This window comes from Myodes glareolus, chromosome 16 (assembly GCF_982192425.1).
Source record: "Myodes glareolus chromosome 16, mMyoGla1.1, whole genome shotgun sequence".
Taxonomy (NCBI): domain Eukaryota; kingdom Metazoa; phylum Chordata; class Mammalia; order Rodentia; family Cricetidae; genus Myodes; species Myodes glareolus.
The window spans coordinates 59532595-59676773 of record NC_142041.1 but is presented as its reverse complement, the minus strand read 5'-3'; the positions used below and the strand labels follow the sequence as shown (position 1 = coordinate 59676773).

The 144179-nt window shown below is 42.7% G+C and overlaps 3 protein-coding genes and 1 long non-coding RNA gene across 12 annotated transcripts; 2 read left to right on the top strand and 2 right to left on the bottom strand.

Annotated features, from left to right (window-relative positions):
• Positions 1–23295: 23295 nt before the first annotated feature.
• Xkr9 (XK related 9) lies at positions 23296–54231 on the bottom strand. 6 transcript variants are annotated; one of them, XM_048420755.3, is made up of 5 exons: positions 54049–54231; positions 49051–49171; positions 45208–45838; positions 29586–29806; positions 23296–23989 (listed from the first exon to the last, which is right to left on the bottom strand). In XM_048420755.3, the coding sequence occupies exons 3-5, from the start codon at positions 45477–45479 to the stop codon at positions 23361–23363; spliced, it is 1122 nt and encodes a 373-aa protein (XP_048276712.3). In that variant the 5' UTR covers positions 45480–45838; positions 49051–49171; positions 54049–54231; the 3' UTR covers positions 23296–23360. The 6 variants fall into 6 exon arrangements, with proteins under 6 accessions (XP_048276712.3, XP_048276711.3, XP_048276718.3 ...); XM_048420754.3 differs by lacking the exon at positions 54049–54231 and adding an exon at positions 49393–49536; XM_048420761.3 differs by lacking the exons at positions 45208–45838; positions 54049–54231 and adding an exon at positions 49393–49537.
• On the top strand, positions 53793–87855 carry Lactb2 (lactamase beta 2). 2 transcript variants are annotated; one of them, XM_048420763.3, is made up of 7 exons: positions 53797–53975; positions 60928–61091; positions 63734–63860; positions 72816–72994; positions 82706–82854; positions 86676–86757; positions 87284–87855. In XM_048420763.3, exons 1-7 carry the CDS (start codon positions 53854–53856, stop codon positions 87325–87327), a joined length of 867 nt encoding a protein of 288 aa, XP_048276720.2. In that variant the 5' UTR covers positions 53797–53853; the 3' UTR covers positions 87328–87855. The 2 variants fall into 2 exon arrangements, with proteins under 2 accessions (XP_085533471.1, XP_048276720.2); XM_085677345.2 differs by lacking the exon at positions 86676–86757 and having other exon boundaries at positions 53793–53975.
• A 275-nt stretch (positions 87856–88130) lies between these two features.
• LOC125391148 (uncharacterized) lies at positions 88131–114936 on the bottom strand. 3 transcript variants are annotated; one of them, XR_015735136.1, is made up of 4 exons: positions 114720–114936; positions 112715–112839; positions 89695–89926; positions 88131–88721 (listed from the first exon to the last, which is right to left on the bottom strand). It is a non-coding gene; the product is annotated as an uncharacterized LOC125391148 (long non-coding RNA). The 3 variants fall into 3 exon arrangements; XR_015735135.1 differs by lacking the exon at positions 114720–114936 and adding an exon at positions 113725–114051 and having other exon boundaries at positions 89702–89926; XR_015735134.1 differs by lacking the exon at positions 114720–114936 and adding an exon at positions 113725–114051 and having other exon boundaries at positions 88131–89926.
• On the top strand, positions 114072–141334 carry Tram1 (translocation associated membrane protein 1). The gene is made up of 11 exons (XM_087897236.1): positions 114072–114338; positions 123536–123599; positions 124831–124952; positions 125078–125194; positions 126466–126524; positions 129689–129773; positions 133969–134039; positions 134137–134241; positions 135210–135353; positions 135676–135836; positions 139820–141334. The coding sequence occupies exons 1-11, from the start codon at positions 114216–114218 to the stop codon at positions 139891–139893; spliced, it is 1125 nt and encodes a 374-aa protein (XP_087753362.1). The 5' UTR covers positions 114072–114215; the 3' UTR covers positions 139894–141334.
• Positions 141335–144179: the final 2845 nt, after the last annotated feature.

The window sequence follows — 144179 nt, the reverse complement described above, 5'->3', positions numbered from 1 at the left end:
TACAACCAAAATTTGTCAGAAGGTTGCTTCATAAGGATTAAGGAAACAAACCCTTAAGACAACATCGTAACTTAAACATAGAAGCATCAAACACAGGTGTACCCAATTTCCTAAAGACACAGATTAACCCAAACACAATAATAGTGGGTGGCTTTAATGCTCCACTCTCAAAAGTAGACAATCTTCTTCATACATCAAATGGGTCCACCAGATATCAACAGACTATTCAAACTCTTCAAAACACACATTCTTCTCTGGAGTTCATGGAACCTTCTGTAAACTAGATAATAGAACACAGAAATTGAAATACTATCTTGCCTCCCATCTGACTTCAAAGGAATAAAACTAGAAATCGCGAAGAGAAACTAGAGAACAAATGCAAATTCATGGAGATTGAACAACACTATTAGATGATGAATGAGTCATCAGAGAAATCACAGAAAATAATAAAGATTTCTAGAAGTTAATGAAAATGAAACCACAACGCTCCAAAGCCATGAGATTAAATGAGAGTAGTTAATAAGGATGTTTATAGCTGTAAGTGCCTACATTTAAAAAAATCAAACTCTCTCAGATAAATAACTGTACTTTACGGCCTTAGAAAAACAAGAACAAATTAAATCCAAGATAAGTAGATGCAAAGAAATAATTAAGATTGGTGAAAAAATTAACTAAATGAAAACATAAAATACACAAAGAATCAGTGAAATAAAGAAATAGTTCTATGTAGCCATGAAAGCTACTGGGGAGAAAAGCAATCTGTGATCTGATTTGCTATTAACTCAGCGTGCTACAATACCAAGCTGCAAACAAATGAGCCTACTTGTGAAATAGTGACATGACTCTTACGGGGTAACCAACCACTTTCTGATTAGAATTTGGGCCCATCCACTGTCATGTCTTCCACAGGAAACCTAACCAAAGCCCTTAGCTAGGGAGATCCTAGGCCCCAGGAAGTTTTGCTAAATAGGCATAGTATAAAGCTGCCCTCTGACTATTTGTTTGCACCTGTATATTAGTGCTACTCTCAGATTTAGTCAGGGTAGTGTTCTCCCCCAGTAGGTGACAGTGAACATAGAAATTCATAATAATGAGTTATGTCATTAAAGTAAAGAGAATAAGTGATTGTTGACTGATCAGCCTTAAGTGGGGTATTAATATCAGTCCTTCCAAGGCTAAGGAAACGTCACAGTTTTACCAGCCATGCCATTATGCCATGTTGATGAACCCAGAATTGAATAGGTCTTACGTAGGCGGCTATCACTGTTATGAGTTCATGAGTGCAACAGTCTTACTACGTCCCCCAAACAGTATTTTCCTTCCTGTTTGTAATGGTCTGCTCTGTCCCTTTAAGAGACAAGCCACGCCCACTCCCTCCCCCATCTGCCTAAGCAAGCTGATCTTCAGCTTCCACCCTGAGTCCCCTCCTTTCTCTCTCTCTCTCTCTCTCTCTCTCTCTCTCTCTCTCCCCCCCCCCTTCTCTCTCTTTCTTTTCTCTTTTCCCTTCTTCCCTTCCCTTCCATAACCCATTAAATAAATATCCAACTTCACTCTGTATGGTGTGCCTATCCATCTAGGTCTCTCAACACCACTCGGTTTCCTGCCTGGGACCCAGCTGCTTTAGTGGCCTTCTGTGGTTTTGGGACCCACTGCTTGCTACCTGCTGCTGCTCAGGGACCTGTGGTGTTGTCTCATGGCCTGCTGCAGCATTTTACTTAAACCATTACACTGTCCTCCTCCTCTTCATTCTTTCTACCCACCCTTCTCAAAATTTGTCTTCTGAACTCCATATGTGCAGTTTGATTAATACGTGCCTATGTACACACACACACACACACACACACACACACACACACACACATATGCACAAACACATATATGTAAATCTTGAGACAACAAAGGGAGAAAGGACCTTTCTGGCCTACTTTGTCTTGTCTGGTAGCTGGTTAGACGCGACTTCAGGGGTGCCATACTTACTGGGTTTTCTCACTCAGTCCATCAGCATGATGTCATTCTCTTTTAGTCCAATCACATAAAACCACTAAAGAAATAAGTTTGAAGAGTTTCTAAATCACAGAACATCTGGAGGCTTAGAGGAAAGCAAACGACACCTCATCACACGCTGCAAGACGACCCACACTAACTCCTGGGGACAGAAACTCTCATCTGGGACACTTCCCCACCATGACTCATATACCTGTTCATCCAGATGTTTATTTTCAAATATCCTTTATAATAAACCAGTAATTATAAGACTAGAGTTACTAAGTTTTGTGGACCACTCTAACAAATAAACCAAGTCTAAGGCAGGTATCAAGAGACCTCTAATTCACAGCAGATTTCAGGCCTGGGCCTGCAACTGAGTCTGATGTGATGGATGGGGACCAAGACCTCAACTTTCAGGATCTGGTTCTGTCTCCATGGGAGACAACATCAAAACTGAATGGGAGAGCTTGCGTCCAATTGTGTTCACTGTGGAACTGGCTTCCTGCTTGCTGGTATGGAGAAATCCCCAGGCCTTTGGAGGTCACAGAATTTGCTGGACTGATACAATGTTATGTAAGCAGAGGAAATGTAGCTTGTTTTATCTACAATCTATGCAATAGATTTATCAAGTATACATATATATGTATATATTTATGTATATGTATATATTTCAATTACATGCCTAAAAGAGCTTCTAACCTAGTATTTTCATCTTCAATTGATTTCTCACCAAGAAATACAACATCAAATACAATTCTCAGAATCTGATTGAAATTAACAATCCTTTATCCTTGCCATTGAAACCCTTTAAAAAGTCATATGCCAGCTACAGTCTTTTACACTAGTCTAGAAAATTGAGAAGACTAAAAAATTTTAAGCCCTAAAAAGAAAGACTTCCAACTTAAAAATTAAAACCAAAGGACTGATTTTGCTGTTCCTTTTCTCACAAGATTATTTTTTATTTGTTAAAACACTGGAACGTAAAAATGGCAATGAGATGAAAAATGCCATGGTATTTCACTATGAGGGTGTGGCCAAGAGTACACCAAAATAAAACCCATCCAGCTTATATTGCTAACTCCTGTCAGGTCCCATGTCACAGAATTTCAGGCTTATTATACAACAGAAACAGTAATAACAAAGTCATTTCACACTTTTTAAAAACTGGGTGGGATTGCCAAGAAATCTGTTTTTAACTAAATTTCCCTGTTATTACATTGGACCATTCGGAACCATAACAGGGTCAACACAAATTGGAATCAAGATCTTGAGGCTCCTTTGTCAAGGACTATTGTCCCAAAAGTAGAGACTTGAAGAAACATGTAGCTTCCTTCATGTTCTCTCTCAGAAATCTGTTCTGAGATTACCACGTGTCCACACAGAAGCAATATCTATTAATCATCTACGGTGTCTTATGGTCATGCTGGACTCTGGAGCAAAGCTTGATCCTGGTCTCAAGTTTCTTACTGGCGAGCAGAGAAAACACATTACATAAAAACTAGAAGCACTCTTCTGGCGTTATCAGCAGATTTTTAACAAAAAAATCTATGTATAAAAGTATTTAATAGCGCACTATACATAACAGGGAATGCTTTATTCTGTTTATCTGAACTCTACATAGAAAAATTTCTTAGGTTTTTTTTTTTAACAAACCAACTTTAATTTTTCTAATTTTTCAAAGACATTCCTGCAAGGAACTTATTGATACTACAATCTTCTTTTTTACTATGTCCTAAAAATTCACACTATCACAGGATTGAACCACATGCTTTACCCAGATCTTAAGAGAAATAAGCTGATAAGGAAGAATGGATTCTCAGAAAGCCAATCTTCAAGTTAGTATTAAAGGCTGGCCTTAAAGGAGTATTCACAAGTTCTGCATCCTCCATTTCTGTTTCAGGTAAAGCAGACTTGAAATAGAGGCATTCTGACCTCATGCTGTAATCTTTAGGCAAGTTCTATGGTCACTTAATGTCATCCTTGTGCAGGTTGGCTAAAACTGTTACTTTATCCACACACGATGAGCGTAATATTTTAAAGTATATTGCACTTTCTTATTTAAATTTCTTACAAAAGCACCGTGAGGAATGAGATGTTAAGCAGGTTATTGCACTGGCAGTAGTCACTTGAGCCACAGAACACAATGTTGAAGACAACTAGAATCAGAAACAGTCCTAAAAATTAAGCTTTGTAAGAAAAAATAAATTGTCTAAATTCCTTAATCTCTCTCTCTCTTTAATGAATGAAGAGGCAAATATAACTGACTTGCAAATCTATTCACATATTTTTACACAGAAGACACTCAAATAGGACAGTAAAAACTGGGTTAGAAAGGTGTCTCAATGGTTATGAGCACTGGTTACTCTTCCAGAGGACACAGCTTTAATTCCCAGCATCTGTGTGGTGGCTCAGTCCTTACCAGGCACATAAGTGGTATGCAGACATGCAGGCAGGCAAAACACTCATGCATGTAAAAATTTAAAGACAACATCGATTTTGAAGGTCTACTTCTTTCTTTACCAACACTCTTTCAGGACAGAGGGAAGACAGATAGGGAAACACCAAAAACATGGGACTTTCTGACCTACCCTCTCCTAGTTAAAGACCTAAGAAAAAGAAACTTAGACCAGATGGAAGGAATTCTGAGTGCTGACGGGCTTGCTTTGCCCTCTGGCTTTCAGAACCAAACAGCTGTGGAAAACTAAAGTCTTGCTACCCTGCAGAATAAACAGGATTAAAAAAAAAAAAGTATAGCCAAGCAGAACCAATGCCTAACAATCTTCCCAAGCTCTCATTTCTGGAGTGAACCCAAGGTTCTGAAGTTACTTCTAAGGTTTAAATGAAGTGGCAAAGAGCAGTTGGCATGGGACATTTTTGGAAAGGGTCAATCAGAGCTCATAGGTAAGATGGGAGGCAGACGGTAGGCTCAGAGCTCTCTGCAATTGATAGTGGAGACTCAAGATAAACAGAGCATATGGGGAATTGAAATAATGTCATCCAGACAGGCTATATTTCCAGCTCTTGAAAAGTCTAAGTCTAAGGTTACATCAGGAATTATTAATCTATAAACCCCATAAACCAATGTCAACATATTACCTACAGATGCAGTCCACAAAACCTAGCAACCAATTAGCAACCAATGCATATTCAAGGACCAGCACAAGGCTAGGGTGTAAAACCCTCTTCCCCAAGGTACTCGATCATTAATCGGAAGAAGAATAACTCCACCGTTAGCATTTTTACTTCTACTAGCAAACAGAAACAAGTCACTGACTACATCTACTATAACATGACTGGGGAAAATGAATTTTCATAAATGGCTTCCAGATTGCCTTTGAAATCTGAAATTTCCTTTTAGGACACAAAGTTCAAATTAATTGAATGTATGTATTATTATTTTTGTAAGAATCTGATTTAAATCTACATTGAATATAGTCATTATATATACTAACTATACCTAAGGACATTTTCATAAAAATATGTATTAAATGTTACACTATTATTTATGAAAACTATGTATTATAAATAAAGAATAACACTAATGAGAACTCACTGAAACCAGAGCAGCAGCTATGAATTCTCAAATTCTATTTCAAATGAAACATGTATGGGCCTGTATGTGTGTTTATGTGTGATTTTGGAAATATGTAACAGACAGAATGACTCTTTCAATAAAACTTTAAAAGGGCTATGTTAAAAGTGTGAACACAGGGTAAAATGTTGGACATAGAACTACCACATAATCCATCAGTTCAACTTTAAAAGAACTAAGAGTGGGAAATGTACTGGGGTCTATACACCAATATTTATAGCAACATTCTTTTTCTCAAATATATTTTTAATTGTTTTTATTAAGTTATATAATTTTATCCATTTCCCTCCCTTCCTCTCCTGGTGTGGGAGAATTGTCTGTATTCTGTCAATCATATTTTAATAAAACGCTGATTGGCCAGGCAGGCAGTATAGGCAGGAAAGCCAGACAGGAAGTAGGGGTGGAGCAAAGAGACTGGGAGTATTCTGGAAAGCAGGAAGCTCCCTCTGGCAGTTCTGCCCAGACCACCGGAGAGGAAAGATGTAACCTGCCCAGCTGGAAAAGGTACTGAACCATGTGCTAATGTAGATAAGGATAATGGGGTAACGTAAGTTATAAGAACTAATAAGTAGCCTGACCGAACGGGCCAATCAGCTTTATAACTTACAGAGATCTCTGTGTGATTGATTTCTCTTTGGGGCATGCCGGCTGTGGGGTACCGGGCGGGACAGATAACCCAACAAGCCGGCCGTTATATTACACTCTCCCCTCCCCTTCTACCCTCTCCCATGATCTCCCTGTATAGAAACATTCTTCAAAGAAATCCAAAGACAGAAGTAACCTAATTACCCAACATTATTTTAATCGAAAATAAAAATGTAGCATATACATACAATAGAAAAGTGCCCATAAGAAGCAAAAAAAAAAAAACAAACAAAACTCTGATATCTGCTACAATGTAAGCTAACTTTAAAAACATTGGAAGTGAAATGAATCAGAAATAAAAATAAAAAACAATTCTATATGAGTCCACTTATACAAGGTACCCTGGGTGGGAGGAGGAGGAGGAAGAGGAAAAAGAAGGAGAAGAAGGAGGAGAAGGGGGGGAGGAGGAGGAGGAGGAGGAGGAGGAGGAGGAGGAGGAGGAGGAGGAGGAGAAGGAGGAGGAGGAGGAGAAGAAGAAGAAGAAGAAGAAGAAGAAGAAGAAGAAGAAGAAGAAGAAGAAGAAGAAGAAGAAGAAGAAGAAGAAGAAGACGACGACGAAGACCAAAGCCAAAGGGAGGCAACGTCTGTCAGAGAATGGATAAGTCATTGTTTAGTGAGTACATACCTTTGTTCACAGTGGTTGAGAACACCCAGGAAATAAATAATGGTAGTAGTAGGGTAACAGATAGTGTAATTAATGGGATTGAATTCTACATTTAAAATTGTTAAAGTGGTCAATTAGATACTATTCTCAGAACAAAAAATGGTAGTAACTACTAAACCTGAGATAATATCTCATCAAATACTTTGTATCTGCACAGAGGGCTGTTGCTAAGATTCTAGAGTATACAAGACAAATACAGGCGATCTCTCATTTGCCACGTGAGAAACAAAGATTAGTCAATTGGTAAGCAAACATTTAAAGTAACTGAATACTCACAAAGATCAAGAATAATTGTCTTATCAGTGGCTTTACTACCCTACAAAGTGATTGCAAGCCAAGGTATGCTTTGTTTGTCTTAGAAGTAAACAGAACAGGTAAGCATATGTTGTCTGAAAGACTTTCAAATAGTTACAGATTTGTACCTGAAATCAAGATCCAAATGAATATTTTAAAGGTCATTGGATTTCATTCAGTCACAAGTAAATACATGACTAAATTTAATGCATATTGTTTCAAAATAAAAGTCTAATAGAATATGGTGGAGATACATAAGTTAGAACGTTATGTCCAATGAAGAGTTAAAATGAGCTGCCGTCTTTGAGTGCTCGCCCTCCTCGAAACATGGCTTCATAAATCTGATTCATTTATAGAGTGTTTTTGATGATAGGCAATTCTTTGTTGAAAGTTAAGTGCTCTTTTATATGAATAAATAAAGAAGGCTTTGGTTTGAACTAATACATTACTTTGACAAATGTTTATTGGAAGCCCAATTATGGGTTCATAAATCAAAGTTCTTTGTGGTTCATCAGGTGAGCTTACCGATGCCACCAGATGCTATGGTGTATACCAACAGGATGATGTTAAAACAAGTCCACGGACTGTTGCCCCTTTCCTACACAATGGCAGTAGTCAAAACAGGAAGAGATGGCTTATTACCTTTTATTAAACTTACTGGATATATTTCTACAAGATGTTGTAGCCACAACTTCAAAGGAAAAAAAGCATTTGTTTTCTGTTTATTGTTAGATTCAATTAGCACGGTCAAGCACATGACATTCAGACATCTCTCACAATGAAAGATGGTTCATCTGCAGGTACCTAAAACCTAACTATATTCTTAGAATTATTACTTTTTCTGTTTGATCCCTTTTTTCTGTTTCTTTTCCTATCTTCCACGTTTTAAATTCCTGTCATTGTCCAGCCCTTCTTTTCCTTTTGGAAATCCTGTCTGTTCCTAAAGAAGTCACTCTGTACAATGCCAACTACACCCAACATAAGACACATTCAGCTGCGTAGTGCAGAAGCTGGAGCTGTCTGAACATTTCTAGAAGGAACACACATATTCTTCAATAGCTAAGGAGGAGTGCTGGCAAGACAATTCCTACAAGGCAGAAAACGCATTTTCCGCTGAGAATTGGAAAGATGCTTTACTCTAGAAACTGTTGGCACATGCCTGTAAGCCAGCATTCGGGAAGCAGAATCAGGAGAATCCGGAGCTCAAAGTTATCCTCTACTACATAGCAAGTTCAAGGCAAGACTGGGCTACCTGAGATTTGTTCTCTACACCAAAATAACACAACAGGAAGCTATTGAAAGTCTCCATAAATCCAAGCTCACAAAGAGAGGAGAATGAGGTTCTTAAGGAAAATAAACATTTGCAGATTATAGCTAAGTAAGGAGGATTCTTTGATATTTGATTATCTTATCCTAGCAAAAAAAAAAAAAAACCATAGGGAAAGAATCACACTTGAGTGACCAGCATAAATACAATACAATCTACGGGGAATCCCCAGGAATTCACAAGGATGATCCCAGCTAAGACTCCTAGCAATAGTGGAGAGGGGGCCTGAACTGGCCTTCCCTGTAATCAAATTGGTGATCAACCTAATTGTCATCATAGAACCTTCACCCGGTAACTGTTAGAAGCAGATGCAGAGAGCCACAGCCAAGCACTGGACTGAGTTCTGGGAGCCTAGTCAAGGAGAAGAAGGACCGCAATAATATGAGCAAGAGGGCTCGCAAGGTGGAAACCCACAGAGACAGCGGACCTGAGCTCTTTGGAGCTCATGGACTCTAGACCGACAGCTAGGGAGGGTTGGACCTAGGCCCTCTGCCTGTGGGTGACAGTTTTGTAGCTTGGTCTGTTTGCAAGGCTCCTAGCAGAGGGACCAGGATCTGCCACTGGTGGGTGAGCTGTTTTTTTGAAACCCATTCGCTACCGTGGGATGCCTTGCTCAACCCTGACGCAGCGGGGAGGAGCTTTGTCCTGCATTGACTTGGTATGCTAGGCATGGTTGACTAGAGAGAGGCCTTACCCTTCTTGAGGAGTGGATGATGGGAGGGTAGAAAGAAGGCGGGGCAGGGAACGTGAAGAGAGGAGGGAGGGAAAACTGTGGTTGGTATGTAAAATAAATTTTAAAAAAATGTTTAAAACCTTGCGCTGGAGCACGCCTTTAATCCTGGCACTTGGGAGGCAGAGGCAGGTGTAGATCTCTGAGTTTGAGGCCAGCCTGATCTACAGAGTGAGTTCTAGGACAGCCAAGACTACACAGAGAAGCCTACAGTGGTATAATATTTGTATTTTGATAAATAAATCTTGCCTGAAGACTAGAGGCAAAGCTAAAGCCACTAGAGGTCAGGCAATGGTGGCACATACCTTTTAATCCCAGGATTTGTGAGACAGAGTCAGATGGATCTCTGAGTTCAAGGCTGCCCTGGGCTACACAAGATCAATGCAGAAACAAATCCAGGTGGTGGTGCCTCACACCTATAATCCCAGTCCTAGGGAGTCACACCTTTAATCCCAGCACTAGAGGGAATATAAAATGGGAGGAGACAGAGGCTTAGTCTGCTTATTTTACGGTCGCCCAGCCTTGGTAGAGGTAAGGTTTCTTTAGTGGCTTGGCTACAGAAATCCTGCCTCAAAAATAAGGAAAAAAACTTTTTTAAAAAAAAAGTGATAAAGAATCTAAAATGTAGTTCTTCACTGTTGATCATTTCTGTCGGAGGTGCAGCTGGGGAAGGACTTTGATATCCTGAGGGGCCTGACCACAGGGAGTTTTACCTCGCTCCAAAGAGTATGTGGGCAACACAAATTGTACCTGACACATTTTTTTTCTTTCTTCCTTTCTTCTTTCCTTTCTTCCATCCATCTTTTCTTCCTTTCTTTTTTTCTTACTCTCTTTCTTTTTCTTTCTGAGGGAGTAGGGCCCAAAGATGAAGGGTGAACCAGGAAGGAATGGGAAGTGAGTATGATCAGGGTGCACTGGATGAAATTCCCAGGTAATCAAGAGGAATATTATGTTGGGGGGAAGAAATAAAGAAAAAAAAATCTTTGAAAGATACTGGCTTTTTGTTGATTTTTGTTTCTGTTTTTTTTGTTTTGTTTTATTTTTTAGTTTTTGGAGACATGGCTTTTCAGTATAGCCTTAGCTGTCCTGGAACTTGCTTTGTAGGCCAGGCTGGCCTCGAACTCACAGAAATTCGTCTGCCTCTGCCTCCCGAGTGCTGGAATTAAAGGTGTGAGCCACCACACCCAGCTAAAAGATGCTGTGGTTTTAATTCAACAACTTTTCCCTTTTAAAAATATTTTCCCCATGTATTACATCCTTATCATTTTCTCTCCCTCCTGTCTTCCCAGCCCCTCCCCCGTCCCTTTCCCTTTGATCCACTCCTCCTCCTCCTTTCTCTTCAGAAAAGGGCAGGCCTACCAAAGATACCAACCAAACATGGCCTATCATGTTGCAATAAGACTAGGCACATCCCCTCATATGAAGGCTGAACATGACAACCCAATAGAAGGAAAGGGATCCCAAAAGCAGGCGAAAGAGTCAGAGACAGTCCCCACTCCCACTGTTGGTAGTACCACGGGAACCCAAGCTACACAGCCACAACATACGTGCAAAAGATGTAGGTCAGACCCATACAGGCTCCCTGATTGTCAGTTCAGTCTCTGTGAGCCCCTACAAGCCCTGGTTAGTGGATTCTGTGGGCCATTTTCTTGTGGTCTTGACTGCTCTGGCTCCTATAATCCTTCCTTGCTCTCTTCTGCAGGATTCCCCAAGCTTCACCTAAAAATTTGCTGTGGTTCTCTGTGTCTGCTCCTATCAGTTGCTAGATGAAGTCTCTCTGATGGTGATATGTTAGATATCAGTCTGATTATACAAGATGGCAATTCAGATTCCATATCCCCCATTGCAAGGAGTCCTCACTATAGTCAATATCTTGGATTTCCAGGAGTTTTTATTACATTAGGTTTCTATTTCACCCCTGAAATGTCCCCAAATTCCAGTCATCTGTCCCAATACTCTATTGTGTAAATGTCCCACATTTCTTAACCATTCTTGGGTTGAGGAACATCTAGGTTGTTTCTAATTTCAGGCTATTAGAAATAAAGCTGCTACAAACATAGTTTGTTGGGATCTGCAGACCCTCAGACCCTGAACTTTCTATGACCCCTTGCCTGCCAGAAATTTGCTTTTCTATGCTTGCAGCTGCTCTGAGCACAGAACCCTCATGAGTTCCAGATAAGGAAGTGGTTTCTGGTGGGTTTGCAGCTGAAAAGTCCCGAGAGCTAGGGTGTGACCACTAGTTAAGGAGAGCACTATATAAGCTTCCTTGGAACATAATACAATTGGCATTCTTGCTTCAAGAGTGACCTGTGTCTCTGTGTTCTTTACTCCCCAGACCCTTGTCTGACCATGGTTCCAGGTGGTGCAGGTTCCACAATAGTTGAGCAATTGTGATGGAGCATCCTTTGTGTGTATGCCCAGAAGTGCAGAGGCAGATGGATTTCTGTGAGTTCAAGGCCAGCCTGGTCTACAAAGCAAGGCTGGGTCTTGAGGTAGATCAGTTCCCAATTTTCTGAGAAACTGACATATTGATTTCCAAAGCAGCTGTACAAGTTTGCACTACCACCAGCAATGGAGGAGTGTTCCCCTTGCTCCTCATCCTCTCCAGCATGAGCTGTCACTTGTGATTATGATCTTAGTCATTCTGACAGGTGTAAGATGGAATCTCAGAGTCATTTTGATTTGTACTTCCCTGATGGCTAAAGATGTTGAACATTTAAGTGCTCCTCAACCATGTGAGATTACACTATAGAAAATTCTCTGTTTAGATCTGTGCCCCATTTTTAATTGGATTATTTGGTTTCTTGATGGCTAATTTCTTGAGTTCTCTACATATTATGGCAAACAGCCCTCTATCAGATGGGGGTTGGTGGAGATCTTTTCCCATTCTACAGGCTGCTGCTTTGTCCTGTTGGTGTCCTTTGCCTTACAGAAGATTTTCTGTTTCATGAGGTTCCATTCATTGTCACTCTTAGTGTCTGCGCTATCAGTATTCTGTTCAGGACGTTGTCTCCTGTGCCACTGCTTTCAAGGATATCCACCACTTTCTTTTCTATCAGGTTCAGTGTAGCTGGCTTTATTTTGAGGTCTTTAATCCACTTGGGACTTGAGTTTGTGCGGGGTGATAGATACGGATCTATCTGCAGTCTTTTACAGGCTGCCATCCAGTTATGCTAGCAGCATTATTAAAGATGCTTTCTTTTTTTTCATTGTGTATTTCTGACTTTTGTCAAAAATCAGGTGACATAGGTGTGTGGATTTATGTCTGGATCTTCAATTTAATTTCAGGTATGTGAAGCAAGCATGATCACAGTGCACTGTATGAAATTCCCAAATAATCAATTGGATTGTTATATTAGGGAAAGATCAGAAAAAAATATTTTTAAAAATAATGTGCTTTGATTCAATAAAAATTCTTTAACGTTCCAAGGAAAAAGGAGGACAAGGCAGCAACGATGTGATCCCAAGCTACGACTTCACAGGCCCGGCCCCTTCAAGGCTGCAAGCTCAATGGCTCCTTGACATGTAGGCCACTAAATGATGTAGTATAAAACTACTAAATGATGTAGTATAAAACTACTAAATGATGTAGTATAAAACTCCCCACCAGTCCACTAAGAACAATAAAAGTCAAACACCCCCTCTGTTTAGGGATTTTTTTTTCCTGAAGCCTACTTCCCTCCTGCCTCATGCTGGCCATGATGACTCTTTCTTTTATTCCTCTTCTTAAACATGTATTTTATAATGTTTTCACAATGCCTGCAATGTTTTCCACTCAAGGCCTAATCATGACTCTAGAGGACATGAGGCTCTCTCTCCAAATAAAGCACATTTCTGAGCAGGTGATTTCAAGTCAGCTCCTTCCCTAAGCCTTCTTCTCTTCTTTCTAACATTTCTTTTCTAGCCACACTGGCGAAAAGTCTTTTTAAAAAAAAAAAAGTATGGGAAGCTTCTAAAACACAGCTGATGTGGGATGTCCTTCTGTACATTGTGAATATGTACTCCTCCAATTGGTTAATAAAGAACCACTCTGGCCTATGAAAAGATACAGAGTCAGGGGGAAGAAAGACCCAGTCAAGGGTGTTGCGAACAAGCTGTCGCTAGAACAGGATGCCAGAATTCCTAACATAATGCCACGGCAACATGACAATACACAGATTATTAGAAATGAGTTAATTTATTTAGAGAACAAGCCAGTAAGAAGCCTGAGCCATCAGCCAAACAGTTTGTAAATATTGTAAGTTTCTGGGTGATTACTCAGGACTGGGAGGCCGGGAAGCAAAAGCACAGCCTCCAGCTACATATGACTTTACATACAAACAGCAAATGAAGAAAATCTGCCTCCAAAATGTGCAAAACTTCACTGAGAGCAAAGGCCACCCTCTGAACTCCCACCTTAGTGTCACCAGCTCACAGATAGTCACAGCCAATGCAAGCTACAGGGTTCCATCTTCCCCAGGCTTCCAACAGGGTCATTTCTTCCCAGGAGGAGCAAGTATATCTTCTCTTGTTGATGGTTGCCCATTACTGAGTCTAATCTAGACAAGAGGTGAAGCTTCCTCCTTCTGTTCAACCCCTAAGTATAGAACCAGGCCATGATCCAGTGAGCATAATATACCAATAATACTGGGGCTCCAAAGACCTAGCTCCTGTCCTCTTCAGCCCCTCCACACAGCTTCTCCAGGGAATGAAGCTTGTGTTATGGTCCTCAGCTGTCAAAGCATACAATAGGGACAAATGGCTCCTATGCACTTCCAAAGATCCCAACTTCATTTGCAATAAGGAAAAGTTTAGCATAATAGTACTGTCAGAACAGTCAGAACAGTAGAGCAAGGCTGGGGTGCTTTGCTGAGAAGGGCTAGCTACTCTTCCCCAGGACCCCAGTCCTGCTGTCAGCACCCACATCAAAGGATTCCAAGGGATCTGATGCCCTTTCCTGGTCTCTACAGTCACAGGCATACACATTAAAAACATGTTGGAGAGGGTAAAATATAACAAACAGTGGAGGTTATGTGAAAAACAATCAGGGATGAAGCCCTGGGTTCAATCTCCAGCCCTAGGAGAAAGGAAAGGAGAGGAGAGGAGGGAAGGGGAGGGAGTAGAGTCAAGGGTAAGAGATGGGGAAATTGGAGGACCTAGTGAAGAAGAAGTCTAAACTGGTCAAATTTTGAAGGAGAAAACTAAGAAATAAGATAGATGGGAGGGTGCCCCTTGGGTTCAGGTCAACTGTCAAGTTCTGACTACAGAAGTCATTGTTTGCAAAGAATCACAGTTTGACTAGATTAGTATGCAGGAATTTATGTTCCAGAGCAGACAAATGGGCCAGCAATTGATGGAGTACAGCAGTGAATGTGGTCAGGAAAAGTGGAAACCGGTCCTACCAGTGCTGATTGCCACCCTAAGCAGTGTCTCAAGAGGAACCAAGTCAGAAGCTCAACACTGTAGAGGAAGGAGCCACCAAGAAGGATGGGGGAGAGCCAATCACTAAGCAAATAAGCAAACAGCAGAACCACACCCAGAGTAGGGACCGTTGTCCACATTATCTGTATTACATTACCCACCAACAGAAAATTACAAGATATACACAACTCCAGAAAAAGTAGACATTGCTTGTAAAAGCAACCTAATGTCCATTATGAGAAGAAAAACACTAGCCATGTGTTCTAGCTAACTTCTCTAGCTACACTAACACACCAAAGGGGATTTATACTTCCAAGTAACAGTCTATCTTTAAGGGAAGCCAGGACAGGAACCCAGAGACAGGAACTAAAGCAGAAACGGTGAAGAAAAGCTGTCTACTGCCTACTGTTCACTCCTGCTGGCTAGCTCGGCCACCTTTCTAATTTAGATCAAGCTTTCTGCACCACCCACCCTGGGCTGGGCCCCCTCACATCAATTAGCAACCAAGAAAATCCCCATATAGACACATCCACAGGCCAAGTTGATGTAAGCAATTCATCAGTTGAGAAGTCCTTTTCCCAATGTGTCAAGGTTTGCTGACAAGTTGACTAAAACAATGACACGATTGCAACAGAGCCCAGACCTTGGTAGGCACCCCAGACCTAAGCACAACTCTACAATGAAAGTGCCATTCAGGCTAAGAAACTCAGCATGTAGACAGCACCACCAGCCGAAACATCAAGACCTAATCCATCAAAGCGCATCATTATAGGGAAGCCTCTAAATGTACTAACTTTGCCTTTTGGTTTCTGTAGCTCCACTTCTGGCTAATCGTTCTTGTTAACTGAAGTATGTCAACCAGAACATGATTTTTGTGCTTAGAAGTTCACCCTGAGAAGGGCTCAGGGCTACACTGGAATCCTGAATACCCAGTGTAGTCACCAGTCAGCTAAAAAAGACTTTCAATGGGCTTAAATCCGTGTCCAAGGAGTCTTCCCTGATGAAGACTCCCATAATAACCACCATAATATATATTTGCAGAAAGAAATGAAAACGTGATGTAAAAAGCAAATAAAGGTATGTTTCTAGTATTGCACCACATCGAGAATACAAATAAAGAGATAGAAATTATACAAAAAGAATAAAGTGAAATCCTAGTATCATACAATGCAGCAACTAAAATGCTCAAGCGGCTAGATAGTCTGCACAGTACATTTAAACAGCAGAAGAAAGACCTAGTGAGTTGAAGATAACCTGGTAGTGACGACACAAGTCAAAGAACACGGAGAAACATGAACAGAAATGTGGCAAAGTATGAAGTGTCTCGACATGCACATGTCTTAGTTAGGGTTTCTCTTACTGTAAAGAGACACCATGACCACGGCAACCCTTAGAAAGAAAACATTTACTTGGGGTAGCTCTCTTAGAGCTTCAGAGGTTCAGTCCATTACCATCATAGTAGATACAGCAGACATGGTGCTGGAGAGGGAGCTGAGAGTTCTACATCTGGCAGGCAACAGGAAGTGGACTGAAACACTGGGCGGTAACTTGAGCATATATGAGATTTTTGCAGCCTGCCTCCACAGTGATACGCTTCCTCCAGCAAGACCACACCTGCTCCAACAAGGCCACACCTTCTAATAGTGCCACTCCCTTTTGGGGTCATTTTCTTTCAAACTACCACAGCACATAAAAGCCAGTAGCGTTTGTCTCCAAGCCTAATGGTCAGAGTTCAACCCTCAGGATCCATACTGTGGGTCACATTTTATTTCTTTTTGCTCTGTCTCTCTCTGTGTGTCTCTCTCTGTCTCTCTCTGTCTCTGTCTCTCTCTCTCACACACATACACACACACACACACACACACACTGTAAATCTGAATGAAAACAGTAAGCAATAACCATTATACAGTCCCATAGAAACCTGGAATTCTTATGTCTAGGGACAGGAAAAGATGAAAGTCTATTCCAGAAAAGAGCAAACTCAACTTTCCAGTATTGATTTTTTCTTTCTCTGGTATCAGCTGGTTAATGTCACCAAACCTGCCCAGACCAGGTAAGAGCAAATGTTCCTTGTTCAGGCCACAGATTCAAATGCCCTTCTCTTCTGCCTCAAAAACACGCCCAGAACAATGCCTTACCTGTCACCTTCCTTCATCACTATGGCAAACTGCCAACAGAAGAAACTTGAAAATTTTCAATTTGGTGCTTAGTTTCAGCTAGTACAGCCCATCGTGGCAGTAAGGCATGGTCATTAGGGTGGCTTGGTTCACTGTGACAGCAGCTTGTGGTACAACTTATTTACATATTGGCAAGTTAGGAAGCAGAGCTCAGGCCAATGCCAGAAGTAGATCTAACCTGCAAAGTCTGCTCCTAGCAGCTCACTTCTGCCAGCTAAGCCACAGGTCCCAAAGGTCCCTCAGCCTCCCAAAACTGTGCCACCAGCTGGGAGCCAAGTGTCCAGATACATGAGCCTGTGGGGGTCATTTCACACCCAAACCATAGCACCAGCTTTCTGAAGATCCCTTATCCATTCTTGCTGCTACCTAAAATTAACCATTACATCCATTTTGGAGGCTGACAAGACCGCAATCTCAATGTGGGCCAATAGACGGGAGACACAGAATGAACCAAGGCTGTAACTCAAGCCCAAAGGCCAGAGTTTTTCCTTGTCTAGCAGAGATCAATATTCTATCTATCCAAACCCTCAGTCGATTAGATGTGGCCCCTCCACATTAAGAGAAGAAAGATGATGTGTTTCGAGTTCATTAATGAAGTGTTAACATCATCCAAAAGTATTCATGAAAACAATAATAATGTTTGACCACGTTTCTGTACCTGATGGTCTAGGCTATGCTGGCATTTAAAATCAACCTACTTAACTATCACAGAAGTGTTAGTTAATGGTAAGGGTTTCTTTCTGAGGTGCAAAATTGTTCCAGGATCAACAGCAGAGATGGCTGAAGTTCAGAAAAGGTCAAGGTGAAGGGCTCTAAATAGAAGAACTGTATGACTCATGACCTACATACTGAAATGGGGCTCTTTTTGGAAAAGAGCAGACTGCAACAGCTATTTCATACCCTTGAAGAGTGCCAAAATATTATGTCACCTACAGTTCTTAAAAAGCTCATTTTTATCTGCCAACCACCAACAAACACCAATCATTCTCTGGAGTAATCGTCTCAATTAAGCAACCAGCATTTATAAAGGCATCCTGGCACTATACCGATTATTAGCCAGTCCTCTGGAAGACATACACACCCAGAGACTGATTCATCACCTTCGTCCACATTGTTGTCAATTTGACACAAACCTAGACTCCAGTAGCTGGAACAGATATGTCCTGCATGGGTAGATAAAGCTGTTTTCAGAAGTCATAGACTATTCAACGAAAATCCCAATGTCATGGGTGGGCAACCTCCAGATAAGTTGTTAGTGAGGAAGGTACCTGGGGCTCCCAAACAATACAGGCAATTGCCACTTCTGTTGGATTTCAACCTTGTCAAAGTAGTAATGACACTTGACTATTGTCAATATGTCAAAATTTATTGTCAATAAATTATGACTAATGCTCAGCCATAAGTGGGAAATTTATATTATCTGCTCCAAGGTTTAGGGAACATCAAGGAAGAAGGAGCAGAAAAAAAATCTAAGGCCAGAGGAAGGGTGAAATTGGTGCTCAAGTTGACTTTCTTCCAGGCATGACAAAGCTATCGCACTCTTGAGCTCATGGGAGCTGCAATTAACTGCACTAGACTGGGCCTACCAACATTCTATCTTGGTTGGAAAGGCCCTGGGGGGGTGCTTTCCTTTTCCTGAGGATTTACGTACAGTTATGGTTGATGGGGAAAGGGACAACATTGTCTTCAATGCTGTCACCTTTGGTAAGGCCACACGCCTGTACACAATCCTAATAAAATCTGATCAGCTAGGAAGGAAGGATGAAGGGAGGGAGGGAGGAAAAGAAGGAGGGAGGGAGGAAGGAGAAGAGCAGGGCTGGGTAAGGAAGGGGAGGAGAGGGAACATGAGAGAAGGGAAGGGAAGGGAAGGGAAGGGAAGGGAAGGGAAGGGAAGGGAAGGGAAGGGAAGGGAAGGGAAGTAGAGGGAGGGAAGGGAAGGAGAGAGGCAGGGAGGAGAGAGTGATGTAGGAGGTCCTTCTGTATGTGTGCTGCTTTTATTGGTTAATGAATAAAGAAATTATTTTGGCCTGTGATAGGGCAGAATAGAGTTAGGCGGGGTAAACTAAACTAAATGCTGGGAGAAAACAGACAGAGTCAGTGGAACACCATGTAACCACCTGCAGGAGACAGACAAGCTGGAACCTTGCAGGTTGGTTGGGAAACTAGCGACCACTCACAACAGAAGGGGAAGAAAGGAGAGAAGGGGAGGGGAGAGGAAGGGAGGGGAGGGGAGGGGAGGAGAGGGGAGGAGAGGAAGGAGTTTGGAAGCTGAGAACTTGTTCCTGCCACGCTGTCCCCTCTGCTGCTATCTCCTGACAGTCAGGTCAGCTGGCTCTGTAGGTGTCAGAGAGCACCTAGTTGCTTCTCCTTCAACGAAGGGGTATATGTGGACTTAAAACCATTCAGACATGTATGAAAATTACATGAATGCTTTCCAGTATGCCCCCAGTTAGGTGTATCCCTGCAGCAGCCCCCTTTAAGCAATGCTTCTCAAAACCCCGGGTTTCCCCATACCACTTGACACAGAAGTGAACAGGGTGGGGTCGGCATTCACTAAACTCTCGTACTAAAATACCTCAGGTTGGTACATGTTACAGAAAGACATAGCATGTAAGCGCACTGCTGCTCAGTTGGAAGAGGCCTGCACAAGGGAATATCTGCATTTCCGGTGTGGTCAGCTTGACTGCGGTGCCACTCAGATTCCTGGGCAACGCAGCTTTGCAGTTACCATTGACTGCTCCAAATGCTGGGTCGGCCGACACCTGGAAGCCTTCAGCTAGCAGCCTTCGTCACTGTATCTGGTTGACCACTTGGTATAGATAACCAGTTGGTGTGCTCTTCCCTGGGGAAAACTATTTCTCCATCTCTTAGCACTCCTTAGCTGCCTGCAGTTATCATGTTTGCCCTACTAAGACTAGACTGTTCGCTGGCATTGGGACATTATTAAGAAACCACTTGTTCCCCACACCACCAGACTGTGTTTGGAAAAGTTAGTTTCAGTCATAAAATATCCAACTCATGCCTCCTTGGCGTTCTCACCAGGGGAAGTTGTCTGGTTCTGGAAGCTTACTGTGAGAGCCAGCAATGGATGGTGTTCATGTAGGGCAGCAAAGAATAATGCCCCATCTGCACATTGGCCTCAGGAATCTCTGGCTGAGGTAAGAATCATGGAAGAGGTGCAAACTAGGAAACTATGCTTCATACAGAGAGTCCAGACCTGCAGTCACAAAGAACCCCCGGTAAAGGTTGGAAGCTAACTGGGCAAGTGGTGGATAAGAACTGGAACAAGCTGAGAACTACAGTTTTGTGGCGTGGGGAGCAACAGGTGGCATAAGCCCAGTCAATACACAAGCCATTCTAAGTGAAGGAGTCCCATCTTTTACAGAATTCAAGTGTCATTACTGTCTTCTGAATCCTCCATATCTCAGGGTTTACTGTGTTATATCTGTGCACAGCACTGATAAAATCCACATCACATCCAATTAACACAACTAAGCAATAATCATAATAGCAATGGTAATGATATTTGCAAGTATTGGCATGCAATACCCTGTTCTCAACATATCGCTCATTATGGAATAAAGTAAGTGTGTATATAGTAAAAGAAAAGAAAGGGGGAAAGGACAGGAAAGGAGAAGGGACTAGGGGAGAAGAAAGAGGATTAACAGGAGGAGAAGAACTAGATAGAGTAATGGGGAACAAATATGGTTGCAAACACTATGTATGTGCATAAATTATCACAATAAAACACATTGCTATGTACTACCCATATATGTTAATAAAAATTTAAGTCTATAATACAGTGAAAAGCAATTGTTGGCCAAGTAACTAATGAAGAATTAGTTACATGTTTCATTGCTGCAACGAAACACAAGATAAAGAGGGAAGGGTGTAGCTTGACTTAGAACTCAGTCGATCCTGACATGGAAGTTTTGGTGGCAGGAAGAGGAGGCAGCTGGTCACGTTGCATTCATATTCAGAGAGCAGGAATTGATGACTGATGATACTCCGCTTGCTTTTTCCTTTCAGTTCTGTCCAGTAATTAGAGGGCTCCTCCCCTCTCAACCAATCTAATGTAGAAAATCTCCCATGTATATATGCCCAGTCACTTGGCTCCCTGAGAATGCTAGATCTTGTTGACTTGACAATCAACATAACCTGGCACAGGTGTTTAACATCATGGAAGAGAAATAGCATCAGTAACATCAGCTTTCAGTTTCTACAGCAGACCACACAAAAAGAACATTTAATGTTCTGGCCGGCATCTTTTGGGTGGCTTCTCAGCCTGTTATCCAAGCCCTATATATAGGAGAAAGGAAGTGCAAACTCACTATATTCTGTGATGTTTATCCTCTGTCCAGTTAGGTTTCTTTTACATAAATTCAATATTTTAAGACATGTTTCCGCTTTACTTTCACAAAATTAAAGACGCATTATTTTAAAAGGATAGATACCACACAGGATGCATGAATTTTTCTCTTGATAAAATAGATATAATATCATAATGGAATATCTTTGGAAACCACAAATAGCCCACTAACCTTTCAAGGCTTCTGGGTATATGTGCAAATATCTCCCCAGAAAAACCCATGTCTGACTGTACTGTGAGTACGAAATAGGCGTTAACCAGATTGGGAGACGCAGTGTGTACCGCCGACTCCCATGGTCACAAGCAAACTTTGCTCTACAGTCCGGTTGGGAGTGGGCAATAACATAAGGAACTGACGGTAGTTTTAATATTCTCAGGGCTTGTGGTTGGCCGAATAACCGAAGGAAGAGCAGGGCGTCCCGTTGTCTGTGCTTCTGTCGCCCTCTAGCGGTTCCTTCGAAGGTAGCTCTAACAGCTGCACCTCCAGAGCCCAGGCTGTCGTTCTCAAGGCCTGGGAACGTCAGACACCGATGGTCAAGGCTCACCTTACTCTCTGACACTGACACCATCAGTCTGCTTCAGTGGCTGTCCAGGTAATTCTGTGCACAGACTCATACTAGCAAGTACAAAATATAACATGCACACACAAAACATACCACACACACAAATAAAACTCACAAGCACAAATATAAATTTAAAAAAAAAAAAACAAAACAACACTGGCTAGAACATGTAGTCTTGATGGCTTTAAGGCCCAAGTGACAGAATGTGCCGTGACCCCAGATGCTCAAAAGAGAGAGGAAAATCTTGGAAATGAGAAAGTCACTCCATATACTAACTGTGCTTGTGTCTCTGACTAGTTCTGAATTATATATACGAAGGACATACTTCAAGCAACCCACCTAAGGATAAACATTACTTAATATTCAAAATTTAAAAATCAGGTAAGCTGCCTTTCAAAAGGAATATAAAACTACTCTGAGAAACAAACAGAACCCAGAGAGTCTGGTATTTGGGGCAAAGATGGCTCAGTGGGTAAAGACGCAAGCCCGACTGCCCAAGTTCCCTCCCCTGGACCCACGTGATGGAAGAGAGAACCCACGTCCACAGTCTCCTCCAGTCCCACACATGTCCCGCCTCTACACACACATAAAACAAATAAGTATAATTAAGATTTTTTAAATAAAAAGGGTCTGATGGAGAGTATTCATAAAGTTGAAACACAATTCAAAATTAGTATAAGTACAAGGAAACAAAAATGTGTCCCAGACCCAAGGAGAACTGCAACAAATGGAGACTAACCCCAGAGTGACATGGATATTAGAATTACCATGTAAAAATTACAGAGCAGCTATTGGAATCATAATCAAGGATATAAAGGAAAATATGCTTATGGTGAATAAAATTATATAAAATGTTAGCATTCAGAAACCATGAGGATCCCTGAACATAATAATGCAATATATGAATTTTAATTAATGGAAACAACTCAACATAAAATTGAAGGAAGAAAAAATGTTAATAAATTATAGACAATCCAAACAGAGGAATAAAGAAAGAAATTGGGAAAAATATGCTCCAAAGCTACAAAGAAACCCTGTCTCAAAAAACCAAAAGAAATAAAGAAAGAAAGAAAGGAAGGAAGGAAGGAAGGAAGGAAGGAAGGAAGGAAGGAAGGAAGAAAGAAAGAAAGAAAGAAAGAAAGAAAGAAAGAAAGAAAGAAAGAGAGAAAGGAACATAGACCATGAAAATGCTACAAAAGTATATAGGTTATACACAAGCATTATGTCTCCAGGAATGCAGGAACAAATAAAGAAAACTATTTTAAAGATTTATTTCTGTGTGTGTATGAATATTTGTCTGAATGTATGTGCATACACTATCAGACAGAAAGGAAGCACCTCAATACTCAAGACTTTAGAAACCATCGAGATAGCTGGGGGTGCAACTCAGTGGTAAAATACTTGTGTCTCATGTACAAGGCTCTGGGCTGCTCCTCAGCAGCATAAAGAAGAAATATTTTAAATAATAAAATATTATTATGCTCACACTTAACATGTACCATAACTCACTTAAAGTCGAAAGTGCAAACATAAAAACCAACACAAACATATAACAGATGTTTTCTTTACTAGTTAATGAAACAAAAATAAAACATTTCTCATACACTCATAACTTAGTCCATTAGAAAATGTCTTATTCTGCAATCTCTCTGGGCTGGTTTTCCATCAATTTCATCGGGCTGTGTTTTTATATTTCTGTTTGGGTGAAAAACCCCATAATAAACAGTAAGAAAAATAATCCCAAGGAGAAGAGCAAGAACTACGGTGACGCTGATAGGGATAAAATAGTCTGAATTAAAAATAGAGAGAGGATAAGCCCAAAACACAGTCAGGATTCCCAGCGTGCCTAGCACCCTTACAGTATAATAGCAAGACATTGGACATTTGGTATTCTGTCCCTTGATATTAAAAAATGTAAACACAAGGATGAATCCAACAACCATCCTATATAAGAATTCCATATGTAGAGAATTACAAAAGTGTGTTTGCTTTATAAATGCCCAAATGAAACCTATGATCCAAAGAAATGACAGCAGAAACAAAGCAACTTTCACATCCACCAACAGCAGAAGCACAACACTCAGCATCCACGACAACAAGGTAAACAGCTTGTAAAAGAGATACGTGAGTTTGGGACAGAGTCCACGGAGGTGATTTTTATCGGGTAATGATTTTCTTAAAGCTGTTTGATAATCGACTGTTGACCAAGAAATAGCACAGCAGGAAGCCATGATGACCGCATCTACAAAGGAAAACACAAAGGACTTATTGGTTTATGAATGGTAACAGTAGTATTAGTAAGAACAGTAATGACAATAGTAATTAGCTTGTGCCATGCATGCTTTGGCAGTGTAGACATGCCAGCACATCAGGCAGTTGGCATATCTAATTCACTGAACATAGATTTTGACATCTCCACATAGCATTAGGGGAGTCAAGGTTTGAAGAAATTTATTACTCGATTCTTAATATGCAACTAGAAATTCACAGAACTGAGATTTGAAACTAAAGCTGTCTGAAAGCTGGTATGTTAATGAACTATATCATACTGCTTTAGAGGAATCTTAAATGGATTCAGTAAATAAAACCTTTGCTAAACACTGCAATTATGTCTACCATTTTCTACACCATTTGGCTCTAACCTTGTATATATACCTAATTCACTGAGAGATTGCTTAATGGGGTATGAGACAGTTGAACAGAAAATTTAACGTGAGTATACATCATTAACAAAATCATTTTTCATAACCTATCGATCCATGTCATGTGAACAAATGTCCTCTGAAATTCACAACGTTCTATAGGTGTGACATCTTTACCTATTTCTCCCAGCAATCAGGAAAGAAGAAGTTCATCGTTGTTCTGGAAATGCAAAACATTTCCAATCTCATCGCCAAAGCAGGGGATGGTTTCAAAGAGGAAGCAAATATATGAAAAAATCAGAATGAAGTAGTCACAGGGTAGGAGTGGCTTTGAGTCGCACCCAAGGGCTGCCTGTGCCTAGCCAACTTGCCAATGGTGTCTTTCTTGCTGAGGATGAGGATGGGCAGGGCCTTATAAGCACATCTTCTCCTCTCTTGATTTTGGCACAGAACACGATAAATCTGTACTTATTTTCTCCTCCTGTGTAACTAGAGTATCACTTTCCTCTAAACTGTCCAGTGACTTAAAAATTTTTTAAAAATCTTTCGTCTACAGGTGTTTTGTCTGCATGTGCCTGATGCCCATGGAGGCCAGAAGAAGGCTTTGGATCTCCCGGAACTAGAGTTAGAGATAACTGTGAGTCATCGTTCGGCTTCTGAAACCTGAACCTGGTCCTGTGCAAGGGCAGTAAGTGTTCCTATCTGCTGACCCCTCTTTCCAGCCCAGGTATGTTTTAGTATTTGAGCGATTTCTTTGTTTGTTTTGTTTTGTTTTGTGAAACAGAGTATCAGTGTGTGGCCCAGGGTAGTTTTGAACTCAGCATTAATCTGCCTGCCTCAATCCTCTGAGTTGCTGGGATTACAAGCGTGCACCACCGTGCCTGGCTTTAGTCTCCAAATTAACACATGCACATAGTTTTAAAAGTTCTACAAACTTTTAAAAAATCAGCAGTCACTTTCTTCAGGTCCCCTGGTCACTGAGCTGCAATCCCAGTCCCAGAATTCTTATTTCTTGTAGTTCTTTGCTATGGATGGAACCCTGTATAGTGTTGCTTATATGTACATGAATTCAGGTCTGACTACTTAGTATTAGATAACCAGTTAGGGGTCTCATCCCTGGGAAAGACTGTTTCTCCCAGTCCCAGAATTCCTAGTTCCTTGCTATGGGTGGGGCCCTGTGAGAGCCCCCTTCCGTACTAGTATGTCTACTGGTGTTATACTTCTTCAGGCTTTGTTTAGGCAGCCATATTGTTGAGGTGCGGTGGGCAAGACCTCCCTTGACGTCATTTCTAGGAAACATATCTCACAGCAGACTTCCTGGACCTTTGGTTCTTAGAAGAACCTGCTCGTGCTTCTGCAATGTCCCCTGAGCCTTGGGTGTGGGAGTTGGGTTCTAGATGTATCAGCTGGGCCGGGTATCTCACAATCACTTGTTCTTTCTGTAACAACCTCTTATCTACTGATTCTATTCTCTATTCTAAAGAGAAGTTTCTTTGCTGAAGGGTGAGAGCTATATATGGGTACAAGGACAAATATTTAAAACACTGTTAAGAATTATGATGGCTTAGTAAAGCGAAAGTGGCAAGTTCTCCTTGAGGTCCTTAATCTCACTAGTCTTGGTCTTGGTAAGAAATTCATGCTTTCCCTCCCACTGAGGAGGCCTTAGAGACCTTAGGATTGTCATGCCATTCTGGCTGTCATGGTTCATAGTGTTATAGCTGGACAGGATTATTGGCTGCTTCCCTCCCTTGGAAGCTTGCATAACAAATTCAGTGCTATGAAAGCTAGCTCTTGGTGGGGGATCTGATTCAAGTTAGATCCAGCCTGGAACTCCTGGTCTTTTGTCGAAAGTGCCTGCTGCCTTCAGAAATAGTACCTTAATGTCTACCTCTGGGAGGCAAACAAGGACAACAGCAATAACCTATATTGTTATAACAATTGGAAAGAGGGTTCCTCATACCTGATATTGGGGTTGTTTTTAGACAGTTGTGGTTCTTTGGGGAGCACTATTAGGCCAAGCCAACACTGTAGACTGTCTTTTACCACTGCATGTTTTAGAAAACTTTGTCAACAGTCAGGCAGTCACAGCTTATTGGTTTATTCCCAGACCGTCTATTCTGTTCCATTGGTCTACCTGTCTGTTTTTATGCCAGCCCAAGACTGCCTTTTCTCTACAGCTTTATTGTAAAATTTGAGTTCAGATATTATAATACCTCCAGCTGGGGGCGTTCTCATTATTTCACTGGTATTTGTTTGGCGGACTTTCGTGGATCCATAAGAATTATTAGATTATTTTTACTAGTTATAGGAAGAATGACACTAGAATTTAGATGGAAACCACATTGAATCTGTAGATTACTTTTGCTAACACAATAACACAGCCATTTTTATTATAGAGTCTGCCAAGCCAGGAACATAGAATATCTTTCCATTACCTAGTATCTTTTTTGGTTTCTTTTTTTTCCCAAAGTCTTGAAATTTTCACTGTAGAGGTTTTCCCTTCCTTGATTGGGCTTATTCCTAGGTACTTTATTTTTGTGAGCTATTAAAAATGGAATGTTTTCTCTAATTTCTTTCTCTGTGAGCTATCTGTAAGTATATGAACAGTAGCGATTTTTGTATATTGATCTTGTGTACTACAATTATACTGGAAGTGCTTTATTAAGTCTGCAAGCTTTCTGGTCGAGTCTATGGAGTCTGTAAGTAGGAATTACACAGCTGCAAGTAGAGACAATTGAACTTCCTCCCTCCATATGTCTATCTCTTTTATGTCTTTCTTTTGTTTATCTGACAAGGAGTTTGAACTCTCTATTGAATAAGAGAGATGAGAGTAGGCATCTTTGCCTCATTCCCAATTTTAGAGGTAATGTTTTCAGTTTTTCTATTAACTTAATATTAGCCATAGGCTTCTTGTATATGATTTTTACATTTTGAGGTCTGATCCATTCATTCATAATCTCTTCAGGACTTTCATCATGAGGGCATGTTGGACATTTTGGAATCTTCATGCATCTCCTCCTTAAGCCTACTTATATAACATATTGCATTTATTGAATTGAGTGTGTTACACTAATCCAGTAGCTTTGGGATAAATTTGGTCATCATGCATAATATTGGCAACATGATATTTTTATATGTTGAATAATTTTATCATTATCAAATAGCATCCAAAAAACATTAAAAAAAAGATAGAAAAATCATTAAAATTCCACTATCAACAGCAGCCATACTTAATATTTTGGCACACTTTCATTCAAATGTTTCTTTCTAGTCATGTATTTGTATCCTTAAGAATATACTGATGGAGGTTCTGGAGAGGTAGCTCAAAGGTTAAGAGCACCGGCTGCTCTTCCAGAGATTCTGAGTTCAATTCCCAGAAACCACATGGTGGCTCACAATCAACTATAATGAGACCTTGTGTCCTCTTCAGGTCTGCAGGCAGAACACTACATACACAATAAATAATTCTTAGTGTGTGTGTGTGTGTGTGTGTGTGTGTGTGTGTGTGTGGTTGTAAAAAAGAATATGCTGACTGAAAATCTTTTAAACAGTTTTTGATTAAATTTGATCAAATAAATTTTTCTATGTCATTAAAATTTCTCTGAAAAGCCCAATGTTGGTGGTGCACGCCTTTAATCCCAGCACTCGGGAGGCAGAGGCAGGCGGATTTCTGTGAGCTCAAGGCCAGCCTGGTATTCTAGGACAGGCTCCAAAGGTACACAGAAACCCTGTCTCAGAAAAAAAAAATCTTTGAAAAGACTCTTCTAAGAGCTGTATGTTTTATTCTAAATGTCAATAAAAATTTAATGCTCTTTCTTTCACTCTCTCTTTCCCTTTATTCCTTTTTATGTATTGTTTTTGTTTTTGGAACAGTATTTCTCTGTGTATCTCTGGCTGTCCTGGAACTCACTCTGTAGGCCAGGCTGGCATTGAACTCACAGAGATCCACCTGCCTCTACCTCCCAAGTGCTGGGATTATAGGAATGCATTACCACTGCCCAGCTTTTATTTTTAATAAACTCTTTAAATTCTTCCCTTAAGAAAAAAATGCAATAAATAAGAAGTGAACATGCGCATCCATCCATATCAAGAAACTATCTCCATTTGATAACCCCTTGCAAATGAAAATTTAGTTTTCTCCAAGGGTGTTTCTCTGGGGACACAAACTACTCCCAAGTGTAGGCTGCAGGCCCGGCAGTGGATGTCCACAGAACGTGAGCTCAGTGGCATCTCTGGAAGTCCTTGTCTCATAGCGCCATGTCAGGGCTTTTTATCTATCTACCTGTCTACCTATCACGTTCCAGGTCTTTTGTACATATGTTATGGCCTCTGGATTTGTGCTTTAGTGGTATTACTGAGAATGCAAACTAATGGGTTTCTGTGTCTATCTCTGCTTCTTGTGCCCTTTCTTGGGCTCTTTCCTCTCTATTTGTTTATTTTGTCCTATTCTGATTTGTTTGGGGTTTTATCTTATTATATTTTATTTTATTATTATCCCTTAGATGCTTGTCTTTTTTCTGGGGGGGGACAGAAAGGGAGTGGATCTAGAAGGGAGGGCTAACTAGGAGCAGTAGAAAGAGGGAAAACTATATTCAGGGTATAGTGTATGAAAACTATTTCAAATTTTAGAAAAGATCAAAAGAAAAAGCAATGAACATAAGGACATAATCACATCATGAAGATGCAAAAGTTTACTTGTCGCATCATTTAATAGTCAGGTGTTTCCAGACAACCTAAATTAGCGTAAATGACAGAGTGGCTGGTCAGCTGCGGTGTATGTGCCATCTGTAGCATGATGCGCGTGGGAAGGAGAAGGAGGGAACCCTCCCTGTAATTAATTTGGACATCACTGTAAGATGTGCAGTTGAAAACAAAACAAAAACCCAAATGCTGTCTTCTTTGTCTTAAGGGGAAAAATGAAAAGAAAAGATAGCGTACACTTTCCAGGTTCTCTGAAGGACGGCCTAGTGACCAACAGTAGAAGTTTCCCTCTGGGCAGACAAGGGAAGGAACAGCAAGAACAGAAATAGAGACTATACCTTCACACATTTCTTAATATTTGAAACATGTTGTTGAGTTTCATTTCAAAAATCAGTTTTTAGTAATTAAAAAATTCAAAAACAGTCCTGAGATTTCTAAAGTTACAATAAGGTGGCGGCAGCATCCGTCTAGCCGGGGATATTAACAAAGACTCACACTGACTTAAAGTTGCCTGGCCCTGCTCCAGAAAGGCGTAGAGCTGAAGAATGAGCTGGGGGCAGCTTTCCAGGTAGGCCTCAAACAGCCTGAGCATGCTCAAGTCGGTGGCCATGTCTACAGCTTCCTTGTGAGGGTCCGTTTGCTCCTCCGTAAAATCACTCGTTCTGCTGCTGGGTTTGGAAACCACCTGGTAGCCCCGTCTCAAGGCAAACCAATACCTAGAAAATGAACATGAGCATTTCTCTTCAGTCACATACTTTTAGACAGTAAATTCATTTTAATTAACATATGAAAGATAAAATTATGCATATGTATAAGATATGGATATTTCAAAACATGTACATGTTCAAGGTTTAAATCAAGTTAAACATGTCTATCATTTTAAATATTTATTATTTTATAATACACAAAAATCCTTCTAGTTTTTTAAAATATGCATACTGTTGTATATTCACAGAATTGCTTATCATTATCTGAAGGCATCCTACCATGCAACAGGCCTTCTTATCTTTTTCCCTTACTATTACTTAGCACCTATTGACCAGCTCTCTGCTCTTACACATCTTTATGATGCGTATTTATACACATATTGAACAATATATAAGTAAGGACTTTTCCACAGACCCTCTCCAGTGTGGGTGCTCTATACTCCCTTCACAGGCTTCGCTGACATTCGGACCTCATGAAATTTTAATGGCTGAGTGATGCGTGTTTTAAGCACAGATGATCATACCTCATTTTTATTTTTTTTCCGATTATTTACAGAGATTTATTGATTTTTCACTATATGACAGATTGAACTCGAACTCGGCATACCTCATTTTTAAAATAATGAGTTGAGAAAGCTAAGGCTGCAAAATGTAAAAGATTACAAACACTTATACAAAGAATAGTGGGCCAACAGAAAGTCCAAACACAGATCCTTAACTACTGCATCCAAAAAGAGAAATTATAATTTAGTGGTGTGGTGATTTGAATGTAATTGACCCCTATAACCTCACAGGGAGTGGCACTATTAGGAGGTGTGCCCTTGTTGTGTGGGTATGGCATTGTTGGAGGAAATGTGTCACTGGGGGCTTTGAAGTTTGCTATGCTCAGGATACAGTCCAGTGTCTCAGTCAACTTCCTGTTGCCTACAAGACGCAGAGCTCTCAGCTGCCTCTCCAGCACCACGTCTGCCTGCAGGCTGCCGTACTCCCCGCCATGAGGATAATGGACTGAATCTCTGAAATTGTAAGTAGCTGCCCCAATTAAATGTTTTCTTTATGAGTTGCCATGGTCATGGTGTCTCTTTACAGCAATAAAACCCTAAGAGAAGTGTTCATCAGATTATCTTAACTACAACACAGAACATTTCCTTACAGAATGTGAGTGCTGAAAAGGAGACTGAATCTTTTCCATTTAATTTAGCAAATCATTAATGACAACAAGGGGTCTCTGAGCATTTTCATAGTAGAAACACAAAAGGAACACAAAACAACCACAACAAAACCCCTCAAAGACTCTTAAAGTAGTCCTGCTCAGGCCCTTCTTCTGAAAGAACTTTTAGATAAATACTGGCTAGCAGTCTACAGGTAAGATTCATATTTTAAAAAAAGTTGACACTTATTTAGAAGCAATCTGAGGTGAGGAGAAATACAACCAAGACACTATTTTCAAACTTAGAATTCCATATCTGCCATCAGTTTCTTCACAGATAAAATAATAGACACACAGAGAGACAGATATAGAAACATAGATAGACAAAAATATAGAGGAATAGAAATAGGATATAGATTTATATATAGATGATAAAGATATAGATATAGATGATACAGATAGAGTTACAATGCTGTTTAATCTAAAACTGTGGGAAATTTGCAGAGTCTGCAAAAGCTCTTCCCAAATTTCCTGCATTTTAATGCCAAATGTATCCAGACTCAACACTTCACACCACTTATGATATGACCTGCATCCCCAAGTTAATCAGGCAACCCCTGACCCAGATTATCTCACTAGCTCCATAATTGTTCTTCCTGATCCTATTTAGTCTTTCGGGGAGGGGTGTGCCACAGCATATATGTGGAGTTCAGAGAGCAGCTTCGGGGAATGGGTTCTCTCCTTCTGCCGTATGTGTTCAAAAACTCAGTCTCAAGTTGTCCAGCTGTGGCAGCAAGCAACTTCACCTTCTGAGCCATCTTGACCACCCTGATTCTATTCTGGCTCCTCATCTAACCTATTCTCTTCACAACATCTATTTTGCACCCTTTAAATATAATTCATATGGCATCCCTCTAGCCAAAATGTTCCAATGATTTCCATCAGATCTAAAACCCTAAATTCTTCCATATCTTCTAAGGTATTCATGGCCTGCCTCCACACACATGAACATCACTGTCTTCCATTTCCCTCACAACTCCAGTGTGTCCTTGCTACCTTTCACAACTTAAAGGCCTCCGTCTTCACTGCTATACCTACCTAGGACCCTTCTAAACCCAATATGTTTTCATAGTTGGCTCCTTAACTTTACTTAAGTTTCTACTTGGTTGTTACATCTATGAATTATATTCGCTGAGGGCTAGATGCCAGGTAGAGAAAATGTTAGCACAATGACAACTGCATGACCTTTCAGTTCAATAGGTGCATCAAGTATACATACCACCAGCTACAACAAAAGGCAGAAGAAACAAGCAATCATTAGAATAAGAATACCACACTGTGAAAATATAGCAAAGAGAAAAATTAACATTACCTATAATAGAAAGCTTTACTTTTATTTTATTTTTTTTCTATTTTACTTTCTCTTCTGGGTATCTAGCACAACAGGAAATATCTGCTCCCTATTTCTGAAGTGGTTTATAAACCAATAGGTTCAATACTGTTTAAAAACAGAAAAATTCAATAAATATCATCCATTACACATAGAAAGTCTAATTAGCACAAGCAACAAAGAATGGTGAAGAAGAAAATGTTAGTATTAAGAGTAGAAACTCAGACAAATGTGGTAACATGCACATGTAGGTATGGTATATACAGTATATACCATGGTATATATTCAGGAGGATCACTTGAGCCCAGGGTAACAGTGAGACCACATCTGTATCAATAGATAGGTAGATAGGAAGGTAGGTAGGGAGAGAGAGAGAGAGAGAGAGAGAGAGAGAGAGAGAGAGAGAGAATAGACAGGTAGATGTTCCCATGGTTAGCGTTAATGGTCTATTTGGCAGAATTTAGACTCACCTGGGAGTGGGGCATCTGGGATGCCTGTGGGATTATCTTAAAGTGGTCAATTGGTGTAGAAAGACTCAGCTTACCTGTGGCCAGGACTGTTCCCTGAGCAGGGGATGGGGGACTCTACAAAATGAAGAGCTTAGCTGAACTAGCAGGCGTTCATCACTTGCTCTTCCTCCTTGTGGATGCAATGTGGCCCGCTGTTTGAGGTTCCTACTCCCTTGAATTCCCCACAATGACGGATTACACTTTGAATCGTGGGCCAAAACAAACCTTTCTCTCTTTAATTGATTTTGTTGGAGTATTTTCAATTCCAGCAATAGGGAGAAAAAAACCGACAGAGGCAAAAACTCTAACAACATCAAAATGTTTGGATTCAAATCCAGACTCTGTCCAGTTCTAACCTCTCTTTGCTCAGTATCCAGAATTGAAAGCTGGAGTTTGTTGTCTCCCTTCTGCTCAGTGGGCTGTGCTCCACGTGATCTACAATATGGAAGATGCCCAAGCGGACCATGTCAAGTGCTGTGTAAGGCCCTGGGAAACAGAGTGGATAAGTGGAAGTCACACTTCCAGGGACGCGATGGAGGAGCTTTGCTCAATAGTGTAATGATTCATGGAAATTCTACATAAATCTTTGTTTATTTGAGGTTAGTTTCACAGAGAGGAAGATTTGAGTATAATTTCCTGACTGGTGGATCATTGTTTCAGTTTATGGAACAAATATTCCATAAACCCAAGAAAAAGAAACAGAGAGTGCTTTCTTAGCATGATTTAGCCCCATATATTCTTTCATCTGGGGAAAAAAAATAAGTATCTGGTCTTCTTTTCCAGTAATGAATTGCTGTTATCAGGCAAACTTTCATAGTGACAATAGAAGAATTCTGGGAAGTACACACATACCAGTGAGAAAAAGAAAAAGAAAAACAACCAAAATCAGGAAGGAACACAAGGGCGTTGTGTGAACTGCACTGGATGGTTACTAGGTTTTTGGTCTGAAGGCATCCATAGTCCAAATGACACAAAGCAGATATAGCTCAAGACTAGTCAAATGTCCTGATGAGAAGTCTGGGTGAGAATCTACAGAGTTGTTAGAAATTCAGGCCATTTCTGAAAAAAGGAAGCCATTGGTAAAGAACCCCAAATCTATGCTTACTTTCCTCGAGGCTTACCCCTGCACACATGGGATAAGACTTAGAGAAACAGGAGAAAACAACTGAATGGAACCCCTACAGCTTTTACCAGCTAGCTCTACAGAAGAGCTAGAATCTGACTCTTGCCAAATTAGGAGTGACAGGCAAGTATCTCAGAAATCCTCAAGTCCCAGAAAATGTCACAATGTAGAAGCATAAAGTCTATCTCAAAATGAAAAGATTTTTACCATGGGCGAAAACCAAAAGAGATTTGCTCGAGCTAATCCTCAACCAAGCTTCGGTAAAATATCAAGGGAATTTGCCTGTAATTTGGCTGTTGCTTTGAAAGAAACCAATGTCTTTACAAGATATCAGTCACCTTGTAATATTCACACTATGAAAAGAATTACTTGACATACAGCCAACGAGGAAATGTAACTCAAAACAAAGGGGGAAGTAGTTAAAGGAAACATCAGCTAAAGAAACGCAGAGACACATGACACTGATCAAACACTAAAGCAAGCATGGGAACTGTGTCAAGTCTATGAAGATAATGGGGGTGAGAGGTTGTAAATGTAAAGAAAAGACACGGACCTTGAATAGAGTGTTTAGTTGAACTTTTCTACAAGTAAAATATACATGAAATCAAAATTAACTGGGATAGAATTAACAGTAAATTTAGCCAAAACCAAACAGATCATTGAACTAAAGATGGGTGCTATAACTTGAATATTTGAGTTTCCAAAAATTCATATATATTAAAAACTAATTTCCATGTAATGTATAGGGGAGGGTGTTTCAGAAATAACTAAATAATGAGATTGATGCCCTATAAATAAGACCCCCAAAGAGTGTCTTACCCTCTTACCAACAAGCTAGACAACTAGAAGGCAGCTACTAAAAATGGGAAAGCAGGATCTCTATAGTAGTTTGAATGAGAATGGTCCCTATAGCTTCATAACTTTAAGTGTTTAGGGAGTGGCACTATTTAAAAGGATCAGGTGTGACCTTGTTGGAGGACCTGTGTCACTGGGGGTGGGCTTTGAAGTTTAAAAACCCAAGCCAGGCCCAGTGGTTCTCTTCCTGCTGCCTGTGGATCCAGATGTAGAACTCTCAGCTTCTTCTCTAACACCATGTCTCCCTGTGTGTTGCCATGTTTCCTGCCAAGGTGATAATAGACCAAACCTCTAAACTGTAAGTCAGCCCCAGATAAATGCTTTCTTTTATAAAAGTTGCTGTGGTCATGGTGTCTCTTCATAGCATTAAAACAAGACAACTTCACTAGACTGTAACCTGCCAGGACCTTACTCTTAGAATTCACAGCCTCTAGAACTGTAAGTTGTGAATTATTTTTACTTACAAGCCATCTAGTCTGTTACACAGACTATTTTAAATGTTATGGGAGCCTCACCAGACAAAGGTAATAGCTCAATAGAAACCAAATGAAATCAAGTAGGAAAAAAGGGCAGGGAGGTGAGGACCTATGAGATGAACTTCAAGACACCGTGTAGAATTCAAATCCCAGAAAAAAAGAAATCGAAAACAGGAAGTCAAAAATATTGGTAAAAATACATTTCCTCCTCATCAAAACAGCAGTTTACAGATCCATGAAGTTTAATGAGGCCACACAAAAAATAATATAAAAAAAGACACACACTCAGGGCCACATCATTCTTAATTGCTCAGAGCTCAATATATATAAAATAAACATCTTATCTTCTACACAAACAATGAAAACATTAGCTGATTTCTCATCAGAAATAAGGTAAGCCAGAGGAACACCATATTAATAATTACAGTAAACAGAAATAGGCTAAACACTCCACCTTAAAGAGGCTGTCAGATTTTATTTTTTAAAAAAAAAAAAAAGAGCAGGGAAGGAAAAATAGCTCAAAGATTAAAAGCACTGGCAGCTCATCCAGAGGACCAAATTCAATTCTCAGTACCTCCATGACAACTCACAACAACAATAACTACAGTTCCAGGGGATCCAACACCTTTGTCTGGGCTCTGCAGGAACAGCAGGCACGCAGAACATAGACATAATGTAGGAAAACGTGCATACACATAAAATAAAAATAAATAAATCTTTTTAAAAGATACAAATTTATGAGACCAGCAAAATACTTGCACATAAAACACAAATAGTTTCAAAGGAAATCACACAAAAAAGTTGATCTGCCTATACTGATATCCCAGACAAACCAAGACTGGGTGAGGATTATTAAGGATACGGAGGGAATGTTATAATGACAGAAGAACCAACTCATCATGATATCATAACAAAGGCGGTGGTGGCTCGCACCGTTAAGCCCAGCACTTGGGAGGCAGAGGCAGGTGGATCTCTGTGAGTTCAATACTAGCCTGGCCTGCAGAGCAAGTTCCAGGACAGACAGGGCTGTTCCACAGAGAAACCCCATCTCAAAAAAAAAAAAAAAATAGAAAGAGTTGGCACAATAGAATAACACTTCTATATCTGTATGCCATGTTAAATAAAGCATATCACACTTAGAAGCAATAGGCACATATACCTAATAAATAATTCATTGAAATATTCCTTATCATCCATCTACTAACACAAACACCATTTATTCTTTAAGGAAATGGCCCTACAATTCAGAAAATGCCATATTTTCAATACTTAGCCCAGACAAACCTGTGGATTTAACAAACTGCTCTACTTTTACCCACTTCTCACTACTTGTCTCAGGAGTCCTCCACTTCCTAGACTAAGGGATTACAAAAATAGAGATTAACAAATGAAGGAACTTTTGTTACTTGTCTTTCACTAACAGCCAACATAATTCAGTGGTTTTTCTTTCTGTGCTTCATTTAGCTGTTTACACAGACAAACATTGACATCATTTTTAAAGCTGCATTGTGACTAATCTCCTGATCCTACTGCTTAGCCCTCCCCCTCCTCTACAACCACGAGTCATTGTTATTTGCTTCATGTGGACCTTCTCAAGTTTCTTCTGTGTGTAAAGAGACATAAACATAGATACCTTTCACGACCTTTGTCATTTTACTTCGTATAAAGAATGAAATTGTACCACTTGCAAGAAAATAGATGGAATTGGGGACCATAATGTAAGCAAAAGAAACCAAACTCAAGAAATAAAAGTGTCATATTTTGTCTAATATACCGAACCCTAGACAGTGAGACATGAAGAAAGAAGGGTACTAGTCAAGGGGAGAAAGTCAAAGTCGAAAAGGACCGAAAGACAAAGGATGTAAAAGGTGGGGAAAAGACAAATATCACAAGGGTTCTCCCATACATGGAAAGTCGGAACATAGAAAAGTCATGACAACAGAAATAAGACTACTAGGTGGGAGAAGCTGAGGAAGAGGGACAAGAGGGGTAACAGAAGGGCAAATGAGTGTAAGCAAAGTATAATGATATACATGTATGAAAGTTACTTAATGAAGCACAGTAAATTGCACTCTAATGAAAAATATTAGCATAAAAATAAGCCTCCCAAGGTGTAATCCTTACATCTTTTGACCTGGTATAACTCTATAACTCTTATTGGTTATATCTGCCACGCATTACATCTTGCCTACTACAGATCTATTTGCCTATCAACACTAACCTCTGCTTCATCCCTTTGCATCTAATTGAGAATGTGCACTTCCAGAACAGACTAAAATACTATCTTTTCAGCTTCCCTAAAGCAAAAAAAATTCCTCATTCCACATTTTGTCTCTCTTAAACACAGTAAAATACCTATTAAATGAAAATACCGTATTAATGAATCTGGAAATTTCTGGCAATACAGCAATGACTCACACAAAGAGCAATAGCAAAGAGCAAGTAACCTTTGTGCTACTTTCAAATACAGAACCTTTGTACCTTTGCTCATCTGACTAATCAGCTATAAAAAAATGGTTATGTCTGTTTGGAATAAAGAATAACAACATTGGTTACAATATCTCTAGGCGCACACTCAGTCCTGTAGCAGCCCCTTGTAGGAGCCCTCCTCCCACCTCATCTCCATTCCCTGGGGACTCCACCTCTCGGGACTGACCCAGGCTGACCTTACCCATTCATCTCTGTTGCTCCAGACTTACCCTTTGCCCTACTGCAGTCTGCCTGCCAGAGCCCCTCCTTCCCCATACCTCCATTTCCTGGGAACTCTCTCTGTTGACCCAATCCCTACCTCAAGCTCTCTCCTACCACCCCTCCCATCTCATTTCCTTTCTGTCATTCACCAACTTACTGAAGCACTCCCTCCCAAGGACCAGACAGCTACCACATTGGCCTAGGATCCAGAGAACAACAACCGAAGAACAGAACACCCAAACAGCAATAGCAAGACCAGATATCAACACGAAGAAACACATCAAACATCATAACTCAAGATCCTAGACCTGAATGCAAAAGTACAAGCATGAATAGCCAAGACAAGATAGATGCCTACACCAGCAACAGTCACCTTATTACAACAAGCCTTGAAAGAGGCAGTATAGCTGAAATACAAGACAAAATTGCAATTATGAATATGTCTTAGTGAGAATATGAGTAACTCCCTTAATGAAGTCTGTGAAAACACAGACAGTTGAATAAAAGAATGAAATCAATTCAAAACATGAGAGTAGAATTAACAAAGAAATAGAATCACTAAAGAAAACCAAACTGAAAGAAAATAAGTAAATATTTTGGGATTACAAACAAAAACCCCAGAGGTAAACTTCCCAACAGTGATGGTTTGAATAAGAATGGCCCCCAGAGGCTCATATATTTGAATGTTTGGCCAACAGCAAGTGGCTCTACTTGAGGGGGATTAGAAGGTGTGGCCTCATTGGAGAAAATGTGCTACTAGGGGTGTGTGTTGGGGTTTCAAAAGTCCAAGCCAGCCCCAGTGCTCTCTCTCTTCCTGCTACCTTTAGATCTAAATGTAGAACTCTCAGTTACCACATCTGCCAAGTGCTGCCAGGTTCCCCACCATGAAGATAATAGACAAAACCTCTGAAACTGTAAGCAAGTCCCAATTAAATTCATTCCTTTATAAGAGTTGTGATGGTTACGATGTCTCTTCATAGCAATGAAACACTGGCTAAGGCACCAAAAAAGTATAAGTCATTGAAGAGAAAATCTTGGGTGTTGAAGACGAGTTAGGGATAGTGTAAACTCAGTCAAAACAATGGTAAATCTCAGAAAAATTCAGGTTCAAAACATCCAGGAAATCTGGGACACTATAAAAAAGACCAAATCTATAGGAATAAAGTAAGGAGAAGAAATCCATGTCAAAATAAAATATTTTTAACAAAATCATAAAAGAAAATTTCCCCAACCTAAAGAAGGAGGCACCTATTAAGGTACAAGAAGCATATAAAACACCAAATAAACAGGACCAGAAAAGAAAGTCCCCATGGCACACAATAATCAAAACACTAAATGGATGAACAACAACTAAAAGGGGTAGTAAACGGTATTGTTAGGGTCCACAAATCTGGAAATAATCCACCACAAAAGATCAGGTTTGAGTAAACCAAAAATTTATTTAGAAAAACTTATAGGGAGGCAGCAGAGGTCATGTCCCCAAGACGAGGGCAGCAGCCAGTTTTAAGGGGAAAACCCCACAAAGAGACAGTTCCTGAGTACCACCCAATCATAATGTAACATGGGATGAGTGGTAGGGATTTTCCACAGTGGTACACTTCCAGCCTGCCAGGGAGTTGTGTGGTTTGGCAGCCCACACTACTCTTGGCAAACCACTCAGAAGAGGATTAAATATTTGTGATTTGACCTCACTAGACACCTGTACAATGTGGTTGGGGTTAGCGCCCAGCCTCAGGAAATTGTGGGTAATAGTTCAGAGTAGAACAAACTAGAACAAAATGGAGTTCTCACTGTTAAATAGAAGCTAACACTGCAAGAGAAAAAGAATAAGTAGCATATAAAGGAAGGCCTATTAGGATAACACCGGCTTCTCAATGCAAACTCTAACAGCCAGAGGGGCCTGTAAAAACGTTCTACAAACTCTAAGAGACTTTGGATGCCAGCTGAGACTGCTACAGCCAGCAAAACTATCACATTTGACAAAGAATGAAGAACATTCCATGATAAAACCAAACGTAAGCAGTGTCTACCTACCAATCCAGCTCTACAGACAGCGCTAAAAGGAACTTCAGTCTGAAGAGGATAAAACAACCAAGAAGAAAGAACTTATAAACGTCAGGACATAATTAAAAACAGGAGAAAAATGCACCATAATAACAAATATCAGAGATTAATAAACACTACTCATTGATAAATGCCCAATATTAATGGTATCATTCCCCAAACAAAAAATACAGATTAACAAATTGGATTAGAAAACAAGATTTATCTTTCTGCTTTATCCAAGAAACACATCTTAACATCAAGAATAGACATCACCTTGAGGTTTAAGGATGGACAAATATATTCCAAGTAAATGGACCCAAAAATCAAGCAGGTATAGCCACTTTAACAGAAAGCATAGACTTCAAACGAAAACTAATCACAAAAGATAGAAAAGGACACTATATACTCATTAATGGAAAAAATCTACCAACAGGATGTGATTATAAATATGTGTACACCAAACATGGGGCACCCAAGTCCATAGAAGAAGCATTACTACAGCTTAAATTACATATGGACCCTCGTATGCTGATCGTGAGAGACTTCTTTTTTTCCCCCCGAGTCAGGGTTTCTCTGTGACTTTGGAGCCTGTCCTGGAACTAGCTCTTGTAGATCAGGTTGGCCTCGAACTCACAGAGATCTGGATGCCTCCTGAGTGCTGGGATTAAAGGCATGCACCACTATCGCTCAGCAGTGAGAGACTTTCATACCCCACTCTTGCCAACTGAGAGGTCATCAAGACAAAAACTAAACAGAAAAATGCTGGAGATAACTGACTTCATAAATCAAATAAACCTGACAGATACTACAGGACATTTCACCCAAATACAAAAGAATATAACTTCTTTTCAGCACCTCGTGGAACTTTCTTCAAAACTGACCACATACTTGAACACAAAGCAAGTCTCAGCAGATAAAAGAAACTTGAAATAACATTCTGCATCCTATCTGAGCTCTATGGATTAAAACTGGAAAATATTCGAAAAAAATCAAGACAGAAATGAGGATGGAAATAAAATTTTAATTGAATTAAATTGAAAATATGACATACCCAAGCATATGGAACACAGTGAAGGCAGTTTTAATAAGCAAGTTCATAGTTGAAAAAAATTAGTGAGGGAAACAACCTAAATGCCCCTTGACCAAAGAATGAATAAGGAAAATGTGGTACATTTACACAATGGAGTACTACACAGCAGAGAAAAATAATGACATCTTGAAATTTGCAGGCAAATGGATGGAACTAGAAAACACCATATTGACCCTGAAAGACAATTATCATATGTACTCACTCATCAGTGGTTTTTTAAACATAAAGCAAAGAAAACTAGCCTACAAATCATAACCCCAGAGAACCTAGACAACAATGAGGACCCTAAGAGAGACAAACATGAATCTAATCAACATGAGAAGTAGTAAAAGACAAGCTCTCCTGAGTAAATTGGGACCATGGGGACCACGGAAGAGAGTTGAAGAGGATGAGAGAGGCAGGGAGGGGAGCAGAGAAAATGTATAGCTCAGTAAAATCAATTCAAAAAGAAGACTATTAAAACAATTAGTGAGATCTTATATTAGTAACCTGGTAACACACCTGGAATATCTAGACAACAAGAATAACTAACACCCAAAAATGTAGATGGCAAGAAATATTCAAACTCAGGGAAAAAAATCAATTAAAAAAACAATAAAAAGAACAATGAAATGAAGGGTTGACTCTTTAATAAAATCAATAAGATTGACAAACCCTTACCAAATTAACTAAAAGATGAGAGAGAAGATCCAAGTTAATAAAATTAGAGATAAAAATTAGTACATTACAACAAGCATGAAGGAAATTCATAGATGCATTAGAAACATATTTTTAAAATCTCTACTGCACCAAACTGTAAAACCAAAAAGAAACTGGTAAATTTCTTGATATATATCTAGCCCAACAAGGTTAAATCAAGATCAAATAAGCAATTTAAATAGACCTCTAGTGAAACAGAAGCAGTCATTAAAATTCTCAAAACCCCAAAAGGTCCAAAGCCAGACTGATTCAATGTAGAATTCTATCAGACCTTCAAAGAATAATTAACTCAAATACTCTTTGATTCATTCTACAAAATAGAAGTTGAAGGTATATTTCATAATTCTATTAGGTCACTATTACTCTGATACCAAAATCACTCAAAGATCTAACCAAAACAATTATAGACCAATATCTCTTGTGCCATAGAAGCAAAGATTCTCAAAAAGTTTCCAAACTGAATCCAAGAACACATCAAAAAGATTATACACCATGGGTTTCATCCCAGAGATACAGGGATAGTTTAGCATACCTAAATCAATAAGCACAATCCACTACATAAACAGACTGAAAGGTAAAAATATATCATTCTCATTAGATGCAGAAAAGGCCTTTATCAATCATAATAAAAATATCAATCTTATAATAAAAATATCAATCTTATAATATTTGATAGCCATTTTTGAAATGATTTTGTAAAGTACCACTTTTACTCAGTGACTTCACAATAATACATATGATTCATAAGAGTTCTTTAATTGCATTGCTAATAACTATTTCATCCTCTCAACTTAGTTTTGATGGCATATTATTATCATTCTGTGTGTATACAACAATTACTTTGTTTATAACATTCTATAATATTTGATATTTTTCAGATGGCAAATTGTCAATATTTTGGCACTCTGTATTTCTAGTGAACATTTGGGAAGTGTTGGGTATTTTACAATGTCATAATAATTGAGGGAGTGCCAATAATTGAAAAAATGGTGGCCAGAGATGTTAGAAAAAAAAAAGAAAAGGCCTTGACAAAAATTCAACATCCCTCCATGATAAAAGTCTTGAAGAAACTAGAGATGCCAAAGATTTACAAGGAGCATAATAAAGATAATTTACAGCAAGCCCGCAGGCAGCATCAATCTAAACAGAGAGAAACACAGAACATTTCCACTAACAGCAGGAACAAGACAAGGTTGTCCACTCTCTCCTTACCTATGCAATATAGTAACTGAAGTCTTAGCTAGAGCAATAAGACAATTGGGGGAGATAAAAGGAATACAAACTGGAAAGGAAGAAGTCAAAGTATCTTATCTGCAGGTTTTATGATTTTATAGATTTCAAAAACCTAAAAGCTCCACCAGGAAATTTCTACAACTGATAAACTTTCAGCAAAGTAGCAGGCTATAGAGTTAACACAGAAAACTCCTGTATACAAATGGCAAACTGAGAAAGAAAGCAGAGAAGCAGCATAGTCCATAGCCTCAAAAATATACACATCTTGGGGTAACATTAACGAAACAAGTGAACGACTTGTATAATAAAAACTTTAAGACATTGAAGAAAGAAATTGAATGTATCACAGTATAGAAAGATCTCCCATGTTCATAAATTAGTAAGATTAATGTTGTGAGAATGACCATCCTACCAAAATCACTCTACAGATTCAACACAATCTCCACCAAAATTACAGTACAAATCTCCCCAGAAATTAAACAATTTTCATCTTTATATAGAAACACACAAAAAAGATAACTAAGACAACCATGAATAGTAAAATAATGTCTGGAGGTATGACAGTGCCAGATTTTAAATTGTCCTACAGAGCTATAAGTAATAAAACAGCAGGGTGTTGGGATAAAACCAGACATGCTGATTGATGGAATCAAATTGAAGACCCAATATAAGTTCATGTACCTATAGATACCTGATTTGTGACAAAGAAACCAAAAAGGCACTCTGAAGGAAAAATGGCATCTTCAACAAATGGTGCTGGTCAAACTGAAGGCTGCTGCATGGAGAAGAATGCAAATAAATCCCTATTCATCACCATGCACAAAACTTAACTGCAAATGGATCAAATACCTAAACATAAGACCAGATACACTGAATCTGATAGAAAAGGTATTGGGAAATAGGCTTGAACCCATTAGCACAGGGAAGGTCTTTCTGAACCGGTTACTGACAGCACAGGCACAAAGATCAACAACTAATAAATGGAACTCGTGAAGCTAAAAATCTCTGTATGGAAAATATTGAACACATCATTTGAGTAAAGCAGAGGCTACAGAAAGCGAAAGGGATTTTACAAATTATACATCTGATAGAAGGTTAATATCCAAAATATGTGAAGAACTAAAAAACAAACCATGAAGAAAGTAAAAAAAAAAATACAAATTTAAAAATGAAGTACAGAACTAAACAGAGAGTTCTCCAAAGGTGAACCCTGAGTGGCTGCGAAACACTTAAAGACATGTTCAGTGTTCTTTAGCTATCAAGTAAATGCAAATTAAAATTACTTTGAGATTTCATTTTTCACCAGTAAGAATGGCCAATATCAATAAAACAAATGATAGCACAAATAATAGAAACCCAGAGACAGATATTGAGGTTCAACCTGAAATTCACAAAATCAAAGCAGCCAGCCACTAGCTCTTACCTATACCTCAGACCAAAAATGGGCAATCCTGCCTCCATGAATCCTCAGATTGAGACTAAGTATGATATCTGTCTCCTCACATTTTATATTCCTCTCCAGTGCTGGGATTAAAGGCCTGCACCACCACCACCTGGCCTCTATGGCTAACTACTGTGGCTTCTGGAATTGAAGGTGTGTGCAACCATTGCCAGGCCTGTATGGCTCACTAGTGTGGCTGCTTTGCACTGATCTGCAGGCAAGTTTTATTTATTAAAATACAAATAATATACCACTATAAGCACATGTTGGCAAGGGTGTGGGGAAAGGGAAACTCTCATCCATTGCTGGTGGGGGAGCTAATTTGTACAACCACTGTGGAAAACAGTGTGTCAGTTCCTCAGGAAGTTGGTCATAGATCAACCTAAAGATCCATCTACACCACTCTTGGGCATATTCCTAAAGGATGCTTCGTCAATACCACAGAGACTTTTAAGCCTCTCATTCACACCACTGGTAACTGAGCGGGGAGAGGGGGGTCAGCGACGGAAAGAGGGGGCTCTACTAAATGAATCCAGAAAAGGTCTAAGAGTTCAACTATGATGTACATTAAAACTGATGGTTGAAAGCAAGCAACATGTACCCTACTTGCAAATAGGGAACCTTGTACATTTGACTATGTAAATTTCAAAAACGGACCTTCTGCTTGGATAAAATAACAGTGCTGGGAATTAAACAGACACACTCACCTTGTAAAAACTCCTCCTTGCAAGCAATGGAGCAGAAGAAAAGAATGCTCGTTTTCTTGTCTTGTTTTCTTTAAGTCATCCTTCAACCACGAATAGCTAAAACACTGGATTATGAGTGTTCCACAAAGCACAAAGCTTAATGTTAAAACACCAAAAACATATTGTCCGTCATGGAAATACCTAGCAGACAGGAGGATGTCTGCAACTAAATCAGTTACATAGATTATGATGCCAAAAACTGACATAGCAAAGTTGTATTTGGTATATTTCATTATGAATGACTAAGGCTCTTGGTTAGCTACTCCTTTTCAGATACAAAAATAGGGGGAAATACCAGAATGAATATTAGTTTATCCTGCAGCTTAGCACTGAATTAATTTCTACTCTCTGAGTCTACTTAGAGAAAAGAATGTGGGGATAGAGTTCAGGAATATAGTGTTTATCTAACATTCATAAAGTCCCATATTCAGTCCCTAATACCAAAACAAAAAAATGTTATAAAATTGGAACACTAAAACGAAAGTAAATAATTTTAACTTTCTTTTAAAAAATTCTAATCTAGATCCAGTGGTACAAGAAGGCTTCGTGGTATCTTCTCTTCTATCATGATCTTCAATACAGATAACGATGTCTAAAATAAAACAAAAACATGTTTCTAACTCTTAATGATAAAGCCTGGTCCATGATATTATGATCTTATGTTTCTAAGTAGATGAAATATACATTTTATAGTTGGAAAAGTTACTAGTTGATCATGTCATCTGAAACTGAAGTACTTATCATTTAAAACTAGGTCTTCTCACAAAAATATCTATTATAAGACCATTTATATTGGCAAAAAATGCAAACTACCTAAATGTCACCCAATTCCAAATCACACTACAGAGCCATAGTAGCAAAGGCAGCACACTCCTTGCATAAAACACACATGTATACTAATAGGTCAGACTAGAGGACCCAGAAATCACAGGGCCACAGCTGTAAGATCTTTGAAATTAATAGACTGTAGGAAGAAAAATTAAAGCACAGGACAGGCGAGGACTTTCTGAAAAGGACTCCAAAGCCTCGGGAAATAAGAGCAAGAACTGTCAATAGGTCAGAGTGAGGCTGAAGTGCAACTTCACAGGGCGGGAAGCACCCTAGAATGGAGACACAGCCGGAGGAACAGGAAAACTTATTAGGGGCTAGTGCCTAGACTCTATAATTAAAAAATAACTAGAAAAATTAAGCATTAAAACAACAAATTATCTAACTAATGGGCTAATGAATTTAATTATATTTAAAAGAATGAATAAAACTAGTCGATAAACATATTTAAAATGGTCAACATCCATAGGCATTGTGGAAACAATCATCAAAACTACATTAACAGGGCTAGAGAGATAACTCAACCAACATAATTAATATTATGATCCCTACTGTAGAACTGTTCTGAATGCAGTCTGATAGTAAGACTTATCTGGCTCAAGCATTTTTGTTTTGTTCTTCCTAATTGCCAGTAGTTCACAAAAAAAAAAAATCCAGGTTTCTGTCCACTCAGATTTGAGACTACTGTTTTCTATGAACTGCAACATTTTAATAATATATATGAAGTTTGGTGCTCATGTAGTAGCAATGGTTTAATTATAGAAAACAAAGATCTTTGAGCATTTTTCTACCTTTACTCCCTAGCATGTAACTATCAAATTCGTGTCTCTTTGGATTTTGTTGTTTCCTAGTGTTTGATTTGAAAAATTAGTGTTAGAGTTTCACTAAAAACAACAACAACAAAAAAATAGCTAAGCAGCTTCAGCTTGGGACCAGGGCAGCAGTACTAAAATGTGACTGACCATATTTCTGCCATTTTGTACTGTGTTGCAAAGTGGGGTTCTCAGCAATGACCATTGTAAAACATCTATCAACTCCAAAAACTTGAAGATGCTCTTTATACTGCAGTGCCAGATAGTCAGCAAGCTTGAACTCCATATGTAAAAAGAGACCAGCACACCCATCTCATCACTACTGAAATTTTCTTTCATCTTTAATAAAGGGAAAAATTATATGTCGACTAAAATTATAGTAAAATAAATTTCCCCTATCATTTACTATCAGTAAGTGTTTGATCTGATATTGATTTTTGTTTGCCTAGATGTATAAAGCTGCATAAAACATTTCATAAATCACAAATGGAGAAACTTAAACTTTGCCTTATTGAGTTGTCCGGCAGGTTAGAAAAGATAACCCATACAACCCACAGAACCCCCTAGGTAAGCCCTTGGCACACGGGACTCAAGAAATGATGGTTATTATTTGCTGTGTGCCTGATTGTCTGTGTAAGCATCTGTGTTTCCCAACTCTGGCTTAATTTTCTTTAACAAGAACTGAAAAGGTTGTTTTCCATGATGTGATCTCAGAGCTTTGCAACACAGAGGAAATATGATAAAAAAAATTTTAAATGTCAACTGTAATTTTATCTGAGGAACAAATGCCATTTCAGAAGAGTGTTTTTCTTCACCATTCTTTCCCATATGCTACAGATTAAACTTTTTCTCCTCCAGATTTACATATCGAATCCCCGGTTCCCAAGTATGACCTATTGGGAGAGGGGAACTTGAAGGAGAAAACAAGGTATCCGCTTTGGAGGCTGATGAGGATGGCTAGTCTCAGGAGGGCTGGCCATGCGGCTCAGTGCAGAGAAAACTGGCCTGGCAGGAGGCCCAGGGTTTGATCCTCAGTGCCTCAAAATGGGGGTGGAGAGAAATGGAGAGGGGTAGGAGAGGAAAGGACAGCAGGGGAAAGGTCATGTGAGGATAGAGGTTAGAGCCAGGAAACAGGCACTTCCAGAAACCGCCCCTATCGGCTCCTTCATCTTGAACTTCAGTCTCTAAAAGTATGATTAAGCGAATTGTAATCCGATGAGTCTGTGGTGTTCTATGTGTACCTGAACTCTCTATAAAAACATTTAGTACTCTAAAAGCCCGGAAAGGAAAGAATTACAAAACATACACACCCAAACTAGTACCTACTGTTTCATAGTATTTCCCACGTATATGCAGTAAGTTTAAAAGTCTACAGGATAATCCTAGAGGGATTTGTACTATATCCTAGAATTGTACTCTACTTATGAAACAAGAATAAAAATCTTAATTTCATTTCCCAGATTCTCCCAGCAAAACTATAATCAGATGATTTCAGAATATTAAAAGCTGACCAAAATGTCGTAGTTGAGCTGAAATGTCACATAAGATTTTTAACGTAAGTAGCTTACTTGGTTATAGACTACTATACCTAAGCAGTCTGTGTATATTTCTATCAGCCCATCGCTAAAGAGAACTCGCTTTGCCTGACATGATTAAGTTAAAACATGATTAACAGGCTTTTGTTAACATTTTACAAAGCAGAGTCATTTCTATGAAACAAAACCTGTATTATTATCAGAACATTTCTTAATAGATTTGTTAACATAGCAATGTTCACAATATTGATTCAGTCAGACAGAACAAGATCCCCACAGGAAGCAAATCTACACGGCAAGCTAATAAACGGAGCGGCCATTATAAAGACATCCCACAACTCTCTGGATAATTGTAGTTTTACAGCTTGTTTACAGATAGCCCATCTTTCCCTCCACAGTTGACCACTGTCCCAATGTCACCCGAGTAAAAACACCACCACCTACAAAATGTGCCTTCTACTTACCGACTTAATGTTCAGCTGTATGGCTAGCTGGCTGCCAGCCAAAATATATAACCTTTGCCCTAGTACACGATCACTAGGCAATAAAGCAGTTATTTTAAAAAAAAAATAAAACTAAGAAAGTTTCACTTAATCAATCAAACTTAATTCATGTAAAACTAGACTTACTGGTGACAAATCCAAAAGCCTTCTTTAATTCAATGGCCCTTCTTCACAATCTTCATTTCAGGGATTTTATTTCTTCACTGAACACCAGGATAGCAAATGTATAATCCTTTTGGATCACATACTGAAATGAAACCAAAATCACCTGTTAGTCACATGTAAAACTCCAGTCTGTTGATAAGAATCCCTCACTGAGGAGAAATCACATGTTTCCTTATTTATATTTAGACTCCAAGCTTTAACACGTTTATCATTTAATCGTTAAGAAAATACCATTTGATAGGGGAATATCCTATTCACAACAGCTTCAAAATAAATAAATAAATAAAATGCCTAAGAACAAACCTAAGCAAGGAACTAAAGCTGAATGAACTCTACTGTTGTGGGAGGTCCTTCTGTAAGCTGTGAGTATGTACTCCTCCCATTGGTTAACAAGGAACCTGCTTTGGCCTATGGCAGGATAGACTAGATAGGTGGGAAATCCAAAGAGAAAGGGAGAGAGAGGGGGAGAGAGGAGAGAGAGAGAGAGAGAGAGAGAGAGGAGAGAGAGAGAGAGAGAAAGGGGAGAGAGAGAGAGAGAGAGAGAGAGAGAAAGAGAGAGAGAGAGAGAGAAGAGAGGGGTCTAGAGAGATGCCATCGAGTAGCCCAAAGAACAGTATGCTAGAACACCTGAGGTAATGCCATTTCATTAGAAATGGGTTAATTTTTAAGTGAGAGCTAGCCAGTAATAGTCGAAGCCAAAGCAATATAATATCAATTATATTAATATTAGCCTCTGAGTGATCAATTATTCTATAAGTGGCAGTGGGGACCAGAGGGTGGGAGAGAAACAGTCCAGTGGGCCCAGGTGAGACAGAGAAAGCTTCCAGCTATTCTCTACAATAAAATTCTTAAAACACTAGTAGATAGAAAGACTGCTCATCTTCATGGATAGGGGATGGTGGAGAAATCGGACGCTTAAAAGAAATCCCACACTAGCTCAGAACTGAGAGATAGTTATTTATTTAGGGGGAAACTTACAAATTAGGATTCTCTGTTTGAACAGTGAATGGAGATGGGATCCAAAACAATCCGAATGAACAAACGGGAACCAGGGGGGCCGGACTCTGCAGGGGTGTCCAGGTATATAGTGTAAGAGGCCATGCCCCAGTAGGTGGGTAATTACCAACTGTAAACCTTCCTGAAGCAGATAGGTAGATATAAATGTGAAAATGGCTATGTTGCCAAAAAAAATGGTCTACAAATTCAATGCATTCCCATCCAAAGCCCAATGATTTCTCCACAGAATTAGGCAAAAGTCCTAAAATTCCCAGAGCAACCCATCATTAAAGTCAAAGGAGCAATGCTGGAGGTATCATAATATCCGATCTTAAACTATGTCACAGAGCCATAACAGTGAACACAGGGTTGTGTGCACACAAAAGCAGACCAATGACTAGAATAGATAACCTAGGATTAAACTCGCAGTTGCAGCACAACTTGAAGACAGTCTCTTTAACAAATGGTGCTGAGCTGGAAGGGGGTGATGCACACCTTTAAGCTCGGCACTTGGCTGGCAGTGGGAGGTGTGTCATTGAGTTCGAGGCCAGTCTGGTTCACAGAGCAAGTTCCAAGACAGCAAGCACTACCCAGAGAAACCCTACCTCAAAAAAACAAAACAATCAAAGAAAGAAAAAAAAATGGTGCTGAGAAAACTGGATTTCCACAAGCAAACAGATGAAACTAGATCCATATTTTTCAGTCCGCATAAAAAATCAATTCAAAGTTGATCAAAACTCTTAATATAAGACTTAAGACCTTTACATCGCTAGAAGAAAACAGGTAAAACACTTCAAGATGTAAGGTATTCTGAACTGGACTACACAAGAAATAAACCCAAGATCTGACAAACTGGATTACATGAAATTAATCCAATTAATTTATTATTAATTAATTACATTAAATTAAGGGGAAGGAAAGGATCACCACTCATCAAGTAGGCACGCCATTGCATACTCCACAGAGGAGGACAGCCTCACTGGGATTTCTCCCCAGACTGCCCAGCCAGATTTTTCTTCTGCATAGAGCTTTCAGTCTTGGTAGTGTGACTCAGCACTTGCTGGAGGGGCTATGTAACTATTGACATAACAAGAAGACACGCTATCTCTCATACAGGGTGAGAAAAGGTCACCATGTTAAGATTCCCCCTGTGGACAGTCCAGATCCTGACGGCTCAGCCTTAGGTGCATATCTCACGACCTATAGCAAAAAGATATATAAGCACCCGTGATGAGTCCAGGGTGTCGATCGGGTTCATTTTCTCTGTCATTGAAAGAACTAAATAAAAAGCAGGAAAATCTGAACCTCAACGGGCGGCGGCAGAGAAATGTCAAGTGCTGCCGACAGACTCAGCAGTTGAAGGAAGGTGTTTATTGAGGGTGAGGAGACACACGTGCAGCAGACACACAGAGAAAAAGACCCTCTGCAAAGCAGGTAGGGGCACTCAGCGAAAGAAAAATCCTGTCTCTTCCCTTTGTGGGTTTTCAAGTTTCTCAAGAGCTTTTCTCTCCTAATTCAGGGTTGGTCTGTTTAAATAAAGCTATAATGATTGATTGGCCCAGAACTGTGTGTGGCGTGTCCTGAGCAGGCCTTGACCTTGTTGAACAAGTCCATCAAGCTGTTTGAGGCTGTCAGGAAGGTGAGGAAGAAGATGGCCATCTTGGAAATTCACCCCCTTTCTTTATTACCTTAGCCATGGCCCCTCTCCCTGTCTGTCTAGCTAACAGACTCTAACTGCTCGTCTCTCACTAGCACAGCAAAAAGGCACATTCACATACGCCATATGGAGGAGGACAGCTGTACTGGAACCTCCTCCATGGACACTTCCCCTTCAGGCTGCTCAGTGTAGGTTGCATGCCTTGCTACCCCATAACCAGGACCATCATGACTCCCCAACTCATCTTTGGTTCCGTCAGGTTACTGTTCTGGAAAAAAAATGTTGTGACTGACTTTCCCTGGGAAGGCACAACTCAATAGTCCAAAGTAACAATCAATGAGTTGGACTTTTTGCTTGCTTGTTTGTTTACTGAGGTTGCCAGCAGGAGTACAGGTGAGGAGTGACTTACAAGAATCAGGGAGGACTCGGGAGCAGCTGCATCACCGGGAAGCCCACCCCAGCGTGGAGGACGGCTCTGACCTGCTAAACCACAAAGAATTTAGAGCACCGAGCTACCAGCAAGCTATGCAGAGAGCTCCGGGGTTGCTGTTTTCAGTAGGCATCACCCATACTGGCTATAAATGAATATTAGTAGGATGAAACCAGCTGATACGAACGACTTGGTTTACCCCAAGCCCTCTTCACAGGATATATTGTGCATCACAAAATGGCATGGGATAATTTCAATAACAGTTTTCAAATTAAGCTCATTCTGGACACCCAGAACAGAAACTTATCCCACATAGCAAAAAAAATTTCAACTACTCTGAAATATTGAGTTGTCAATTTACAAAGGGATTTCTTCTGCAAAGAACGAATGATTAAAAATGACTATCCTAAAAGTCAGACCAAAGTATCAGAAATGTCCATTTCTCAATTATTTCTAAAAGGCGTAGGCTAAGGTAGTGGACATGTTCTTTATCTCTTTGGTTATACACATTACTGGCGAGCATAAAATCTGGGCATTTTCTTGGAGGTAACTTAGAACTCAAGTTCTTAAAGTTTCAAACAATAGTTGATACTTGTCAATTGGAAGATACTTCACTACAGAGAAAATAAGTCACTTTCACCTTGGATACAAAAGCAACTTATTTCCCTGAGCAAGTGGGTAGAATAGAGAGGAAGATAGGCAGGCTCCTCCAATTTCCAAAAATGGGATCATGCATTGATGCAAAACACGTAGAAAGAGACCCAAACACAGAACTGGGTTCTCCAAACTCCATTTTACATTTATAAAATGGGGATAAATTGTGCCTGATAAAGTGTTAGGGTCCACATGGGATTTTAAGAGTTGAGGGTTAATGGGGACTGGAGAGATAGCTCAGTTGGTAAAAAGTTTGCCTTGTAAATACTATGACCTGAGTTTGATCCCACAGAACCTACATAAAAATGTGGGACATGGTGTCACATTTTTATAATACCTGTAGGGGGGAGACGGGAATTTCCCGGCTGTGAACAACTGGCCAGTCTAGCCTAAGTGGCGACTCCAGGCTGGTGAGGAGTAGATGGGCGTCCAGAGAATGACACCTGAAGTTGCCTTCTGGCCTCTACAGGTGTGCACGCAAACATTGTATGTGTGTGTGTTGAAGATTTAAAAAGATTATTTATTGGGAGCGGCTCTTGGCAAGAATGCTCAGGTAGGAATGCTAGGTGGACATCAGTTCCACCATTTATTGTGAAAGGTAAGTTATTCTTCAATTGCACACCCTGCCACTGCCTAAGACTTGGCCTGCCATTCCTTCCTGGGTTGGGACTCAGTAACTACCCCCCATACCTGCCAACCCTTATTTCCTTCACAGATTAACTTTCCAGTGAACTAATGTCATGAAGATGCCGGACTACTTGAGTTCAAAGTCCGAAGAGACACCGGGCTCCGAGAGCTGCTCAGGCCCCGTCAGGCCTCATCAGACTCGGGCCACAGCCACCCGGAACGACCTCTCGCCGCTGCATGGTAGGCCAGGGCCGTCACGTGACAAAGGCCCCGCCCCCGCCAGCTGCCAATCCGCTTCGGGCCGCCTCCCGCGGTGTCACGTGACCGCCGCCCGACACACGGGGCCTAGGGCTCACAGTGCACGGAGGGACTAGGAGTCTAGTCGCCGGCCGGCTTGAAGATGGCCGCCGCTCTGCAGCGCATCGAGCGGCTGTCCAGCCGGGTGGTGCGCGTGTTGGGCTGTAACCCGGGTCCCATGACCCTGCAAGGCACCAACACGTACCTGGTGGGGACCGGCAGCAGGTAAACGCCCCCTCCCCGCCGCCAGCGAGGTCCCCGAGCTCCGCGGAAGACGAAACCTAAGCAAAGCACAGACCTTACGGTTCTAATTCACGGTTTGCTTGCTGTCTGGCTGCCCGCAGGGTGCCCGTGTTGAACTGGGATTTCCTGGAGTTAGTTTACGGGAGCCGGTGTGTTGGTGCACGCCTGCAATCCAGTGCTTGAAATGCACAGGCAGGAGGGGCCGCAGGCAGGGTGGCCACAAGTTCGAGGCCATCCTGGTCTACATAGCCATTTTCAGACTTCGTAGGGTCATATAGCAAGGCCCTTACCCCCGTGCCCCAAAAGTTTACAGTATTTGCTTCTCTGTTTGTATTTTACCCAGCGACTTCCTTCCTGAAATCTGTGACAGTGCTGAAGCCATTTCCTTACAGTAGAGGGCAGAATTTTACTTCCAAAATTCAACCCAAGTCTGTAAAACTGAAAGAACAACCCAGCCCATGAGTAGGAGAAACTAACTCCCTTTACTTTTTGCTTCTGATTGCGTATGGCAAGCATAGTTTGTTTGCGTCTGAAGTCTCTACTGTATTTACCCTTCTCGAGTAAAAGAAATCTACAAGCAGCTGACTGTAAAGAAATGGAAATATTTCAAGCTGGCAAAAGGTTAAGCCTAGATGAATAAACAAGGCCAGGGTCAAGCACAGGTCCTTTGGACTTCCTGTACACTTGTGAGGGTTAGAAAATGAAGCATCAGAGTGTATGAGCTGGGCTGCCCTCAGCCCAGTGAGTTCCTGGGCATTCTCTTCCGTGTGTTATTTAAAACTCATCCTGAAGTCAGTACCTAAGATCGGAATGGCAGATAGTTCGAATCACCCCAGAGAGTTCCTTAGGAGAGCGTCCTGTTGGAAATCGGTGGATTCAACAGTAAATTCAACAGAACCTGCTTTTCTTCATGGGCTAAAATAGTGGCTGGTTTTATATGAAAACCAGATGAAGAAGTTGGTTAGCATTTAGAGACTAAACTGTGTGAAAAATACACACTGTATCCCTAAGCTCTCAATCACACTCAGTGTAACAAAAATGCTTCTGCTGAAAGAGACAAACTGAAGCTAACTGGTGAAGAGAGGTTCACAGTCTCCCATCTTACGCAACTTAACAGTTACTAACAATGATGCCCAATGGGATCACTCGAGCTTTTTACATTATAATTTTATTTCTATGGCTATTTAAGAAATAAGTAAAGCTAAAATAACGTGCAGATGGCGCTGCTCAACATAAACTAGATACAAAAATTAACTGGGTCCAAGTTAGATGTTCCAAGATTTGTGTCCGCTGTTCCACTTCACAAAAAGGCCTAAGGTTATAGGTGGCCTCTGTATCAGTGAACTCAATGGCATTTTTATATTTCTGTTTCCGCTAACTTTGGGACCCGCTGACCAGACCCTCTTCGACTTGCTGATGCGGCGTCCTCCTCGCTGCTTTTCTCACATTTTCCATCTTTATCAGAACGTCACATTCCTCTAACTGCAACCCTAACTCCATGTTTAAAACTACATGGATTTATGTATTGTATTTGTATGTATGTGTGTGGACTCACACACCAGGGTTGGAGTATTGATATCAGGAGATAATGGTTCTTTCCGCTCACCCTCTTATCCTGAGAATCACACTCGGGTTGTCAGAGTTGGGAGCAAACACCCTCACCCACTGAGCTACCTTGCCTGCCTATCCTAGCCTCTCGTGGTGATTAATCATGACGGTCAACTTTACTGAATTCAGAGTCACCTAGAATGCACACTTTGGGGAAGGACTTCAAGAGTGGTGTGACCAAGGTAGAGCAAGCCCTACCCTGAATAGCAAAAATATACCATGCGCTCAGGTTCTAAACTGAATTCAAGAAAGAGAAAAGAAGTAGATCACCAAGTATTCTGTTCTCTCTCTCTCTCTCTCTCTCTCTCTCTCTCTCTCTCTCTCTCTCTCTCTCTCTCTCTCTCTGGCTATGCACAAAATATGAGCAGCTGCCACTCCTGCTGCCGGAACTAGAATGGCTCTTGCCATCACATTTTCCCTTCCATAATGGCCTGTGTCCTCAAACTGCACCAAACAAGTCCTTCCTTCCGTCATTTTTGTTGGGCATTGTGTCACAGCAGTGACAGAGTAACTTGTGCACGCTCGTATTGGTTCACTATCGTTCGGGTGATCTCACCTGCTTCCTTGGTTTCGCCTACCATCTGCTTATTAATAACACTCAAATTTAAACAGAAGCCCGACGTCATCGGGCTCGTAGTTGGATGCATTATCAGTGTTTCAAGATGAGCTCATCTTTCCTATTAAAGTTAAGCCCAAGCCCTTGAATTGGTAGTCCCTGTCCTGGTAAACAGAACCATCCATGGATTTGAGCAAACAAAATGCTTAACCACTCTCACTAACATTTCCCTCCTCCTGGCACACATCTAAGCCATCTTGGAAATCTATGATTATTATCAGCCAGTTCCATTCTGCGTAGACGTCCGTATTAGCCTGCTGCCTGGCTTCTCTACCTCTGCTTCTGTCCCTCAGTCCATTCATTCCCTCAAACGTAGTCACCTTATTCACCTTAAAAGGCTCTGGTCCAGCAATGCTGACCTTCCTGGCATCCCAGATGAGACATCTCTTTCTCCCTCCAGACTGTGGTTTATACTTTCTTCCTTTTCTACATCGCCATCCCATTGTAACACATTAGCCCAGGATTTATTTCTGGAACTCCAGCAGTCTTGTACAGCAGAGGAAGTATTGTGAATACTTCCAGAGTATTGTTTACATTTTTCTCTTAATTTTTGGTTTTTTTTTTCTTGGAGTACTGACAGCTTTAGCTGTTCCTCCTGCCTGATTTTCATCACTTTTTAGATATCATAAGTCACTAAATCCCTAGTAGACCTACTTTGATATTTAATATGCAGGTACTCCGTAAGCATTTTCCAGGGTATTGTCACGTTCTTCCTCTGTTTGAAAACCTCTCGTAGATGAAATTCTAACCTTTCCCGTCAAAATTGTACATACTTTGAAGACAGACTTTGCGTATTATAATAGAAAAAGGCCATAGCATTTAGAATATTTTGGAGTGGATATTATTTTGAGAATCTCATATGTAAGTACTATATTTACATAATTTGGTCCCTCCCACTTTTCTGTGTCCCTCCTCTCTCAAATTCATGGCCTCTTTTTATATAGTTATTATTGTTACATATCCACATGTATCAATCAATACATCTGCCGAGTCCCTTTAGCATTGCTGGTCCATATGGATTGTGTTTAAGGCTGACCACTTAGAACTGAATCACCTATTCTAGGCTTCTTCCCTGGGAAAGCTTGATTCTCACTCTCAGCGGCCATCAGTTGCCTATGGCTCTTTTTCTAGGAGTGAGGCATTGTGAGATTTCTTCCATCCACGTTAGCACGTCAACTGTGTTGTCATTTTTCAGGTCTTGTTTGCACGATCATACTGTTGAAGTTTCATGAGTGCAGGTTACCTGTCAGATCAGACAACACTGTCTCACAGCAGACATCCTGGTTCTCTGGCTTTTACACTCCCCACTCCCGCCTGCTCCCCAGTGTTCCCTGAGCCTCTGTGTAGGGATTGTATTGTAGATTTATCAACTAGGGTTAGACACTCCATAATCAAGTAACTTACCTACATTAGAGTCTTGTTCGTGGTGAGACTTGGAAGGAGATAACTCTCTCCCTAGCATGTTTATCTCTACAGTGGACTTCATAGTACCCACCCCATAGGAATGTTTGAGGATCTAGTGAAATCTCGTTGAAAGTATCCATTAAAAACAACAAAATTTTGTCATGAAGAAATCATATTACAATGTTTGTGCTGGCTAGTCTCATGTCAACTTTTCACACAAACTAGAATCATCTGAGAGGGAACCTTAGTGAGAAAATGCCTCCATAAGATCCAGCTGTAAGACACATTCTTCATTATTGATGAGCAAGGGAAAGCCCAGCCCATTATGGGTGGTTCCACTCCTGAAATGAGTTTGGCTGTTCCCTTTCAGTTTGAGAAGCACTGATGTTAACTGCACTTTAAAGGTTTAATAGAGTTTACTTAGTAGATGTGTCCATTGGTAGGCTGAAATTTCTTTGTTATGGTTTAGGTAAGAATGTGTCTATTTCTTCTAGATTACCTATGAGTTGTTTGGTTATGTTTTTTGGTTTGGGGTTTGGGTGTTTAGTTTTGTTTTAAGTTTCAAAGTATTCCTAATGATTCTCTGGATTTTATGGATTCTGTTCTACTCAGGAAATCTATGGTTTTCGGTACTTTCATCACTGAAACTCCTGGTTCCTCCTCTGTTCAGGATTTCTTTTTGAATTTTCTGCAGAGCTGGCTTGGCAGTCATGAATGTCCTTAGTTTATGGAGGTTGTCCTTGCTTGACTGGTTAGTGATGGCATCTCTAGAGTGCAGGACAAGCAGTACCAAATTTGCTGCTTCCCCTGGAAGAGCAATGAAAGGTATCTGTAGATGGATTTTTTTCCTTTGGGCTACCAGTTCACAAGTAATGACATGGAGGCTTATTATTAATTATGAAAGCTCGGCCGATAGCTTAGGCTTGTTTTTAACTAGCTCTTATAACTTAAATTAATCCATTTCTATTCATATACATGTTGCCACATGACTTATGACTTTTACCTTTCTTCCTGCATGTCTGTTCCCTCTGTGTCTGGTTGGTGACTCTTTCTGTCCAGAAGTCCCTGCTATGCCTCCTGCCTAACTATTGGTCGTTTAGCTTTTTATTAAACCAATCACAGTGACACATCTTCACACAGTGTAAAGAAATATTCCACAATATTTTCCCCCTTTGTCTAAATAAAAAAGAAAGGTTTTAACTCTAACACAGTAAAACTATATACAATAAGAACAGTTATCAGGTAAGAATTACTTTTACAATTACAATGTTCAGTCCTTTTGTATTTGGCAAATTTAGAGAAAATACTCCATTATCTTTTTATACTCTGTGAAGATGTGTTACTCTGACTAATAAAAAACTGAGTGGCCGAGCACTAGGCAGGATTTCGGGGCAGAGGAGATGCTGGGAAGAAGGCAGAGTCAGCAGCCAGACACGGGATAACTAGGGTGGGCATAAGGGAGGTGAGGTAACAAGCACGTGGAGGAATGTAGATTTTAAAATACGGGTTAATTTAAGTTATAAGAGTTAGTTAGAAACAAGCCTAAGCTATCAGCCAAGCTTTTATAATTAATAATAAGTTCCCATATCATTTTTTTTTTGTGAGCTGGTGGCCCAAAGAAAAGCCCAACTACATATGGGTACCCTCCATCTCAAAGTAGGAGTGGAGGCATCAGTAGTGACGAGTCCCCTTGGAGTGTCTGCTGGTCACATGTAGATTTCCAGTCTAGTTTCCTCCTTTGTTTGCGGCCCGAGAGCCAGAGATGGGGGTTCTTCATTCAGTGCTCTTAAGTTGGGAACCTGTTGTTTCCTTTGTAAAGCTAACAGTCGATTATTTCTGGACGTCTCTGTTTTGGTTTTTGTTTTTGTTTTCTGTTACTGTGGCCCTCTCTTGCCTTTCCACGTTTGCATCTCACTCTGCAGTCTGGGCTGGGTGTTTTCTTTGGTGGGGACACAGGTGAGTGCAGTCTGTCTCTGTTTTACTGTCTTCTTTCTATCAAAGACCTTCTGCTGTCTGTCATCATCATCATCATCATCATCATCATATCACCATCATCATTACTACATTTCTCTCTTCCACCCCAAACCTTTCTCTGTGGCCTCCCTCACTCTCCTTCAAATTCATGACCTCTGTTTTTCACTAATTGCTATAGCATACATACATGTACACACACACACATTCCTAAATATGACCTGTTCCTTTTGTGTGTTTTCACTTGTATGTGTGTTTTCAGGCTGCTTGGCACTGAACAACCAATTGATGCTCTCTCCCTGGGGAAGCCCACCTCTCCCACTCCCAGCTCTCCTCACTTGCCTATCATTCTTATATAGGGTCGAGGCCTCATGGCTTTTCTGCATCCGCTTTGGCATGTCTATTGCCGTCACCCCTGTTCAGCCCACACTTGGGCAGTTATGTGCATGAGGCTGTATGGATGTAGTTTCTGATGTTACTAGGAGACAGTCTCACAGCAAACTCCCAGGTCCTCTGGCAATTACAGTCTTGCTGCCCCCTCTTCCACAGTAATCCCTGAACTTTAGGTATGGTAGTGTTTGTAGATGCGTCTATGAGTACTGGGCTCTATAACTCTGTGTTTTGATTGTGTGTGTGTGTGTTTAACATGGTCGCCATCTGTTGCAAAGAGAACTTTCCTTGATGGGGACTGTTATCTGTGGATATCAACCTGCCCAACAAGAGGGAAACTATACCTGGTACTGGCAACCTAGCCAGCTATTCAGTGCCAGCGAGCAGTTATTAAGGGAATCTATGGCCTCTAATTTAGTAAGCCAGCATGATCCTAACGATAGTCTGTCTATAAATGTGTCCTTTCACCCACAGAGAAGACAGCGTTGCTCTCAGGGTGCTGTTAAGTCAAATTTTATGAGATACTTGAAGAATTTATAAGCCATCTGGAAGGCAGAGTAGATAAGAACACATATTCTGGAATCAGAAAGACCTGAGTGTGAATGCTGATTCTACCAGTTTATTCAGAGTAACTCCACCAGGCAAGCCGTCTAACTTCTGAATGTGGTGACGAAATGCCCGCCTCTGGAACGCAGCTGGAGTGGCGCTGTTTCCTTTCATTGCTATGCAGGGCTCAGGATCACGTCTGACAGCCCTGGCTCACATTTCCATCTAGCTAGAATTCCTTTCTAAGAACTCTCTTACAGTAAGATTACTTTAAACCGAAGTAATATGTTAAAGGCAAAAATGTATATTTTCTCAAATTTAATGCAAGTTATCTGTGTAAAAAATATGCCAATGTGAACTCCAGGTTCCTGTCGTGATTGTCTTCCATGTCGTTTGTAGGAGAATTCTCATTGACACTGGAGAGCCTTCGGTTCCAGAATATATCAGCTGTTTAAAGCAAGCCTTGGTCGAATTTGACACAGCAATCCAAGAAATTCTCGTGACCCATTGGCATCGCGATCATTCTGGAGGCATAGTAGATATTTGTGAAAATATCAGTAATGGTAAGCAGAAAACATTAAGCTAACTGAGGAAGGTTATGCTTGAGAAATAATTTATAATTTAAGTTTTCACCTATGTTGATATTTAATTTTTTCTTAAATTGATATGACTTGAATACTGTCAACTTTACAGAGTGACATGGAAAGCTGCTCTCTCTCAAACCCTCTCTCTTCCCTTGCCCCAGTGATAAAGCTGAGCTTTAGTTTAGTCTCGGTGACAGCGACAGGTCCAGACACAGGAACCAACACCGTGCCGCATCTGCTGTAGTCAGGTTCTGCACCGAACGCTTCCGGTGGCCACTGCTGGCTGATGCTGCTGTTGTCTGTTCCCAGCAGATCGTCAGGCCTTACAGAACTTTAAGACAGTTGCTAGGATATGTGGAGATCTGGGCGACATGGCAGCGTATCGATCACTTCCTCCCCCTGAAACCTGTTCAGTACTGAGAGTTTACCTATTCCCCTCGGTCCTTTACCCTGCTACCACGTCCCTAGATTGGGACATTCATTAACCACACATTCGGGTGCCCACTATGGAGCAGGGACTGTGAACAAAGCGAGTATGTTTGTCAGGGACCTTTCATTCTATAGACTGACCCGCCCTCGTCCAAAGTACACCAGCCTGCTGCCGCAGGTGACAAATGCCAGACTGGACCCCACGTGACAGGTGACACCCTGAGAGCGTTGCATAGCATCACCTTTGGGGTTGCTCTAAGAGAGCCGTAGTTTTAGGGTCTATATGAAATAACAGACACCTGTATAACTGCCATGCAGTTGATGTAAAGAAAGCGGGAGAGAAATCTGACACAACGTTTGTAGCTGCTCACATTTTTGTGCTTCCTTCTGGGCCCGACTGAAGCTGCACAGGCTGTGTGCAGATGCAGGCTGGTCGGCACTGAAGTGGTCCCATGATGCTCTGCGGCATCTTTCTGTTATTTCTCCTCTAAATCCTCAGTCACTACATCCCTATTCCCTTCGGCTGTACTGTAGCTTGCCCTGCTCCGTATTGCTTTACTGCTTAGTCACTGCTAGGGCAGACATGGCCAAGTAGTTTTCGGTGCTGGCCACCTGTGGTTTTTTTAAGCTACATATATTTTATAGGCCATAATTGCCATTTGTACAGTTTCTTTGGCAAGACAGAGTAAAAATCTGATGACAGATTTTTTTTTTTTCAAAAACAACCTGTTTAGGACAGGAGATTTGGCTCAGTGGTTAAGAGTGTGCCCTGCCCTCCAGAGGACCTGAGTTCAGTTCTCAGCACACACGTCAGGCAGCTCATAGCCACTGTAAGTCCAGCTCCAAGTGCTCAGAGGCTGTCTCTGGCTTGTGTGGGCATTGTACACGTGTGGCATATTCACACAGACACATGCATACACACATGATAAAAACAAAACAAACCTTTAAATTAAAAAGAATTAGTATGGGCTACACCTTTAATCTCAGCACTCTGGAGACAGAGGCAGGTGTTTGAGACCAGCTTCGTCTACAGAGGGAGTTCTAGGATGGCCAGGGCTACACAGAGAAACCCTGACCAGAAACAACAAGAAAAAACAAAAGAAAACCCAGACAGTAACTTGTCAATGTGTGTCTCTCTATGTTTCCAGCACCATTGTCCTGACCTGTGTATCTTCCAGTTAGACTGTTACAGCCATCCCTTCAGGTTCTGCTCGATCTTCCACACACACACACACTGTCACCACTTCCAGCTGCCACACTGATCTGTTAGTACTGTCTCATTATCTTATTAAAGACTGTCAGGGGCCAAGGTTAAATTCCTCTGTCCTGTCAGCTGAGCTCACTGCCGGCACAGCTTTTCTCCGCTCTTCCCAGCCGGTAGTGCTAAGTCACACCCACACCCCACCCGCTGGTCTCCACACCTCTCCTGATGCTGCCCCCTGCCTACACTTTCCCTGTACCTCCACCATCCCACTTACCTGTAAATCATAGTTCAGCTTCTGTCTCAGCCCTGGATCCTGTCTCAGTAGCACATTCTTTGCACTGTTGCTTTTCCTAGCTGAGCTGTCTCCTCAGGATTCCAGGAGTCTTCACTGTAAGGTCTTTGTCCCATGTGAAAGATTCATTGCTATGTCAGATTTTAAGAACTTCTGTTCACTGTACTCACTGTCCTGGTTAAATGATTGATGCTGCGCATTAGTAAAGTATTGATTTCCTGTCTACCAGTGAGGAATGGTGTGAGTTAAATTTATCTTAAAGGTTTACTGTCTTAGCATCCAAGACCCTCTCAGCATTAACAGCACAAGCTGTCTTATTATGAGCTCCTGCCATGACTCTGTTGCGGTTAAGTGGGCACCTACATAGAGAAAAGTGCTCACGTTCCAGCAAACTGTCTCCTCATCACCTCCCTGGTGTCAAATGCTAGCTGAGATTATGGAGAACTCCTCTGAAATTTCTGCACAGAATAGCAATGACTAGAAAGTCACAGAGGCTTTTATGTGCCCTGCAGGGGCATGGGAGAAGGTACACTAGTCTCGTCTGTGAGTGCACAGCTTTAATCTTCCTGTTTCCCTGTTGTCTTAGTGCCAGTGCTTTATGTAGCCGTTAGTGGGTGTTGCCTGTATGAACACTGATCTCTTCAAAACCCGAATCATTTAGAGTGTAACTTAACATATTTAATGTTTCATGACTAGACACCACCTATTGCATTAAAAAACTCCCACGGAATCCTCAGAAAGAAGAAATTATAGGAAATGGACAACAGCAATATGTTTATATAGAAAATGGAGAATTGATTAAGACTGAGGGAGCCACTCTCAGGTAAGTAAATGTCCCTTAGGAAAAGTGAGGGGCCGGTGTGTATGTGTTATAAAGAGGGGTGAAGGCAGTTAGGTATATTTGCCTGTATGCATAAAGGATCGTGAATTTGACACATTTAATGCTCTCAGGAAAGAAAGAGGGCTTGCTTGCAAAACCAGAAAAGGAAGACGTTTCTGTCTACTCTCTTTGGTTTTCCCTTGTTTTTAAAGTCATACCACTGTTCTACACAAATACAAACTGAAAAAATTAGACTGAGGCACGATAGCTCACAGACATGGGAGGCTGATGCAGGACATTTGCCATGAATTCAAAGCCAATTTATGCTACCTGTTAAGTTCCAGGTCAGCCTGGACTATAGTGTGAGTGAGGCCCTGTCTCCAAAAGTAAGTTTATGTATTTAAAAGTTAGCATTACCCCCTTGGGTGATTGAGGGGCCTACCTGAACCTCAATGCAGGACCTTCCCAATGTTCTCATCTTGAGAAAGAGACCCAGACCTGTTTGAAATACTTTGGGGTAGACCCATGACCCTTCATGACCTGTGTCTTGGATAAAACATTTCCAACTCCGATATCTTGAACCTGAACTAGTGGTAGTTCTCAGTCTCCTAGAATCTGCTCTTGCCTTGCAATCTCAGCACGTCGCTGCACAAGGGACGGTACTCAGGGTCCCCTTGTGATCTCAGCTGTGCTCTGCACAAGGGACGGTACTCAGGGTCCCCTTGTGATCTCAGCACGTCGCTGCACAAGGGACGGTACTCAGGGTCCCCTTGTGATCTCAGCACGTCGCTGCACAAGGGATGGTACTCAGGGTCCCCTTTAACCTGTCACTGCTGTTCACCTTTACCGTTTCCCTGATTCCTCATCACGCTGCCTTAGCTTCTGCCTGAAGTGTTTGTCAGATGCTCAGTGGGTAAAAACATTGGGTGTCCAGCTTGCTGACCTATGTTGAGTCACTCGGACCTCGTGATAGAAGGGAAAGAACTGACCCGCAAAATCTGTCCTCCCACCTCCACACACACTGTGCTCCCTCCCAGCCCCACAGATAGATAGATAGATAGATAGATAGATAGATAGATAGATGATAGATAGATAGATAGATAGATGATAGATAGATAGATAGATAGATAGATAGATAGATGATAGATAGATAGATAGATGATAGATAGATGATAGATAGATAGATGATAGATAGATAGATAGATAGATAGATGATAGATAGATAGATAGATGATAGATAGATAGATAGATAGATAGATAGATAGATAGATAGATGATAGATAGATAGATGATAGATAGATAGATAGATGATAGATGATAGATAGATAGATAGATAGATGATAGATAGATAGATAGATAGATAGATGATAGATAGATAGATAAATCTGAGCAGTATTAAAATGAAGCATTTGCTAGTGCTGTCCCCTCCCCATGTCTTCTGCCGCCGTTTTCTCCGTAGCAGTCTCAGGCCTTCCCCTCTCTACTCCCTTGTACCGGTTTTACCTGGCCTTTGATGCTTCCCACCAGCTACAGTGTCTGCTGTCCCTGCAGTTCCACGGTCAAGCCCCAGGCCACATTTCTGCTCTTAGCTCCCACTACCCCACTCTAAGCACCATCAGCCATATGTGATGCCTCGGGCATGTCAGACACCCGCCCCTCTGTTTATGTCTTCCTGTTTTCTCAGCACTGCTCCTGTCCTCAGACTTAGCTCCCGGCACACTGTTGTTTGCCCAGCTCACACGTTACTGTGAGAATCCTTCCTGAGCAGAACCCACTGCCCCCTCCTCCAGCTCTCATACAGCTCCTGCTATTTCTTCTGGGCACTGAGCGATGACACTAGAGTTTGTGTGTGTGAGCAGCATCTCCTCCGCTCTGACAGTTTGCGGTAGCAGCGAATACCAGTTGCCATAGCAAGCTAGCGTAGAAACATCATGGTTCCAACATTAAAAAAATGTCTAAGTCACATTAAGTCCAAAAAAGATTCCTGATTTGTGAGTGGCCTTTAAGGTGTTCAGCAGGACAGTGATTCGGGTTCCTTTGACTTTGGTGACTCCTCCCTCCTCTGCACTTGACTGTCAGATCCCCACGCTTAGCTCAGAACAGCAAATACTAAAGGGCACGGAGATGATGTTGTGTAGGAGGCTTCAGGGGCCAAGGCTTCTGCTCCATTAGCTGTAACTGCAGTCATGTTCCACACCTGACTGTGTGATGCAGGGACATAATTTCTATACCAGCTAGTTAGGGGTAGGTTTCTTAAAATACTCTTGCTAATACACACACACACACACACACACACACACACGCTCACACACATACACTCACCCACTCACTGCAGGTGGCATCACTCTTACCTGAGCTTTCCTTGGATCCTCTGTGTTTCTAACTTTCCCCCTTTCTTTCTGAAAGCTTATGTCCAGTGGCTCCTGGCAGTGCAGTGAGTTGTTGAGGCCCTTGGCTAGGCTTTTTCATCAGACTGGTTATGGACCTCCAGCCCCCAAATAATAACATAAAGACTTTATTAATTATGAAGCTTGGCCTTTAGCTTAGGCTTGTTTCCCACTAGCTCTTATAACTTAAATTAACCTGTTTCTATTCATCTGTGTTCTGTCACATGACTCTTTACCTCCCCTCTATTTTGTGAGTCTGACTCCCTCCATGTTTCAATGTCATCTCCAAAAGAGACCATTCTTCTGCTCCACCAAAACAAAGCAAAACAAGCAAAACAGAAACACGCAACACAAAGTCCCTACCTATACTTCCTGGGCATCCCTTCCTCGTCATCCAGGCACCCTCTGACTCTCTTGATTACTTTCTGTCAACTAGTTGCTAACTTGGTCTCCTGACCCAAGGTTAATTTTATTTAATTGATGGAAATGTGGACTTTGGGTTCGCAGTGTGATTGAATATACCACGACAGAGACCTTCCATGTCTGAATGTGCAGCCTTAGACTGAGATGTCACTCGTTTGCCTGACATGCACAAGGTCTTGCAAAATTAAAATATAACTTGATTTAAGATATGCTGAATGGCTGGGCGGTGGTGGCACACATCTTTAATCAGGAGACAGAGGCAGGCAGATTTCTGTGAGTTCAAGACTAGCCTGGTCTACAGAGTGAGTTCCAGGACAGTCAAAGACACACAGAGAAACCCTGTCTCAGAAACAATAGATAAAGATATGCTGGACAAGTTCTAAGTTACAGATAGATGGAAGTAAGAAGCTTTGGTGTGTTACTGCCCAGTGAGATGGCTACTGGCAATGCTAATGTACTGTTCAGAAAGCTAGAAGAGCCAGATGGTGGTGGCACACGCCTTTAATTCCAGCACCCAGGAGAAGAGGCAGATGAATCTCCATGAGTTCCAAGCCAGCCTGGTCTACAAAGTGATTTTCAGGATAGCCAGGACTGTTAACATAGAGAAACCCTGTCTCGAAAAAAACTAAAAAAGAAAGGAAGGAAGGAAGGAAGGAAGCCAGAAGAAAGGATTTTAATACTTTTACCATAAATTATCAGTGTTTGTAGAAATATATTTTTAACCTTATTTAAACATTAAATGACATAATATTTGTTTTAAGACACTACATAAATAAGTACAGCGTTCATATTTTATGTCAATTCAGTTAATTAAAAAGGGTTTTGTTTTTAAGTTTCTTGATTGGCCATAGTGGCCTACAGATCTTTAACCCCAGCACCTGAGAATCCGAGACGGGAGGACCATAAGTTAGAGGACAGTTGAGGCTGCAAAGCCAAACCCTGTCAGAAAAGAGACATGAGTGAGTGCGTGTATGAGTGAGTATATGAGTGAGTGTGTGAGGGAATGTGTGAGTGACTGAGTGTGTGGGTGTGTGGGTGTGTGTGAGTGGGTGTGGGTGAGGGAGTGAGTGTGTGTATGAGTAAGTGAGTGCGTGTGTGAGTGCGTGTGTGAGTGACTAAGTGTATGTGTGTGTGTGAGTGGGTGTGGGTGTGAGGGAGTGAGTGTGTGTATGAGTAAGTGAGTGCGTGTGTGAGTGAGTGTGTGAGTGACTGAGTGTGTGTGTGGGTGTGAGAGTGAGTATATGTGAGAGTGAGTGTGTGTATGAGTAAGTGAGTGCGTGTGTGAGGGAGTGAGTGAGTGTGTGTGTGAGGGAGTGAGTGAGTGTGTGTGTGAGTGGGTTTGTTTATGGATACAGATTAGATTCCAAGTTGAAATTGTTTCATTTTGTAGGTAAGGTTTTATTTTCTTCTACTTTCAATGTTGTATTTGATAAATACAGGCCCTTCTGAATCCTGAGATTTCTTGTTATCTGGTTTTTTTTTTCTGGGATTGTGGGGGGATTTCTTCTTATCCATCTTTTCCTGAGAGTCATAGTTTTGTGCTTTAGTGTGTTTGTAGCTTAAGGTTCTGATAGGGAGAAAACTACTCGTAATCTGTGTTACTGCAGACAGACTTGAAGGGATCCATGGAGACAGACACAGGGGCCCTTCTGGTGAGGCCGTGCTGTGGAGTAGAGCATTGAACTCCACCACAGCTTAGTAAGCACAAGTAGGGAGTGAGCTAAGGATGCGTGCATGGGGAATAACAAGAGGTAACCAGTCCAAGGGTTCTGGTAGCCACTGCAGAACACTTCTCCTGATCTGGTTTACTCAAATTAACTTCCTCCAGGACAGAGAGGAAAACTCAGTGTCAGGCCAAGTCAGCACAGGAGAGCAGTGTCTCCTCCATCTTCCAAAGGCCCTTGGCTAGATTGGAAAATAGAATTGACAAAGACAGAATGACAGGGGAAAGTAGCTTTAATGTCTTTCTGAGGCATGGGGTATTCAGAAATAAAGACCCAAATTAGCAGGGAACACAACCTCTTTTTATGCTGTTTGATAGAGTGAATAGTCATAGTGAAGTGTGACCACACAAGAGGTGACCTAGGCTTAGGGAGCTGTGCACGGCTTGTTTGCTCAGATTCTTCTTCAGAAGTAAGGCTGTCTGTATCTGAGCGTGAAGCTGGCACCTCTCAGAAGAAAGTCAAGAACTCCTTCTAGGTTTGAAAACTTAGTCAAAGCAGGAAGGCATTGGGAGTTCAGAGAAAGTCTGCTGCTTTTCCTGTGTCTCTGATGCCCCTGCTTGACCCACTCAGGATGCTGGAGGGACCATATGTCAGAGGAGGCTGGTATAGCCCTGTCAGTGGAAGATCCTGGAGGCTGCAGAGGTGGCTCAGTGGTTACGAGCACTGGCTGCTCTTGCAGAGGACCCAGGTTAGGGTCCCAGCACCTGCATAATGACTCAGCCACCTGGAACTCAAGTTTAAGGGATTCTATGCTTTCTTGTGAACACTCTAGGCACTAGGCATTTCATATAGATATGAAAGCACAACACTCATATACATGAAATAAATACACTTTTTAAAAGAAAAAGAAAGAATTCATGGGAACCTTACCAAAAGTTTTGACCCAAGGAAGAAATCTTTATCCAATTCCAAATAGGAAATATGGCTTTTGAGTCTAAGAGTTTTTCTTGCAGTTGCTCCTGATTGCACTCGCTCGCCTGTTTCTTAGCTGATTTACTAGCATTCTAGGTCTTCTTCAGAACTCCTGTGTGCATCTGCTCCATTCCCCCTTCTGATCTCCCTCATTTTCCTTCTCCCCACACCTGGGAGGTTTGTATCTTTGATTTCTCACTCTCTTCACCTTCCTTTATAATCAGTGGGGTTTGTTTTCAAAGGTTTCTTCTTTGTGGTTTGTTGCCGCTAGATGCCTTTGCTTTTTCTTAACCCATTGCATGCAGTGTATTCTAATTACCTTAATTACCCTCTCATATTTCCTGGTTTTCTTTTTTGCTGAAAACGGCAGAGCTATTCCTGAGCCCTGAGAATTGGGGATAGAGGGTTGTCAGCATGAGCCTCAAGGTGCCGTAATCTAGATGAAGTGCTTTGTTGGGAACCCATCTTTGGCAACGGAGCCTGTTCCCGAAGTAGTAAATAACTTAGAAAAGACTTTGTTGAGTTCTTCAGTAAGGGTAAAGACCTCACTAAGAACATTATGTAAACTGATGTGGAAAGGGAATCTACCTGTGTTCAAGTAATCTTCATTTTCTTCACATATTATTTCTGCTTCCATCCATGCCTGTTTTACACTTTTGGAAGATCGAGTCCTTTCTGTTAACATGCTTAGATCATATCAAACTGCTCAAAGTAAGACTGGAACTTGAATAGCTGGAAAGTTTCTATTTGGGGACTTTGTTTGGGATTTTTAGTGTTGAGGATTAAACCCAGGACCTCACATGTTCTACACTGAGCTATAGCCACAGCCCTGAATATTTGTTAAACAGATTTTCAATCTTTTATTTGTTTGTTGGCTTATTTTAACCTCCTTTAAAACTTCTGTCCCCACTTCTTCCAGATTCCTGATACCCCACATCCTTAACTTTCAGGGACTTCTCCAGGTGATCTGGGTTGTTCTCATCTTTCTCTGTGTGTTTAGGTTTCACCTCTCATTTCAGCATCTACAGCTCTGGAGTTGTGGTCTTCCCGCCCATTCTTTCCCTTCCTGGGAGGCTATGTCATTACAAAAACAAAGAAAAAACCTTTCCTGATAATCTCATTGGGGTTTCAGAAGGAAAACAGATGCAGATGTACACCCTGCTGTCTTTAACCAAAACCCAGCATTGAGTCCCTAAGTTTTAAATATAAATATGCAGTTATATTTTCCCTGCCACCTAAATTGTTCATTATTGGAAGTTTTACTTAAAATATTCCAAGACCATAAAAATCAATCTCTAAATCAGACAAAACGGTAATGTTTCCGAAGCTAAGTAAAATTAAGTTTGAACTACATTCTTCCGCTATGTACTGCCATCTTCCGTGTCAGTATCTAAGATGGAGAGGGTAGTAGAACCATCCCAGGGCAGTGTACGGGGTAAATGTGCAGTCCTCACAAGCCACTGAAGTCAGTGCCTAAGACCTGGAAAGCTATGGGCCAAAATCAGGTGCCACGAAGAGCTGAGTGCTGGGACTAGAGAGAGCCCTGCCTGTCGGGAGACTGAAGGGTGAACAAGCAAGGCAGTGTACAGCCTGTGAAATGCAAGTGTAGTTGAAGACACATGAGTGAAACAGGTAAGTCACCAGTCCCAAGGACGAAATCTTTATGTGGCTGAGAAGTCAAGAGGTGCTTTGCAGAACAAACTAGTTAGACTTCTTGTTTACTGCTCATATAGATATAAAACTTATGTGAATATAAATAAAGCTCTTGAACTGTTTCTCATGACTTAAAGATGTCATAATCAGTTTTGAAGTTTAAAGGGTTTTTGTTTGCAATATCAGCTATAGACAATAATGGGTTTATGATGACATTTTCATTTATGTATATAATACATTTCCTACTTACCCCTTTACTATCCTCTGTCCTCTCTCGCTCCCTTCCCACCCTGCTGACTCCTTTCTTCCTCCCAACTAGTCTCCCTTCCACTTCCATGTCATTTATTTCTCTCACTCTGTGTATGTGCGTGCACGTGCGTGTGCATATGAGTGTGCATATGCACTTCTACCAATGAATTTGATTAGAATTACTTACAAGGGCATAGATGAAGGGTTATTTAGAGCCTGGACAATCAAACCAGTGGCTGCAGTACCAAAGAAAAGCACACGTCAAGTTCTACATACCCATATTTAGGATTATTTATGGGTTCTCATGTGATTCTAAAGGCTTCTGTATCCTTGTTTCTGTATCACATTGTTTTAAATATTTTTATTGTTTACAAACACTCTTGATATTAATAGGCACCTCACCTTTATTTATTTAGGCTTTTGTAATCAGTTTGAGTGTTTTGCACTACATATATGTGTGGTGCTGCAGAGGTCAGAAAAGACTGTTAGATTTCTATGGAATGAGAGTTAGAGATGGTTGTGAGCCACCGTGTGGGTACTGGGGAACCAAACTTGGGTTCTCTACAAGAGCAACAGGCACTCCTAACTGCTAAGTCATCTCTCCAGCCTCTACACTTACCTAAAAAGTAAGTGGAAATATGTTGACTGAGGTTTCTGTCCCACCTGGTCCCACAGCTGTTCCATCCCAAAGAAACACACAAAGGTCTACATTAATCATAAACTGGTTGGTCTATTAGCTCAGGCTTCTTATTAACTCTTTCTTACATCTTAAATTAGCCCATGATTCTTGTCTGTGTTAGCCATGTGGCTTGGTACCTTTATCAGTGAAGCATTCTCATCTTGTTTCCTCTGTATCTGGGTAATGACTGCAAACTGACCTTTCCTCTTCCCAGAATTCTCCTTTTCTCATTGCCCCACCTTTACTTCCTGCCTGGTCACCCTGCCTATACTTGCTGCCTGACTAGTGGTCAATCAGCAGTTTATTAAAATGCAAGTAACAAATCTTTGCCGGGTACCAGACCATTGTTCCACAGCAGAAACAAATACATTTAAGGATGTTTCTCTTAAATTTTATATAAATACTAGTAGAGTAAATTTTATTTTTGAAACTTATGGCATTGTGCCTAATATTTATATAGAACATTTAGGTAATTGCCTATGAAAAATATTAATAATGTAGAAAATCTAATAAAGTAATGAAAACTTCAAAAGTCAGTTTTGTTTTTAATTATTAGTGAAAGAAATTGAAAAGCTATGTTCTTACTAAAAGTACTATTTCTCGATAATCTTAATTTTAACTTTTTTATATTTTCATTCACGTATTTCAAATTTGTTCTTATCATCTTTTTATTTATAAGATAAGAAGAAAATATGCTATTAAATTTGTATTTCTGAATAAGAAATATGATCTAGTAATAGGGGATATTTGTCTGTGCTCAGCTTTCCTTGAGGAACCCCTGAAGAAACTAGGATAATGAGATTTTTGACTCATTGGTAGCATGTTAATGTCTTGTCTAAAGACAATAGAATTATTTACTTTGCAGCATTTTCCCCAAGCCTAAGAATTCATACTTACTGCTTTGTGATTCATAACTTCTGTTTTTGACTAGAGTTATACACACTCCTGGCCACACTGATGACCACATGGCCCTATTCCTGGAAGAGGAAAATGCCATATTTTCTGGGGATTGTATCCTAGGAGAAGGAACAACGATATTTGAAGACCTCTATGATTATATGAACTCCCTAAAGAACTTATTAAAAATCAAAGCTGATATTATATATCCAGGTGAGTGGTGTTTTTTAATCTAACAAGCCATCTTTTCACATGATAAAGTGTTCATTTGGCTTATCTCTGAGTTGAAATATATATATAGACAACTTGAAGTTTTTGTATTAACATATCCTAAGTGTTCAAGTACTAGGTTTCAGGATGGTATTTTCATGCATCTGTTATAAAATGTGCCTTCATCACATTTACCTGCATTACCCTCTTTTACTCCCTTTTCCCACTGTTCCTCTTCTGCAACTTTCATTTTTTTGAAGATTTTATTTTTAATATATGTGTCTGAGTGTGGATTTGCACATCTTAGTGTGTTGCCTGTGGAGGTCAAAAGAGGGTCCCCTGGTGCTGATAGTGTGAGCTTCCCAACTGGAGTCAGAAAACTGAACCCAGGTCTTCTGTAATGCTAGTACATGCTCTTCCCTAGGAGCCGTCTCTCCAGCCGCCTCATTCCTTTTTTTTTTTTTTTAATCTGGACTAGTTTCCTCTCCCTCTACCTTCCCAGTCCCTCTCCCAACCTCACTTCCTCCCACCAACTCCCCAACCTTTCCTCCTCTGTTTCTCTCCAGAAAGGGCAAAACTCCCATGGATGTCAACCAAACATGGCATATCAAGTTACCATAAGACTAGACATCTCTCCTCATATTAAGGCTGGATGAAGCAGCCCAGTATGAGGGAAAGAGTCCCAAAAGCAGGTATAAAGAGTCATAGACAGCCCTGGTCCCACTGTTTGGAGTCCTACAAGAAGATCAAGCTACACACCAGTAACATATATGTGTAGGGCCTAGGTCAGTCCCTTGCAGGCACTCTGGTTGTTGCTTCAGTCCCTGTGAGCCCCGATGAGCTCAGGTTATTCTGTGGGTTTTCTTGTGATGTCCTTATCCCCTCGGGTTCCTGCAATCCTTCCTCCCCCTCTTCCTCAGGTTTCCCCAAGCTCCACCTAATGTTTGGCTGTAGGCCTCCATCCGTTTACATCAGTTAAAGGCTCTGATGACAGCTGGACGAGGCACCAGTCTGTGAGTAGAGCAGAATATCATTAGGAATCATTTTACTGGTCTTTTCTTTTTTCGTCGTGTTTGGTTTAATCTAGATGCTACATATAACTGAAACATGTGATACTTGACTTTCTGAGGCTGACATAATGATCCATCCATTTCCCAGCAAATACCATGATTTCATTCTTGTGGAATAGTAATATTCTATTATATAGAGATACTTTTTTCATTTCCTTTCATCCATCAACAAGCACCTGTGCTGATTCCAGAACTTGCTGTTGCAATTAGTGCCACGTGGTCATTTAGGTATGTCTGTTGCATGTGACTGTTGATCTCTTTGAGCATATGCACCACCATGTTACATCATGTGATAGTGATCTTTGTAACTTGATTGGTTGTTCGGTTTGGTTTGGTAGTTTTGACAATACTGAGGGTGGAACCCAGGACCTTGTACATGATAAGCAAATACACTGCCTCAGAGCTATATCCCAGCTATCCCAGCTCTGTTTTTTCATTTTTTCTTTTTCTTTTTTTTTTTTTTTGGTTTTGTGGTTTTTTTTCAGGACAGAGTTTCTCTGTAGCTTTGGAGCCTGTCCTGAAACTAGCTCTTGTAGACCAGGCTGGCCTCCAGCTCACAGAGATCTGCCTGCCTCGGCCTCTGGAGTGCTGGGATTAAAGGCGTGCACCACCACCACCCAGCTTGTTTTTTCATTTTTTGAGAGACTACCATGCTTATTTTTATATTGACCATACTAATTTAGTTTCATCAGCAGTGTTTAATGGCTGCCTTTCCCCATCCTTGCTATCATTTCTTATTTTTTGTCTTCTGGTAGCCATTCTGGCTCCAAGAAAATAGAATCTCAGTGTAGTCTGGATTTGCATTCCTCTGGTGGTTAAATATTCTTTTCATGTATTTATTATCTGTTTGTACTTCTTCAAATTTGCTTCTTTGAGGCACTTTTGGATATGATGGTGTATGCTGCAACCCTAGTTCTTAAGGTAAGAGGATTGCTATAAATTCAAGACCATCTTCAGTCACAGAGCAGTTACCAAGGCAGAACAACATAACATCCTGTCTATTCGCATTTACTGTCTGGATCATTTGTTCTTTTGGTGTTTGGTTATGTCTTCGTGTGTGTGTGTGTGTGTGTGTGTGTGTGTGTGTGTGTGTGTGTAATAGGAGAGAGAGAGAGAGAGAGAGAGATTGAGAAGTTGATGGCTGGCAAAGATTCCTCCTGGTCTGTCGGCTGTCTGTTCACTGCACAAATTGTTTTCTTATTGGCACAGAGCTTTTTTAATCTCCCCTCTTCATGAGTCCATTGCTTGAGCTGCAGAGCCCTTTCCCAAAGCCCCTCCCCATGCCTTCCTTTGGAAGTGTTTGGCACATGTTCCGCTCTAGTAGTTTCAAAGGTTTGTGTCTTACAATGAGACCCTTAATCTATTTTGAATTTCTGTTTTACAAGGTAAGAGATGGGGATTTTGTTTCCTTTCTCAGCGTGTGTGTGTGTGTGTGTGTGTGTGTGTGTGTGTGTGTGTGAGTTTCCCTTGCTGTTTGCTGCATTTCCACCATTGTGTTTTGGCTCCTTAGTCAAGAATCAGGCAGCATAGCTGCAGGGGTTACTCTGGGGCCTTTCATCAGTGTCTGTACCAGTTTTGGTGCCAGAATCATACTATTTTTGCTACAATAACTCTGTATAATTTGAAATCAGGTATCATAATACCATCAGCATTGCTTAGGTTTGCTTTGGCTATCTGAGGTCTTATGTCAATGAATTTGATAACTGTTCTTTCTGGTTGTATGAAGGATGTTACCAGAATTTTGATGGTGATTTTCATAGAATCTCTTTATCATTTTGGGTAATAAGGCTCTTTTCACAATGTTTATTCTTCCAGTCCACGTACTTGTGTCTCCCTCTGGTTATCTCTACAGTGCATTATGACTTGAAAAGGCCCTTTCCTAGAGGCTGACTCTGCTGCCTAGCCCACCTCTGAGAGATCCCACACAGGCCCAAAAGAAAGCAGCACTAGCTGGCTAGGTGCTCAGGAGACAAGCCTCAGACCACACTGTACTTCTTTCTCTTTGCTATTGACTCAGCTAAGAATTCAAACACCATATTGAATTAGAATGAAGACAGTGGACATCTGTAGCACGAACAATAAAAGCCCAGAGTCAGATCTTGGGGTTCAAGCTGAAGACAGTAAAGTAAAGCAGCCAGCCACTAGAGTTCTTACCTCTACCACGGCTGGGCAATCCTGTCCTCAGCGTGACTGCAGACTGACTGCAGGCTGAGACCTCCCATTTTATATTCCCCTCTAGTGCTGGGATTAAAGGCATGCACCGCCACCGCTTGGTCTCCATGGCTAACTAGTGTGACTGCAGGGATTAAAGGTGTGTGCCACCACTGCCTGGCCTGTATGGTTGACTAGTGTGGCTAGCTTTGTACTCTGATCTTCAGGAAGCTTTATTTATTAAAACTCAAATAAAATATCGCTATAGACACCCTTGTCCTGTTCATGAATTTAGAGAGAATGCTTTGTGGTTTTCCCCAGTCTGTACATTAGCCACAACGGATGTCATGCATAGCCTTTATTGTGCTCGAGTCTGGCGCTCTCCTAGCCTGTAGGGTTGTTGTCAGCCTTTTCTGCTTTAGATGATATGGGCATTTGATTTTTGTCTTTGATTCCATTTCTATATTATGTTGTGTTTGCTACTTGTATATTTTGAACCACTCTAGAATTAAATCAATTTGATCATGATACTATGATATTTTAAGGTGTTATTTAATATAGTTTGCCAGGGTTTCATTTTGTTTTAGGATTTGTGTTCATTAAGGACATTGGCCTTTTTTCCCTTTGTTGTTGGCTCATTGTCCAGCAGCATCAGCAGCGAAGGTAACCCTGGGTTACTGTCCTGGGTCTGGAAGGGTTACTTCCTCTTGCGTCTTGTGGAACAGTTTGAGGATTGTCTTAGTTAGGGTTTCTTTTGCTGTGAAGAGATACCATGACCATGGCAACTCTTCTAAAGGAAATAGTTAACTGAAGGAGTTTGCTTCCAGTTTCAAAGGTTCAGTCCATTATCATCATGGAGGGGAGCATGGTGGCTTGCAGGCAGATGCGGTACTGTAGTAGCTGAGAGTCCAACATCTTGCAGGCAACAGGAAGTTGACTGAGACACAGGGTGATATCCTGAGCATAGGAAATCTCAAAGCCCACCCCCCACAGTGACACACTTCCTCCAACAAGGCCATGCCCACTCCAATAAAAACATACGTCTTGACAGAACTGCTCCTGTGAGACTATGGGACCCAGTTACATGCAGACCACCACCAGGACCAGTGGTGCTGGTTTTCTTTAAAGGACTGGTACTCTTCTGTAGTGAATTCTTCACACCCTGGGCTTTTCTTTCTCAAGGGCCTCCAATGTGACTTCAGCTTTATTTCCCACTACACATCGGTTTGGTTGTTTCTATCCTCTTGTTTTGACTTTGGGATATCATATGTGGCTAGAAATTGATTCATTTATTTTTGAGATCCAATTTATTAGACCAATTTACAAATTAATGTGCTGTGATCTGAAGTTCAGTAGGCTCCTACAATGTGTCCTTTCTTATGTTCAATTTCATTTAACTCTTATCTCCTCCTTTTTGGTTAGTTTGGTTAAGAATTTGAGAATCTTACCCTTTAAAGAAAAGCAGGTCTCTTGTTGGTGTGTTGTATTCTTTCAGTCACCATTCATATTCATTACTTTTTTTCTCTGGACTGTTATTTCTATTTATTAATCTTGGGTTTGACTTTTCTTATTTCAAGACATCAAGGTGCTTAATTTGGTTACTTGTTCTATATCTCTGGTTTTTAATGTTTATTTACATGTGTGTATATGTGTATGTGTGCACATATGTACATACCTGGCACACATGTGGAGGTCAGAGAACAACTTTCAGGAGTTGGTTCTCTCCTTCCACCACGTGGGGCGTAGGCATCAAACTCTGGTCAGCAGACTTAGCGGCAAGAGCCTTTACCCACCGAGCCGTCCGACTGACTCCTCTCTGATTTCGTAATGTGGAGCTTGCATAGCTGTTGTGTGGCTTCTCGTGAGATGCAGATTAATTTAGTTTGCACTCGAAATGGGAAGTTTTTAAAGGATAACTTCACTGAGTGTATAATAGACATGGTTGACAGGTACTTAGTCTCAGGGCTTGAAATGCGTCAGTTTGTGCTTCCCAGGCCTTAGGGTTTCTGCTGACGTGTCTGCTTTTATTCTAATAGGTTTTCCTTTGTAACTTGACATGCCCTGTGCAGCTTCAGCACTCTTTCATTGTTCTGTACTCTGGGCATTCTCACTACACCGTGACGGAAAGGCTGCTTTCTAGTCACGTTTGTTGAGGGATTCTAAATGCCTCCTGAAGTAGAATGATCATTGTTTCCCCCTTTTTTAAGGATTAATCTGCTGTAACAGTATGGAATATATTTTCTGAGTTTCCTGTCAGTAACTTAGTTTCTTTTTCAACACTACGCATTTCATAGGCTTGGTCTCTCCATCTGTTCCAGAGGTCCTGAGTGTCGTGGCCATGGTTGCTGTCGTTTCCTTTTTAGTCTTATTGATATTTGAACGTAATAATATCTTAACGTCGTCAATCCTTGATGCTCTTTCTTCTCGCTAGTCCTGGGTCTTCCTTCACATCAGAGCCTCCTTCTTGTGTCCAGCTTTTATGGCCTTTGAAGCTAAGCAGGTTCTCACCTGCTCCAGAGGTCCACCAGTTTTTGCACCCAGAGGTGGCAGATTTCTAAGCCAAGGTGGTATCCACACATGTGTCAGAGTTTCTCAATGAATGTGAAAAGCTGAAGAAACTCAGCAGTCTGACCGCTAGCCTCAGCCCCTCCAGGCACTGCCACGCGCTGAAGCACCCCACAGGAGGAAGGCCAGCAGGCAAAGCTGCTGCTCTCCCATCCCTGGCCTCAGAGCTCTCAGTCCCGCACTGACACATACAGAATGGCAGCTCCTAAGGCCAAGGGCCCACAACTCTCCATCGGCAGTACAGTAAGTTCCTGACCACACAGAGCAGGGCCACCAGTCACCACAATCCCGCAGCCCACGCTGTTCCTGCTTCCTGGGCTTCTCGGCAAATTCACATTTAGCCCCCTCTATCTGCATCACCGCTTCCTGCAGCCTCTTCCATGCAGACAGACAGCGGCTGCCTGCCTCCCATCTCCCTCACTTGTGATCACTGTTTGATCACAGGTCCCAGCATAGCGTCTCAAACGGTAAGCCGGCAGTGGGCCGTAGCTCTCCAAGGTGTGGGAACAAAGTAATAGGTTGCTGCTTCGCAGTTGGTCTGCTACACACTGAATCCCCCACTGGATTTAAAGCCTTCAGGAATTGCGGGTTCTCCAGCAGCTGGACAGTCTGCTGACGTCAGGCCTGCCTCCCTTCCCTTGGGATTGGAGTTCAGCTTCTCTGCTCAGGAGCTGGGGTGGAGCTGAAGATTATTTCCACACCTTTGTGTTTCTTCCTGCCTCTCCAGTGTCCCTGTACCTCTCCTGATTCCCAGTGCTCTTCCCTTCCTCCCCTCAGGTTAGTGGGCTCCTCGTCACCCTGACTCTTGCCCATGGAGTTAAACAGAGGAAGCTCCCAATCACCATCTCACCTGAGAAGCCATACCCTACTTCTTTAAATTACACACTTGGTTCTTTCCTGGCTGAGAGCCATGTCCATTTTCTGTAAGTTTTCTTCAGCTTCCACACAGCTAACCCGTTGAAACAAAGCAAGCTTACAAGGGAATAGGAAAATGCCTCAATTCCTGTTGTTTTTATTAACTGACTTTTCTCGTAAACCTCGGTTCAGCTGTGAAATTTTGGGTAACACTTGCCCTCTGTACTTTAACTCACAATGTTGACATGACAGGTTTCCATAGCAACTATAAAGTGGTACATTTCCACTCTCCAGAGGAAGAGCCCTGTCATATGTCAGACAGCACTGCCCTGCTTGCAACATGAATGTTCTCTCCATCATAGACGCTAAGAAGAACCCAGCATGAATGTTCTCTCCATCATAGATGCTAGGAAGAACCCAACATGAATGTTCTCTCCATCATAGACGCTAGGAAGAACCCAACATGAATGTTCTCTCCATCATAGACGCTAAGAAGAACCCAGCATGAATGTTCTCTCCATCATAGACGCTAAGAAGAACCCAACATGAATGTTCTCTCCATCATAGACACTAAGAACCCAACATGAATGCTCTCTCCATCATAGACGCTAGGAAGAACCCAACATGAATGTTCTCTCCATCATAGATGCTAGGAAGAACGCAACATGAATGTTCTCTCCATCATAGACGCTAAGAAGACCCCAGCATGAATGTTCTCTCCATCACAGATGCTAAGAAGAACCCAACATGAATGTTCTCTCCATCATAGACACTAAGAACCCAATATGAATGCTCTCTCCATCATAGACGCTAAGAAGAACCCAGCATGAATGTTCTCTCCATCATTGACGCTAAGAAGAACCCAACATGAATGTTCTCTCCATCATAGACGCTAAGAAGAACCCAACATGAATGCTCTCTCCATCATAGACGCTAAGAAGAACCCAACATGAATGTTCTCTCCATCATAGACGCTAAGAAGAACCCAACATGAATGTTCTCTCCATCATAGACGCTAAGAAGAACCCAACATGAATGTTCTCTCCATCATAGACGCTAAGAACCCAACATGAATGTTCTCTCCATCATAGACGCTAAGAAGAACCCAACATGAATGTTCTCTCCATCATAGACGCTAAGAAGAACCCAACATGAATGTTCTCTCCATCATAGACGCTAGGAAGAACCCAGCATGAATGTTCTCTCCATCATAGACGCTAAGAAGAACCCAACATGAATGTTCTCTCCATCATAGATGCTAAGAACCCAGCAAGAGTCCCAGAAGGGAAAGGGGGATTGGTTCCTTGTCTAACTCGCTCCTAACAAAACAGCCATGGAAAGCTGTCAGTCACTCGCATTTTCTCTTGAGTTCTGGGTGCCTAGGAAGGAAATAGTAAATGTACCGTATGGCTGGGCATGTGTGCTATCATGGCATGAGAAGAGTTAGGCACCGATGGGTGCTCCAGGCACTCCCGAGCCTGGCCGATGAGGGGCTGCCTGCAAAGGTTCTCAGAGTGTTTGGATCCAGTGAACCTCTCACTATTAGTAGCAGGGAACTTGTTTTATGTAAATTATACTCAATCAGCATAGCTACCATACAGTAAAGACTGCTTCCCTGCAGGTATCGTGCGGGGGGGGGGGGGGGGGGGGGAGAGGGGCCTTTATAGCTATGCTCACTAAAGCCCTGTGAAGTGGGTGCGGTGTGTGCACAGCTAAAGCAACAGGCTCAAAGAGAAAGCTTCCTCCCGGGGCTGAGAAGGAAACAGCCTGGTACAAACCAAAGTCCAGAGCTCTTTGTGTGGTTCTCAGTTAGCCTGTTTTGTTTGGTTGGTTTTTTTTGGGGGGGGGGGGGTGTTTTGTTCTCAAGATTTAAAATATCCCTTTTGTGGGCTTTTGTACCATAGTGGACTGTTTAAGCTCAGGCGAATTTCAGTGTAACTGCATCTGGGTTGTTACAAGTTCTGAACTTGTAACATTTGCTCTATTTTTGTTCTACACTGGGTCTTGGACACTTCCTTTTCAATCTTTTGTTTGTAAGCTTACTACAGTGGTTAAGACAGCACCCATAGTGGTCAAAAACTGCCTAGTAGGAATCTCAACTCCACCCCTTCTTAGCTATAGAGCTGCAGGCAGGTTCTGTACCTTCCTGTGGATAGTAATAATACCTACCTCATGGATCCTTTAAAGTACACAGTACTTCAAGTATGTGGGATAACACTGTGTATCCAGTAAACATTACATATCACCTACCATTATTGTGATTACTGTTATAGTGCATATACTATTGCTAAAATAGATCTTATATTTTAAGGTCCATAATAACATTATATATTTTTATTTGACATAATTCTCTAAAGGTTTTTGGCATTATGCACATTTTTTATAGTTGCCATCAAAGCTTTAGTTTTCCCCAAGCAGTCTATAATGTAGTGCTTTTTATTAGCATATATTAGCTATACATAATAATCAGTTTCATTATGACATTTTCATAAGTTTATATAATGTATTCTGGGAGGCTCCCATGTCAGATGGCTCACAAGCACTTGTAACACCAGCTCCAAAGGAGTCAGTACTCCACAAGTACCCATATACTCATACACACATCCACACAGACATGCACCTACACATAAATAATAGAATATATCATTAAATATATATATTTTGATTATATTTACCTCCAATATATTTCTTGTTCCCCTCCCATTCCCGCTAATCCCTTCCTCTTCCCAAACCCCTCCCCACTCTGCTTTCAAGTCTTTGTTTGGTGATCCAATGAGTTTAATTAGGGTTGCTTACAGGAGCTTGGGGGAAAGTTTTTTGCAGGAGGGGCATTGGCAGTTCACCAGTGGCTACACGACTGAATAGGTAGGTGAGACTCATGAGACCTCCCTCCACAGAATGTTGCTGACAGGCCCTTCTGAAGGACCTCTGCTGTAGCTTTCCAAGCAATAAATATTTATGTGCTTAATGCTTTTCAGTACTGCATATGAATTATTCTCAAGTAGAGTGAATTAGCTTTGTACTTAGTGGTTTTTATTTGGTTACAGAAACTTGTGTAATTCTTTTAATTCAGGACATGGCCCAGTAATCCACAATGCTGAAGCTAAAATTCTGGAATATATTTCTCATAGAAATAAGAGAGAAGAACAAGTTCTTACAATAATCCGTGATAACTTTGAAAAATCATTTACAGTGACTGAACTTATGAAAATGATTTACAAGGTAACTTTCTTTTATCTTTTCTGTACATGACTACTGTTTACTAGGGTATTATTCAGTAAGCTATGTGATAAACTTAATATATCCCAGGTGAAAACAAGTCTTTTGACTATGCAAGTAATGCTAATTGTCTTGACTTGAGACCAGTAGTTTAAGAAAGAAAGATGTTCATAGATAACAAGAACTGCCATCCTGAGCCATCATTAAACCCTACTTACCTGACTCAGCAGGAGAAACTGCTCTTGAGTTTTGTAATGACACACACTATTCTAGCCATCTTGGCTATCTGTTGTCCAAGCCTTCAGTAAATGACACAGAGTGATCTTCTAAGCAGAAACAAAACAAAAAATCCGAGGATAACGGCAGGAGGAAGTTGTAGGCAGACGATGGAAAATGTGCATCAAAACCGTGAGTACAATACTTTCTGTAGGGAGGAGCTCCGCAGCTGTGTGTGGTAGTCAGGCAGTGCTGCTGCTCAGTGTCCCTACAAGTTTAGCATCTGCTGGGCAGGTAGGGAGCTTAGTGACTTAGTGTCCAGTCCCGTTATGATGGACACAGTGGCACATACATATAGTCTGGTCCTCAGGAAGCAGAGATAGGGCTATTGAGGCTAGCCTGGGGTACATAGTGTTGAGTTTATAAGGTAGTCTGGAGATGTTAGCAACAAGAGTGAAGGACCTTAAACATACTGTAGACTTATGTCAAACTGAAATCATACTCAGTGTGCCCCATTTCAAAGAGAATGATGAACAGATGAAAAACTACCTTTGGCTGGGGTGTAGCTCAAGAGTAGAGCGTTAGCCCCCGATTTTCAAAGCCCTGGCTCAGGATGCCCAGCACTATCTGGGAAAACAGGCTTTGGGGAAACAAGTATTTTCTTTGGGGCTGAGAGATGGGTCAGGCACTACAGTGTTTGCTGTGCAAGTGTGAGGACCGAGGTCATCCCCAGCAGCTAAAGTTAGAGCGTGTGCCTGGAGTCCCAGTGCCGGGAGGCAGGGGCAGGAGGATTCCTGGGGCTTGGTGCTCAGCCAGGTTAGCAGAATCAGTGAGAGACCTTCAAAAATAAGGTGGAGAGCAATCAAGGAAAACGCCCAGTGTCAACATTCAGCCTCAGTATATGCACGCGTGCACACGCATGCACAGACACAGTATATGCATGCGGGCACACGCATGCACAGACACAGTGGACAAAAAGCATCGAAGTTGTGTGAAAGAGCTCATGACCTCTCTAACACTAGTGTGTAGCCATTCTTAACTATACATTGCTACAGTGAGGATCCCCCCAACCTAAGTACAGTCGGCAAAACTCATACCCTGTCACAGATGAGTCATCAAGTAATTGTTCGTGCCTAAATCAGCATTGACTCTTTATTCAGGAGTGTATTCCGTGTGTGCACAGAAGCACAGTCACCACGCTATGCTAGTGTGTGAAACACCTAATGCATGTAAAAGGCATGAAATAGCCTAGTGGCTTATTCACTCAGCATTTATTCTATATTTTATTTGTCACACACTAGAGCAGGTTCAGAAGTACATAGATGACTATGGACCCTTACCTTCGAGGGGGTCCAAGGATTGGTGAAAACAGACCAATTTCAACAGGTATGGCTCTGCCATAATACTGGCCTCCACTGAGAACACTAAACATGTTAGACACTACGCTAAATGTTTTATAAAGGATGAGCATCCTTAATCCAAAATACTCCAATCCTTCAAAGGCTTCATATATTGGAGCATTTTGAATATTCAAGTCATATTTTTCCACACCAGACTTCAGGTTCTATACACCATATGTTAAGACACAAAAGTTGAAATCACTGCAGAGTAATGAGTTTTGTCTAAAGAAGGAGTAAGGAGTAAGCATTTTCTAGGTCAGAGTAGAGAAGAAAAGAAGTCATTTTCGATAGTGAGGGCATGTTCAGACACTAGAGCAATGATCAGCCGCTGTGTTGGGAAATCCAAGAAGACAAGTCCCAGGAGCACAGACTGCAGATGTGGACAGAGGGAAGAGCGTCCTAGAAGATAAGGTAGGAAGAGTAGATGTGATCAGATCACAAGAAGACTTCACTGCCAGCTGAGAGAGCTAGATGGTGCCCAGTAATCTGGGAATGACCACTTTCAGATCCTGGGTGGGTAACTTAGGTGTTGAGATCTAGAAAACCACACTGGTGGAGGGTCAGTTTATGGCACTGGTGCTTAAAGGAGAACAGAAGTTGAAAATTCAGATTTGGTGTCACCAGTACTTATTATTTCTGTGTGTGTTCGCCGAGTGAAAAATGAAAAGAGAAACTGAGTATGGGGTCCCACACCTATAATCCCAGAACTCAGAAGGCTGAGTGAGTTTGAGGCCAGCCTTGCAGATGGTGAGAAGCCAGATTTAGCTGTCTCAAAAGAGAGAGAGAGAGCCAATGATACAACCCTTTGTAAACACCGGGGTTTCTTTGCAAATATCAATGTTTAAGGTAAATCTAGGGGAGAATATGCAAGAGAACTATAAATACCAAGTGCAGTGGGATAAATACAGAAAAAGCTGTCTTCGGAAAAGAGAAACAAGCCAGAACAGTGAGGGTACAGTGAGTGAGACAAAGCCATTGAGTTTTGACCAAGATAATCTGATAATCCTGTCAAATAAGATCAGGGCGCTGAGAAACAGCATTCTGGTTCTGACCCATTGCTGTGGCGAGTCACTGCGACACAGCCACCTGTGAAGAGGACTCATGTGCTGTATCCTTGGAGGTCACAGCCCATCACTCCAGCGAGTCAGGGCGAGAACTCACGGTGGGAACCATGGAGGAACTGCCTTAGCTAATGTTCTTGTTATATATAACCCAGGCCCCAGCTGCCTAGGGATGATACTGCCCACAGTAGGCTGGACCCTTCTAGGACAATTGATAATCAAGACAGGCCCCCACAGACAGGCCTATGGGACAGTCTGATCTAGGCAATTCCTCACCTGAGCCTCTCTGGTCAGATGTCTGTGGGCTGTATCGAGACAACGATTAAAGCTAACTAGGACACAGAGATAATAAATTTAGTGGAGAAAATTGACTTCATAATTACAATTCTTATTTAAAGAATAAAGTACATTTTCTCTTTATTCAAATGGCATGTCAATATTGCATTATTATTTTAGCAAGAGTAATGGGAAACTGTGAGTCATAAGGTACAAAGATATTATCATAATACCAAAAAGAGTATAAAGCAGATTCAAAACTATTTGAATACTAAGAATAATTCTGATATTTATAAATATCATTTATAAATATTAATGAGTTTCTACTGTGTGTCAGTATGCTACACACTAGGAATTCGGTAGTGAACAAAATAAGGCACTGCTATTGTTTTATGGCATTTAATCTCTTTTATCTGTAGAAATATAAAAGGATCAAGAACATTTGCAAGGTAGATGTGGTTTAGGTTGGTATGTTGGGGTTTTTTTGTTGTTGTTGTTTGGTTGGTTGGTTTTTTGTGTTTTGTTTTGTTTTGTTTTGTTTTGTTTTTGTCTGATGTTGCTTTTTTGAGATAGGATCTCATGTGCAGCTTGCTGGCTGGCTTGACAAAGTAGCCAAGTCTGACCTTGAACCTTTGGCTGCCCTGCCCCCACCTCTGAGTGCCCAGTTTACCTGTTTATGTGGTGCTGGAACAGGACCTGGGTTTTGAGTCTGGTAGGAAAGCTCAGCTGAGCCACGTCCCTGACCTCGGTTAGCACTAAAGTGTGCTCAGGTTAAACTTTCCTTTCTGTTGTGCGTGTGTTGTTTAAAGATTCCAGACAACTAAGTGTCCTTCAGAAATGAGACTCCCATTCATCCCTGTTTTCTTTTCAGAATGTTCCAGAGAATTTACAGAAGATGGCAGAGCATAATCTCCTGCTTCATCTGAAAAAACTAGAGAAAGAAGGGAAAATATGTATGTATGCTTCTGAATGTTAACGCATTTACTACTGGCATTCAGACGTTTTTGCAGGTGCACGAGTTTCACCTTAAAACAGCAGCCCCTGAGTCCTCCCTAAGTGTCACATTCAGGGGAGAGAGACCCGAGGAGGATCCAGACCCTCCTGCCCTCGGGGCACCAAGGCTGTGCACTCGGAGGATGGCCTCTTCTAGACATGTGGGACACCTGAAAACAGGCACAGTCTCAAGTGTTAGTAAAAACAGTGACATCAGAGATAGTGACGCGTCCTATAATTATTTCCTTATGGTAATTAATTTGTTAAATTAGGCATTCGTATAAATGTTTAGTCCCTAAAATTGAGAAGTTTGCCCAAGCTTGAATGTTGTTGAAAGCCTCAGTCTTGTTTACACACAAGAAGAAGCTCACATGATAGTCATCAGCAAAATCCCATTCAAGAATGTGGATTTCTTATTACAGAATAGTTGAAAACCCAGTTGGACATACTTAGCCTTTGTTTTTCTTTCTGGTTTACTTTCTGCAGTTCACACCACAATGCCTGACAAGAAGTGGAGAGCTGTCCTTTAGTGTCCAGCGGGCGAAGCTGGCCTGCTTGCTGTTAGAGGGTGGTATGTTCTTTTAGCTATAGATTATTTATAGAGAATATCGAATGTGGGACTTTAAATAACCCTTGATACCTTTCTAAAGTATGTAAATTATATTGTACATCTGTAGGGCAGGCTATTGATGTAACCTTGGACTTGGAACATTTTACTGAATCTAGCACTTTGTCAATTTCCTATGGATTAAGTAAAATGGTTACTTAAGAATAATAAAATTTGCACAGTTCAAAGTAGTTACTCCGTGAGTTTGGATATGTATTAGCATTTGCCAGATTTACTGTTTTCTTCAGTCGGCAGCACAGATGTCAGCAGGCTCCTTTTCTTCACTGTCTGTACCTTTTACATACCAAGTTTATTTCATGCTTTTATCAATTATATCATTTCGGTATTGATTCTACAGCTCTGTGTTATGTTTGTTTTCTTACAATGGCATCCATTAATGATTCATTAGTTTATCATTGAAAAAAATACTAAATATACAAACTTGAAATACTGTGTGATTAATAATTATTTTTAAAGATTTATTTACTTTTATTTTACGTGTATGGGTATTTTGCCTGTGTGAGTGTCTGTGTGTTACATGGATACAGTGTGAACAGAGGCCAGAAGAGGGCATCAGAGCCCCTGGAACTGAAGTTCCAGATGTTGTCAGTCACCGTGAGGGTGCTGGGAACCACGCCTTGTTCCTCTCAAGACTAGCCAGTGCTCTGAAATGCTGAGCCATCTCTCCAGACCCTGAGTAATTATTTTTGTAATTCATTGGTACAACTATCATGCTTTGCACATTTAGATTTTAGTACAGAAATAATCATCAGTTTATATATAAGTTATATATCAGGAAATGTTTTATTTTAATTAGAAGAATTAAAGTAGGCCATTTAAAAATATCAATAACATTCTTAAGTAATGGTTAGATTAGCAGTGGTGTGTAGTAATTTCCTACAAATTGAAACATTCCATTCTGGGGGGAGGTTCCTAAGACTCAGGAAGTAAATTAAATTTATAGGGCTTAGGAAATAAATAACTTGCAAATCTTAGGAGTTTCCTGAAATTTTAATTTACTAAGTCCCTCCCCAAGGTTATCTAAGCAATAATGATGGCTGGGGAGAAGGAGCTTTGCCGCCACTTGGGCTCCCTCCAGGTGATGCAGGGGAGCTGCAGGAGCCAGCACAGCTGCTGGAGTGGGCTTCTCAGTCCTGCAGCTGCCTCTGGGTCAGCCACCTGCCTAAAGGGAGCTTCACCACATACTGTAAGTAACCCATTAAACTCAATGTTCACTAAGCGAGGCTTCTGTAAATTGTTTCTCTTGTCTGTCTTTCTCCTCTGTTCTGTACAGACTTCACATCTTCACGGAAAATCCTGTACAGTAAAATATGGTTCAGCAATGTTAAATCGCCCCATACAGGTGCAAGCTATAATACTAAAAATAAGTTCAGAATTCTGAGTGTATATTTCCTTACTCTTCCTTTAAAGTAAGATTTCAATTTATAAACAAAATCTGTTCTTAGCACCTTCACCTCCCAGCATCTTTATGCAATCTTAACACATTTCTTCTTGTTCCGTGGAAGTAAGTGTTTCATACTACAAAATAGCTATAAACGGAGCAGTTAAAAGTCAGTGACCCGATTCACAAATGGACAGTTTCCCCAAAGAAGACGTCTAAGTGAAAAGACGTTTAGCATCACTCACTAATCAATACAGGTCAGAACCCCGGGTACTGCTTCCTGCCCATTTGGATCGCTGTTGACCTCCAAAAGTAAGAAAAGACAGCTGCCGAGGAGTGGAGGACGTGGAACCTTTATATGCAGCTGACAGTGCCAAAATCATGTGGCCTCCGAAAAATAGGTGGCCTCCTCAAAAAAAATAAAACAGAATTACAGTATGGTTGAGCATTCATCTTCTGAGAATCATTCCAAAAAGCTGATTTAAATGGGTATCTGTGAAGCTAACAGAAAAACGTCTTAAAAACAAAGGAAAACCTGACATATACTGCACCGTGCATGAATTCTGAAGACAACACTAAGTGAAATAAGACACCAAAGACAAACACTGTGATCCCGCTTGCCTGACAACAGCTGAGTGCGGACACCGAAAGTAGAACGGTGAATTCGGTGATTTGGGGAAAGAGAAATGGAGAATTACTCATTTTAGCAAAGGACAACATAAAAGTTCTGGGCATGAATGGTGTTACCAAGAAGTATCCCTGAAACAATCAGTAATCTAAATGTCCTCCATAATACCACCACCAAAAACTAAAAAAAGTGTGAGCACATATCAATACAATTGAGACAAAGAGAATATAACTTTCTTGGTATGTGAATAATTAGCTTACCTCTTACCTTGCGTCCCGTCATTCCCAGAGATGTGAATATAAACACCATCCAAACTGGTCAGAAAACTCACTCTGCTCTGCCTCCGTCCCTCATGTCCAACTCTTCCCTGGTCCAGCTCCAGAATTCATCCCTCCTACAGTCGCAGCTTCTTAGTCCCAGCCATACTCCTGTCTTCCTGACCCAGTAAAATGCCTGCTAACTCTTAGCTCCGTCCTCTGCTCTTGAACAAGGCTGAGGGAGAAGATAAAGAGGGCATTTTGAGTTGAGGAAATCTCATTTAAACATGCATACACCTGTTACATTGCCGTGGCACACTTCAGATACCGCACATTGCAAGTAGACCTTTTCAAAGAAGGGGAAGGAGGGGAAGCTACTAAATCTATTAGTCATTTAAACCTAGCAATCGAGCTCTAAGAAAAGCGGTGACATACATTAAATGCTTTGTGCTGAGGACTGCGCCAGATACTGAGGAGACAGAGGTGAACGGAACAGCATTTGGACTTCAGAGTGAGCTCATCGTCTTGTTGTCAAGACAATGTTAGCACCGTTAGGTTTGTTTGGAGCAAAGGAAGAATATATAACCTGGGTGAGTTGTAGACGGCTGCTAGTGGGGGCCTGAGCTCAGTTTGCACAAAGCAAGTGGTAGTCACATGAAAATGCAGTGTTTGTTTCGAAAAGTGTTCCAGTGCACATAAACAGACAGAGAAAGGCATCCTGTGGTTGAACTACTTCATGTAGCTGGAATATATGGGATTTATGATTGAGGTCACAGGTCACAGAGCTACTCAGAATCTCATGAGAGCATTAAAATCACAGGAACCAGTGTACGAGAGTCACAGACAATGGCGCCCAGCTGTAATCCCAGTGGTTCTCAGGAGAGTGATGCTGGGGGGGGGGGGGGGGTAGTTCAAGGTCAGCCTAGGGCATATGGTGAATTCCCTGTCTCTAAAATAAGTGGAGATGTATGTAAAGTAAGAGTGTATATATGCCTATGCTTTGCACAATGGACTACAGTAATCTTGAGCTGTAGGGAATACATTCCAATACCTCTAGTGGAGAGCAGGTGGTACCACAGATGCGACTGAATCCTGCACACACATCTCCAGTGAAGTTTGGTTTAGAGACAGGAGGTTAACAACAAAGTAATACAGCAGAGCTATATCAGTGTAGTGTAATAAAGACAGGTGCACAGCCAGGTGTGGTGACCCATGCCTTTGATCCAGCGCTTGGGAGGCAAAGGTGCATGGATCTCCATGTTTTGAGGCCACCTATAGAGTTCCAGGCCAGCAAGGGCTACGTAATGAGAAAGAAAGAAAGAAAGAAAGAAAAAGGTAAGTACTCTCTGTCCCCCTTCTCCAGGTATCTTACTGGGTTTTTTTTTCTCTTAAAAGAAGCACTTACCAGCTTCTCATGGGCTTAACTAATTTGCCAGCATCTCTACTTTTACACTTTGAATATGATTAAGTAAAATAAAGGTTACCTGCATACAAGCTCTGATTGCAATCCTGTGGCGAGCTGGTGATCCAAGGGGCCTCTAAGTGACTAACAGTCACAGCACATGCAGTGCATAAATGGGATGAAGGATGAGTCACGTCCTGAGCCGCCCAGAACAGGACAATAGGAGATCTCACCTCATTACCCAGAGCAGCATGCAGTGCAGGTTCCAGGGCCTAGCATGGTTAATGGAATTATCTAGTATGATTTTGCCTCAGTAGCAAGTGTTTGCCTGCTGCTGTTATAGCAATGCCATCCCTGTTTCTGACACTTTACTTACCCATTCAGTGTAGCCAGTAGCTTTGAATTACTCATTTCTGTTTACTCAAGACTTTATACAGCCCTTTCAGCACCTCTGCCCTCTCTCTTTTATAACCCTAGGTTGTTTGCAGCTCAGTAGCTCTTCATGTCCCAGTTGGAACTGAGAGGAAGACCTAAGCAAATATTGACTCTTGAGTTTTCGCCATGTTCTCTTACATGTTCATGGCCGGCCTATGAGATTGCCGTTCCAAACAGCCATCCAGCCCAGAACCTTACACACATAGGCACTGGGCAAGGTGAAGTTTGCAATGCAGATTGGGAAAGACAAAAGCAGAGAGGGGTTTCAAAGGAATGGAGGATGGCAGATGTGAGTGCTACTTAAAAAGAGAAATAACACTCAGGGGAGTTGGGGCGCGGCTCAGGGGCCAAGCATGAAAACCTTGATTTTAGATTCCCAGCGCCCACGTGAAAAGCCAGGCATGAAATTCCACCTGTAATTTCAGCATTGGAGAAGCAAAGGCAGAAGAATCGTTAGAGTCCACTGGCTAGCCATCTATCCAGTCAATGAGCTTTAGGTTCCATGAAAAACCCTGTCTGAGAAAAAAGATGGAGAAGAGATCGACGAGGACACCCAGCATCAACCTCTAGCCTGCACACCCAGTCAGATGACCCCGTGGACACATTTAAAAGGAAAAGAAATAGTACCCAAACAGCTGTTCGATCTCTGAAAATGGGAGTCGGGTAGAAAGACGTCTTAAGGAAGCTGTGGATACCTGGTTTGACCCTGAGTAGATGCTGATCAGCAGTAGAAAGGATGTAAGGCGCAGGTGACTCTGCACACCACGTGGAAGACAGACGAGATGGATTTCACTGCACGTACGAGTCTGGAGTGCCTGGAAACGCCCAGCATGCACACAGAACACAGAGATGGAACTAAGCAGACGAGGCGTATTTTGTTGTGGAATGGAAGCTCTTGCGCTCAGGCACGAGGTTGGTCAGTACAGGTAACTGACCATCAGGGGTGAGAGGGCCAAGAACAAGAATCTCTCACCTTCCCATCTGTTCTGCAGATCAAAGACTCTCGGTATATTGGCTTATGCACAAGATGGGGGACCTGGCCATGGGCAACCCTGAGCTGCTACCCTACCAACAGGAATGGCTGGCTCTCCAGCTTCAATATGAAAAAGTCTTAGGGAAAAGATTCAGTGACTTAGACAGGCTCCCTACCCATTCCTCTGGTCAGTCCACGTGGCCCCATGTTAGGGGCATGCGTACCCTGATGGCTGAAGTGAGGAAGGCGCCCTCCCAGGAACAGGGTCCCAGGAAGACTGTGGACAAACACTGTCTGCTGACCCCACAGGTTTCCTTTCTGAATGTGTGAGCAGTGCTTGTAGACCAGCCGTATGCTGTAGCTTAGTGGCTGGGCAACTGCATCTTTTTAAAGACAGGGTCATTCGTGTAACCCAAGCTGATCTTGAACTCTCGCTGTAGCCCCTGGCTGACCTGGAACTCATCCTCAGGCCTCGTTCGGCTTCTGAGTACTGGAAGTACAGGCATGTGCTGCCCTGCCTGGCCCTGCGACCTTAGTCTCGAGTGTGTTTCTGTGGGACTCTGAGCATTTTATCTCTAGGTTGTCACTTCAGGAAAAGGTTTGTGAAATGTCTAATAGTGGAAAACTAGAATCTTGGGGAAAAAATGAGAAAAGATTCATGTGCTAAGACTCTTAATTGTGTCATTTACCAGGGCCCCTACCTCCAATTCCACATGTTAATCAGAGGGACAAATTAGAATGAAACTTGCTGCCAACTTCTGGTCAATGTTGGAATAGTAAGGTTCTCATTGTTGGTCCTTCCACCCCATTCTGGTTTTAAGGTGTTGAAATATTTTATTTTAGTTGGGGGAAAAAAAAAACAAAAAATATTTTGGCTTAGTTGGGAATTTGAAGTATTAACCAAGAAAATCAGTTCTACTTGGGACTAGAGAGATGGCTCAGTGGTTAAGAGCACTGACTGCTCTTTTAGAGGATTGGGTTTGATTCCCAGCACCCACATAGTGGTTCACAAACATTTGTAACTCCAGTTCCAGGAGATTAGATGCCCCCTTCTGGCCTTTGCAGGCACTGCATTCATGTGGTGCACAGACAGACAGGTAGATACACATACATAGACATAAATAAAAATAATAAATCTTTAAAAAAGAGAATCAGTTCTACCTGCATGAGTAGATAAATTCGGAATGAAAATGAAAACCTGGTCATACCTACATACATACATACATACATGTGTCTGTTTCTTTTTGTTTTGTTTTGTCTTTGAGATGGGGTCTTGTGTAACCCAGGTAGCCTGGAACTTACTATGTAGCTGAGGACGACCTTGAACTTCTGATCTTCCTACTTTTACCTCCCAGGCACTGGAATTAGAAGATGTCTGGGGTGTCATACCAGTTGTATGCTATTGGGGATAGAACCCAGGGTCTCAAGCATGAATGACAAATGCATTTATTTCTATATGAATACTATCTTGAGAAAAATACAAAAATTTAAAGAAAACAATAGCATTGGTTACATCTCAGAAGAACTTACAGGTCCCTACAAAAAAAAGAGCTAGCACTGGAAACTTTACAGCATACATTTATTTAGCATTTTGAAATTTTAATTGTTTTAAATTTAAAATATAAAGAATGGAACATTTTAATCAAAATAAAAGGCCCATTCAGGTATAATGACTACTTCCCATAATACCAGAACTCCAGTGGCTGAGAAAGGAGGCCACAAGTGAGGCTCGCATGAGCTACTACTTAATACTTTATTAAGTGAGCAGACAAACTGGTTCACACCAGTTCTGTGAATCTACTGAGAAAATTCACATCCCACACAGTAGAAAAGCACAACACCTGTGGGCTAATAGAACACGAGCCACCACCCTCTGGTTACTGAGAGGCTCGTGAATGAGGTCTGGGTCAGAGATGGAGTGGGAAGCCCACACTGAGGCTGCAATTAAAGAAGTAATGGGTAAGTGCATGTACCGCCTTGGAGTGGAGGAAAAGTGGTGGGAGACTGAAAATGACTTAACAAGGAGCAGGCATCATTAAGGCAGTATGCCACAGCAAGGGGTCCAGGTGTCTGAAAAAGGAAGGTAAATATATAGTAAGCAGTTTTCCTTGGAAATTTTACTTTTTTGCTACTGATTATTTGTAGTAGATTGGCCACATATTTATTATTACTCCTTTCTGAGATCCATTTAAAAAAATAATCAGTAGGGCTTTCACTGTAGTTCAGTGGCACAGCATTCAAGCGTGCCTGGGGCTCTGGGTTCTGTCCTACACACCACCAAACAAAACAACAGCAACAGCAAAATAGCAAGTATGTAGAGGTTTATATAAAAGGAGAAGCAAAAATCATAAGCCTGTGTGTTAATTAGTTTTCCATCACTGTAACCAACTCATAAGGTAAGTCAAAAGAAGAAATGGCCTGAGTTTTAGAGTTTTCAGCCTGTGGTCATTTGGCTGTGTTTCCTCGTGGCTGTGGCAAGGCGGTATGTTATGGTGGGAGCACACGGGAGAGAAACTGCTTACCTTACACAAGACCTTCTGCAACTCATAAAGGGGCCGCCACCTCTCCACAGGCTGATGAGCCTCTAGCACCTGGACCTTTGGGGGAATTTCATACTCAGACCATCAAAGCATGCCAAAGTCAGGTCCAGATTAAAGCAAGAGGAAGGGGGTTCAAAGAGAGGTCTCCAAGGGGTCAGGGGAGTGGAGGAATAGGTTACCTATGAGAACATCCGAGGGAAAGCCGTGGTAGTCACAACGGAAGCTGTGCTAAGCGTCTGAAAGTGGCGGTGAATTCATAGAAAGCCAGACTGGGAGATAAAATGAAGGAATTATTGATCCCAAGGAACAAGTTATGCAAGAAAGGAAATAAATATAAAGTAATTTCTCTCTCTGCATTTTTATGGGCAAGTGTAAATAATGATTAGAATTTTTAGCATAAAATAACAAGATTAAGGAAGTGGGGTTTCAGAGTTCTTTATTATTTCCTAAGATAGCGGAGAGTCTGAAATTGGCAAATACAGCCAAGAAATAGCTGTATAGGACTGGAGAGATGGCTCATTAGGGTAGATCCTCTCTGGCTAAATAATGAAGGATTTAGAGCAAGTAAGAGAGACCGGAAGAATGAGACACTCACATAGCATCTTGCCATGCAGTAGCCTGTCCTGGCTTTAAATCTGCTAGCAAGGAGGCCATCACCGTGCACAGTACCTAGATCTGATCCTCCAGAACTGTGAGCCAAATAGGCCTCTTCTTTATAACTCTCTGAACTGGCTAATTTTGTGCCAACTTGCCACGAGCTAGAGTGAGTCATCGGCAAGGAGATGACCTCAGCTGAGAAAATGCCTCCATGAGATTAGGGCTTTGGCAAAGACTGCGGGGCATTCGTGATTGACAAAGGAGGGGCCAGCCCGTTGTGGGTAGGGTCAACCCAGGAAGGTGGTCCTGGGTTCTATAAGAAAGCAGACTGAGCAAGCCAGTAAGCAGCTCCCCTCCATTGCCTCTGTATCAGCTCCTACCTCCAAGTTCCTGCCCTGAGTTTCTGTCCTGACTTCCTTCAGTGATGGACAGCAATGTGGAAGTGTGAACCAGATAAACCCTTTCCTCCCCAACTTGCTTTTTGGTCCTGGTGTTTTTGTTACAGCAATAGAAGCCCTAACTAAGGCATTCTCCCAGTCTGTGGGCTTGTGCCAGTAGCAAAGATTATATGTAAAAAATTATTAAAATTTATTTTCCCTCTCCTTCCTAGGCTAATGCTCTGTTCCCAACTAAAATAAACTACTAATCAGTATTTGTGTGTGTTGAGTGTTGCCTTTTTATGTCTCTGCCCATCGTGGTGGTGGCAGTCCATCTGTCCAGGCAGCTCCTCACCTGTACTAACAGCAGCAGTACCTCCTTCAGCAACTTGCTGTCCATACGGAGTGGTCCTCTGCTTAGCATGGAGGGTGGAACCTAACAATTCCAGTCGCTCCATTTTGTTGTCATTCTTAGTAGTTTTATAAGCACGTGCCATTATGACTATTTCCATTTGAGCTGGAGCTAAGTGCCATGATGTGACAGATTTATTCTTCAGTGAGATTTTATCCACATCTTATGAAATATAATTTCCATTCATCAGACTGAAAACGGAATACAATCGTTTTCAGACCTTAAACCGGTGATCTTTCCTTAGCCCGTCTCCTCACTTGGAATGGGCAAAACACATTCTATACTGACAATAAGGTTAAAACTAATGCTGTGTATGGAATGTGCTTCAAGGAAACGAATGTGGTTTAATTTATTCCCCTGTGCTGTGAGCTTTGTCCTGGAGCCCAAAGGCTGATGCAAACAAGGGAAGAGTTCCAATAATCCTTGGCCGTGCTGCCAAGACCTTGGTTCTACTAGGCACTGGGCCATGTTCTATTTTTTTTTTTTTTTTTTGAAGATTACCAGATATCTACTTCATTCCATCACACAGAAACTCCAGAGGCATAATTCCTTCTCCCTGCGGAGGCAGTTTAGGGACGCACTTTGCAGAGGATGAGGTGCTTCGTGCTAATTGGGACCACAGTCACCCACTAGGTGGCCTCCCTTGCAGAGTTAAAGCATCCGCAGAAACTCCTGCCTCCAGCATGTGCCAGCCTTCCCAGGAAGCAATTACCTACCACCGTTTTTCTGTTCTCTCTATTCAGGAGAACCAGAGCTTTCTTAAAAGCAAGTCAAACCCAGCTAAGGTCTCTCTGTGCTGGTCCATTGTCTTGCAGATCCACACTGCCACACACGACCTCCCTCGGCCATGTTCCTCATATCTAAGTTGTTCCAAGCCTTCTTTGGCTTACCCGTGTTCATGTTGTAGCAACTTTTTATCCCCTGATCTTTTTTATCCCACATCTCACTGTCTCTTTATCTCTAGAACCCTTCACCATGTTCTCTGAGACATCTGGGGCAGTTCTTGGTCTATTTGCCCAACTCGCCTTCCTGTGCGTTTTACTGATTAGGCAAAGCACATGACCAGGATGGGCCATACATAGTACTTGACCCAGTAGCCTAATGCTACCCCTCTTTCAGATGAGGTGGGGCTCTTTCAGGCTGGTGTGGCCATAGACTGTTATCACTGTTTCAAACAAGAACACGGGCTCAGCGAAATCCCTTGTTTTAGGTCTGATAACTATTATATTAACTTTGACTTCCATCATGGAGAAGGTGAATTTTGTGAGTCAGTAGGGTTTTACTAAAGGGTGGCTATTATATTTTGTGGCAGTTAGCTGCATCAGCCAAAGCCTCATAAAGGACTGTATGAACATACTGTTAACAACGATGGAACTACAGCATCTGATGCCTGTGCTAAGCCCCTGAAACCACATAATCAATGTGAATCACTGAGTAAGGCCAGTCAGCTTCTCGTCATTGTGACAAAATACCTGGGATAAACAACTTTAAGAGGTAAAGGCTCCATGCTGGTTTCAGAGGGCTCAGCCAGGGGTAAGTTTAGCTGCTCAGTTACTTAGTCCTATGACAATGCAGAAACAGCGTGATGGAAAGACATAGTGCAGGAAAGCTGCTCACCTCGTGAGACCCGGAGCAGAGCAAGGATCATGGTCCAAGCACAGGTTGTGCTCATCAATGGCCTTCTCCAGTGACCCACTTCCTGAAGTCACGCCACATGCCCTACCAGCCATTCAACTTTGAATGCATTAATTGATGAATCCATTGATGTTTTTAGTATTCTTATGAGAAATCACCTCTCTAAAATGCTACCAGCACTGAACTAAACCGTCAACACTCACTCCGTCAGGGGGACCCTTTTTATCTAAACTGCATGGGTTAATTTCTTGTTGCTGTGGTGTGTCATAAGGGATGAGAAGTTTATTTTGGCACACAATGTCACATCTGCGAAGAAATTACTGCTGACGCAGCTCAACATGGGAGTGGAAGCTTGTGGCATAACTGTATCTTGATAGGCATGATAAGGGAATTAAGCCAGGATCAGATACAGTATCACCTTCGAGGCCTGCCCTGTGGTGGGCTACCAGTGTCCCAAAGGTTCTACAACCTCACAAAACAGTACCACTGGCTTAGAGCCATAACCTTGTGTCGTTGGTCTCAGTTTCATAATGACGAATGAATGCATTTAATTCATCTCCATGTGTTCTCTGAAAGGTATTGTCAACTTGGCAGCACCTGGCATCCCACAGGATGCAAGCCTGTAGACATACCTGTGAAGGGATAAGGCTAAGTTAGATTAGGTTAGCCTCTGGCCATGCCTTTGAGGCGTTATCCTGAACTGAAGTTGAAAGACACAATGAATGAAGCCTCTTCCTGGTGGGTTCTGGGCTGCATAGAAAAGAGAAAACTAGCTGGGCATGCGCTGCAGCCATCTTGGCTTCTTGCCTATAAATGCAATGTAAGCTCCTCCCTGTAGGTGGAATTCCCCTGACCTAACCGCCTGCTCCCAAATAACAACTGACTTGAAGGCTAAACATAAATTATAAATGCTTGACCAATAGCTCAGGCTTGTTCCTAACTAGCTCTTACAACTTAACCTATTTCTACTAATCCATGTGCTGCCCCAAGGCTCGTAGCTTTTACCTCTGTTCCACTTTGTATGTCTGACTTATTCTCTGCCTGACTGGCCATGCTAGATTCCATCCTTCTTCCTCCCAGCATTCTCCTAGTCTGGCTCTTCTGCCTAACCTTATTCTGTTCAGCTATTGGCCAGTCAGTTTGTTGATTAAACCAATCATAGCAACAAATTTTCACAGAGTACAAAGGGAATAATCCACAGTGGCTTGCTCCTGTGGCTGGGATTTCTCCATCATAATCGCCAGGGCCCTCAAACCCTGAGGTAAAAACAAGCCCCGTCTCCCATTAGCTGTTTGCCATGGTGTTTCATCACAGCACCAGGAAAAAGGACTCAACCGCCCCACATTCTCAGAAGTGCCAAGGCCAGAGTCTCTCTGAGACCCAAGGCAAGTTGTTATAATCCCTATAAAAACCAAAACAGCGACCCACAGTCTTCCAGCATGAAACAAGCATAGAGAAAACACCTTCTCCAAATTGGGGGCAAGAGGGGGAAACCAAGCAAAACTGAAACCCTTAAGAGCAAACACTAAATTGTATAGTTCCATGTTGAACATCAGGGCACATGTCAGCACGATCAAGTTCCAGACACTTAGGCCACCCCATCCCATAGCCTTGCTGGTGGAGCCCAAGTGGCTGCTTCTCTAGGATGGCCCTGGTCACTGCCTGTGGCTTGCCTTAGTAGATAATGCATAGTCTTAGCATGGACTACTTCTTGCTGTCTCTGCTGACACTTCTGCGTCCTTTCCACAACTTCAGTATCAGGATTCAAAGGTTACCCAGCTTCCATTGCAGATCCCAGCCTCCCCCTTGAAAACCTGGGAGGAAGCTTCTTTAACTCTTGTCAATGCATGTGTGTAAAACCAACCCCAAGTGTCACCCCAGCTTCAGTGGTAGCCAGGTACTTAAAAACCGTGGGTACAACTGTGTCTAGCAGTGAAGATGCCTAAGCCCCTCCCCCCAACACTTCTCTGCCTCCAAGCAGCCCTACCCCAAAAGACCACAACAGAGTTCTCTTCTTGTTTTGTTTGTTATTTTTCTATTTTTAGCCTAGGTCTTATTATACAGCCCTGGCTGGCCTTAAACAATCAGAAATAGGCCCTCTGTGATTTCTCAGAAACTTAGGAAACAACCTTCCTCAAGACCCAATAATACCACTTTTGGGTATATATCCAAGGATGCTCAATCGTGCCACAAGGACATGTGTTCATCTATGTTCATAGCAGCTTTGTTTGTCATAGCCAGAACCTGGAAACAACCTAAAGGCCCCTCGATCGAAGAATGGATAAGAAAAATGTGGTACATTTATACAACGGAGTACTACACAGCAGAAAATAAAAACGACATCTTGAATTTTGCAGGAAAATGGGTGGAGCTAGAAAACATTATTTTGAGTGAGGTAACCCAGACCCAGAAAGACAATTATCACATGTACTCACTCATAGGTGGTTTTTAAACATAAAGCAAAGAAAGCCAGCCTACAAACCACAACCCCAGAGAACTTAGACAACAATGAGGACCCTAAGAGAGACTTACATAGATCTAACCTACATGGAAAGTAGAAAAAGGCAAGATCTCCTGAGTAAATTGGGAGCATGGGGACCTTGGGGGAGGGTTGAGGATTGAAGGAGAGAGGCAGGGAGGGGAGCAGAGAAAAATGTAGAGCTCAATAAATATCAATAAAAAAAAGTAGGCCCTCTGGTCTCTGCACCTGCCTCTGCCTCCAGTGCTGGGATTTAAGGTGTGTGATATTACACGTGGCCCAGACCACCCTCATCATCCCCATCTCCATCCTCCTCCTTCTCTTCTTTGGTTTATATTAAAGGGGGATTTGGTCGAGTGGCTGCCAGGATGCAGTCTCAGCAGTCCAGCAATGACTCTCACACTGGAAGGCTCCCTAGGCTCGAAGTCTCATTGGTCCTAATCTAGCGCAGAAGGCCTGGAGGATTCCTGGAACTGCTGATCTTCGGTCTATGTCGAAATCCTAAAGAAGTCGGTTCTAATATAAGTGAAGGGATATCAGCAAGAACGTAGATGGACTTGCCAGCAAGAGTGAGGGGCAAGCGGGCAAAAGACAAAGTTTCCTCTTTCCACTGGGCCCTTGAACCTGTCATGGGTGGGGTCTTGTTGATGCCTGAGTCGCCTCTTTCTAGATCTCATTATAGGTGGTTATGAGCCACCATGTGGTTGCTGGGAATTGAACTCAGGACCTCTGGAAAGAGCAACAGGTACTGTTAACCTCTGAGCCATCTCTCCAGAGCCCAGCTAGAGCATTCTTAGCCCAACTTTAAGCATGCCTTTCTTCTAGCCAAGCTGCAAGTTTTACAAAGCCTTTGATGCTGTGTTTGTGGTCATGGTTCCTTTCAAAGGCACAGTACAGCCCTCCTCCAAGTGAGCCACATGGTCTGATGAACTCATCAGCACGTTGAGCTGTATCCCACCCATAGCATTAGGGGCCATCTGGGGACAACGCCTTCAGCTCATTTTGAGAGACACTTCATGTCCAAATCACAAGAATCGGTAACTAGTCATTCTCAGCAAATGAGGGGTTGGTTGGACAGATATTGTTACGAAACTGTTGCCACCATTACCACGATAAACAGAGACCAGGGGTAGGCTACGGAAAGGGAAATCGGTTACAGAAGTCCAGTTTATTGTTGGGGATATGTCGCAAGACCTCAGTGTATACCTGTAACCATGGACAATTTGAAGTGCTGTAATTTAATTCCTTTTCCATCTTAACTAAGCACCTACCACACATTAGAGCTATATTTTTGCCATTGAGGTAACCCAGCCAAACTAGCATAAATTTCTTTTGCCCTCTTGACAATTTCAGGGATGGATGCAGTTTAGGCCTTTTCTTCAGCATATCTAAATATCCAGTATCATTACTCACGCAAAGTGGGGCCGCTAGAGAATAAAGTTGGGGTTATTTGAACACAAGTTCTGAAGATCTGATAACCAAAATTTCTAAGTAACTGATGGATGGGTAGTGACTACTGCATGGAAACGCTGCACCAGAGATAACTGGCGCCCTGTTAGTAACTGATGGGTGAGTAGTGAATACCACGTGGAAACGCTGCACCAGAGATAACTGGCGCCCTGTTAGTAACTGATGGGTGAGTAGTGAATACCACGTGGAAACGCTGCACCAGAGATAACTGGCGCCCTGTTAGGGACCGTGTAGAATGATATCAGGTTACATCAAGTTAGCTGGAATGAATCCTATTTAAAACTTACAAGGTATTCCTGGAATTTTTGATGGAGCAGTTTCAAATCATGGTTGATGCCAAATAATTGAAAGGAGAGAAAGCAAAGCTGCACCCAATGCGCAGACTACTGAAGTAGTGGTTTATTGAGGAAGAAAGGGTCACTAGTCTTTCCAGTTTTGGAGTTTTTTAAAAGCAAAGACAGTTGGTTAGTTTAATCTCCAAAAAAATCATGTCCTCAGAGGACAACTTGTAAGAGTCAGTCCTCTCCATCCTGTGAGTTCCAGAGGCCGAACTCAGGGTGTAAAGCATGGCAGCAGGCGCCCTTACCTGCTGAGACGTTTAGCTCCCTCCAAGATGTCAGGTTTAAGCTGAGTTTCCTCATGCTTATGTCTGATTTTAGAAAACAACCAAATGAAGGGTCCCTGTAGAGAACAGACGCTGCAGACCCAGGGCTGATGGATAGTTCCGGCATCAGCCCGGCAGTAACAGTCAACACCCTGGAAGATGAAAAGCAGCAGCCCTTCGAGGGGGCGAAGAAAGAAGAGCAACAAAGTGAGCACATCCCAGTCACCGAGGCTGCAGGGGACGAGGGGCCTAACTATGTGTATGGCGCTTTAATAGCAATTATTTTCAAACAATAGAGCTTACGAATCTCAAAAAGTCTGGATGATGAAACTGTTTAAAGCTCACAATAGTCTTTCATGCTAGAATCCGACCAAGTGATTTATTCTGGGCTCAGATGCTATTGTGCTGGTTCAAGAGGCAGTGTTAATTCAAGTTATATCCTCTGGATCTGAAATACATTAAAGACATATTGAATAAGCCAAGTAGTAAATGGGAAGAAAGTAAGGATAATAACTATATTAAAGGACTTAATCCCAAGGAAAAAAATGTGCTATAAGACTAGCGTCTGTGAAGCCAGGGCCAAAAAGTGACTGAGCAAATCAACTAGATGGTCTTCCAATCAATCACAGCCCGGGCCAACAAAGCGCAGGGCCCATCTTTAAATGTTTGATAGCACTCGAAAGTGATCACATTTTCCGTTATAAGTAAAATGTATTTAATAAATACATTTAATAAAGACATTCTGTTATGTAGATAAAATCTATTTATAGCAGAGAAAAGGACGTCAAGTAGGAAGAGGGACACAGGCAAGAGGGGAAGAAGGCAACGAAGAGAGAGCGCCTGGTGAGTTCAAATGTACAATTCTTAAAATCCACAATACATCCTGGCTCCTGCAGCTTTTCTTTTGATTTTTAAATTTTGGTCCAATATATGCCCTCTGTAGTCACTTACAAATAAAGTGATTGCAACGAATATAATCTAGGCCTTTAAAAGAAGAGAACCGGCTCCTCCCCGTCCTCTGCCAGTGCGCCAAAACCTGCTTCCAACGCCCTGCTTCTTCTGTGTCCTGGACTCCTGTCAAGCCACCCGTCCCCTTCATCCCTAGGAAATGAACTCCGGTCCTGATGTTGAGGCCCTGCTATCTGGGGTGTGGCTGGCAGATTCCCAGGTCTTCATACCATTCTATGATCCTAGGACGACCCACTCCTGCCCGCCCCCAGCCTTCTTCCTTTGTCCCTCTCTTCTGCACTCTACCAGGAGTTAATCTTGAGATGGCTCTAGCACCTTCACACCTGACATTCTATGTCAACAAACCAGGAATTCAGCTTAGTCCACAGTAAAGTGCAATGTAAGCTCAGCCACTCAGAGACAGTCAGTCACAGTTAGGCCAGGGACTGTCCTCCGCCACAGTGTGGATGGGCAGACCGGAAGACCGTCTGTGGGGTCGGCTCTTCCCAGGCACCTTTAGGTGGGTTCTGGGAACTGAACTTGTATCTCCAGGTTTGTGTGGTATGTTCCTTTACGCACTGAGCCATCTCACCTGCCCAAAGGTAAACTTCTTAAAGGCGCTGTCTACACTTGCTGTTTCCCTTTCTCTCTTATCCATCGCTTTCTGAAAATGATCTTTTATCAGAGGAACGGTAGCTCAGACCCTGCAGTGCTTCATACTAGAAAGGTTAAAAATATCCCTCCACTTTGTTCATCAGGTTCTTTAGGCCTCAGGGTTTCAGACAACCGCAGAGGAGTGGTAGGGGTGGGGTGTCACATGATGTTCCTGATCATAACCAGCCGATGGGCTTGTTCAATTGTCGGGTCTCTTATGGTTTAAGTAAAATGCTGCAGGTCCCTGAGTGGCGGCAGTGGGCAGCGGGCACGAGACCACGGTGGGCTACGAAGGCAGTCCAGGGAGGGAGCCCCCCGAGTGACCTGCAGGCCATGAAGGGCAGCGGATCCCATGCCGGGAGCCACAAGGCAGGTGAGAGACCGAGATGAATAGGCATGCCATGAGACCATGCTGCAGGTCCCTGAAGGTAGCAGGTCCCTGGCAGGGAGCCATGCAATGGGTGAGAGACAGAGACATGGATAGGCATGCCATGCAGAGCAAGGTTGGATATTTATTTAGTAGGTTATGGAAGGTAAAGGGGGGAAGGAGAGAAGGGAGAAGGGCGAAGGGCAGAGAGGCAGAGAGAAAGAAAGAGAGACAGACAGACAGACATGGGAGGGGTGAGGAGGAGGAAAAAGATGAGGGAGAGGAGCCAGGCAGCAGCTACCTCTTTGGGAGAGAGATGGAAAGGAAGGGCTCAGACTGGAAGCTGACGGAAGATCTGTTTGCCTTAGCGGTGGACAGGGGAGGGAGTGGGTGGGACTGTCTCTTAAGGGACAGGACAGACCATTACAGGGTCCACCTGCAAGAATATGTCATTCTTGCCTGTCTGATCTGCTACCTACAATACTACATCTAAATTGCAATATACTCAAAGAAGTTATGTAATTTCAAAGGGCAACAGAGTGGGTTTGCTTCCTCAGAGAAACAATTTCTATAAGTTTAATTTTACACTTTCAATAATTATATAATGATAACATGTGAACAGATACATAACCTGCTTCCTTAAAAAAAATACAGTCTTGTAGAGGCAAAAGCAAAACAACACAAAAACAGAAAGCAATTTCTTGAATGTGTTAGGGATGGGGTAAGATTAGGAATAACTGTTCAGAGTCAATCTAGCAAGTGAAACCTGCTAGAACTATTTATTCACAAGGAATGAGAATGAGTTTGAAGCGGAGCAGTAGTGGTGCACAGCTTTAATCCCAGCACTCACGAGGCAGAGGCCGGCCAGTCTCTGTGAGTTCAAGGCCAGCCTGGTCTAGCAAGTTCCAGAACAGCCAAGGCTATACAGAGAAACCTTGTCTCAAATATATATATATATAAAAAAAAGTTTGATAGACAAACCTATTTCTAGCCCTATTATCTTGGACAAGTATCTTTCTGAGCCTCAGTTTCCCCCATTTTTCAAACTGTTTTTAATGTGTGTGAGTATCTGAGTGTGTGTTTATCACAAGTGTGCTGGCCCAGAGGCTAGAAGGACCTGGATCCCCTGGAGCTGGAGTCACAGGTGGCTGTGAGCCTGAGCCCAGGAGGCAGGGGCTGGGAGCCAAGCTCACTCATCTGGAAGGACAGGAAGCGTTCACCCAGCCATCTCTGCAGCCTCCTGTTCTTGGTTATTTTTATGGGCACTTTCTTTGCACTTCCGTTCACATCGTCTCGGAAGCATTTTTCCGCTCTTCCGTTTGTCTCCTCCGGCTTGAGTCGGTAATGCTGCTCCACAAGCCCAGGTGTTTGAATACTTAATCCCCAGCATTGGAACCAGTGCTACCTTGGAAGGCTGTGGAACTCTGAGCAAGTAGCATCTAGCTGGAGAAGGTGGTTCTCTGGTAGGCAAATCGCAGGGTTATAGTTTAAGCTGGCTCTCCACCAGCTCTCGGCTGCTCTGTAGTCCACTGAGACAGGAATAAACCACACCTCACACTCCCCTCCGCCATGACTAGAAGCCACCATGAATCCTTTCATGCCATCTCCATCATGATGGGCTGTATCCTCTCAAACCAAAGGCCAAAAGCAAGCCTCCCTTAAACTGCTTCTTCGGGCATTTCAGCACAGTGACCAGGACAGTAACCGAAGCAGCATCACATATACCCAGGTAGACCTGACTTCTCTGTGCCAGGTATTTTGCTAGGGTGACAGAAAGCTGACTAACACAGTCACCTGTCCCTGTCCATCCCTTAAGAAGATGCTCCTAAGAAGGAAGCTAAAATTAGAAGTCATCCACCACGTCCCAGCAAGACTACAGATAATTTCGCCATGCCTCAAAATCCTTCCTACTGTAAAAGTTCTCAATATCAAATAAAGTCAGCCAGGCTGAGCACCAACAAGAGGGTGCTGAGAGGCCATGAGAAGAAGCCCCCCTCTCACACACGTGCCTATGAAAGAACTCCTCAGGGCTGTAGTATTCCAGGTAGCTAGTACAAAGATTTTTGACTAACCGTGACTGTCTCTGCTAACGCAGCTCCTGAAACCACCTGGGAACCAATGGCATTTGCCTTAAGGTGGTGTGGCGTGCCCCTTGACCAGCAAGGAAGAACGACCATGAAGTCGAGGATTCTTCTCAAATCACACTTTATTGGAGCCTCTTGGTTGAAGGGAGAGCGGGAAGCGAGAGAGAGCATGCGCGAAAGCCAAGCAGCAGCTGCTTCTATAGGGTGGAGGGACTCAGATACTGTCCTGATTGGTGAATACCATTCTGCTGGTGTCCGGGGCCTCGAGATTGGCCAGGGACAAGGCTCAATTATGCAAATGTAGGCAAAGGGTGCTCAGGCCCATGCGGCAACATCAAACAAGGATTTGTTTACCTCCAAGCTGCAGGACCACCTGTGCCATCTTATAATGGCGATTTCTCCAGGTGGCTCCCTACAAGGTGGCTTAGATGGACTTTTTTTTGCCTTTCATTCCTCAGAAGTGCCTGCTCCGCCAGAGGATTTCAGTCCCTTGCTCTCCCCATAGAAGTGCCTTGCAGTGGAAAATCAGTCTCTCACACACTTATTTGGGGTTGATGTACTTCCTGTTGTCCGTGGTCAAATCTCTGTGTCACTCAGAATCACCACATTCTCCCTACATGATTCTGTCCTTCCCTTGGACGTCAGCTGAGAGTCCCTTCTCAGTCTCCAAGCCTTTCCCCTAGGTGTGCCACCTGCAAAGTTCTTGGCAGCCGACACTCCCTGCTTCTTTTTGGATGTTTTCTTCATTGTCTTTCTTAGAAGTTAGGTTACAGCCCTAACTGGAACCTGAAACCTGTTTTCCCTAGAGCATTCTCAAGAAGTGGCTGTTTCCCCCTCCCACGCCCCACATACCACAGAGCCCAGGGGCAGAGAGTCTTTCGTGGCTCTCATTGCTGCAGATAGGCAATTCTCAGCCAGCTGAAAAACCCCCGTTCTTCTGAAAACCCACACCCTCAAATTCTGCCACCCACTCACCCCCTGAGGCAGTCATCTGCCAGACTCCTGTTCCTGGTTCACAGCAGACAGTGGTGTCTGGTTCACAGGCTGGCTCCCTTTCCCTCTCGCTCTTTCAGTCATTTTTTGTTTTGTCTTGTTTTGTTTTGTTTTTCGAGACAGGGTTTCTCTGTAGCTTTGAAGTCTGTCCTGGACCTAGCTCTTGTTCCAGGCTGGCCTCGAACTCACAGACATCCACCTGCCTCTGCCTCCTGAGTGCTGGGACTAAAGGCGTGCGCCACCACTGCCCGGCACTCTTTTGGTCAGTCTTCATGGCTTAATGGCCACCTAAAATGTGTGCCAAGAGATTAGTCTCCTAGAGCCTAATCTGCCACTTCCATTGCTTTCTCCTCTCGACCTGCCTCAGCTACCGCCTCCTATAATCCTCTCGTCAATCTCACGGTCAGGAAACAATGTCTGCAATCGTGTCTGTCATCCCTATCTCTGGCCATGCCCCCTATCAAAGAGCTGATCCCCAACAACTCCTCAACCTCGCACGGGCCTCCAGCTGAAGGCCCTCGCACCTTATCTCTAGCCCCCATCTATATCAGAGAAACAGCAAGGAAACGATGACCCACACGAAACAACTTGGGCAGAGAGAGTTTCGTGAAGGGCTTAGTCACACAGTAGCCAGGAGGCTAAGGGACCAGAAAGAGATAACCTTGTTCAGAAACAAGGCATTCAGTAAGCCATTGCCACCAACAGCCTGAAGGGGAGGGGAGGGGCTCACTGAACTGAGGAAGAGGTAAGAGGTAAGCATAGGAGGAAAGGACATATCCCACTCTCTGACTTCAGCCAGCATCTTCCATTTAATTCCCAGTCCTATCCAGCTGGAGGCAGGAGACAGGGAGCCCTTGGCAATACAGTCTACAGACGATTGCCTTTCACCACAGGGAAGGAAGAGTGTGATGTCATGGAAACGGGTTGGCCATTCCTCCGCAGGCCTTGCTTCACCATCCCTGTCCGCGGATGCCCACGTATTTAGTGTCCTTGCCCCGCTGTCACACCAGCCTGACGAAAACACGCCTACCTCCTCACACCTGGGTGCGGACAGGAAAACGTGGTTGCCGAGAAATGACGCGAATCTGCTCATGAGTTCATTTCATTTCCTACCCAAAGATCTCAAAAGGGCCCAGCTGACTGACTGTGTTCCTCTAATCCACTCGTCCTCCCGTGAGTTTTCCAGTTCTCTTCCTGAATACATTGACGATGCTGGTCCTAACACTTTTTTCTGAGAGAAAACAGAAACAGCAAGGGAAGCTGACTGCATCATGGCACAGTGGTGTCCCTCTGAGGTCTGGCGCAAGCTCCGCCTCGTCACCGTAGGTGAGCAGCTGGATGCCACCGCCTTCGACCCACTCAGGATCTCTCTTCCTGCAGTCCCTTCGGTAAAAGAATGACTTCCTGTAGGCTCTTCCTCTGGGATCCACAATGTCAAACCACATTATCGAAAAAGAAAAATAAAATCTTTCTTCGGTGCTCTGGAACTTCTTGTTCATTTCTCTGCTTTGTCTCCCAGAAAAGAAAGAAAGAAAGAAAAAGGGGCAGGAGAGGTGGCTCAGAGGTTAAGAGCACTGCCTGCTCTTCCAAAGGTCCTGAGTTCAATTCCCGGCAACCACATGGTGGCTCACAACCATCTGTAATGAGGTCTGGTGCCCCCTTCTGGTCTGCAGACATACACACAGACAGAATATTGTATATATAATAAAGAAAGAAAGAAAGAAAGAACCTCATGAGTACTTAAGCTCATGTTTCTATCACTTCCCATTCTCCCTGACCCCACTCTAGCCAGCCATCTGTTTCTTCTAGTCCTGAGAAACCATTGTCTTGACATCAGTTAGGTTGCTAGCAGGAACAAGTTGTACATTCAAATCCATGGTTTGGGTAAATTTTCCTAACAGGCATGGGCAAAGGGAAAGAAAGCCATATGGGATAATACAAGGTCTGAGATGACAGACATGTGCAGAGGGACAGAGGGAACGTGGCAGAGGGTCTCCTGACAGAAGCAAGACAGATGGCAGATGGCTGGTCGCGGTGCTGGGTGGAACCTTTGGTGTTTCACTGAGGACAACAGGAGCCCATCTCTTGCAGCGCGGGACTCCTCCAGATGCTCTCCCTGGGATGGTCGCGACTCCTTCAGCCACAGCTCAGTCCTCCTGCCCGACCCCAGTCATCTGCCCTGCAGCACCATCAGAAAGCTTTCCTTGCCACCTCTGCCCACTACAGCTGTCATAAATGTCACCACTAGCTAGCTAGCTAGATATCTAACTCTGAACCAGTGTCCCGGGTCACCCAAACTGACGCTCCATCTTGCCAACCCCAAAAGCCTGTTAAAGGCTTATGGCTAACCATGGCTAACCAGACGTGGTATGGTTCAACAACTGAAGTAAAAGCTGCAAGGGGATGTTTTCCCACAAATGAAAGAGTGACAAATAAGTACATTTCAGGTGTCTATAGCTGAGTAGAGTGGGCTCCTATCTTAGAATGCAGAATCAAAGTAAGACAGGGCAGAGGAAGGATCACCTAAGACAAGTAAGGACTGTGCAGGAGCTCTTTCCAAAGTAATACCCTCCTTGAAGAGAGGAAGATATGAATTCTATTCCAGAAGCTTGCATGCATGCGCGCGCGCGTGCGTGCGTGTGTGTCTGCACATGTCTTAGTTTGGGTTTCTATTGCTGTGAAGAGACACCACAACCAGAGCAACCCTTATAATGAGACATTTAATGGGGTGGCTGACGACTGCAGAGGTTGAGCCCGTTTTCATCACGGTTGGGCATGGAGGCAAGCAGGCAGACCTGATACTGGAACTGAGAGTTCTGTATCTTGATCAGCAGGCAACAGGAAGTGAACTGTCTCACCGGTGTGGCTACAGCATATGAGACCTCGAATCTGGCCTCCACAGTAACATACTTCTGTCAACAAGACCACACCCCCTCCAGCAATGCCACACCCCCTAACAGCACCACTCCCTTTAGAGGCCATTTTCTTTAAACCATCACATTCCTCTCCCTGGCCCTCAAAGGTGAGTAGCCATATCATAATGCAAAAATGCATTCAGTCCAACTTCAAAAGTCCCCGTAGTCTGTAACAGTCTCAAACATGCTTAAATATCTAAAGTTCAAAGTGTCTTCTGAGATTTATATAATCTCTTAACTGTAATCCTCTATAAAATAAAAATGAAAAAACAGATCACATACTTCAAACATATAATGACATAGGATACACATTACCATTCCCAAACATGGAAACAAGCATAGTGAAAAAGTACTGGACCAAAGCATGAACAAAAGCAACTGAGCAAACTCTGAAGTCTGCATCCCCTATCTGATGTCAAAATGCTCTTCAGATCTCCAATTCCTTTCAGCTTTGATGACTGTAACACACTTCTTTCTCTTGGGCTGGTGCCACTCTCTGTTAGCAGCCCTCCTCAGGTATCCCATAACTCTGGCATCTCCAACACCTTGAGGTCTCGAAGACAAACGACGCTTCAACGTCACAGCCTCACAAATCGGGTCTCTCTAGCTTTTTATTCGGAGACACCCCTGACACTGCCTTTTCAGTGGCTTTTCTTAGTTGCAGAGGCAAATTTCATAACCCTTTTCTTCTACCCTTAACTCTCAAGCAAGAACCATGTGGACAAGGCTGCCAAGGACTAGAAGATGGCCACCTTGTTCAACTTCATCTTCACCAGATTCTATTTTTGATGGTTACTTCTCTGCCTAAGCTTGGCTGCCCTAGAACTTGCTTTGTAGAGTAGTCTGGCCTCAAACTCAAAGATCTGCTAGCCTTTGCCGTTCAAACACTGGAATTAAAGGCATCCACCACCACCGCCCAGTTTTTATTCCATCTCTTAATCTATTTATCTCCTTGAACACAGGACTTGGCTCCATTCTATTTCCTAGTGCTTCTTCTCTCCTCAAATTTTATATTTTATAATTTACCCTGCTCAGCTTGCTCCCTTTCATTATAAATCTTCATTAGAATTACCACTGATAACCACAATAGAGTCGATACTAGGCTGTTTTGAGATTTTCTATGCCAAGAGAATTAATCCAAAACTCTTTAGCCTCAGGCAAACTCTTCAGACAAGGGCCAAAAGCAGTCACTTTCTGCACCAAAATATCACAAGAACAATCTCTAGGCAACATACTAAAATTCTTTTCTTCTGAAACCAGCCAGGCGTGGTGGTTCACTCCTACAATCAGCATTCAGGAGGTTGAGGCAGGACGGCGGCAGTGACTTTGCAGTCAGCTCAGGCTATAGAGTTTGAGGCCACCCTGTGTTAAGAGTGAAACCCTGTCTAAAATACAAAACAACAGAAACAAAAATAGGAACCTCCTAGCGATATACTTCCCCCAACTTGGCCTCTGCTCCCAGAGTTTCTGTTGCCTCCTCACAGTCCCACCAGCCCTGGGTGAAACTTTTAGTACAAGCGATAACTGTGCAATTTTGTACATATGTGATAAACCAATCAGATTATACACCCCAAATAAGTGACCTCTATAATTTTTATATCCAAGCTTCCTTAGACTACAGCTGAATCCTAAGATTGGCTAGGCCAATCACGAAATCTGTGAAGATTTCAAAAATGTCACTCATCAGCTAGATTTGAAGGAACCACGAACTCTGCTAGGTAGAAAAGACAAGCAAATGTTCCAGACAAAGACAGCCGACACAAGGCAGAAAGGCACTTGGGAAAGCACGTCATTGCTTCTTAGCGAGTATTCAGTAATGTAGGTCAAAGAGACAGGTCAGAGGGTGCTGAAGGCAAGACCAAGCCTGTTTGTGCAGGCAGGACCAGTCACAAAGGAATATTTGGTCAAGCTAGCTTTCCAGGAGGAAGAGGGGAAAACAGTGAAGAAGAGTCTCAAAGAACATTCAGAGGGGGGACTGAAAGGTGGGAATTACTGTGGAGAAGTGAAACTCACGATTTTAACCAGAAAGGAAAATAATAGTACTAAGCCTAGTGGCCTCTCGGTTAAACACTTGCCTGGAAGCAGATCCTTTCATTGCTAAGGTGACCACCACCATCCTCCCCACAGATGAAACCCACCTGGTTTGTGCTTCCTCTGCTCTCCTTGGGGAGATGCAGCTTCCTCATGCCCTGAGTTTTTCTCCTGGTACTTCACTTCCATTTAACGCGCTTCACTTTCAAAATCTTTTTTAAAGATTCTCTTTCTGCATACGAATAAAGGTTCATAAGAATAGGTTAGTTTGAATTTTTCCTTGAGTTCTGAATTCTCAGTTGAGTTCCTGGTACTGGGTCAACTCCCAATCCATACTTTTTGAATAAATGGATACATAAATAAGGAAATTGAGTCTCACAGAAGTAACTTGTCTATGAAAATACAGATATTAAGTTGAGCATTGATTCAATAACCACTATTTATTTATTTGTTTATTTATTTTTATTTTTTAGAGTCAGGGTTTCTCTGTAGCTTTGGTGCCTGACCTGGAACTAGCTCTTGTAGACCAGGCTGGCCTCAAACTCACAGAGAATAGCCTGCCTCTGCTTCTCAAGTGCTGGGATTAGCAATAACCACCCCCTCCGATTTATGAAAGTGGCAACAGGGAAAGGAGACTGAGTTGCCTTGATTTGGTGCTGGAATGGATGTCGAAGGGCAATAAAAAGTTGCAACATGAGTTGATTTTAGCTTCTAGATTGGGCAAGTAGTGCACCTTTTCTGGAAAAAATAAAGACCCTAGGTTCAACAGAAGAAGGAAAGAGGCGCATGGCAAGGGAATCTTTTTTTTCACGACTTTCTAAATAGTGTTAATACGATGTAACAAGTAAATCTAAACTCCCAGTGGAGAAGGGCAGTCTGGCGAGAAAGACACAAAAGAGTTTTAGGCAAACAAGAGTTCAAAGCCAGTCTTTCTTTGAAACAAGGTATTGCTATGTAGCCCTGGATAGTATTAAACTCACAGCACTTCTGCCTCAGCCTCGCAAACCAAGGGATTACAGAAAGTCAGGCACAATCCCTAGCAGATGCTCAGACTATCAAAAAATAGGCAATCTACTTCGTTTTTTTCCAAATTTTCTGGACGGTGACTGTCGCTTACACACAGTGTGGAAGAACGTCGTAGCACCAAGGTCAGGGTGGGCCAGGAAGACGCGGAGGCACCGGGCGGCCGTGCACACACTACGGCACGCGACCTTAGGGACCATTCCCAGGAGCTCGCGCCGCAAACGACTTCCAACCCCTGGCAGGGCGCGAAGCCTCGGCGCGCCACCCGTGTCCCGCGGCCTCCAGACCACAGGGGGCGCTGTGGATCACCAGGCGTGGCCACGGCGCGAGCGCGCGGTCTCTCCCTGGTGCGCATGCTCGCCTCGGGCTGGCTTTTTTTTTTTTCCTTTTTTTTTTTTTTTTTTTCCGGGCCGCCCCGGCGGCTGCGTACTGGCTGTGGGATGGGAAGTGAAGCCCCAGCGAGCGGCTGCGGCGGGGCTGTGCGGAGCAGCCAGCGGGAGGCGGCGGCGGCGCGGCGCTGAGCAGCCGAGAGCGCGGAGCCGGGAGGAGGGAGCACCTGCAGGCACAGGCACAGGCGGCTCCACCATGGCGATTCGCAAGAAGAGCAACAAGAACCCGCCGCTGCTGAGCCACGAATTCGTGCTGCAGAATCACGCGGATATCGTCTCCTGCCTGGCGATGCTCTTCCTGCTGGGGCTCATGTTCGAGGTGAGCCCTCCTCCGTCCCGAGCCCCGGCCCTCCCGAGCCCCGGCCGAGGCAGGCGACCCCAGAGGAGCCGGTCGGCGCTGCGCAGCCCCCCACAGCCCCCCGCAGGCCCTGCAGCCCCGGCCCGGCCCGCCGCCCCCTCCCGCGCCGCGCAGTTCCTGCTTCCCGCGAAGGGTTACGTGGCAGCCGGCGAGGGGCCGGCGGGGGCGGCGGGCGCGGTCGTGGCGCTGGCCCTGCGCGGTGGGCGGACCCGGGGCCGGGGCAGCAGGGCCGAGTGACTGACAGGGATCCCCCGACCCACATCGGCCGCTGCCGCCTGCGCGGAGGGCGGGGACCGGATACTCGCACTCGGTAGCCCCTCGCCCCGGCCGACGGCCACTCACCCAACTTTCTGCCTTGGGTCTCGTTCCCCGGAGGATCGGGTCTGATCCCGACCGAGGCTCGCAACAGCTGTGTTGAGGAGTTGAGCGATTCCGTGTCTCATCGCAGAGGCGATGAGACTGTCAGGAGTGTGTAAATTCTCTTCCCACAGATCTGAGTATTTTGATGACTTATTTAACAGCTGTTGAATGTGGGTAATGAAGTTTGCAAGGTGAACCTGTAACATCCTACGGGTTTTTTCCACCCTCCTCAGTGCATCCGCCCACTCCCTCCCCCCCCTTCTAATTTTTTTATCTGTAAACCTCTGGGTCTCATTGAATATATTGATGATTACCATTTTGTCTCCCCTTCCCTTGGCCTGTAACCTAGTGGGGATATTTTATTATTCATTTTTACTAGTATTTTTCTACTGTCGAGAATAGAGCTTTAAAGATTTGCGTGAGAGCAAGAAACTAATGGAATGAGACAGCCCATGCTGAAAGGTGAATAGGGTTTTGGATTTTGTTTAAGCCCATTTGGGGTGTGTGTGTGTGTGTGTGTGTGTGTGTGTGTGTGTGTGTGTGTGTGAAGTTATCATTAGATAACTTTCTATGTTACGTTTGCTTCTCTTCTAATAGACTTTCTGAATCTACATATGGGTCCTTATAGTGTCACATACAGTTGTAGCCACTGCTAAGGAGGTGGCAGAGTGAAGAGAAAGTAGAACTAACTTGCCCAAAAGCTCACTAGGCAACCCAAATCTGAGACGTAATTTGTCTCCCCTTACCAAACGAAATAGACGTCACTTGCACAGCCTGTGGGCCACACAGCTGGTGATGAGGAGTCCATCAGATAATTCGGCTTGTAGAAGTCTGACAGTATTTTATGATTGGGTGGTATTTAAAATGCAGGGTTTGGTGTGTGCTGTGTGGTAAATGCTTGCTTTGATTGTTGGAGATTGAACCCAAGACTGGTGCAGTTGAGGCAAGAGCTCTATGCCTGACCTGTGCCCCCCAGTCCCTAGTGCGTGCTGTCTCAGAAGTGTGGCCCTGGGCTCAGATATCAGCAACACACACAATGCTAAATATTTGTGATCTCTGAATTTATGACATTTTTCCTGCTATGATATTAAAAGTAATTCATACCTTAAGATCGTTAGTAGATGCTTATCATGAGTTTGATGCAGGAGAGTTATGAATTCAAATCCAATGTGGCCTACATAGTGAATACCAGGTCCCTCCCTGTCTTAAAAATAGTAGTAATAAAATGAAATGCAGTCTTTTATATGCACCGGTATGCACAACAGTTTTTTATGGCTGGCTATGTCCAGCACGGTAAGAACTCCTGACCTGAGAGGCATAATTGAGGGATCTCTTTAGAGCAGATTTGCAGTGCTTTAAGTGAAGTGAAACGTAAACCAGAAATTTGGACACTGAGAAATACCACAGGGTCTGATCTTATGTAAACTGTTTGGTATTCTTTTGCCACATTTTCTAGGGAAATTCACTATTATGTTAATGATTGGGGGAGGGGGTGTAGCCCTGGCTGTCTTGGAATTTGCTGCTTAGACCAGGCTGGCCTTGAACTCACAAGAACCTCCTGCGTCTGCTAGGATTAAAGGTTTAACAGTAAGTGAATTGTTTTAATACTAAATAGAAGCTTTTAAAAATCACTCCAAAAAGGAGTGTATTAAAACCGTGAACAGAACAACTTGGTCCATGAAGTCGTTTCTTTCTCCTTAACCATATGTTAAAGACTTAAGTTTGGAAAGCACATTATTTATGTGCGGGTGAAACTGTCAGGACGGGTCTTTGCTGTTTGACTGAGGTTTTTAAAAGTCAATCTAATTATAGAAGTACAGTGTGTATGCCGAAATGATAGAGAAGCTGCTACTTTGCGGAAGAACACTGAGGAAATATTAGGGAATTCATGGAGAAACCAGGAAGGACTAACACGGGGTGTTACCAGCCAAGCGAACAAGCACGTGGGATGCTCTAGAAACCTGCGCTCTGCAGCTAATTCGAGTTAGGGAATATCGGAACTCAAGTTTCCTTATCTAGAAATGGGTTCTGCAGAGACTGGGTGCACTAAGACGTATAGTGCCTCACTCAGTGTTTGACTTACAAGAAGGTAGCTATGGTAATTCCTTGGAAATTCGTCCAGGTTGGAAAGCAGATGGCAGAGTAAAAACAGGTTTTACTCTCTCTTTCTCTTTCTCTCTCCCTCTCCCTCTCCCTCTCACTCTCATTCTTTCAAAAGATTGAGGAGGAAGTAATCTGAGGGGAATGTTTGATTGTAAGAACTCTTTATTATACAGATCTTCTTGTAAATAATAATGTTTTCTTTGTACAGTCGGTGTCTATCTACAGAATGCAAATACTACCAGTGATTTTGTATTTAAAGTAGGAAAAATCGAACAGTGAGAGAAGTTGTAAGGATTCTTTGGAAGCCTCCTAGACGGGGTACTATGGAAGGGTAAGGAGGGTTTACAGAGTCAGTGACCTTGCAGACGGGCGGCTAGGGATCCACGCTGTTCGGCTCCTGTACCTGGTCGGTTTGCAGATATATCGATATTTACAACTGTCATGGGACAGCAATAAAGGTTTCACTTAATTTATTTCTAGATTGATTTGTACATACATGCATGCATGCGCACACAAATCTTTGTACCAGAACACATGTGTAGAGATGACACAGCTTATGGGAGTTAGGTCTCTCCTCCTACCTCCCATGCAGGTTCTATGGATTGAACGCAGTTCATGAGGGATGGCAGCAGGTACCTGTATCCACTGACCCACGTGTTTTATTATTATTTGCTTTTAGTTTCCATTTAAACTTGTTTACATACATGAGTGTTTTGCCTGCATGCATGTCTGTGTACTGCATGTGTACCTGGTGCCCTTGGAGACCAGAAGAGGGTGTCATACCCCCTAAACTGAAGTTAGTTGTAAGCTCTTTGGGTACTAGGAGTAGAACCTGGACCCTCTGGAAAAACAGCAAGGACTATTAACCACTAAGCCATCTATACAACCCCACAAGTTTTATTTATGTATTTTGTTGTTGTTTTGTTTTATGTATATGTAGCCCTGACCGTCCTGGAACTCGATCTATAGACCAGTCTGGCCTCAAACTCAGATGTCTGCCTGCCACTGCCTCCTGAGTGTTGGGATTAAAGGTTTGAGCCACCATGCCCCAGCCAGGTTTTATTTTTTAAATATAGCTTGTTTTAATGATATTTCCCTCCTGTCTTAAAAAATAATTTTATATAAACTGATGGAGAAGTAGAATTTGATAATCAAGTTCTCTTGTCTTTCAGGAATCCAGTATACACAGTGGCCATGCCTATCTCTAACAGAGATATCGCTAATATACTTCTCATCTTTATAATAGGAACAGACACCAAGCCCCCACTTATAAGCACTCAAAACACCAACTGAAATCTTAGGACTTTGCATGTGTAGACTTGGATCTCATTAGATTGTGGTAACCTATGTAAAATAGGTCTAAATTAACCCTTTGTCTTCTAAGTGGATAGTAGTATAAATGTCCAAAATGGCTGGTTTTACTATTTAATGTAAAAAGCACCGGGGTGGCATGTTTACATTCTAAATCGGTGTGCCTTACTGCTAACTTGGCTGAAGCCGTGCTGAATGGGATGGGATATTTAGGAAGCTGGGCAATGTCAGCAAAGATGAGTTCCACTATACATTTTTAGGTGGGTATAGTTCCTATTTTTTCTCCTCTCCTCCTTTCTAATGTCACATGCTAAGCCCGTTGGAAGCCAGATCTTAATTTTATTTGGAAGCCTTGCATAAAAGGATAATCTAATTTTTGTTGTGGTTAGAATTTGGTACTATATTTATCTTTGAAGATTTACATTTGCTGTGTATAAAGGAAAACAAAGTTTTCTCTGTGTTATTGATGACCTCATATTATAAACTGAAAATGGGGGCATGGAGGCAGCAGAAGAGACGGAGTATAGATCCGCGCACACACACATGTCCAGATATCACAGCACATACATGGGGGTCAGAGGGCAACTTGGAGGAATCTCTTCTCTCCTTTCATCATGTATGTTCAGGAATCAAAGTTGTCATCCTTTAATGCCAAAGTCACCTTGCTGGCCCCACCAAATCTCATTTTATTTTAAATCTTTTTTTAGCCTTCTATTGAGAGAGAGAGAGAGAGAGAGAGAGAGAGAATGAGAATGTATATGTTGGGAGGGAGGGTCAGGAGGTGACTTGCAAGAGTCAATGTTCTCCTTCTAGCACTGGCATCCCAAAGATTGAACCCAAGTGTCAGTCCTGGCGACCAGCAAAACCTACCTTAGCCATGTCCGCAGATCCCTCCCCAGGTTTCAGTGCAGTCCCTTTGTTAGCCCTTCTTTCTGTTCAGCTGATCTTCGTATCCTCCCATTCCGGCAACTCACTTTTGTGACCGTCTTCTCGATGGTTTGGTTTTGTTTTATCATAGGCCTGAGTTGTCTCTAGATCATGAATTCCAGGATAGCGGAGTTCAGGCACAGCCTAAACAGTGTTTACTCACACACACACACCCATTTCACTGTTCTTCTGCCAACTCTCTAGTGGAGTCCACACTGTCGGAGTAACTTTTGTCTCTTCCTTTCCGCCCATGTATTAGCCTCCCATTGCTTCACTCTTCTTCCTATAAGCTTTACTTAGCTAAAGGACACCCACTGCACCTTATCCACAGGGACGGGGTTTAGAACCCCAGGGATGCCTTCAGCCACATATTTTACGACGCTGTGTGTCCTGTGAGTTTGTACATGTGCTGTCTGTGATGGTTTTAGTAAACCAAGTGTGATAAAAGACTAACAACAGTGTTAAGATAGGGCAGTTATACTCTACCGCCAGTCATGTGAAGGTGGCCTCATTCTCCTCTTGGACTGCGTTCTCCCTGGTGCTGTGAGATGAGCTAAAACAAGGCGGGGGAGGATGCACGGTTAGGCCCCAGTGTCAAGGGTACCAGGCACAAGCACTGCCCCAGCGGCTCATCCAGTTACCAGACAGCTCCTGGCAGGCCAGTAGGTGATTGATGGCCTGGGTTAGACAGAGTGACACGGCCCAGGCTCCGCTAGGCTGCTCGCAGTAACACCGTTTAAAACTGACCTCTATCAGAGTCTGCGTTCGTCAAGGCTGCTCTTGACCCCAGATACCTGAAAACACGCCTAAGGGGAGACTACTTGCTTCGCCTTGCCTTTTCCTCTGTCTTCTTCCGCAGCCCCTTCTCCTTTTCTGTGTAACACAGGCTGGCCTCAGGTTCCTGATCCTTCTGTTGTACCCTCCTGGGTCCTGGGATTACAGACATGCACCAACATACCCGGCTGTTTCTGCCTTTTATGTGCACGAGGTTCACATCGTTGAGGGGTTCTAGGAAAGAAATCATGCACCTGTTGATATCACAGATTTTTACATCACAGGTTTTTGCCTCGGACATGATCTGTGATCTTTGCCGCTTGTCCTGGCCAGGCAACATTGCATTATCCCCTCCCCCACCCGGCTTGCAGGTCAAACAGCTTTTATCAGCTGTCAGCTGCTGTGGTAGGTAATACAGCCCTGTAATGCTGGGACTGGGGAGGCTGAGGGAAGATTCTAGTTCTGGGTTAGCCCTGGTTGCATGTCAGATACCAGATCAGTCCTACCTCCTCGTGTGTGTGTGTGTGTGTGTGTGTGAGAGAGAGAGAGAGAGAGAGATACAGATACACACAGATTTGGGCGTGTGTGTGGATGGATCCCCATTCTCATTCATTCTCCCTTCACTTTCTCGCATATCGATTTCTTCAGGTCACATAAGTAAGACAATTCTATCCCCGACTCATCATAAATTATAGTCAAACATAGGGATCCACCATGTATATGGCATGTAAGAAACAAATGAATTCCATGCTTAGAACTAAGTCCCCCTCTGCCAAACCTCCCTTGGCTTATATGCAGACACCAGAATTTAAAAAGCAAGAAACCAAATTTGCTTTTGATCTCAGGCATATGGGTAAGGGAGGCTTGGCCTGTGCTGCCATCACAGCTGAGGAGGAAGTAGTCAAGATTACTCCGCTTACAGTTCCTTTCCTAACACATCTTTCCACTGTTTTCCTCTTTGTATTTAATTCCTCCTTTTCCCCTGGGAACTATCCCTTGGGACAGAATCATTATCTTTCCACGCCTAAAAACAGTGACTGTCTGCTAAGAGACCTGGTGCCATCTTGTTACTCTTAGGGTTTCAGTCCAGTGCACTTTGACTTCTCTAAGCCCTTCGTTGACGTGTCTCAAGCTGTGACCCATGACGATTTCATTGCAGTCACCTTATCTTGCCTTTTGGAAACATGTGGTCCATCCGGTTTTTCAAGCATTTTCCTCTCATCTTTGGGGACGCCAGACGCTTTCTTTTCTCTCTGTCACTGACATTTCTTTTTAGTTTAGGATACCCCTGGCTTTCCCGTTTCACAGTTGGGAAAGTTGGGCTGGCTGCTTGGGGTTTGTGGGGAATGAAACAGGATGGCAGAGAGCCCCTGATGGAGCGGTAGCTCTTCACCTTACGGCAGAGAAGCAGGAGAGAGGGGAAGAAAGAGAAAGGCGGCAAACTCTCCCAAGTCCCCATGACCAGAAAGCTCCTACTAGGCTCTACGAACTAAAGGTTCTAGTAGTTCCATGGGCTAAGGACCAACCTTTGGCACATGGACCTTCATGCCAAGTGTAGCAGGGACTTGAGTTTGGGCAGTCTCTGTCCACTCCGCAGACACTGTACACTTGTGAAAATGGTAGATAAGCTCCCACAATTCAACCTCTGTCCAGACATAGTAATTCCCAAGTCTTAAGCTAACTTCTGCCCACCAGCTTCTAGATTTGGATATAAGCTGCCTGCAGCCCTTTGCAACTATGAATCACAAAGAAATCTCAGTTGATCAGTTCCTTCCCTGATGTTCATAACCTGCTGTTCTTGTACTCCCCACGTTGGTGTTAGCATTTGCCACCTTGTTGTGCAAGCTGTAAGCACCGGTAAATAATGTGGGACCCTTTCCCTTGCCTACCAAGCCTTACTTGGCTTCCTAAGTGCCTTGTCTATCCCACCGCCACCGTCCTAGTGCCAACTTTACTACCCTTCACTGGATGTCTTGCAAAGTCTTACACTTGGCTTGCGTGTTTACTCTGTGATGTTTCATCTTCTGTGTATTCTGTAATGATGAATTGCTTACTATTTTCTAGATCCCATGCTGGGTTCGTCTTTAAAATTAGCATTGCATTCTTCCCTGTGTGGAGGTCAGGAGACAACCTGTAGGAGTCAGTGCTCTCCCTCCACCATGTGGGCTGTCAGGCTTGATGACAAGGGCCCTCACTGGCTGAGCCATCTCTCCAGCCTCCCCAGACTAGGTTCTGAGCATACAGTGACAGGATGATGTAAGCAGGGCCCCAGCTCAGATGGCGCTTACTTCGCTTACTTCGTAGTGGGTGCAGCAGAAGTGAACGGAGTCCTGCCATGTTGTGTGACTTGAAGGAGAGGCACATCTTTGTCTGACAAAGGAGCTACTCCCGCCCCCCCCCCCCCGCCCGAGAAGACTGTGGAAGGGGCCAGAAAACAGATGAGACTTTCGAAGATAGGGAGGAATGTCGGCCACAACTGTGCTAGGAAGACAGGAATCCAAGGGGAGAGGTTCTCTGCAGGGAGAGTGGGGGACACGGAAAGGCAACTGGAAGATGATTGTGGTGGCTATGTGGAGAATCCGAGGGGGCACGAAACCCCTCCTTAAAATCAAATTTCAACCACACTGAAGCAGCTCAGTACTGTTTCTGTGCTTTTCGTTTCTGCCTCTGTGGCCGTCTTCAACCCCTGCGCAACTTAGGGACATCAAACAAGCTCTTGGACCACACCTTGGAGAAGCATTTCCTACCCCAAGGAAAAGCAAAGAGCTTGGTCCTTTATCCTGAGGCTCTGTAGTGTAGGGTGTTGGCACAGATCCTGCCTTATTGTAACAGTCCGTTTACCGCTCCTGACGCAGCCCAGCTTCTGGTCCTGAGTTCAGTTCATTCACCTGTACTTGAGCCTTTCAGGTGGAGCACTGGCCTTGGTGCCTGTAAGTGCCCAGTGAGTAAACATTCCCTCTTTGTGTTCTGACCACTTTACTCCGACCAGCAGTTAATGAAATACCTGCTGACCAGTTAGCCAGGCGCATGGGGGAGGGAACGAAGGCACAGACCATGCAAGTGCTCCAACTTCGCTTCTACAAACTCTGCTTCCCTTATTAATTTACACAACATTTCCTTTGATGGGAACTTCCCAGTGATTGTTCTATAATAGAGAATTGATATTTGAGAGATCAGTGTTTGCTGGGTCAACTGAAGTCGTGTTTTGAAATGTCAACAGTACACACGGGTCACGTGGTCTGAATTACAGAAAGGTCCCTTGGTGAATTGTCCTAACTCTAGATGTCACTTGTGATCAGACGTCCCCACTGTGTCTGCCCAAGGTGCTGTTTTCAGTCCCACTTTCAGCCTTTTGCTCCCCACTGCGGCTTGTGGCATGGTGGTTCAGTGACAGGGCGCATCATGCCTCTAGGTCTCTCATTATTAAACTTAAAATCCCTGCAGCTCAGAAATTGTGGTTTTTCCTTACAACATGTGACTGCTGCCATTTTGATTGAGGTTAGGCATCCTTAGCACCATCTTAACTGAGCTCAGGTGACTTCACCGCCATCTTAACTGAGTGGCTCAGAATAGGGGGGTCTTGCTTCTTGGAATTGAGGGCAGAAATTGTGATCTCTTTGCCCTTGATGTGTTTTCGTTTGGGAGATAGTCACTATTGACACTTTTCACGCTTTCTCCTCCAGATCACAGCAAAGGCAGCCATCGTCTTTGTTGCTCTGCAGTACAACGTCACCCAGCCTGCAGCAGGTAGGTATTCCTGTCGACGTGCCGGTGAACAAATTTGGAGTGTCCGTGGGCACTAAAATCTCTGTTAATCTCTAGCGTCTGGGTTTTATTTTATCCTACACAGTGTATGAAACCTGGTTTTATGTGTTTATTCTTAATTATATATTTTGTGCATGGTCTTGAAATTCCATCAGAGAATTTTCTGTATTATTTCCTACAGTCCCCTGCTAATGGATAGCCTGAGAATAGATATACTCTAGTGGGTTGTTGTACAGTTGGGATTTCTGCCCTTTGTTATATTTTAGACTGGGGACAATCCCTACACGCTTACTCTTTTCATTTTTTTTTTTTTGTATTCTGCCTTCAGCAAGCCTTTTGACGAGGGAAAATATTAGTAAACTTTAGGAGTTATCAGATAATTGTGGCAAAGCTGTACTTTCACTTTAGAAAGTTTTATTTCCAAGTTATGCCATGTAAAACTGTTGAGTTGCTGTTGAGCAGGGTGCTGTGGTTGACTATGGTCAGCGAGAGGGAGGAGGCTGACTTAAGGCAATGGGAATGTGTCTGGCTGTAACCTGCTCTGGGGCTCCCACCTTGGCGGAAGACCAGAGGGACAGGATGTGTTTTCCTATTGTGTGCAGCTCTATAAACGCTTGGTAGAGTAGGCGACTGAGAACACAAGTTGCTCAGACTGCAGTGTTGCTGGGCATTCGAGATTCCGGGATGAACTTGTCACCTAAAAGTCCCTAAACAAACCTCAAAACTCAAAAGCAGAAGCCAGCAGCTCATAAATACTGACATTTGTTTTGAAAAATTAACATAATAGTAGCTGCATCTTTCTGGCGCCCAGAAATCAGAACCAAAGCAGACAAGTCACATTAGCCTGCGGTGAGAATCAGGACAGAGGATCCATTAGAAGTGCAGCCAAGGGGCTGCGGGGCTCTAGAGAAGAGAGAAAGCGAGGTAAAGGTGGGCCAGGTAGCGTGTGACTCCCTCCCCGTTTTTCGGTTCCTGGTGGCTGTGACTAACATGTGTCAAGTTTTTTGTAAGTAATCCCTGAAGCTTCAGGTGGTAGGCAACCTCTTCAGTTTTCCTTCCCCCCATGGCTCGAGACACTCGGGAGAAACTGTGGTATCGCTTATTCGGGGTTGGTCTCCTGTCGTTTGTTTCCATGACTATGTTGTACCGAGTGCTGTTTTCATAATCTCACGTATATTTTTGTGTGTGTGTGTGTGTCCTTTTTGGCCTTCAGAAGAACAAGCTACTGAATCAGCATCCCTTTATTACTATGGGTTCAAAGATTTGGCTACAGTTTTCTTCTACATGCTAGTGGCGATAATTATTCACGCCATAATTCAGGAGTATGTGTTGGATGTAAGTATACAATCTCAGAAATCCCTATTTTGTAAAGCACTACTAGTTCTCCATCCTACGATCATCATATATTATGTGTATTTTGTGATTTGTTCTTTGTTGCTAATACCTGCTTTTGTTTTTAGAAAATTAACAGACGAATGCACTTCTCCAAAACAAAGCACAGCAAGTTTAATGAGTCTGGCCAGCTCAGTGCATTCTACCTTCTTGCGTGTATTTGGGGCGCATTCATTCTCGTCTCTGTGAGTATGTCACCAGGCATTGTCCTTACTTCCCTGTGACACTAAGAACTCTGCTCGTGGATGACCATAATGAAGCGTTCCCAGGCTGGCTCTTTTCAGAGAGCACAAGTTCAAAGCTGCTGACTATTTGAGCAAGGCTCACAGTGTGGGATATCATTATTGTTTCTTGTTGTCACTTGTAGATCTCCCCTTTTACAAAGAGGATCTCATGTTAACCACGAGCTTGCCGAGATTAGATAAACAGAGTTGTTGTTGGTCAGTTCGTCCTTGAGACAGTGGGGGGCGGGGGCTCCTGGAACAGCAGTGTTCAAGTAAGGCCGTCGGAGCCTGTTCTCTCTAATGAGAGGGACGACTGTGTCAACTTTAATGTTAAATGGCAACACACAGTGCTCCCATTCATGTCCCATTACATGACTCTACACACCTGAGATTGTTAAACTTTTAAGACATCAGTCATCATGGTGGAAATTAATAACAGCCAAGTAAGGTGCCCAGGATACAGCACTTAATGGAAGAGATGTATTAAAACTCAACTTTCAGTCCAGTGCCCACCCCATCTTACTGATGTAGTTAACATAAAGGAAATGTCAGCTTAAAATCTGTTTTATGTAAGCTTTTAATATAAGAGTTACCCTGGGCCAGTAAGTGGCTGCACGCCCCTTTATTCTCAGTACTTGGGAGGCAAAGGCAGGCCGATCGCTGTGAGTTCAAGGCCAGCCTGGTCTACAGAGTGAGTTCCAGGACAACCAGAGCTATGTTGAGAAACCCTGTCACAAAAACAAAACAACAAAAAAGTTACACCAGGAACACATAGTCTTCTTAAGCCATCACTGTGGTTTTAGAGGGTTTTGCATTGTTTCTTGTTGTCATCAGATACATCCAGTTCCCTGAGAAGGAGGTTTGCCAGACATTCTATGAGTTGCGTCGTAGTGAACTTCTGTCAAGAAGTACTGTTTTCAGTTCTCTGATTACAGCTAAAATACACCCTTACAAAGCTGGTCCACGCCTGTTCCATTTGATTGTTGTTTATTGCATAATGCTTGTGTGCCTGTACTTCTTACTCTCCTGTATTGAATTGAAGGATACTTAAAAATTGGGTACTGTATCTTATGTGGTTTTATATATCATACTTAAATCCCTTGGCTAACACAAGCCATTCAGATTAGTTTAGAAGAGCCGAAACATTTGAGTTTAGTTCACTCTTTGGAACTTTTTATGGGGAACTGTAAATGTTTGTGTGGTGCTCATAGGCCAATTTTCCTGTCTCTTAGGAAGACTATATCTCAGATCCAACCATCCTGTGGAGGGCTTATCCCCATAACCTGATGACGTAAGTTATTACTATGTTTTTAATCGGGGTTTTCTTAAGTAAAGACTGCTCAAATCACAAACAAGCTGAAGCCATTCCTGTCCATCTCTTCTGGGCTTGATGCTGATACATGACGTGGGTATGTTGCCTGCAGCTTAAGGACAGTGACGTCACCATTGTCATAAGAAAAAAAAGCTGTGTGTTGGTTTGTGTGTGTTTTCATTACCTTTACCAGCTTGAGACAACTGATTTTAACCACTTTTTTTTAAACTAAATAGCTATTATTTATTTTTTTCTCTTTTTTAATGCATTTTATTATTGATATTTATTGAGCACTGCATTTTTCTCTGCTCCCCTCCCTGCCTCTCCTCTCCCCCCCTCATTCTTCCCCAAGGTCTCCATGCTCTCAATTTACTCAGGAAATCTTATCTTTTTCTTTCTGCTTCCCATGTAGATTAGATCTATGTGAGTCTCTCTTAGTGTCCTCATTGTTGTCTAAGTTCTCTGGGATTGTGGTTTGTAGGCTGGCTTTCTTTGCTTTATGTTTAAAAACCACCTATGAGTGAGTCCATGTGATAACTGTCTTTCTGTGTCTGGGTTACCTTACTCAAAATAATGTTTTCTAGCTCCATCCACTTTCCTGCAAAATTCAAGCTGTTGTTATTTTTTTTCCGCTGTGTAGTACTCCATTGTGTAAATGTACCACGTTTTTCTTATCCATTCTTCGGTTGAGGGGCATTTAGGTTGTTTCTAGGTTCTGGCTATGACAAACAAAGCTGCTATGAACATAGATGAGCACATGTCCTTGTGGCATGATTGAGCATCCTTTGATATATACCCAAAAGTGATATTACTGGGTCTTGAGGAAGGTTGTTTCCTACTTTTCTGAGAAATTGCCACACTGACATTCAAAGGGGTTGTATCAGCTTGCATTCCCACCAGCAATGCAGAAGTGTTCCCTTCTCCCCACAACCTCTCCAGCATAAGTTGTCATCTGTGTTTTTGATCTTGGTCATTCTTACAGGTGTGAGATGGAATCTCAAGAGTTATTTTGATTTGCATTTCTCTGATGACTAAGGTTGTTGAACATTTCCTTAAGTGTTTTTCAGCCATTTTAGATTCCTCTGTTTAGAGTTCTCTGTTTAGGTCTGTACTCTATTTTTTATTGGATTATGTTATGTTTTGATGTCCAATTTCTTGAGTTCTTTGTATATTTTGGAGATCAGACCTCTATCTGATGTGGGGTTAGTGAAGATCTTTTCCCATTCTGCAGGCTGTCGTTTTGTCTTGTTGACTACATTCTTGTCTTTACAGAAGCTTTTCAGTTTTAGGAGATCCCATTTATTAATTGTTTCTCTCAGTGTCAGTGCTATTGGGGTTATATTTAGGAAGTGGTCTCCTGTGCCAATGCGTTCAAGTGTACTCCCGCTTTCTCTTCTATGAGGTTCAGTGTGGCTGGCTTTATGTTGAGGTCTTTGATCCATTTGGACTTGAGTTTTGTGCATAGTGATAAAATGGGTCTATTTTCATCCTTCTACATGTTGATATCCAGTTATGCCAGCACTACTTGTTAAATATGCTTTCTTTTTTCCATTTGATATTTTTTTTTTTGCTTCTTTATCAAAGATCAGGTGTTTGAAGATGTGTGGATTGATATCCAGGTCTTCTATTCGGTTCCATTGTTAATTACTTTTTTCAAAAAAATATATACATGACTTTTTGCCTAGATGTATATATGTGTACCACCTGTGTGACCAGTAGAGAGGAAGTTGTGGGTGGTTGTAAGCCACCTTGTATGTGCCAGGAATGGAGCCTGGCTCCTCTCTAAGAGCAGCCGTCCTTTCCCCAGGCCCTGATTTTAACAGTTTTAATTTGTGTTCTTTTCCCTTCCTGCATCCACCGTTGTGCTTCTCGTCGGCATGGCCGCGTCTTCCCGTAGTTTCTCTCCTTTCTTTCCCATCCATCTCCATCTCCGCTCCATCTCTTCGTTCCTTCATTTCTGCCCTGTTCTGTGCTGTTCCTGAGGCTGTGGTTCTCTTTTGTCTTGCATCCCGGGGGTCTGTATGTTGTTTCTGGGAGCTTAGTGGTTGCGACCACAGTGAGCTTTTCCTCACTCTCCAAGTCTCCTGCTGCACGGTAGTTCTCCTCGCTGCTTTGCCTGCAAGGAGTCTCCCACACGAATGTTGTTCAGTTTATATTTGTATAGCATCTGTATATAATCCAGATGTTCTCTCGTTGTCTCGCCTGTGTGAGTCCTGCTTTGTGTCCATACCCACCAAAACTGTCTGTGCCTCTGCAGGAGTGGAGCTGTCTGTCTGGTGTGTTTGTATACTTTATACTCTCTCTGCTTGGACATTTGTAGGTGCTCCCAACCTAGCTAGGTCTCACTGGATACCTGGGGACCTGAAAACTAGAGAAACTCCATAAGGAAAGGGAGTCACATGGCATGTGTGTATCTGTCTTAAATTCAACAGTAGTGTCCCCCTTACCAAGTCATTCTTTGATATAAATATATATTAGCATATATATATTAAGATGTAGTTATAGACATCATTCTTCCATGCAGCTATATTACATCCTGGAAATGTCTTCAGATTAGCTTTGTACTTTCTTTTTAGCTTATAGAGAGAGTGAGACGGGAAGGGGCAGAGGTTTATGATGTAAGAGGAAACTGCGGAGTGGCACCTCGGCCCTGTCTTTAGCTCTCCCTCCACCTCCGTGTGTTTGCAACTGGGTGGAAATAATGTTTCACTTAGGAAACAGCAGGGTATTTGGCCTGAGATTGCCCGTTTCCGGTGACCTTTGCTTTACATCAGCCCCTCCCGCTCCTAGTGTGTATTTAATAAGGAGTAATGGGTTTTGTTGTGACATCGGGTGGTCTTTTTGCCCCATTTCCCTGCTGATGAAGTCTTACAGGTGGGCCAGTCGCGCCCCTGTGTTTTTCCATAGCTAGCATGGCCTTAGGTAGCCAACAGACCAGAGGCTGAGGTTCTCCTGCAGTGGCTTTGCTCATTCTTACAGCAGCAGAGTCGGCTGAGTGGTGGGGGGGAGACAGTGTATGGGATGACGTCAGAAACATGGCTGCCTCCTCTGTCCTGGTTCTTGCAGCTGTTTGAGTTTTAGGTTATTGTTTTGTTTTGTTTTAAATGTAGTGCTTCAAAACATATTTTCGCTTTCTCACACAGTTTCCAAATGAAGTTTTTCTACATATCCCAGTTGGCGTACTGGCTTCATGCGCTCCCTGAACTCTACTTCCAGAAAACCAAAAAGGTAAGCTGGGTTTGGTTTAGCTTTGGAAATTGACATGCCATTTCTCACGCCGCAAACCCCTCCGCCCTCGGCCTAAGCCTTGTCTCTGCCAATCTCTCACCTCCCTGTTCGTTCAAAACCTAAACCTCTTTCGCCTCAAAAACTTGTGATTTTGCTTAACTTTTGCATTTAACGTGCTGATTGCTCACTTTTACATTCGTGATAATTTAAATGAAAACTTAAGCAAGTTTTTAAGATGTTAAAAGCTTTTAAGAAGTTGAGAAGTAGTAGCTTCCTCCTACTTGGTTTATGTTTTTTTTTCATTTTTGTTGTTGTTGTTTAACAACTTATTTCACAAGTAACTAGTTGGAGTACAGCTAGCAATTTCGTGTCTAAGTCCAAAAGAAGATTCAGTGTTGGCCAAAAAGTTAAATTTGCACCAGGGCAGCCCTTCCTGAGATGGGTAGGATGGGGCAGTCCTTTTTTAGCCTGTGGGAAAGGGGTTTGCTTAGAGAAGTGGGTAAACTAAGGAGCTCTCGGTGCTTCCTGCCTGAAAGCAGTCTCCATGGCATTGCACGTCCCGTTCTCTTACGCAACGCTTATCCTCTGCTCTCTCCCTATTGCTTTCAGCTAAAGCTGCCGACCTGTGCTCTAGGGCCCCTCTGTACCCTCTCCCTCCTCCCCCTGTGTACCCTCTCCCTCCTCCCCCTCTGTACCCTCTCCCTCCTCCCCTCTGTACCCTCTCCCTCCTTCCCCTCTGTACCCTCTCCCTCCTCCCCCTCTGTACCCTCTCCCTCCTCCCCCTCTGTGCCCTCTCCCTCCTCCCCTCTGTACTCTGTGCCTTACACTCCTGTTCTCTGGTCCTGTTAGTGTCACCAGAGAGGTGCTCTCTCAGGATTCCCTGGCCCCTGTGATAAATTCATCAAGTGTCTTTATTTTTATCTAGATAGTTTAAAAAAAAACTAGGTAGGATTTACTTGAAAATAATGTCAGGGAAGGATCTAGATGGGTAGGGATCTAGATGAGACGATTTCTGTCATTGTTAATTACTCTGAGCCTAAGTTGATTCATTTTGCTCCTATCGGTTATGTACATATTTACATTTGCCGCAGTTTCGAGGTTTTGTCTTTAACTCCCCAACTTTGAGTTTTCGTAAGAGGAATTATGAGAACCATTTACTCACCGATTTATCTCTGCCCTCCCATAAACCACAGACTGTCTTTAAAAAGTACGTACTGCAAGTAGGCCCTTGTCTGCTGGATCAGGAAACACTCCCACATAGAGGTCATGTCCTCTGGCCTGTGTTACTGTTTCTTTATAAGGTGGAATGCTTTTCCAGGCATTACACAGGTCAGGGTGAGGGCCCGCATTGGTCTTTAATGTCTAAGAATTATTAGGCCCACACTTTCCAGGAGTTCTTCTCTGTAGCTGAGCTCCCGGTGAGGATCAGGTGTCCTAAAGTTGTGCTGTGCAGAACAGTGGCTGCTAGCCACCTGTAAGGTAAGTGCAGCTCGGTTCCTCTTCTCAGTCGTGGTAGCCTTAGCCGGTGTGGCTAACAGCTGCCATTGTAGGTAGGAAGTATACACATTGATTCTCTCTCTCTCTCTCTCTCTCTCTCTCTCTCTCTCTCTCTCTCTCTATTTCTATTTCTATTTCTCTGTCTTTGTCTGTGGTTTTTCTGTGTGGCCCCAGTCTGGATTGTAACTCACGAGCCTCCTGCCTCAGTCTACCCTGAGTGAGGGAAGGTAATAGGGGTGTGACACCACTGATGGCCTGGACATTGATTTAGGGGACATTTGTGTAACTGTGGACAACAACATTGAGAGTATCTTAGTTCTTGATGCTTTACTACTGGACATGGCTCAACTATTTTTAGCTTTCTTTGGGTATTTGCATACCCATGGGCGTAATACCTTTAGATTTCATTATTAATCAGTATCTGCATCTTGCTCACTGACCCTAGTAAGTAAAAAGAAACATTTCTAAGCAGTTGTTCATTTTAGCTTCTAAAGCTTTTTTTAAATCAGTCCCTGCCAGATGGCATTGCTCCAGAAATGCAGTCTAATTTTTATGGAATAATTTGCATAACTTAGAACTTAACTGAAACTATTTTTAACCCTTACACGTGACAGTTGAAAGTAACTGTTTCAAGTAATTAGCATAATTTGAAAGTAACAGCTGCATATGTGTTAAACAGTTCCTTAAAATTTACTCTATGAAGTTTATTTTTGGACGAAATCTTTACTGGAAGGAACTAGTACAGTGATTGTTTTGAGCCAGTCTCACAGGCAGACGAATAAGAAAGGAACACTGTTAACGGTTGGAGAGGGCTGGAGAGGTGTGTCTGGCACAGAGCAGAGTGTCCTTGAAGAAGATTGAAGTCCTGAACTGCAGGAGCGGAGCATGTCTCCATTTTGCCGTGAGAAGATGGGAATGGCGTTTCTCAGCCTGGGATTTTATTGTGTAACCACAGTCCCAGCACTGAAGGGAGAGGATGAAGCAGGATGGCCAGGTCCGGCCTGAGCTACATAAAAAGACCTCATCTCAGAGAGCAGTAATTGCTCTGCTAGCTTGAACTTGCAAGACTTCAGGGAACTCGAGAAATAGTCAAATGTTTTGTTGCTGATAAGCAAATTAGCTTTGATTTTAGATAATATAATTGATTGTTTTATAAAATACTAGAAATGTTTTCCCCATTGCTCCTTCTTGGCAGCCACGATCCCATCTTTTTAATCTGTCACTCGGCACAAGGCTTCCCATTGAACCCTCTCAAAGCTTGTTCAGAGTCTGTCCGTAGACCTGGATAAGGGACTTTAAGGTGGCGGGGTGGAAGTGTTGTAAGCCATAGGTGCCTTTCACAAACACTAATTACTACTCAAAATAACTGATATAGATTCCTGTAATAGAGAGCTTCTTAAAAATGTCAGTTCATGGTGGATTATAGGAGAATCTTTGCCTTTTATAGGCGTATATGTGATCATTTCTAAAGTTTGGTTTTAGTGTCAGAAAGTGTGTTTTCTTATGAAAGTAGAAATTTACAAGAGAATAACTCTAAGAAGATCCTGGAATGACAAGTGGAAGTGATACTTAAGTTATTTATAGTTATAGAACTCATAACTTAAGCGTACTAATTAGATTTTCCATGAAAAATGAGATTATACAAATTTTACAGCGTTCCACGATTTCCTTCTTCCATAACTGCACGGGCGTTAGCATTGAGGATGTGCAGAGCCAGATGTGATGGCGCACACCCAGAACCGTGCCATCATCCCTCAGAACGCTCTCTCAAGTTTTGAAAAGTAAAATGACTTGAAAACACTTTATTAAAAGACTCATTGTTCTAAGTTTTTTTGTGTGTTAACTGTTAGCAAATCTGGTGGTGGCTTCTGGTGGAGAAAGTTAATTCCCGTAATAAAATCGTAGGGATGCGTGTCATGACGTGCTGCACGTCTCCCGCGTCCTCCAGTTTGCCTTCTCTAGCCATCTCTCCTCAGCTGTGAGGGGCTGTCCTCAGGCGCCTGGCTGACTGCAGACTGCCCAGCCCCCTGGGTTCTCTCCCTTCCCCTACAGCCTAAGTGACTGTGCTCACCAGAGCCTGGGTGTAGACTCTCGAGTCTGGTCATCAGCTCCAGACGTGTGCTCCAAAGCACATGGCCTTCCTCCATGGCGACTGGAGGGTGTCGGGGGAGTTTGACCTGGGACAGTTCACTAAAGCCGCCGTGTTCTAGATAAGCTGTCTACTTAGTCCTCTGTTCCTCCTGGGCTGAGTGCACTCCAGTGGCTCCCTATGGTTGTGTCCTCATGTCTCCTCGCTTCTGCCTTTTTTCTTGGTGTTGTATTAGGCCTTGCCCAAACCCACACCTATGGGAAGCTCAGAACTTGTTTTCTTAGTTTATATGTGCTTTTTCTGGGGTGCTCCTTGGGTGAGCAAGCACTGTTTTAGAAACACTTGTTTGTGCGCACCTAAGGGAGCTTTTGCTTAGGAAAGGTTCCTGGATAACTGCCCTTTGGAAAACTGCTGGTGCCATCTTAGCAGCTTGGGTGGTTATTGGTCGTGAGGGTGGATTTCAGTGAGGGCGTTTTCTCTGCCATCGGCATTGAACCTGTTGGTTCTGAGATGCAAAGTCAGCTGGATATCACAAAGACGAATGGGCTGTACCTTTGAAAACGAAAGTGTTGACCATGCTTTCCGTCTTTGGTGCCTTTGTACTTGCAGGAAGATATCCCTCGTCAGCTCGTCTACATTGGTCTTTACCTCTTCCACATCGCTGGGGCTTACCTTTTGAAGTGAGTCGGGGTTTGGCGTGGGTGCGCGTGGACTAGCAGACTGTGCGCTAACCCATCCGAGCTGCAGCTGACCTTCCTCCGTGTCTTCTCTCCACAGCTTGAACCACCTGGGCCTTGTTCTCCTGGTGCTGCACTATTTCGTTGAGTTTCTGTTCCACATTTCCCGTCTGTTTTATTTTAGCGATGAGAAGTACCAGAAAGGGTAGGTATTGTTACTGTTTGTGAGGTTTGGGGTCAGATCTTCCTGTAATAGCATGGTTTTCTTTCGAGACAAGGAGTGGTGGAGAAGACTCATGGGAGAAAATAAAGGGGTGGGGCTGGTGAGATGGTTCCACAGAAAAGCATCTTCCACCAGTCCTGATGCCCTGAGTTCAAGCCCCAGATAAAGATGTTAGGAAAGAACCAAGTCTGCATAGTTTCCTTTGATCTCCATGCGTGGGCCATGGCGCCTGTGCTCCCCACCCACCCCATACAGCATACATACAACAAATAAAATTGTTAAAGAAATGGGTAATATAACCCTAAGGATATGAAAATATTTTAATTAAAAAAAGTCAGATCAAAAAGAAAAATTAGAGAGGTGTAACTTGAAAAGTAAGTGTGCCGTCTGTAAAACTCTGCCACAGGAAGCGCTCTGTCTGGCTTTTACCCAGCGTGTTTCGGTTACTCAGTAAACGCGTTCTGAAGCACATCGCACCCATGCAACAGTGAACAAAAATGTTGTCTCCTGGGGTTATGGGAAACCAGGATAAGGTAATGGATGGTGTCTAAAGACCCCTGACAGTGTGCTACAGTGTGTAGACTTTCCCACCATCTGAATTCAGAAATCCTTTTGCAGAGTAAGAAGTGCTGTCTTAGGAGGTAGAGACGGCTCAGTGGGGAGTGCATGCTGTGCCGCCATGGGGACCTGAGCTCAGACCCCAGCCTCACAGGAAAAGCCAGGCTTGCCAGGTGATGCGCTCCTTTCAGTGAGAGACTTGTCTCAAGCAGTAACTATAGAGTGAGGAAGACAGCCTTGCTGATTGTGGCCCCCAGAGGCTCGGCCACACACATGCACACCGCTGGTACAGCAGCAGTACCGTGTGGCCATGCGTTTGCTCAGGAGGGCTCTACTCCTAGCAGAACCGTCTCGCTGAGTTTGTTACTGTGGCTTTGCCCTTTGTCTTACAGGTTTTCTGTCTGGGCAGTTCTTTTTGTCTTGGGAAGACTTCTGACCTTAATTCTTTCAGTCCTTACTGTTGGTTTTGGCCTGGCAAGAGCAGAGAACCAGAAGCTGGATTTTAGTACTGGAAACTTCAACGTGCTGGCGGTTAGGTACGGCTAACTGTAATGCCCCCACTGCTACTAAATGCGCCCACCCTTCACTTTGTTCCCCATCATCTAATAGCTGTGGCGATAACTGCGGGCCGGGAAACCCTTGATTTGATTTCATGCTGGCTGTAGTTTTCTTTCAACATTGAATAGTAATAAGGCCTTTGTTTAACTTCTAAGATTGATTTCTCAATGAAATGATTATTTCTTAACATAATCTTTTCAACAACTTGAAAGTATTAGCAATAAGTCATTACCATCCAATCACAGCAAAATGCATTACCCTCATGCACTAATTTTTTGTCTGTTTCTGCATGGTTTTCAGGATCGCTGTTCTGGCCTCCATTTGCATCACACAAGCCTTCATGATGTGGAAGTTCATTAACTTCCAGCTCCGGCGGTGGAGGGAGCACTCTGCCTTCCAGGCCCCACCTGTGAAGAGGAAACCGGCCGTGACCAAAGGCAGGTCTTCCAGAAAAGGAACAGGTTGGTACTGACTGAGCCCTGGAAACCGGAAATGAAAGCATGGAGAAACATAGCTACAGGCTGTTTCATTTCCAAATCTTACAAAGACAACTGTTAAAGAAGGAAAAGCATGTTTACGGAGTACACCTCAAGGACCGGGGCCTAGCCAGTGACAAAAATCTAGCTGTCTAAGAGAACTGGGTGCGAAGTGACCCTCTCCCATTCCTCGCTGCTCTGCTCGCGTGAGGGCCATCAGTCTGGCAATCAAGCTGAGTGTCCTCAAGCTGAGTCGCGGCACTGCATGTTGTCAGCATCTCGTTCATGGTTTGAAACCCACGGCCCCTTCAAACTTTTTATATACATAAAACTTCTAATGCTTGGTACTTTAACATTGGGAAGCCGGCACCTCCCTGCTTTTGCCCATTGGCTGTGACTGAAACACATTGGCACTGCAGAGGGTATCTTCGGTGCGTGCGGTGCTTGGGACAGAAGCGTAGGGAGTTACAGCTGTGAAAACACATCGGCATTAGCCGTCCTGCTAAGTCCTGGCTCTGCTGGGTTTCTTCTCCAGCTTTGCCCAGCCGCTCTTGAACCTGTGTAGTATTTACTAAGTGATATGAACTATACCTAATTCCAAAACATTTTATGAAATCTTCCCCGAAAGAGCCAGGCATGGTGTGTGGATGCCTTTAATCGCAGCGCTTGGAAGGCAGAAGCAGACAGGCCAGAAAAAACCCCTGTGCCTGTCAGCAGCTCCCCTGCTTCCTCTTCCCCAGCCCTTGGCAGCCACCATTCAGTCTTGTGCCTCAGTGGGTCAGTCTTTTCAAACATCTTCCATGCATGAAACAATGCAGTATACGCTCATCTGTGACCGACTGCAGTTGGTGTGTTTTAAATTTTCTGTGTATCACTATAGGTGTGCATACAGGCATGTGTGAGGGTCAGGCTAGCCCTGACCTTGGCGGGAAGGAGCCCAGAGGCCTCACGGCAGGCAGGAGACACCACCATACAGAGAGAGCTTAAGTGGCGAGCTTATTGAGAGAAGGGAGGGGGGAACACCGGCCTCTGAAGGCAGGAGTGGCAGATGGACAGAGAGGGGAAAAAGAAAAAGAGTAGGCAGAGTTTCGCCTTTTAAAGGGACGGGGTGCTGCTCACCCTGCATGCAGGTGTGATGCAAGCCTTGACCGTGGAGGTGGTTCTCCTTCACCTTACATGGGCTCCAGGGGTCAGACATGCGCTTCAAGCATTTCTGATTGCTAAGTCATCTTGTCAGCATTAGCATAATATTTTTAATTTTTTTTTATTTTTGTGGGGAAGAGGCGAGTGCACATGTGCCATTGGGTGGAGGTCCGGGGACAACTCTCACAGTTCTGCCCTTCAGTGTCCTTGCAGCTGTGGCTTGGCAGCTTCACCCGCCAAGCTGTTACAAGGCCTTAGCGTCCTATTTGTGAGGTTCATCTATGTTATGGCATGCTCACTGCTCAGTCTTGTACGGCTGTGCCATGCTTTGTTTATCTGGTGGTTTGTGCCCTTAACAATAAGGTGGTTGCACGCCTGTCCCTGTGTCAGGTGTGTGTAGATGTAGACCTGCTGGGCCATTGGAGCCCAACTATTTCAGAGTGGCCTCACTTCAGTGAGCTGAGTCTCAGGATTGTACACAGTTAGTTGTTCTTGAACTGTTTGCTGAAAAAACTAACCTCTCTCTGATGAATTTTGAAAAATTAGTCAGATCTGAGCTCTGGATTTCCCCAGATGTATTTAGGTACCTGTCACTATGCATGACAAGTAGACATGCTTGTGCCTTGCTGTGCCATGTAGACAGTGCACTGTCTTGCTGTGGCATGTAAGTAGCTCACTGCATTGCTGTGGTGTGTGGGTAGCTCACTGCATTGCTGTAGCATCTGAGAAACTCACTGCATTGCTGTCTTTCTTTCCAAAGCTTTGGAAGTTTTGCAGTCAGGAGTTGGGGGTTCTCCAGCTTTCTGTTATACGGTTTGGTCATTTTAGGTGTCTAGCATTTCTGTGTGAATTTCAGGATCTGCCTTTCAGTGTCTGCAAAAAGCACCTGGAGTTTTGACTCAAATTTCCTTCAATCTGTAAATTGCCTTGGAGAGCATTAACATGGATGTCTTTTCATTTATTCTGCTCTTTAATTTCTCCCAATTAAATTTTATAGTTATCAGTCTAAATGTCTAGTACTTGATTAAATTTCTTCCTAAATATTGTACTCTTTTGGATGCTACTATAAAATAGAATCCTCTTTTTAATTCCATTTTTAGATTGTTCGTTGTGAGTAGGTGCAGTGGGTGTCTGCATATTGATCTGGATCCTGAGTCTCTACTGGACTGGCTGTTAAAATGTTTGTCTGTGTAGGTTCTTTTGGATCATCTATAAATGAAAATAGTTTTTACACCTTGCTAACCAATCCAGATGCTTTATGTTGCATTTTCCTGCTAAATCATGCTGGTTTGAGGACAGGTGTGGGCATGGGGCATACGTGAGTCCGACGAGGATGTTGGGTGTCTTGCTCTCTGCCTTTCTCCCTTCAGACATGGACTCTTACTGACCTGGAGTGAGGGTGGCCGGCAGCCAGGAAGCCCAGCAATCCCCCTGTCTCCGCCTTCTGGAACTTTGAACTCGGGTCCTGAAGGTTGTGCCCCAAGCACAGTTGCCCGCTGAGGGCGGCCCAAGCCTCCTCTTGGCGTGAAATTCTTTCATTCCTGGCATACACCCACATTATGGATGGGTGATAGACAAGGCAGCTTTCCTGTGTTGGTACCTAATTATTTGGTAGGATAGTCCCATCTGTGTTCATATAAAAGATTGGCCTATAATTAGCACTTTTTTCAATATCCTGTTGTTAGCCTTATAAACAGTATTATACAGATTTTTCCATTGTTTAATCTCAACATTTTCGTTCTGTCACTGAGAGACTTCATGGTGATTCTGTCTTTGTACATTTACACTCAAGATAATGAAATTATTAATTTCTCCTTTTCGGCAACTTGTGATTTCTAAGGAATTATGCCTTTTTTCTCCTCGTGGTTAGGACCAGCATTTAGACCGTAGTCCAGGGCTAGAGCAACTACCCAGGATGTACAACTTCTAGCACTGTTAAAAATGAAAAGAAAAGAAAAGAAAAACTTTTTAAGTCTTTCTTGTTTGTTTGTTTTTTTACACTTTTTCTTCACTTTTTTACACTTTTACTTTTGTGTCTTTTCTGTGCCATCGACTCCTGCGCTTGCTTCCAAACTTAGGTATGGTCGGCTGTTTCTCTGGTGGGGTCCCCTTCTTGAGATGGCTCCTGTGGGGGTTCCGGAATTCAGTGTTAACCTCCCTCCTCTGCGTCACTAGACTGCTCAAGCCTTGTGCACTACTCAGTGCCAGACATTTTATGATTATGATTTGAGTTCTCTTTTGAACCCTGACTGTTTTGTGGGTCTATTGTTTGTATCGTCTGGTGCTTGCCTGAGTCCCTCCATGGGTAGTGACGTCCCCGGAGGGTTTCCCTGCCCTAAACTGTTCTGTGATCACAAAGTCCCCGAGTTCAGTGAATGTGCCTTTTACACCCCAAAAAGGACATCTATTCTGCATTTATGGAGCTGCGATCCACAGAAATCCACTTGCCCCTGCCTCCCAAGTGCTGCTGACCTGGCCTCCCCATCATGGTTTTAAGGAAGAGGCTGCAGCTCACCTTTAACTGTAACAGTCGCCAGCGCTGATAGCTCTCATCTGTTTTAAAGTGTCTGAGAGGTGTGTGTGGCGGCAGTGGGGGACAGCTGTGTCCTCTCAGGGCTGCCGTAGGGTACAGTTGCAGACCTTGTGACTTTACCTCAGGTCTTCACCCTGACTCCTGGCTCTCTTTTTAGCAGTAGTTACTTTCTCTTGATTTGCTGCCTTGGTTCCTTGTGTGGTCACCTTCTTACCCGCAGATGCCTCGTGCGAAACGATTACTGCTCACGTTTGCTTGTGACGAAACGGTGCCTGTGATTCTCTCATTTCAGAGAACGGCGTGAACGGAGCGGTCACATCGAACGGAGCAGACTCGCCCCGCAATAGGAAAGAGAAGTCGTCATAGTGGATCGGAGACTGACTGATCCGTGGCCCCCAAAGAATCTGCTTTCTGCTCTGTCTGTCAGCATTAGATATTTTTCTGTTCGTGAAAATACAGTTTATGCTCTTTGGTTTTTGCTGTTCTGCTGTTCCCCCATTTGAAAGGGCATTTGAGGGGAGGAGGATTCCTATGAGTGAGAAAATATTGTAGCTTAGACTCAGCTACCTGCCTTCAAAATAGTGTAGGGACCACCACATATTTCATTTGCTTTTCGTCTTTTAACATTTTCTAATGGTTTGGGGAGAGACCATTTATAAAAAACCCCACATAACCAGTGAAAATTTTTCTTGCTCTCACCAATTTTTTATAATATTAGCAAGGTGTGACCTGTTCTGTGAGGGTCATATTTTTTAAGTTGTCTTTCAGGGTAAAATGGAAATACTATAAAGTCCAATGTCAAACTTTTAATGTTTTCAGTGTTCTCTAATTTTTAGGAGTTTTTTGTAGCCTTTACACCTGGAAAAAAGATTTGTAAAATCACCAAAATAATTGTGTGCTTTATTTTGTAGGTAGTGGTTGTAGGTGTTACTTCCCATAGTTACTGCAAGGTTTATTGCCATATATTGGAGCAGATGTCATATTAACATAAGAGTACTTAGGGAGTGAAGGTTTTGTGCATTTTCAACATTTATCAACTGGCAATCAGAAAATGTTCACTGTGAAGAGGAATAGCCAACTTACATAGCCCGCTTTGGTATGTTTAATAATTCTTCATGGGGCTTGTTGTAAGTTTGATATGCATAGCATCTTAATGAAATACCATTTAACCTGCAGACCCTTTCAAACCATAATACCTGCTTGATTTATATCTATAAAAATGTGTCAGGTAATTATATTTGGAAAACTAATGCACTAACTTTAAAGAAATTGAAAATTCAGGTGGTTAGTCTTAACAGAAGACATGCTTTATGTTATACTATAGCTTTGAACCCATCTTTAATTGAGAAACATTTATCTGTATAAAACATATTTTTGGATAAATATATATATATATATATTTGTATCTACAGAAAGGCTCTAAAAAGCATTTGAGTAAAATATTGGTTCCCTTTTCTATAATTATCCTTACAGCCCTTCCATTGGTTTGTCCGCTGTCCTTACAGTACCTGCCCTGCTCCATTTGGTGTCCCCGTCTTGTTCCCCGTGTCTCACTTCTGTCACCAGCTGAAACATGTCCGTGCCATTTTGAATCTAAAAGCTGCGGCCCGGGCCGTGGCTTCAGTGGCCATGCTGCTAGAACGTTGTGCTTCTCTTCCGGCCGTCGCCTAGCTTCCTGGGGAAGGAGTAGCTCCCCGTAGCGTCACCAGTGTCTGTGGAACCAAATCTCCGCCATTCAGTGAAACTGGCATTATATTCAACAATATGTTGAGAAATCAATCAAAATAAAAAATTTTTACTTTCAAAAGCTGCTTCCTGACTCTCGCGGTTATGTTTATGCTATTTTGAGCATATATTCTCATTAAAATGTGCTATTAAAGTTTCTGTCCTTCATTAGCGAATCCACTTCCCGGGACCCAGAAGTGGGGCAGTAGGGTACAGTGAGCGTTGCTCCCTCCTTGTTTGACTAGAACCTCTTTGCATTATTTGCAACACTTGTGTTCAGACTGCATTTCAGGGGGAAAAGTGGGGTGTGGGGGGGACGACCTTAGTGTGTGATTAGAGCTTTACAAACCTCATAGATAGACACAGTCTAGTTGTAAATTACGCACCCTGGATCCTGGCTTCTCCATGCCCTGTAGAAAGTGCCCTTGCTGTCTTCCAGTCCTGCTGAGACCAGCGCTCTGGACTGGACAGTGTGAGCTGTGAGGCCTGATAGGAAGCAGGTCTGTGAACTGTGAGGGCTGCTGTTAGCTCCCAGACTCCAAGGGGCCTTGAACTAGGCATCCTGGGATTGACTTTCTCTCCCTAAAGTTAGCTTCTGCCTGAGATTAGAATGGAGTTGGGAATAGTCTGGTTGGAATACTCAAGGATGGAGATACTAACCACATTCTGCTAAACCTACACAATCTTATAAAGTCCTTAGGTTCATAACTCAGGGACCCAGCTCGTATAGGAAATGGGAGGATCCTGGTTGCAAAGACGTGATTAGCAAGAGGCCTCTAACACTTGTCTCCAGGGTGTTGTCAGGCACGTTTTCTGAAAAGGAGTTCTGACTGCCTACGAATGGACAACAGTGAGCATGTCTTTTAAGAAAAGCCCCACTCTCTAATCACCTGTTTGCACGTTGGGAGCCTGGGTTTAAGAAGTAACCCTGGAGAAAATTCTAGGAGATGATGCTTAAGCAGATGTCACAGGAGAGCCACACTGGCACACAACCTTTTCGACTAGAAGAGGAGTCAGCCATTTACAGAGGCCGGCTGTGCCGCCCCAGGGCACCAGTGAAAACTATTTACAAAGGCAACCCCGTTCTGCTTGTCGAGAATGAGTTCCTTTACAAAAAGTTGCACCAGAACTAAATGACACATTAACATGGTTTGTTTGATGCTATTTGGGGAGAGACTAACCAGTTTGTCCAGCTCAACCGTCTAGTGAGAAGATTATTAATGTATTTATCCAACCTGCAATCAAAATCTGAAGAGGCCATTTATAACCTAAGTAGACCATAAAAAAAAAAATCCAACAGTCTTCCTACTTTAACCAGTTTAAGTAATAGATAACCTCATTAGGTTCAGCTGACTGACAGCTACACAGTGGTAAGATTATTTAGCCAGCACTCAAGCCTGACTTCGCTAGTCAGTTCTACAAATGACTGTCACGGCTTCCAGTGGAAGTTTTCAACCTTCCAGTGGTTCAAAGATTACCCATCCAATCATTCTACTTCTTCCTTTTGGGACAGTATTTGCTAAAGTCACATGAGCTTCTCAATGCTTTATTATAAAACAGCTCTTGTGTTAGGTGGTCTTGCCCACCTGTAGGCTACTGTAAGCATACTAAAGTGGATTAAAATGCATTTTTTGCCGTTAATAGCTTTTCAACTTGCATTGGGTTCATTGGGATGAGGTTCCACAAGTTGAGTAATAGTCATACAACCTACCCTTCTGTGTGGTTCCTGTATCCAGGGCACTGATACCCCGTATATCAAGAGTGTGTGTGACTGTGCCCACCACCGGGCATGATGCTTTGCCGTGCCAACTCCAAGGTTCCATGGTAGCTGCTCTTGAGCCAGTAGAGTGGCCAGCATCACAGCCAGTGGTTACTATAGAATACTATGGAATGTGTGTGTGTGTGTGTGTGAATACAGTGGTCATGTTTAACAAACACACCAATATCTATCTGGAGTCTTATAAGTATGTAACATAATAATAAAAGCCAATTCCATGTGTAGTTTCTACGGATGCTGTTAAAGTGGGGATATAGTTAATGAAGCTACCTTCCCATCGGCCTGTTCATAAAGTGTCCTGTGTTTTCTGCTGCTTGGAGTCACCGTGCTTCCTACTACAAAGAAACTCCAGGTAAGAAGGACCACATGATGTTTTACTAAGTTTGAGGTGTTCTTGTAAAACATCCTGGAAATCACATTTCAGCAGATGGGCCAAGAGGCCTGGTGGTGGCAGCTTTTGTGGGGTCATTCATGGTAAGGGCCCCATGAGAACCCATGAAAGCAGCGTAAGTGCTAAGGACGCAGGTCACTGAGACCTTTGTGCAGCCTCGCTGAGGAGTTCAGTCCCCAGCACTATGAGATACAGCACTGCAATTGAATCGAACTCATTTAGATCACTAATGAACTCGAGCAAATAAAGTAGTCCTTTTATACATCATGCTGATGATTCAAAATCAAAGCCATGAAAGTTATTTGTGACAGGGTCAGAAGACAAAGTGTCCATGCTGTACGTACTGAATACAGACAAACGAGAAGTGGGATTCTAAAGAATGACTTCAGTTCTCTGGGGCTGGGGGTTGGAAGACTACCCGGTTGGAGTGACGGGCGCTTTATGTATTTCTATCTGAAGCTTTGAAAAGATGAGAGACAATGTGTAGCTGGGTTCAACTTCGTCTTCACAGAGACCCTTTCAGACCTGTGCAGTCATCCATCATTCTCGTGGACAGAAAGCCCGTTTCAAACCGAGAAGGAATTTCTCTGTTGATACAGTAAGGTGGGTCAACTCAGTCTCCACACAGAAACGCTGGTACAAAGGGAATGTGACAGAGAGAGAGAGAGAGAGCCATTGAGCAAAAGCACAGCTTCCAGAAGAGGACATTACGGACCGCTTCCTGGCTGCCACACAGCCGCCCTCCCTTTCCTATAGACA

Excerpts from the sequence above, each read along its gene's own strand:
- Xkr9 (XM_048420755.3), bottom strand. The coding sequence starts at position 45,479 with ATGAAATATACCAAATACAACTTTGCTATGTCAGTTTTTGGCATCATA. Across the intron at positions 29,807-45,207 it reads CAAGGAGGAGTTTTTACAAG|GTATTGGTTTGCCTTGAGAC; the intron begins GTGAGTGTGTCT and ends TTCATTTTCTAG. Across the intron at positions 23,990-29,585 it reads CCAGGCAACTTTAAGTCAGT|ATGCGGTCATCATGGCTTCC; the intron begins GTGAGTCTTTGT and ends TTTCCTTTGTAG.
- Lactb2 (XM_048420763.3), top strand. The coding sequence starts at position 53,854 with ATGGCCGCCGCTCTGCAGCGCATCGAGCGGCTGTCCAGCCGGGTGGTG. Across the intron at positions 61,092-63,733 it reads TTGTGAAAATATCAGTAATG|ACACCACCTATTGCATTAAA; the intron begins GTAAGCAGAAAA and ends TTTCATGACTAG. Across the intron at positions 86,758-87,283 it reads AGAGAAAGAAGGGAAAATAT|TTCACACCACAATGCCTGAC; the intron begins GTATGTATGCTT and ends TACTTTCTGCAG.
- Tram1 (XM_087897236.1), top strand. The coding sequence starts at position 114,216 with ATGGCGATTCGCAAGAAGAGCAACAAGAACCCGCCGCTGCTGAGCCAC. Across the intron at positions 124,953-125,077 it reads TTCAGGAGTATGTGTTGGAT|AAAATTAACAGACGAATGCA; the intron begins GTAAGTATACAA and ends TTTTGTTTTTAG. Across the intron at positions 135,354-135,675 it reads TTCAACGTGCTGGCGGTTAG|GATCGCTGTTCTGGCCTCCA; the intron begins GTACGGCTAACT and ends CATGGTTTTCAG.